The sequence below is a fragment of the Mesoplodon bidens genome (assembly GCF_964165515.1).
Source record: "Mesoplodon bidens genome assembly, chromosome: 3".
In the NCBI taxonomy this organism is placed as follows: domain Eukaryota; kingdom Metazoa; phylum Chordata; class Mammalia; order Artiodactyla; family Ziphiidae; genus Mesoplodon; species Mesoplodon bidens.
Window position 1 is genome coordinate 32196622 of NC_138178.1, and position 142935 is coordinate 32339556.

At 50.7% G+C, this 142935-nt stretch overlaps 1 protein-coding gene across 1 annotated transcript; it reads right to left on the reverse strand.

The window, feature by feature from the left end:
• Nucleotides 1–3008: 3008 nt before the first annotated feature.
• Nucleotides 3009–107925, reverse strand: RASGRF1 (Ras protein specific guanine nucleotide releasing factor 1). The gene is made up of 27 exons (XM_081229514.1): nucleotides 107288–107925; nucleotides 89041–89147; nucleotides 80349–80496; nucleotides 73270–73362; nucleotides 70478–70731; nucleotides 62530–62609; nucleotides 59807–60000; nucleotides 59204–59313; nucleotides 55139–55257; nucleotides 53186–53346; nucleotides 49187–49250; nucleotides 47014–47150; nucleotides 45414–45496; nucleotides 38809–39057; nucleotides 35667–36040; nucleotides 33093–33218; nucleotides 31288–31458; nucleotides 30613–30719; nucleotides 30079–30191; nucleotides 27479–27539; nucleotides 23702–23805; nucleotides 22118–22202; nucleotides 18565–18762; nucleotides 14312–14391; nucleotides 8078–8195; nucleotides 6166–6234; nucleotides 3009–3480 (listed from the first exon to the last, which is right to left on the reverse strand). Exons 1-27 carry the CDS (start codon nucleotides 107561–107563, stop codon nucleotides 3388–3390), a joined length of 3774 nt encoding a protein of 1257 aa, XP_081085640.1. The 5' UTR covers nucleotides 107564–107925; the 3' UTR covers nucleotides 3009–3387.
• Between the last annotated feature and the right edge of the window lie 35010 nt (nucleotides 107926–142935).

The window sequence follows — 142935 nt, forward strand, 5'->3', positions numbered from 1 at the left end:
TGGATGGAACCTGAGGTGAGAGGGAAAATCAGTAATACCCATCCTGCCTTTATGAACAAATTGATATTTTGTTCTTCACAGATTTTTTTTACATTAATTTTGACTTTTTTTTAAAGCTTTTTTTGATGTGGACCACTTTTAAAGTCTTTATTGAGTTTGTTACAATATTGCTTCTGTTTTACGTTTTGCTTTTCTGGCTGTGAGGCATGTGGGATCTTAGCTCCCCAACCAGGGGTGGAACCTTCACCCCCTGCACTGGAAGGCGAAATCTTAACCACTGGACCACCAGGGAAGTCCCTGATTTTGACTTTTAAAAAATATTGCATTAGACTGATACCTTTATGACTACGTTTTTTTAGCAGTCCCTTATATTTCACACCCAAGGTGGGCATTTCTCTTGTCTCACCCTAATCCTGGCCCTGAGAAAGCCTCAGAGAATCGCCCAGCGCCTCACAACAACCAGAACACGAGCACCTGCACTCAGGTGAGTGTTCACCTCACAGCCTCTTTAACGATAGCATCATGGTTTTTCATTATCCAGATTTCAGGTCAGTTGTCCCAGCCTCAGGTGGCCTCAACACTGCCCTGCTGGACTGTGCTTGTGGTACTTGTCACGCTGCCCTGGGTATTTTTAAAAATTGTCCATTGTTATCACCCAGCAGAATGTAAACCTCGCAAGGGCAGGGAAATTTTTTTTTTTGGTGGTGGTGGTGCCCTTTTTTAAAAAAATATTTATTTATTTATTTGGCTGTGCCGGGTCTTAGTTGTGGCACGCCAGATCTTTAGTTGCTGGTATGTGGGATCTTTTAGTTGTGGCATGTGGGATCTAGTTCCCTGACCAGGGATCGAACCCGGGCCCCCTGCATTGGGAGCACAGCATCTTAACCACCAGGGAAGTCCCAGGGCAGGTACCTTGACTGCATTGTTCATGACTAAGTCCGCAGTGCCTAAGATGACCTGAAACAGTCAGGGCTCTACAGATAGTTCATGGTTAGCAAGTGCTTGTCCCGTGCTCATCACCTCAGGGTAGCAGCTTGTAGCAGCACACTGAATCCTCCCAGCAACCTTAACTGCTTTTCTGTGTCCGAAGAAAACAAGCAGTCATGGAGCCTGTTGGCTGCAGGTCCCAGGGAAATGGGTCTTGCCTCCCAGCGGGCCTCATGCCTGTCACTAAGGGTCGTGTTCTGGGCCAACCCTTCATGGGTGGTTGTGAAGAGGGGTCTGGGGAGGACCAGGGTGCCTTCCCTGGGGGCACGCCCATACTAGCTCTTCCCCAAACAAGTGTATTCTTTCATGCTTCTGGGATTTTGCTGGTCCCCCTGCCCAGCAATGCCCTCCCCGCCACCTTCTTCTGGAAAATCATCCCTACTTATCCCACACCCTCCTCACACCTCTGTGGAACTTTTTCCAATCCCCCCACCACTCTCCTTTCCTCCGTGGTGTCCCCAAGGCACTTCCTGCACCACCCTGTGACAGTGTGGCTCAAACGGTCTGTCTCTCTAGTAGCTTAAAGATGGCTGCACATTCTTTGTGGCTCTTCCCATCAAGAGGAGGTGCTTGATTCTCTTCCCCTTGTGACCAGGCTGGCCTTGGTGAAGTGCTTGACCAATAGAACACTGTGGGTGTGATGTTCTGGGAATTCCGAGCCTAGGTCAGAAGAAGCCTTGCAGCTTCTGCCTGAGTCTCTTGGAAGGCTGCTCTTCGGACCCAGCTGCCACACTGTGAGAAGCCCAAGCCACGTGGAGAGTCCACGTGTGGACGCTCTGGTTGACAGCCCCAGCTCAGCCCCCAGCTATGGGAGAGCACCATCTTGGACACCTCGTCCAGTCGAGCCTTCAGATGACTCCAGCCTCAGCTGCTCTGTGACTGGCACCTCACAAGGGACTCCAAGCAAGAACCACCAGCTGGGCCCAGTCAACCCATAGAACTGTGAAAGATTGTTTTCAGCCATCACATTAAGTGTTGGAGCTATTTGTTCCTGCTGCAATAGAGAACATCAACAGTCTCCCTCATCAGACTATGAGTACCCCCCAAAGCAGGGATTCTGCCCTTATCACTCCAGATCTCTGGTCTGAGCCCAGGGCCTGATAAGGACCAAGTGCTCATCAAATATCCCTTGCATGAATAAATGAAATCCATCAAAATTCCACCGTTCACCCTGAGATAGAATAGATTTATTAGCAAGAGGTAATCAGGAAACATATATTTTTACAAAAATGGAAATTTCTTTTTTTTTTTCCAAACAAGCTGTAAGTTGAAATATTGTAGGACTTGAAATAGAATTCTCATACCACTAGGTATTGCTTACAGCAAAAGTTGTCTGTTTGTCAGAGTGGAACATGCCTGCCACTTCAGAGTTAACCTGTGTTTTCTATACTGTACAATGTAAAAAATAGATGGTAATATTCACAGAATAAGCACTACGGTACTATATTCCTGCTAGAAGGCATTTAGACAGGACTACAGTATATGCAATAAAAACACTTGGTTATTGATTTCCTAATTCTACAGTGTGGTACTATTTTTCACAAGGCATACAGACTTGGAGCATCTCAACGTAAGCTTGTAGTGACCGTTAGGCAGCTCAAAGAGGAAAAGTGACATCTTTGTGTGTTCCCGACTTGCAGTGAATGCTGGGCAGCCGTCGGCAGAAGTCGACGTGACTTTGTGTTGTGATTCTGTTTTCCTTAGGATGTTCCAGGGCCTTGTCCAGGGTTATCGAGGCTGCTAGTCACGCTACCTGGTTTTATTCTCAGAGCCAGGAGCGACGTGGTGCCTGAACGAGGTGGTGGCCTCAGTGTCACAGGGCGTGGTTCTCAGCGGACAGGACTCCTTTCCCTCCAGGTCACTGGGAGACACGGAGTTTTGAGACCTGCGATTTTGGCTGAAAAAGCTGCTTTGGAAATTGGCATCACCATCAGCGGGAAGATTTGTCGATGACTGGACTTCAGGGTACGGTTCCCCCTCCCGCCTCCCCCCCTACCCCCCACCCTGTTATAACAGCTATGTGGAACATGCCGGAGGATGCTGGGTGGCCAACTCAACCCAGGGGCCTGGGCTGGGGACAGACAGAAGCAGGACTGGTGCCAAAGATTCGTGTATGCACGGATTCTGTTTTCCCTTTGGGGGAGAGTGAGGGGCTGGGAAGAACAGACTAAGAGTACAGTTGTTTCAAAGAAACAGGCACTGCAGGAAACGAGGGATGGGGTGCGTGGACCAAGTCCTAACCAGTGCAGAGATTCATATTTTGGTTCTACAGGAATCTAAGAACAAGAACGTATTTGTATCCTTGGAGAAGCACATACTAAAGAAGAAAACCCAGAGAAACCAAACGACTATGTACAATATCATATAGCATGTGTCCATGGCGGCGGGCTGGGTACGGCTTCAGGTGGGGAGTTTTGGTTCTATTCGGAGAGAGCACTTGTAGAGACTTTCTTCGTCCATTACAAAAGATTGGTCCAGTAAATATTGGGTTACCTGAGAAAAGGAAAAGAGAAAAAGGAACGGCAGGGCGATGGGACCTCCATAATACTACGTGGACGTCGGGTGTCTCCCGGGAATCAGGCACTAGGGTGGAGGCAGGAAGGGGTGTCAGGTTTGCACATGAGGCAAAGATGCATTAAGCAGTGTTGTGTCTTTGTATTATTTTTCTTAGTATTATTTTCTGCCTTTTTTTGTCTTCACAGTAATATAAAATCACATATAGTCAAAATTACTCTTGACCACCGTTTCTTTGGTTGAACATTAGGTGAAATATTTTGGGCTCATATTAAAAAATCATCTCTATCTAAATATCTAAAATGTCAATTGTAGCATCTAGGTAGTGGATGTACGGGTGTTCACAATTCTTTCAATGTTTCTGTATGTTGGAAAAACATACTTAAACACCAGGTTTATGTAACACCGAGAGAGATTCACCCAAGACAAGACAGTGGAAACTGAGGCCGTGTACGGAAAGAGGCTCCCTTATTTTTCGTCTCACGAGGCTCACTCCAGGGCAAAATCTCAGAGTGGAAAATCAGGAAGAGTCACCACGTGGACTCGGTTACTCTCCTTCCTCCTCCCTCCCCACTTCACACTGCTCTCAAGTGTTTTGCTGGATTCCTGTGTGTTAAATGTACGATGACAGATCAGAGCCCAGATCTCATAGGCAAACCCCAGCCGCCCTTCGAAAAGAATCTTTCCAAGGCTCATTGACTTGTCAGTTGTTTGGAGCCGAAGGTTCGTTTTTCCCCAGAAACTCAGAGCAGAAAAAAGAAAACATATTATATTTCTTAGCACGTAATTGGGAATCTTCTGATAGGTGCTTGAGAAAAACCAAGTCTTTGTTGCGAGCATCTTTGCTAATGGACCCTCTGCTACTGTGAGGGACAGAACCGGCTTCCTAGGATGCTGATCATCAGTCACAGATGAAATGATTATTGTGTCTGATTAATGGCTCTCACCCAGCACCTCTAGGAAGACAACCTCAGATACCACCATCTAGATGAACTCATATCCACTGATAAAGATATGGCGATTTTACAGCCATGTGAAATAGACCAGACTTTTATAAATAGCTAGTAGCTTCCTGTGAACAGCCCTTTCTAGAGCACAAAATCTCAACCCTCCCAAACACTCTGGGAATCAGCAGACTGGTTAGTTAGTTTCCTCCGTCATGAGCATTTGTTTCCCTAAAAATTTTGCTTTAGCAGGAGACTGGCATCAAATACCACCACTGCAAAGCTGTTAAGGAAAAGAGTCTGAAGGGAAGTAACATTTATTTGTATTGCATATGGAGCTCGAGGGCTAGTTTAAGAAGGGGCCAAGGCCTAATACAGTGCCTGGCACACAGTACATGCTCAGTAAATACTTGAGCGAATGAATGAACAAGGAAAAAGTGGCACAATTGGTTAACCCACTGATTTTTCTTCTCTCTGTGGCTATCAGCTATAAGACAGATAGTGAGTTCACAGAACATGGCAGGAAACAGGGCAAGTCTATCACAAAGGAAAGTAGAAGAGAAAAATACTAAGAGCTTGATTTTCTGGTATGCTCAGGAGTGTGACTGGAGCTGGATATTTTTTGTGAACTTCAAACTAGGAGGTTAAGAAGCTGGATGGAAAGCAAATACATCTCTGGGCAGCGTAAAAAAGTCATAGGATTCGGAGCCAGAGTCTGGATTAGCAAGTCCCAGTTATTTTAACTGTAAAATGGGGCTAACAGCATAGGGTTTGAGTAGTGAAATGAGACTAACATGCCAACCTGTCTCCATACAGCCCCACCATCTTTTAAAAAATGCATATTAATCCAGTCCTGTAAGCTCCTTTCAGGGCTTCCCACTCTCCTTAGGACACGGCTCTAGATCCTTCTAGAAGCCCACAGTCCCATCTGGTTCAGGCTTGTCTGAGGCTACTCATAGCAGCCGTCTGTGGTCTCTGTGCTTCTCAGATGGGCCCTGTCCCCCAACCCCGATACAGGTCCCTGGATTCACACTCTCACAGCACTCTCTGATTCCCGAATGTACAAGGTGTTTTTCCCCCCACCTTGCCTATAGCAGCAAAAGACTGAGACAACCTAAATGTCCATCAGTATAGAGGATCGAATAAATACATGAATTTCTCTGCAGCCATAAGGAAGAAGGAGAATGCCTCTGCCTCAACAGGAAATATCTCCAAGATATATTAGGGCAAAAAAGAATGATGCTGAAGCAATGTATAGTATGCTACAGTATACATTATAGTAAAAAAAAGTTGGGGTGTGTTTGCATACACACACAAAAAATGGGTGATACGGTTGGCTTTGGGAGGGGAACTTGGAGGCTGGGGGACTTTTTGCTGTGTGCCCTTTCTAGCTGTGAATTTTGAAACTGGTGAACATTTCGAAAAGATGTGATAAACACTGCCTCTCCTGCCTCAGGGGGAGGTCAGACATGATTATAAACCATCCCATGGCAGGTAAAAACCAGACAGGAGCTGAAAGATTAGCACAAGCGCAGTCCAAAGGAGGGGGAACTCAGGGCGGGTCAGGGCACAGGGGACAAGGAGGGTTTCCTAAAAGAGAGGGCCCAGGGAACTCAGGGGCAGAAAGTGGTTGGGTGTGGAGCGGAAAAGGCAGGAAGGAAGGCAGTGCAGCCAGAGCACTGTGAAAAAGCGGAAGTGACTGAAAATGCTGCCAGCTTACCTTTGCTTGGTGCTCTATTTTGTAGGCAGTTTGTTGAAACTGGCGAATCTCTCGGATGATATGGGATATCTGCGGGAAGGAAGGAGAGGTTTGGAAGACAGTTTTCTCTTAGTACCCCCTCCCCCGACCCCCTCCACCCCCTCCCCCTCCACACACACACATGCCACAGAACAGAAGGGGCATCAACAGCCACGTCTGCAGTCAGTCTCTTAATTCACCTCCTGGGAGACCCCACTGAGTCAGCAAGAGTTTCTTTAAACCAGCAACCTGCCTCAAAGGCTGACACTTGGTGAGAATCTATAAATCTACAGGTTATAAGTTATAACATAGAGTATTTGTCCTTCTCTGACTTATTTCACTAAGTATAATACCCTCTAGGTCCATTCACATTGTTGCAAATGGCAGAATTTCATGCAATTTATTTATTTATTGAACTATAGCTGATGTACAATATTATATAAGTTACGGGTGCACAATATAGTGATTCACAGTTTTTGAAGGTTATACTCCACTTATAGCTATTACAAAATATTGGCTATATTCCCCGTGTGGTACAACATAACCTTGTAGCTTATTTTATACATAATATTGGGTTGGCGAAAAAGTTCGTTTGGTTTCAAGTAAAGACACATTTTTCATTTTTACCAAGAACTTTATTGAATATATTCAGTAACCGAACGAACTTTTTGGCCAATGCAATAGTTTGTACCTCCTAGAATGTCCTTCTTTTTATGGCTGAATAACATTCCTCTTTCTGTGTGTGTGTGTGTGTGTGTGTGTGTTTGTATACACCACATCTTCTTCATCCAGTCACATAATCTATAAAAATACTGAATTACTATGTCATATACCTGAAACTATCACAATATTGTAAATGAACTATACTTCAATAAAAAGATGCCTATTCTGAAAGGTAAAAGGTATATTTAGTAGGATCACATGATAGATGATGAAGAAAGAATTGTTTTAAAGACTCAGAGATAATACAGTAAAAGAAAATTACCAATCATTTTCTCTGAGTAATGAAAATAAATTAGTGATTTTTGTTGCTAAAAAAAAAATCTATAGGTTAATTATACTATGTAATTAAGAGAAAAACATATCATTTGATCAGTGGTACTGGCTTATCCAACATCCTAAAACAGCCCCCCCTCAATCCCAGCAACAGCTAAAGACCTCTGCCACTTTCTACGTGCCCACCATGTGCAAGACCACACAAAGGGGCTCCCCCATCCTGTTCCCAGGTCAGTGCTGCCATCTTGCCTTTGACAGAGAAACCTTACCTATTAAACAAAATATCAGGAGGAACCCCATGACACAGAACCGATACAAATAGAGGCTCTCTAGTTGGAGTGAGAAGATGAGAAGGTTGGCTGGAAAAGCAGGCTCCCTGCTGGAAGGGTCCTCATCTCCCCTCCCAGGGCCTAGACACCTCTGGGGAAATTGGAAACCTACTTGCTTCGGAGGTGCTGCAGAAATGATTTTGCTGCGGCCATATAATGCAAGTGCTTCTCTGAACAATAACGGACGGGGTGCGAATAAAGGGGCAGGCTTTGGAGTCAGACAGACTTGGGCCCCAGACCCGGCTCTGCCTTTTCCTTAGGGGTGACCTTGGGCTGGTCATTGATTACTCCAAGCCTCAGCCTGCTCACCTGTAAGGTGGAGAATAATAAGATCACCCACCCCTCAGACTGCGGGCATTAAAGGAGGAGACGCAGGTAGAGCTGACTCAGGGCCTGCCAGAGGGTAGCTGCTCGTTTGAGGAAGTGGAGAAGCCGGGTTCAGGCTCCCCAGTGCATGTGCCGCGTCCAGTCGGCCAGGACTGTCGGGCACAGCTCGGGTGAGCCCGGGGCTTGGGTCTGGGTTTTGATGTTCCCCCCACCCCTGGCCCGCTCTGCTGTGGGGAACGCACCATTCTCATCTTGGAGAAGTTGACCAGGCCGTCCTCTGTGTAGTTGGGCGTCCCCTCTTCGATGAAGGCCAGGTCAGTGAGGTACATCCCCAGGTAAGGGACACAGGGTGGGTCACAACTTTGAAGCAAATGGCATTAACAGAAGTTTTTCACTTAAAAACTCGAGCCTCTGCCGCGAACAGAACACCCCGCATGCATCTCTCGCTTTGTTGGAGGGAAAGGGATTTCTATTCGCCAAGAGTAATAGCAGCTCTTGGGGCTCGGATTGCCAGCTGGGTGTGAGGGTCAGTCCTCCGGGGTGGTGGGGGTGACATGGTGCCCGCTGGGGCCTGGGGCGTCTCCATCAATCACCCCTCCCACCCCAAGCCAGAAGGCCCTCCTCTACCTCTCCGCTCTCCCTCCCAGATGGAGCCCCGGGGCTTGGCCGCCAGCCCCCTCCCAGCTCGCCTTTCCTTTCTGTCTCTCCACTGAAACTCTCCATCCCAATCCCGCCCTAGAATCACATCCTGGGGGGCTTCACAGCACCGTGCCCATTCCTGCCAGTCACCACCAGCCACCCCACCGAGCCCCTTGTCCCTTTCTTTCCCCAAGACTTCTCTGCCTTTACTTCTTCCCCATTGGGATCTCTGCCCACCCAAGTACTGGGCTGCCAGCGCAGGAAACCCTTGCCCTCTGAGATCACCATCCTGGATTTGGCTTCTGGGCGGGGGCGTTGGGTGACACGGCTCCCATGATCGGTGGCTCCTGGGGGATGGCTTTCGTGGGGATGGTACTCAGCAGTATGGGCCGGACCTCTCGGATCTGTGGCTCTGAAGCAGGGGTTCCTGTTACTGTTCCTGCACAACTTGTCCTGGTGCCTCTGGGTGGGGTGCTAGGTTAAGGGGGTGACTCTGTGATGGGTCCAGTGGTCACTCTACTCTGGCAGAGCTCCAGATAGTTCGCCCAGGGGACTCATCACACAGTGCTCCACAGCCTCCTCTCAGCTCAGCACACAGGTACAGGAACTCGCCTTTCTAGCCCATCTCACCTTTGTCTCCTTGTGGCAGTCCTGCCACTCCAGAGGAAGGGGAGGCAGGGAGGATGGTAGAGCAAGAACAGAAACCTGGCCTGTCCCTTGCCTGCTTGCTGTGTGACCCTAGGCCAGTTCTTTCCCTCTCTGGTCCTCAGGTTCCCCTCGTACCAGAGAACTGATATTAGCTAAGACAATTTTAGGTTATTTGAGAGTTGATTTTAGGTGATGCCCAGACACTGTTTATACATATTGATTCATATGATAAGAAACATTAAATTTTCACTCCTCCCCCCGCCACTGCTCAAGGAGAGAGCTCATTTGGTGACAGCATAGCTTTGTCACTTTCTAACACGTGCCGTTTTCCTCTTTTTTTCTTTTTGAACAAATAGTAACAGGTCTCACTCAGGAAACACTAGGATCTGGCCAGAATTTAATAATATTATTTTGATTTCACTGTATTTATTTTTTATGGTAACCTGTGTATTTATGGCAAGTACACTGGTTTCCCATTTGCTGTCATGATATAGAGTTTTCCTTCTTATTTAAATGTATTTCTGGGAAATAGTGAGTTAATTTAAAGGAGACCATTAAGTAAATGCAAATATAGCTGACACATGGGTACAGCAAAGTCCTGAAGGAGGTGGATGCTTGGAGTTTGGGAAACAGTGAGCAGGAGAAATGTTTTTTGAACTGTCGGTCTTGACCCTTTCATGGGTGTTAAAACCAATTTGGTGAGTGTTGACCAGATTTTTTTTTTAATTAAAAAAAAGAGAGAATAGAGGATATCTGGGTTCATTGCATGGACTAAAATTGCTTTGTGAAATTTTTGTTCCTGTTATGCATATATGCATTTGTATATAGGGTCACACTGTCAAATGTAATTTTTTTTTTTTTTTTTACTGTGAGTTGTGAAAAAGAAAAAAAAGCAAGAATCATACTGGTCACTGGCAGACCTCTCTGGGTCCTTCTGGCCATTATACTCCATGATTGCTACATGCCTGGCTTTTCATTTCCTTTCCGTCAAACTCCAAGTTTGGAGCACAGGCTGGTGGATCTGACGGAGAAAGAGTTCAAAGGTCTGAGCAGCCTCTCTAGAGCTGGACGGCTGAGGCAGTGTGCTGGCTGGCAGGTTCTGGGGGGCACCGCACTCCCCCTGCCCTTGATGGGAACCAGGTAGCCTGCAGAGCTCGAAGGACCTCTTATCTCAGATAGAGGCAGAAGGGGAGGCCGGGTGCTGCTCGCTGCCTGTGAATGACTGAAGGATGCAGGGTGTTTCTGGATGCCTCACAGGGGCTCTGACCACCCAGACCAGTGAAAAAAGTCTGGGAGTCCTCTGGTCACTGAGGTGTGGATCTCCCTGAGGTGTTTACTGGGGTTTCTGATCCAGTTGTGGAAAGGTGATGGACGGGCAATTTAGTCACTGCAAGTGGCACTGCCAGCCCCAGCACCGAACTCTGTTCCTGTTTACTACCTTCACGGTGAGCGGTCCAGGGAACACCACCCTTAACTCAGTCATGTACACACACACGCACACACACGCACACCCAACCAACCAAAATCCAGAGCCACGTAGGTAAATATATGGGGCTGTCGGAGTGGCCAGTGTAGGGGGCTGTGGGGACAGGTGTGGGGTACGCAGGGCCGGTGGAGGGCCCCCAAAGGGCACCACCGCGTGGAGACAGACCATGCTGAGCATCTGAGCGAGCAGGGGAGCACGGTAGGGGCTTCATGTAGGCAAAACACCCAACCTATGGCTAGCTCTGAACTTCCGTGTGGGCATCTGGCCCCTGTCAGGAGGCATCCAGCCTTGCCCTGGATCAGGGCGGGGCCAACAAGGCTGAAATTGTGTGTGTGGGGGGGGCGCTTCCTCTTTCGGCAGAGCCCCGCCATGCCTGTGTCTGATGTTTCAGGGAGCAGAAAGAAAAGTGCCCCGTCCCCCATGCTAAAAGCTGCCCCTGGCGTTCCGGGCAGGCCTAGACGTGGTGACACCTGGCACCTGGATCTTGTCTGTGGTTGTTTGGGGCCCCCGCACTTGATGTTTCTACCAAGAAATTCCTGCTGATGTCAAGGGGGATGAAAGAAATTAACTGGTACCGGCGACTGAAAGCGAGATGCAGCTGCCCCAGGGGCGCTCCACCCGACCCCAGGAAACGGGCAGTGACGGCACGGATCAGCCCTCTCCTTCACCCTGTCCCAGCCGTGGGATGGGCTGCTTTCTCTTACAGGTCTCAGTTCTGGCATGGGGTGCAGGGAAATCAGGTACTCAGGTTATGGAAAAAAAAAATTTTTTTTTTGGCAATGTGTTGGCAGTGTGGGTGGGCCTCGGGGTCCAGTCTTGCTTTCTGCCTCCTGGATACTCCCTGCTCTGTTGTCTCATTAGCAAGAGACTGGGATTTGCTCTGTGGCCACAGACAGAAAATAAAGATGGAAACGGGTATTTGGCCTTGTCGGAGCCCCTGAGACTCTGGAACTCCAGGACTCTGGATCCATCATATCCACGTAGATAGATGGATGTTCCCCTCGTTTGGAGGTGGTTTTGGGGTGACCTGCGAGTCCGCTAGCAGACTCGCCCCTCCAGAGCTGTTCCCATCCTCCACTGACGGAAACAGAGGGGAAGGGCTTTCACGGCAGCAGCTGGCAGTGAGAGCCTGGCCCCTGCGTTCCTGCCGTGGGCATCCTGTTCAAGCTAAAGACAAAGATGCCGATGAGCCCGTCGGAGGAGACGGACGGGCAAAACCGGAACTGGCCCCCAAAGAGCTGGTGACCACATTTTACTGCCGGACGCAGTTAGTCCTCAGCCAAATGCTGTTGGCGGGAGCTGCGGGAAGGTTCTGGGTGTGGTTTGGGGGATGAGAAGGAGAGACAACGTCCATCTGGGGGCGCCCGGGCAGGGGACTGAAGCATTGTAGGTGGGCCAGGGGATATTTAAGAGAGTGGCCGGGGACGGGAGGGAGGATTTGGGGGTAAAGGGAAAAGGTCACGTGCTAGCCCGGCTGCTGGCACAAGGCTGAATGATATAATGACAGGCGAAAAAGGATGCCCAGGACCTCAGAATGGGTCTGAGGACCTACGCGGTGGGGTCTGTCACGGGCTCCTTGTCTGGGTGGGTCACCAGCTGTGCCCACCACCTCACTCCACTCCCTCCGGCCCGTCCCCTGCCTGGTGAGACGACCCCCACCCCTGACACAACACCGCTCTAAGTATAAACCTTAGTGTCTCCGAAGAAACAGTACAGAAACGTTTACCCGAATCTGTCCTTCCCCTGCCTGCCTTGGCCTGTATCTCCATAAGGCAGGAACCCGGTTTGCATAAAGGTCTTAGCGCCCAGATGCCCGAAGGCCACCTCCGCCCCGTGTGGCTGGGAGCAGAGGCATCTGGGAGAGACACTTACATAGGCCCACGGGTAACCTGAAAGAGGGAAGACAGTCAAGATGGGGACTCGGACAGAATGGGGGACCACGGACGCGGTGGAGGCAGCGGCGGCGGTGGGCGAGGAAGCCATGTGAAGGAGGCTGATGGAGCAGCACCCTGCGGGCGGACGGACAGGTTGGTGAATGCACGGGGTGGGGGCAGCTCCCCGCAAGCACAGTCCACGGGGGCTCCGCGGAGCCCAGGCGGAGGAGAGACGGCCGGACAGCACAGATGGGTGGAACATCTGTCTGAGGACACAAATAAAGTGGAGATGGTCAAGGCAATGGCACACGGAGCCGGCACAAGGGACAGACCAGGTACGGCAGGAAGAAAACGAGAAAGGCAGACGAGGCTGGCAGGGCGGGTGTGTGGTGTGTCAGAGCCACCGGCGAGGCTGGAGGTGCTGGGTGGTCGCGGACTTCAGTGGCCTTGTACTGGCAGTGATCACGTGATCCCTCGCGGAAGGGAAGAAAGGCATTCCTGGGCTCTATAAGGAGCCAGGACCCTAGGGGTCTCCCAGGGTCTCTCCAAAGTCCAGCAAGTAGCAAGCCAGGCAGGGAGAGAGAGGGTGAGGGCCAGCCCAATGGGGCACACGTTCAAGTGCCTGAGGGGAACACAGTGGCAGAGACTAGTGGAGAAACCCCAAGTGCACGTCTAACCAGAGTGAGCAAACCCACATTTCACGTGCGTATGTGGCCACAGCATGTACCAACAGGCCAAGTCACCGCTGCCCTGGGAGAGCTGGCCTGGACCCTCGTGGGAGGTAACCTCGGGCAAACAATAGAGCACTGGCCTGGGAGGCCAGCCTGGGCTGAGGCCCGGCTCTATCACCACGGCCCCAAATCCTTGGGCCAGCCACTAGTTCCTCAGTGTCCTTGTCTGGAGAAACATCATGGGAGAATCTGTCTCACAACAGTGGCTCTCAACGGGGGTGATTTTGCCTCCCTGAGGCTATCTGGCCATGTCTGGAGACCTTCTTGGTTGTCATAACTGGGGGGGGGCGGGGCGGACACTGGCATTTCATGGGTAGAGGCCAGGGATGCTGAGAAACATCATTCTATGCACAGGACAGTCCCCACGACAAAAACTGTCCTGGTCTAGGGACCTCCCTGGTGGTCCAGTGGTTAAGACTCTGCACTTCCACTGCAGGGGGCGCAGGCTTGATCCCTGGTTGGGGAACTAAGATCCCACATGCCGTGTGGTGTGGCCAAAAAAAAAAAATCCTTGTCTAAAGGACAAGAGGGCCGAGGTTGAGAAGGCCCACCTCACAGGTGGTGTTAATGGAGCTGCACACACCATGGCCAGGCAGGGCACAAACTTTGCAAACTGTAAGGTGTAAATTACTGGTAAAACCATATTTCTTTGATTCCAAGATGCCATTGTGTGTAAAATGCACTCTTGTCTTGATGACTAATTATCTAGTACAAAAAGCAAACACAATCATACAAAATAAATACACTGACTGTGAGATGTATCCTGATGTCAGAAATGGTAAAATGTAAAATAAAATGTGCATTTTGGAATCAAGGAATCCGGCACCACTATTATCATCATCACAGCTACTGCACGTCTCAAGACTATTCCTGTGCCTCTTGTGGGAAATGCCCTGACACCTTGGAATTTCTCTGGTAGATGATGGAGGACAAAGCTGACCTGTCCTGGGGGTCTGGGATGTGTAGGGGCCGGTCTTGTGGGTAGACAGATGGACAGACAGACAGACCTCCTGCTCCAGCCAGGGGTGGCACGTGAATGCCTCTGCAGTGTGATTCTACAATTTAAAAAATAATGGTGACAGAATGACACACACTTACTTTTTCAGAGCTTCTCTCAGATTCTTAAATCTGCCTTCTGACGACACAAGCTTTTGGAGCTTATCAATCAAAGCTTTTGTCTAGAAGGAATTAGAAGTATTTACTAGCACATAGCACACATCAAGGCCCGCGACTCTGGCCCAAACTCCAGGGCTTCGCTTTGCCTCCTCGAGATAGGGCACGGGGATTTGGGGACTTCCTGGGTCTGGGGACTTGACCCTGAACTCCTGAGGAGGCAGACATGGATCTTTGTTTTGCTTGCCCGTGTTCATACATCTTTCAGAAACATGGGAGTAGGGTCAGGAGGGTCCAAGTGTCACGGTCCTGAGACCTGGGTGGTTGGGAAGGACTTGGCAGGGGTAGCTCCAAGGACCTGGACCCGGTACAGGGCATGGCTGATGTTTCATCATCATGATCTTTCTCATGACTGTACCCAAAGGATGTGACCATTTTCTCATACCTTCACTTTGATATATCAGGAGCACCACCCAAATTTAAGAATCAAGAAAAAAAGATGGCAGATGAACTGATCATCAAAGGAGAAAAGACTTTGATGGAGAAGAGGAAATCCTGCAGCAAAGGTCCCCATCTGCCAAATGACCAGGCCAGGCCCTACCCACGTATCAGGCCGGAGCAACTTGGGTGGCTGGAGTTTGTCTTAAGGGACCAGGTGTGTGCCACAGAGCGTGTCCTGGGTGGAGCCTGGCTTCTTCTCCTGCATGACCTGGGGAAACCCCTTCACTTCTGGAGTCCTCAGCGCCCTCATTCATAAAACGGGGAGATGACTAGTGACCACCTTTCCAGCTCTAATCCTCAGAATACAGAATGTGGTTGAGAAACCGGGCCGGAGACCAGCCGTGCATCTTATCACCAGAGGGGCTAGTCAGCCTGGAGGGGACACTGGCCACAGAGGCCAAGTACACCCCTGATCTTTGGGTCTAATTTTTATCTGAGAAAACTGCCTGAAGAAAACAACAAGCTAAATCTTCCTTCTGATGGAAGAAGAGGTCAGTGTGTACTCTTCAAGGAGAAAGGATGGCAGAGAACATCAATCTGCTCAGTCCCTCCTATCAATCTGAAGTCTTGTCGCCTGGTTTGGACTGACCCTGTTCAGAGCAAAACTTTATTCTGGATCTGGTGAAAGAGCCATAGGCCAGGATGGAACAAGCCCCACCAAGCCAAGGGCAGATGATTCTGCTTTCACCTGAGATGACCCTTCTCAGACGCCCAGGCCAACCTCCACCCCAGGCTCTCAACTGCCCTCCTGCACTTAATCTCTTTCCAGAGCTGTGCTCCTGCATCTTCTTCTTTCCCCTCCCCCTGCAGAGACATGAGATGCTGCAGCTTGAGGCCAGATGTGGGGTCTGAGTGTCCAGAGCCCTCAGTGGACTCTGTCACCCACCCTCAGCATGCCCGTGGGCAAGTTACCACTCCACTCACTTTGCTAGGTTTTGACTTTCGTATCTGGAAAATGGGAGGGTAGGTCCAGGTGTTCCTTAAGGGCAATACTCGTTCAGACAGTCCAGAATTGTGGGTGACGTAAAAGCTACACAGCCACATAGCTCCAGGTGAAGCATCACCACGCTTAGAGACCATGAAAATGTACAAAGGATATTCTGGTGGGTGGGGTTTTTGCATACACTTGGGGCTAATTTGTGGCTCTGAGCTGGGCACACTTTGATTTCTTCCGCACCTGTGTGCTTACTTGAGGTGTGTGTCTGCTCCTCTTCGGGGTGTTGCTCTCTGTCCAGGAAGGAGATTTGTATCCTGGGAGGCCACTGGATTTTCCCAGCTGCTGCTTAGAAAGTGTGTTCTGACTTGAAGCAGCTCAAGCATCTTCTGGCCATGCCAGGAGCTTCCATCCTTTGAGGCTCACTGGGATAGCAGGGCCCCTGGCGCCTTGGGCATCTCTGCTGGAGTCTGGACACCAGTGAGCCAAAATATGGGGGCACTGGGAATATGTCTCTGAAACCAGAGACCAAGCAAGGAGCCTGCCTTGGAAATAGTGTCAGGAAGAAAGATGATTATATATGGCCCCTTAAATCCCATCCTTTCCTGTTCACCAAACAAGACTTCTGGATGGCCAAGGCGGCTCCTTCCAAAGAAGCCAAAAAGTACAGTTAGTCAAAGAGAGGCTTATGTCTCTACTGAAATCCAGCCATTCCAGGGAGAGGAAACACATATAACTGCATTAGTCATCTGCATCATCCTATGGAGGTGCATCATCTGATCCTTTCCCGAGGGAAAGTTTTTATTTTCAAAGAGGATGGGAAGAGAGGTTGGAAGAAGAAAGGGGAGGCACTGGACATCCCAAACTAATTCTGACTCCCTGACGCTTGCCAAGGCTAGACTGGACTTGGACACAGGCTTTTCTGCTTTGGGCCGGCACATTGAAGGGAATGATAAAAAAAAAAACTAGCTGCTGAGGCTACATTTCAGGTTGGTCTAAGAAATGTGGCCATCTTGGCCTATGGGATACCTTCAGAGGGACAGTGAACTGTTCCTGGTTGGTGTTGACCAGGCCACGGCCATGGCTACCCAGAAGCTCTTGGAGCCGGGCACTATGCACACGGACAACTATAGCACAAACTGAAGGGCTGGGAGAAGCCAGTGTGGTCCAGTCTGCCACAGAGGGTGCAGGCCTAGATGTGTTTTCAGAGGCATCTTTGATTTTTGGACCAGGCTGGCTGACCCTAGGTCTTGAATGACATCCTGGAAGGCAGGCCAGATCACACACCTTGACCTCTAACTGCCCTCCATTTGCACTCTCCTAAGAGAATGGAAGACTTTAGGATGGTCAAGGCAGTTCCCTCCCAACTCTATGACAAGGGTGATGCTGGGGAATGAAGCCAAGAAATTCCCGCACCCCCAGAAATGGCGTAGGACAATGGAGTCTGGTCTGTGGGCTTCTAGAAAAGATGATGTCATTCTGATGGAATAGGGCAGGAGAAGAAAGATGCTGACCTGAAATGGGTCCCTCAGACTCTGCCCGTAGCCATGTCTTAACCTCAACAGGCCGATCAGCCTAGATGACTTAGAGGTTCTGTGGCAGCCTTGCTCGACCCCTGACTTCAGGAGTTCATGACACTGTGTGCCACGTGTGGCCAGATGTGCCTGCTCACCTGAGCTCCCGCACTTCCAGCCTCTGTTCTTTCTAGAAGCCCGCTCACAAGAGAGACATCTTCTGGTTTTCGTCCTGACCCTGGCATCTCTGTGTGCTAAGCAAGAGGCCCAGCCTCATTGGATGGAAGGGGTACTTTGCAGTCCTGCTGTAATCTGGAGCTGCAGTGATTGGCTGGCAGCGGAAGGGCAGCAGAGACATCCCAGGGCTGTCCTGAGATTGGCTGCTTATCTAAGTAGGAGGGATTTATGGACCTGCTGCCTGCCTGGGGAGTAGAATCATGCCCTGCCATTGGCACGAGGAGAGTAGTGAGGGGCAGGGGAGAAACAGAACTATGACGGGGGTAAATCCAGAACGGTCCAGATGGGACAGACCCCTTGGAGACCCTGGGCCCCACACAGCCCACCTGGCTGTAGGACGAGACACTATAACCAAGTTACTGGTGCCTTTGGAGGCTTACCCTGTCCCTTGGTGGTCACTGTCCAGCTTTCTGCCAACATGCAGGCTGGGGCTGGGACATCCAGTGCACCCAGAAAGTAGGTGGCCTAAGTGTCCCGTTGTGCTCTCCTTTCAGGAGAGCTGCCTCCTCATGACCCCAGGGCAAGGAACTTTATTCCTGAGGAAGATTCCACCTTATGGTTTTTCAGAATCAGGTTCTGAGTGAATAAAGATCAAGCCCATATTTAAGATCACATACTATCTAATGGGTAACAGGGACAAGTTAACTCTCTGGGGGCCAGAAGGGCTGGTGAAATCAACATCCGAGGAAAGGACTTGCAGGATCATCTGGCCACCATCTCAGTAACATGCAGATCTGGACTGAGATCCCCAAGAAGTCACCACTCTTTTGTCCCAACTCAAGGAAAAGAGTGTTGGAACCAATAATCACTGTCCTATATCCCACTTTGGCGTATTGATTATTCAAGTGGGAATTAAAGTCCCACAAGGTCCTAGTCCCACATCCGTTGGCCTGACATCTGGTCCCAGGTGAAATAGGAGAAGAGGTTCTCTGTTTTACCTTGGAGTACTGGACCTCACCCTGTCCTTCATCCACCTATGGATGGTGGCCCTCTGGTCTCTCCACCCCAGCCCCAGCCCAGACCATCAGGCCAAGCTGGCTTCCTGCCCGCACCTGCTTAGAGACTTTGAGCCACGTCTTTTTCAGCCGGAAGATTGCGCTCCGGTTCATGGATGAGGTGATCTCCAGAACAGCATTGTAGTTGTGTAAGCAGCGGCATATGTCAGCCACGGCCACCCACTTCTCGATGGCGCTCACCCTCACATTGATGTCCTCATTGCGGATGATTTCTGAAGCAATCAAGTTACTGATCTTTAAGCCCATGCAATAAGATAAGAAAAAAGTAAAAGGAGTAAGTATTGTAAAGATGATAAATCCCCATTATTTGCAGATTAAATGATTGTCTGTTTGAAAATTCCTGGAAGAATGAATTGGAAAACTGCCAGAACAACCAACAGAGCTCATTAGGGTAGCTGGTTAAAGACTCAATATACAAAAATATATTTTTTAATATATTAACAATACCAATTAGAAAATACAATGAAAAAAGATACCATCTTCAAAATACCAGTGGGAATCTGTAAATTACCTGGGACCTGTAATGAGAACTATGTAGGATGCTACATGAAAAATAAATAAAAATACCTTTTATTACCAAAGGTAATAAAAGAATTGATTAATGAAGAAAAAGATTAGATTCCAAAATGGAAATGTAAATATGTCTTTTTTCAAAACTAACATACAAGTTTAATGCAATCCAATAAAACATGCAGTGGGAGTTATCTTGAAAACTTGACAAAGTAATTCTGAAGTTTATCCGGAAGAACAGAGAGTTAAGAAGAGCCAAGCTCTGAGGGAAACTCCCACCATACAGCTAAAGCTTGGATAAGACACACACGTGGGGGCATCCCTGGTCTCACATGCCCAAGGACTACTCTACCCCTGCACAGCAAACAATCACATACACACAAACAAACTAAATGTAGGCTGGACCTGGAGCAGCCAGCGGGTAGGAAGCTGGGGCCAAAACATCAGGGAGCTACAACCACAAGGAACTGCGGCAGCAGGAAATACTGGACCTCCCTGTACATTTCTTTGCAATTTCCTATGAATCAATAATTATTTAAAAATAAAAAGTACAAAAAACACGACTTGTTATTAAAAAAATAAAGGTGATTAAAGGACAGTTACCGATGAATATAAATTGTAGGGCTTTACCACCCAGAAATATTCTTCTTTAGAAAAATTTCTAAAGGATGTATATAAAGAAGAATGAATTATAAAACTATTTAAGAAGAGAAAACTACTGAAGAGAATCAGGGAGGAATGGTAGTACAAAATAGCACACATATTATAAGCCTTAATTAGATTGAAGTAGCATTTTTTTTTCCATAAAGAAAACACTGAATTCAAAACAGTTTTACATATGTTATATAACTTTTTTAAAGGAATAGAGTAGTCAAATCTTCCAGAGAAGAGAGAAAAAAGGAATACCTGTCAATTTATTCTATGAAGCCAGTACAATCTTGATACCAAAACCAAATACAGAAAATATAAGAAGGAAAAATTACACATCCATTTGTTTAATATAACATGAATATTTTAGATTTGTCCACGGAACACAAGGATGGTTGAATATTAGAGAAAACTCTGTAACTGTCATTCATCACATCAACAGATTTAAAGGAGAAAACCCATATGAACATCTCAATAGATGCAGAAAAAAATTTGATAAAATGCAGTATCTATTTATAGTAAAAACCATTATTAGCAAACAAGGAATAAGAAAAAGAATTTCTTGGGCTTCCCTGGTGGCGCAGTGGTTAAGAGTCTGCCTGCTGATGCAGGGGGCACAGGTTCGTGCCCCGGTCCGGGAAGATCCCACATGTCACGGAGCAGCTAGGCCCATGAGCCATGGCCGCTGAGCCTGCGCGTCTGGAGGCTGTGCTCCGTAACAGGAGAGGCCACAGCAGTGAGAGGCCCACGTACCGCAAAAAAAAAAAAAAAAAAAAAAGAAAAAGAAAAAGAAAAAGAATTTCTTTAACTTGATAAAGAAACAAACATTATCATAAGCAGGGAAATATTAGAAGCATTCTCTTTAAAACCAAGAACAAGATTCACTATTACCATTTCTGTTGAACACTGTCATAAAGGGCCAGGTCTGGAGGCACCCAGGGTGCAAGTGCATGAACCCGAGGGTGAACAGTCCCTTAAATTTTGCCCCCTGAGCACCTCGTTCAACTTACCCTAGTTCTAGCCCTGATACTGGAGATCCTAGCCAGTACCAATCAATAAGATAAAGAATTAAAGACAACAGGACTGGGAAACAGCAAAGACAAAACCAAACCAAACCCTGTGTCAGGGAGAGATTAAGAAACAGAGTTTCAGGCCATGAATATCACCTTCAAAGAGGTACACATGCTGTGTACCTGAAAACAAAGAAAGGTGGATTTTAACAGAGATGGCCAAATGCCAGGTAGTGATGAGGGTAGCCCTCTGGAGGTGGATTGTGTGGGTTCAAAGCAGGCTCTCCTGCTGATGACTGGGGGTGAAATTTAACTTCCTTGAGCCTCAGTTTCTTCATCCATAACAGAGAATTAGACAAAAATGAGAATAACAGGATTAAATGAGATGATGCTTACGAAACCCTTGGCATAGTGCTTGGCACATGGTCAGCATTCAATAAATGCTCACTTCATAGTCTCACCTTTTACTTATGTTGAGTCCTGGCCACACACTGGGGGAGGGGGTGGGAGAAGGAGGGACTTTCTTTTTTGGCCGTGCTGTGTGGCATGTGGGATCTTAGCTCCCCGACCGGGGATGGAACCCACACCCCGTGCATTGGAAGCGTGGAGTCTTAACCACTGGACTGCCAGGGAAGTCCCTGGAGAGGGACTCTTTTTGCTGCCTGGTGCTATGGTTGGACTTTTGGGTCAGGCGTCATCCGACTCAGGCCTTGTGTGTGTTTCCTGGGGCCTCGCCCACATCCATCGCTTCCTCTCTCCTGCTATACATCCCGCTCTCCATTCTGCGTCTGTGTTCCCTGTCGAGCTCCTCCCCTGAGCTGCAATACCTGGGTCCTCCTTGTTTCCTCCAGGCTGCCGAGGACCTTCCCAGGATGAGGGTCCGCCCCTGGCCGCCCTTGACATGATGCGGCCTTGACCAGGCGGTCAGGACAAGTGGACTCGCGTGCCTCCACTTCTGGCTGTCAAAAGCTCTTGTGTTGATGGTTAAATTCATCAAAAGAGGAATGAAGATGCTGAGTGCAAATGCCCTCAAGGCTGTCACAAGGCTGGGGGTGGACGGGTCCCTGTGGTTGCAGGGGTTGGAGCTTGGGTAAATGCGGGGAAGTTGCTGGGAGAGATTTCTTCCTTCTGGCTGGGGCTGTACAGCAGAGGAAGGCCACGAGCTACCAGACACTGGTCAGGAGACCTCAGGCATCTGCCCTTCAGAGTCTCGGTTTCTTTGTATCTAAAGTGTGATAACAGCCCCCATCTTTTAGGATGGGCGTGAGCTTTAAATGAAATTATCATGCCCATGAATCACAGAGCTGGAGAGGACCCAGGTAGTCTGGTTCTAGCCAGGTGTACAGCCTGTTTAGAGGGTCTCACCGAAGAGAAACCTGCAGAGAAAGGCACTGTACCTGCTCCCCTACCCTCATACTCACATCATTGAAATGCTTAGTGGTTTTCATGATATAAGGGGTCCTTTCATTCTTTTCCAGTTTCATCCATCCCTGTCCGAAGAACTCCCTGTAGGAAGTAAGGGAGAAATCCCAGGTGGATGAGGTTAGGTTTGCCTTGCTGATTTCTTTGCTTTGAGTTCTCTGCTTTTTGAAGTTGTCATTTCTGGGGAGTAACTTTCTGCAGAGCCCTCGAGAGGAAGGGACCCTGGGGTCAGGTCTAGCTCTGCCTCATACCAGCTGTGTGGCTTCGTGTAAGCCCTTGATATCTCAGGGCCTCAGTTTCCTCATCTGTGAAACGGGAATAGTGACAATACTTTTCTTACAGGGTTATTGTGAGGCTGAAATGAGATATGGTGCGATGGGCACATCAGATTTTGTTTTGGATCTTGTTTCTGAATGGGAGAGCTCCCGTTTTAAAGTCACCTTGCAGAAGCTGGTCTGTAGAACAGGGCGGACAGGCCACAAAAAAGGGCCAGATGGAAGTATAAAGGAGCTTGCAAGCCAAGCCAGCAGCGTGTTCTGGTAATGGTGACCTCATGGGACCACAGACCATCCAGGCCTCCAGGAGAAGCTCCTTATTTGATAGTGACTGTGAGAGTGACCTGGACAGAGTTCCATGGGCAGGAGGGAGCAATAACTACTGTCAGAAATAACTGCGGTCTCTACATGCAGGAGATGCGGCAGGTTTCTAAAATGTCGACACTCTCTGTCTAGGTGAGGTAGTGCCCCAGTCAGTGGGGGCCTCTGTGTGTGCCACGTGGGGCTACCTTTCTGGAAAGCAGAGATCAAAAGTCCTACAATGATTCATAACCTCAGAAGCGGTGATTCCAATTTCAGGAAACTATTCTAGGACAATTGTCAGAAATTCAGAGACATATTTAGTTACAAGGAGGTTTACCCCAGCTTTAAATATAAAAGTGAAACCTGGAAACAAGCCCACGGCTTAGTGCACTGCTGGGGAATACTGTGCACTTATTAAAAACGGTGTCTTTACAGATACCATTTTGATGTATCGTTAGGCGAATAAAGGGTGGTACAAAATTATGTAGGTGGTATAGTTACAACGAACAGCTGGGGGTGATTGACCACAGACCAGAGCAGGTAACAACCAGGCCTTGGGGCTGCTTCAAAGTCCAGAGAGTCCCCCCAGAGTCTGCTCCTGCACATGCATACACACCAACACACACTCATGCGTGTGTGCACATTTGCTCACATGTACATGTGTGCACATATGTGAGCACATACTCCTTTTCTAGACCTCCAGGAAAGGAGCGCCAAATTAGAGATGCTTCTGGAAAAGTGTGTGTGTGTGTGTGTGTGTGTGTGTGCGTGCACGCGCACGCGGGCACATGCATGTAGCTGGTAGGTAAGGATGGAACTTGGGGACAGGAAAGGGGATAGGGATCCTCTCTCATCCCTGCCGGCACATGCATTTTTGTTTCAAGCTGTGGAGAATCAATCCATGCAGCTCTGGAAATCTACTGCGCATGCTTCAGGGATGGGGATTCAGCCAAAGACGGTGCCCGAGGAGGAAGGGCGGGGTGTCTGGCACCTGCACCCACTCACTCATAAGGGATCTTCTTGAAGACCAGGTGGTCCAACAGGGTCAGCTGCTCCGCGATCTCCAGGGCTGAGTGGTTTTCAAAGGGCTCGGCCTTCACGCCTTCAGCCTGAGAGGAGCAAGGTCCCAGTTAGGCCCATGAGGGACACCTTCTGGCTTTTTGGCCACTTCTTGGAGGGCATCTCCACCTTGATTCTGGTGAGTGGGTGGGTCGGGCATGACTGGTGAGGCCCCCCGCTGGCAGACCTGCCGAGGGGAGATGAGGATGGGATGGAGAGGGCTGGGAGTCACTGTCTGTCGTGCCCCGTGTGTGTGTGTGTGTGTGTGTGTGTGTATGCGTGCATGTGCAGGCCTGTGCTGTGCTTCAGGGTCACTCGTTTGGTCATACTTGCCCCCAGAGCATGGACAAGACAACAGAGGCATCCAGAGATTAATGACTAGCCCAAGGCAATCAGCCAGAAACAGGCCGACTAAGGCCGGAACCCAGGCCATCTGACTCCAGGCTGTGATCTGTCTCTCCCTTCAGGTCCTGTCTGGGTCCACAACTGGCTCCATAAAATTTCTTTTTTTTTTTCTTTTTGGCTGTGCTGCGTGGTGTGCAGCTTGTAGGATTTGTGGGATCTTAGTTCCCCAACTGGGATTGAACCCGGGCCCTTGGCAGTGAGAGCGTGTAGCCCTAACCACTGGACCTCCAGGGAATTCCCCATAAAATTTCCTTTTAAACTTCATTAGCAGAGAAACACTCACCGGTGTGATTACCTCCTGGGACAGTGCCCCCATCCTGTGCCCAGAAGACAACTGTCTGCCTTAGTCCTGGGTACCATGCCCCTGCCCCCAGGGCCACCATGGACACCAGCTTTAAAGGTGACCACTACCTGACCCCCCCGATCAGGGGAAATCCTCAGGAAGCACTGGCGAGGGGGCCAGTGTCCCCACGGCAGGGATTAGACAAGAGGAGGCCCAGGGCACAAAGGCCTCTGGAAAGTCTGCTGGATCTGGGAGAGGCTGGAGGGAGCTAGAGAAAATAGGGGGAGGGGACAACTGTGCAGTCCTGGGAAGAGAGTCAGGACCAAGGATGCCCCTGTTCTCCCCCTTGGGGCCAACTGGGCTGTGTGGGAGGAGAGGGGCCAGCTACCCTGCCCAGAGGGCCCGGCCAGCCAGCTGAACCCCTGGAAGTTGCACTGATCACAAGGAAAGTGGGGTGACCCCCAATCAAGGGAACAAGTCCCCCCTCCTGGACGGAGTCTTTCCCTCCCACTTCTTGGCAAACAGTCATCCAGAACTGCCCTGCCAGGTCCTCGCGAGATACCAGAGACAGAAAAACCAGAAAACACGTCCCTGGCTTCAGGAGCTCCAGTCACAGGACCAGAGCAGGGACAGAGTGTGGGAAAGCCGAGGAAAGGGCTCCTACTCCAGCCCCTGCGTGGTGTGTGTGGTGTGTGTGTGTGTGTGTGTGTGGTGTGTGTGGTGTGTGTGTGTGGTGTGTGGTGTGCGTGTGTGTGGTGTGTGTGGTGTGTGTGTAGTGTGTGTGGTATGTGCGTGTGTGTGGTGTGTGTGTGTGGTGCGTGTGTGATGCGTGTGTGGTGTGTGCGTGTGTGTGGTGTGTGTGTCTGTGTGGTGTGTGTGTGTGGTGAGGGTCCCTGCATCCCCCCTGACACAGTTGCCCCAGGCCAGGAATGCCCTGTGCAGAAGCCCAGATGCAGGAGCCCGGATGTGAGGGACACGATGCCAACAGGGGATGACAAGTTCTCAGGAAGGCAGCAGAGACGTGGGGACGAGAGCAGCAGGTGCCACCTGGGACACCGTGTTACAGGGTCAGGAGCCTCATGGGGAGGAGCCCCCAGCCTCTGAAGCAGGGGCGACAGGCGGGGAGCTCAGCCCACTCCTGAAGGCCCAGGATGGCTGAACTGCCAGGACCAAGGGCTGGGCTGGGCCTGGGGAGTGGCCTGTGAGCCAGGGTGGGGTGGCCCAGTGGCCGGGGGCACTGAGCGCTGCGGAGAGGCCCAGCAGGAGGAGTGCCAGGCAAGGAGGAGGGGCGGCTCCCCCTGCTTCCTCCTGGCGTGGCCCGGTGAGGGCTGAGCCTGGCAGCAGAGGCTTGGAAAGCCGTCACAGCAGGAAGCCCTTCTGCCCTCTGGTGAGGCCGTGGGGCCTCCTCCACACTGGACGTGCCCCTTGCAGGCCCTCTGGCCTCTGGGAACCAGGTCAGGGCTGGGGGCAGTTCGGCGGGCAGTGCTTTGTTCTGGAAGAGCCTCAGCTCTTCATGAAGGAACAAGAGGCCCTCAGGCTCCTGAGGGGTAAACATTCCAGTCGGGCCCCTACTGGGAAACAAGAGCAGAGTGTAGCTGCTCCCCTGAGCTTCCCTGCGGGGGGGCACATGTGGCTTCCTGGGGTGCCAGCCCCTGCCTGCAGTGCTGCTCTAGGGGGCCAGGTGCAGGCAGGGTGCCAGTGTTCCATAGATGGCCTCACCCATCCCCCGAGCAGGGAGAACCAGCTCCAGGAGTCAGGAGAGGGGACAAGAGGGGAGCAGCGGGCTCAGAACCCAGAGGCCTAAGTCCTCACACTGGCTACTTGGGACAGAATGGACGTCACTCGGCCAGTTTGAGAAGCGAGCCAGCAGGGGCCGAGGGGCCCGCGCGGTCTCCGCCTCCGGGGAGGTCAGAGTTGGCCTTGAGCTTCCTTGGCTGCAGTGGTGGATGGCAGGGGCCTGGGGCCCTGGGGTGGCTCGTGGTGGCACGTCATCAACCTGGAAATAAAAGTGGGCCCAGCCAGGCCCTGGAAGCACACAGACCATCGTCCCCTTCCACCGCATGGAACGCTACCGTGAGCTCTGCCTGGGGTCCCCTCATTTCTAGGCAGGTGGCCAACTGCATCCTGTCCCCTCCAGGTGAGGCAGTGTGGCGTGTGCAGTGAGTTCTGAGTGCGAACACCAGCTCCGTCACTTAGCATAACCTGGCTGGGTCGCTCCCCCTACCCCTGCCTCAGCTGCCTCCTCTGGAAGGTGGAGATAATGATATAAACTTGCAGCACTATTGATAAGCGTCTTTAAGACTCTAGCACAGCTCCAGCGCATAGGGGCAGCTCATCCACTGAAGGCCTGACTTCTTACCCTCCTCCTTCCAGGGACAATGTGACCAGAGACAGTTGAGGGGTCAGGGGAGGGATGGGAGACAGAGGATGAAGAAAATGGAGGTGGTGGTGTTAGGGGTTGAATTCCACACCATCCAAAAAGAGATAAGCTGAAGTCCTAAACCCTGGTACCTGTGACTGACCTTATTTGGAAATAAGGTCTTTATAGATGTGCTCAGGTAAGATGAGGTCACTAAGAGTGGGCCTAATCCAGTATGACTGGTGTCTTTATAAGACGGGGAAGTTTGGACACAGGGACAGACATACACAGAGGGAAGAGGATGCAGGGACACCCAGGGAGAAGATGGCCATGTGATGATGGAGACAGAGATGGGAGATTCACTGCCACAAGCCAAGCAACGCCCAGGGCTACCAGACACCAGAAGAGGCCCGGAAGGATCCTCCCCTAGAACCTTTGGATGGAGCATGGCCCCAGCGACACCTTAATTTCAGACTTCTGGCCTCCAGAACTATGAGAGAATAAAATTCTGTTATTTTAAGTCACCAGTCTGGGGTATTTTGTTAGGGCAGCTCTAGGAAACCAATACAGGGGGTGACTGAGCTCCATCAAGGGGTCGTTGGGTGGGGATCCTGGGAGCCAGGAGACCAGGGAAGGACAGACTTGGCCAGCGAGCAAGAGGGCAGGCCTGGCTCACCATCTGTGTGAGCTCCTCCAGTGTGATCTGGCTGTCCCCTGGGTCGTCCTGGGTCAGAGTCCTATGGGACGAGAAAGCACAATGAGCCCCATGCGCTCAGTCCCCCCTGCCTTTGGGGCAGCACCCCACCCCCTGCCCCAGCACACACGGCCCCACGGTCTCAGTGCCCCCCATCTCTCTGTCTGTGCTCTGCCATTTCGTGCACCAGGAGCCCCCTTTCCCCTTTCTTGTCACTGACTTCTTGATGGGCTGTCTTCAGGATTCAGCTCCCTGACCCTCCTGGCTGGGCAAGGTCCCCACCTAGGGCTCCCTCAGCCCCCGGGCTTCCTGTGGTCTCAGCCTCAGGCTCCTCATGTTGGAACGGCTGTGTATGTGCCTGTCCCACCCTGCTAGACCCGCCGGGAGCCCCTGAGGGCAGAGTGGTATCCGATTTGTCCCTGTAGCTCTGGTACCCGGCACAGGGCTGGGCACGTGGTCCGTGCTCCTGCGTGCCTGTGGGATGATGGGGGGAAGGAGGGGAAGGAGCTTCAGGACTGGAGGATCAGAGAGGCCAGGAGGGGCTGGGAAGCCATCCAAACGGGAGAGACAGAGGATGGCGGGAGGCAGCAGTGTGGGGAGGTAGGACACCGTTGATGGGCAGCTGAGTACAGTCGAGTGGGTCCCAAGCAGTGGTGGGGAATGAGGGTGGACCCTCGGGGTCAGGCCAAAGTGCTGCACCCTCGTTCCGACAGCGATCGTGAATCCCAGGGATGGGCCTGAGAGCCAAGCTCGGGCTGGGGGGACACTCAGGAGGCTGCGGGGCCTGGTTGAGTCACTGGTGCTCTCCCTCCGAGGAAGCAGTGGCTCAGAGGAATCTCACCTGCAGACCCGCAGCTGGGGCTTGGTGGGTCCACCGTCCACACCAGGGCTGCCCAACAGCACAGCCGGCTCATTCCCCTGCACCCCGGCAGCAACCCAACAAGCTCCCTGACCGAGGGTGACTTTGGCCGATAGGCTCAAGGTCCTGGCACAGCCCTGCAAGCCTCCCGGGGACCAGGAAGAGGAGCCTGGGGGAGCTGGTGGCTGACTCTGTGCATGTGCGTGTGTGCGTGTGTACGTGTGCATGTGTGTGTGTGCGTATGCATACGTGTGCATGTGTGTGTGCATGTGTGTCTAGGGGGCAGGTACTGAAGGCAGGGAGGTGTGGAAGAGATTCTAGGACGCTGAGTCTGCAGGAACGATGGGGCCCCTAGCACAGGCCTTGGGAAAGCAAAGTGGATGGTCTGGCTGGAGGAAGACTGCAGACTGGGTTGTCGGCAGGAAAGTGGCTGCAAGTCTGGGTCAGAGACCATGACCGCAGGACAGAGAGGGGCAGCCAGAGCCAGGCAAGAGGTGAGGAGGTGAGGCCTGACCCCGAGCCCGTGCACCTGGGCAGGTCCGGAGGGCAGCCTGAGTCAGCAGGATGGGAGCGGTGGGTGGACTGGGGCCTGCGCCCGACACCCCTGAAAGACCTGCAGAGGCATCAGCATGATCTCACCACAGCCTCACCACAGCCCTGGAAGTGGGTGTTGTTCGCCCATTTTACAGAGGAGAAAAACGAGGTTCAGAGAAGGGGCTTGCCCAAGGTCACACAGCGAGTCACTGTCTGAGCCAGCAGGGCTTGGACGTGGGGCCACCTGACTTCTGACCTCCGTCAGGAGAGGCAGTCTGGGGCAGGAGGAAAAAGGACAGGTTTGGGGACAATATAACTCAATTCAACAGACATTCCCTGAGCACCTAGAAACAGGGGCTTGCCAGTGCTGTTCAACAGAACCCTCCTCAATGATGGGAATGTTCTTTATGCTGCCCAGTATGGAGGCACCAGCCACCTGTGGCTCGTGTGACCAAGGAGCTGAATTTTATTAATTAAGTTTTTTTTTTTTTTTCTTTTTTTTTTGGTGGTACGCGGGCCTCTCACTGTTGTGGCCTCTCCCGTTGCGGAGCACAGGCTCCGGACACGCAGGCTCAGCGGCCATGGCTCACGGGCCCAGCTGCTCTGCGGCATGTGGGATCTTCCTGGACCGGGGCATGAACCCGTGTCCCCTGCATCGGCAGGCGGACTCTCAACCACTGCGCCACCAGGGAAGCCCTAAGTTTTTTTAATGATATTCTTTTTTTTTTTTTTTTTGTCTGGGTAGCATGTGGGATCTTCCCCGACCAGGGATGGAACCCAAGCCCTCTGCAGTGAAAGCTCGGAGTCCTAACCACTGGACCTCCAGAAAGTCCCAGAACTGAATGTTAAATTTTATTTAATTTTAATTAATTGAGATTTCACACCTATATGTCGCTAGTGGCTACCACGCAGGACGGCATGGGCTAGATAGGTGTTCGCAGTGGGTGTGGATGGAGAAGCAGACACCCTTCTTGCCTCAAGGGGCTCAAGGCCTGACGGGGGCAGGCAGAGGGGAGAACAACACATGGATAGCCCACTCCAGAGCCTGGCTGCCCCGAGATCCTCCCAGCACACCTGCCTGAGGCAGTCCTTCGGCCTGGGACTGTCCCTCCTCGCCTCCCTGCCTCTGGCCAGCCGTCCGGAGGCCGAGGGCAGGGCCCCATCCCAGCAGGCCGACCTCAGCCCTTACCTGATGATGTTGGCAGCAGCCTTCCGCTCCTGGGTCAGGAGCTCTGGGTCGTGCATGACCTCCTCCAGGAAGCTGATCACCTTGCATTTGAGCTCGTCGTTGGTCTCAAAGTCCTGTGGGGAAGAAGGGAGGGCGGCTGTGGCTACTGTTCCAGCTGCCCTGGGGTGGTCCTGGCCCGGCCAGAGGAGGAGGCTGAGGGTTCGACTCCTGCCCACGGCAGGCTGCCCGCCTCATTCCCCTCTTCCCTAGCTGCCTGGCCGGGCGTCAGTGGAGCCTCCAGACCCAGAAGTAGAAGGCACTGGGCAAAATCAAGGACCATCCCTTGATCTTGACCGCTACACCCCTGGGCCAGGCTCTGGGAGGTATCCCTGCTGTAGACAGAGGTGGAGAGCAGAGGCCCCTTGTCCCCTGGAATGTCCTAGGTTCCCTTGTAGGGGATCTGTGCAGGCCCTCCCGAGAATATCAGGGTGGCTGGCTCCTGGGGTCAGTGGCCTCGGGTTCCCAGCAGCCCGTCCCGGGGTTAGTCCCACCCACCTGAGAGTGCTTGGAGACCCAGTGGCGGAGCACATTCAGGACACGATTGGTGGCCGCTCTGCGGATCACAAACTCCTTGTCTCCGTTCCTCTGGTCGGGGGGAAAGCCTGGCGGCACACGTGGCAGAGACAAGAGTGGGGACGCGAGGATAAGAAACAGCACTGGCCTCTAGTCCAGACTCAGGCCCCAGATCCGGGGAAGGCGGGCTGCCCCGCCTGGCTGCTGGCGGGTGGGCTATGGGCAGGGGATGAGAAAATATGTGACAACCATCCCAGGTTCTGACCAGTGAGACTGGATGTCACGACTTCTCTGTGGACACAGTCCATACACACCCGCCTCTCTCCCGGACCTCGGCACCTTTCAGGGGCTGCTGGAGGCGTCTGGCCGCCTCTCCAGACAGGGCCACACTGAATCAGAGCCCTCCGGGACCCCTTCTCTGCAGGACCAATGTCATAGCAGCGGGAGGTGGTGGGGATGGCCGAGCTGCCCGTGGGCAGTGGGCTTGACTCCGAGCAGAGGTTTGGAGTAGCAGAGAGGGTGGGTGGGGAGGAAGCCGCCTCCAGGCAGGAGGCTCGGCGCACAACAAGCCCTGGGGCAGCAGGCGCTCCACATTCGAAGGGGGACAAGCCCCTGGGGCCACGGCTGTCATCACCAGCCGTGAGCGATCCCCCGTACCTGCGCTAGCCAAGGACATCCTCCGGTACTTCTCCTTGTTTGGGGTGCCCTCGTTGGCGCCTGCAGTTGCTATGGCAAAGGCGGAGGCTGCTGACAGGGCGCTGCGGTTACTGTCCAGCTCGCGACAGGAGGTCATGACAACTCCATTATTATAAGAGAAGAGTGGGAACTCTGTGGAGACGGAACCGCTCGTCAGTTCTTCCTGGTCCAGCCCTCGGCTCAGGAAACCAGGGGTCCTGAGGCTAGAAGGGGCCCAGGACGGGCTGGCTGTGCTCACTGCACCCACGGCTTGTCAGGCGGTGGCCTGCGGGGTCTGTTCCCCTGCTGGGGTCCCCGGGAAGGGACACGCTCATGCCATGTCATGTCACCCTAGGGCTGCCTCAGAGTAGGGAAAGCCCCTGCCCCCCTCTGCTTCTCCTGCTGAGATGAGAAGCTCCCACCAACCCTTCGCCCCTTCCAGAGGGCTGCAGCTCCAAACCCTTTACCTCTTAGGCACGGCTGGGCACAGTCCTGCTTGAGGACAGCATCATGAGTTTTCTTTCCCTTTCAGTCTACTTGGAATGAACACATAACCTGTCCAGTGTCTGACATGGATAACTCATACTGACGGTCTCCCTGGCACGGTGGGGTGGAAAGAGCACGGCACTCCTAGTCCTCACCCCCCTGTACCAGCTGTGTGGCCTTGGGTAAATTATCTAACCTCTCTGAGTCAAAATAATTCTCTGGATAATAGGGATATGAACACCTGCTTCAAAAGGTGGATGTAAAGATGAAAGGAGTTAACACAGATGAAAGTACTTAGGATTGTGTGAAAAGCTGTATCTTATGGAATAACCCAAATGAATTTTTTGGCCGACCCAATATATATGCCATGGAATATCAATGCAATTAATAATAATCATTATTTTTTTTAGCAGTAATCGTAGCAGAATCTCACTCTAGAAACCTTAAGCTTCAGCTTGTAAATCTCTGGAGAGCAATCCATCCTTAGGAGAAAGTAACAGCACTTATGCAGTGAGGCGTAAATGACTGACTTTAAAACTCAAAGCTGATTTCTGGAATTTGGCTGTCTGTGAGATCTGCTTCCGTGTACCTGAGAGGCTGTGGTAGGCCTGCAGTGTGTCTGGGCAGTTTCTCTCTGCAGGTGGGTGACCCTGTGACTTACTGGGTCTCCTCAGAGGGCCTGGGGAGTTGGGGAGTTCGGGGTTCAGGCTGCACCTTGTATGTGGGACCAGGGGCTTCCATAAGCTTATGCCTCACCTTTGGGTACCCCTGTATGTGGGGAAGTGCTCTATGGGAACCAGAGACCCAGTGGCTCCCTGAGAACCCTCCAGGGTCATGAGTCTGATACTTGGGTGGGCATCACCACAACCTCTCGGAGACTTTTCCCTTAGATGAAAAAACAGGAATGCCCTGGCCCTGCTGCAAGGTGTCGGATATTATTAAAGAGCCTGGCCCAGAGCCTGACATGTAGCAGCAGCTCAGGAAACACCTTCTGAACCTGGATCTTTCCATGAATGAAGCCAAATGCTGGGCCTTCCTGCCCGTCTGCGTTGGATGGGTTAGGTAGTCTTGTCTGAGGTCAGGGGAGTGATTCTGCTGAGTTGAAGAGCAGGATTTTCCAGCCGGTGTTGCAGCCCCCGGGGTTGTGAAGTGCAGCTGAGTTCCTGCACTTAGGAGTCACTCATAAACCAGAAGGTGTGACCCCCACTGGCTTTTCCTCAGCCTGACCCGCCACCTTCTCCCCGCCTGGATGGCACATGTCCTCTGGAATTGACCTGTGGTTTCGGGTTGGTGGATTGTACCTGAGGAATTTTTGCTTTTCACCGATTTTGGTGTTGTTGGCGATTTGGTTGGTGATGTCTCAGTGTCACCTTCGTCACTCTGGTTTTGATCGTTATCTGACTCTTCCCTCATGGAGACTTCTGAGCCTGGGAGAAAAGAAGGAAACAATTTGATGTTTCTCAAATCATCAGTGACTTTTAAATGTGGGTCTAGAATTTAATGAAGCAAACGGAGTAGGTTTGGGATATACCTGTTGAGGACAGTTTAATAGCTTCATTTGCCACGGGGCCCCATCAGACCTTTTACTCGCTGATGGGCCTGTCAATCTCCAAGGTGGCTTTTGCTCTGCCAGGGCTCCTCAAACCTTAATGGTCACACCTGGGGATCTTGTTAGAATACAGATTCTGGTTCAGAGGTCTGGGGTGGGGCCCAAGAGAGGTGATGCCCACGAGGCTGGTCCACGGACCATACTTTGAGTAGCAAGGTACTACCCCACTCCCCACTTTTTTGGTGTGTGTGTGAAGCATCTTAGTTAGGGTGACCGTCTAGGATATAAAATCCTGCTTTATACCTCTTGTCCCATGCACCCGGTCACTATCAAAAGTGTCCTGGTTTGGGCAGTCCCCCTAAATCTTGGGAGACTCATGGTTTACACACTTCGGGGAAAGTGGATGAATTATATCAAAAGTCCAGCTCTGGCATGGTGAGATCTTGGTCAAAAACTCTTCACCTCTCTGGTCCTCAGTTTCCCCAACTAGAAAGTAAGTAGAGTTACACCTGACCTTTGTGAGAAGCCAAAGAAAGCTATAGGTCTTCTCTTTAGAAAAGAATGTCCATATGTGTGCATGCACAAACACACACACACACACACACACACACACACAAACTCTGGTGCACAGCTAGACAGGTTCAGGGTCGCCTGGATCACTGGTCAAGAAGCCCAGTATGAGGGGCTTCCCTGGTGGCACAGTGGTTAAAAATCCACCTGCCAATGCAAGAGACATGGGTTTGATCCCCAGTCCAGGAAGATCCTACATGCCACGGAGCAACTAAGCCTGTGTACCACAACTACTGAACCTGCGCTCTAGAGCCCGCGAGCCACAACTACTGAGCCTGTGCCTTAGAGCCCGCGAGCCACAACTACTGAGCCCGTGTGCCACAACTACTGAGCCTGCGCCCTAGAGCTTGCGAGCCACAACTACTGAAGCCCGCACGCCTAGAGCCTGTGCTCCGCAACAAGAGATGCCATGACAATGAGAAGCCCATGCACTGCAACGAAGAGTAGCCCCCGCTCGCCGCAACTGGAGAAAGCCCAAGCGCAGCAACAAAGACCCAACGCAGCCAAAAAATAAATAAATAAAATAAATAAAATTTTTTTTTAATTAAAAAAAAAAACACGAAGCCCGGTGTATGATGACTTCTCAGGACTGTCTCGCATCACATTTTATCCCGCGCCAGGCCTGGACCCACTGCAGGTTGTGGCAGATGGAGTTCTGTGCCCCTTGACATTGCCCTGCCAGGGATTCCATCCTTCGCTCCTGCGGGACGGCATCTGGGGCTCTCTGGTCGGCTGTTACATTGGTTACTGACTTTCGGCTGCGCATGTCCCCTATTTACTGTATGCGCCACAGTAAATGTCACTTGGTACCAGAAGCTCCTGGGGGCTTTACCCCACCCCGGCTTTGCCTTCTGCTGGTGGCCCTGCTGACTTCCCTCTTCTCAACTCAGAGGACAGAACTTCCAACCATCTTAAAATTTTTTTCAAAGGCCTCCTCCTCAAAGGCTGGGGCTTCCATCCAGCCCAGGGTTGTGTGTTCGTGTGTGTACACGCACGTGTGTAGGTATGTATGCACATGTGTGCTAACCAAGACAAGGCTGGTGTCACCCAGGATGTGGGCTGACCCAACCTAAGACACAGCCAGACAACCCTCCCAACAAATGCCATTCTAGAATGGTCGGGCTTCTGAGAGCAGGGAGGGCCCAGCCTGCCCGGCATCACCTCCGGCCACTGCCCCACACCCAGTGTTCCAGGTGTGCTGGGTTTCACGGTGTTGCCTAAACACACAATGCTTTTCCTTGCTTCTCAGTCTTGCCCACTCCATTCCCTTTGTCTAGAATGTTCTCCCTTCCTCCTGGTGACAAATCTAGATCTAATAGGTCCTCCAGGAAGCCTTCTCAGACTCTCCCGATGGCATCCCCACTCCATGCTTGGGGTCCCTCGAGCATCCCTCTAACACCACATGCATCAGGCACCCATGTTTCCATGTCTGGTCCTGCTCCTCAGCCACACTGTGAATCCTGGGCTGCAGGAGCCCCATCTGATGCCCTCTTCTCTCCTAGGCCCTGACTGGGGCCTGGCCCAGGACATGTCCACTGCAGAGATGGACAGATACAAGGATGCAAGAGGAAATTGTCATCAGGGCAGCGGGAGGGACACTCATCCCACTTCCTGGGCATCTCTGCCTGCCTGTCCCCCGCCCAGTCTCTGCACTGCCACCACCATCTGGCCAGGACCCCTCAGCCTCCCGGTGGGGCTGGGCCAGCCTCATTGGGCCCGTGAGCAAGGGGGCAGCTTGGCCCTCGCATCCACTCACTCTGCTTGCTGGGAGCTGAGGATTCTTCGAGCTTCTCAGCGTTCATATCGCCCTCATCTGGAATCTTGCTGGCGAAGCTGCTGGCCACGTAGAGCTTGCTGGTGTCCAGCGTGGCCTTGCTGAAGGGCGACATGGCCGAGTACATGCTGGTGTAGCCGTTGGAGTTGCAGCTGAGGGCGGCCAGGTCCAGGGCCTTGCCGCCCGTGATGATGGGGATGTTTAGGGAGAGCTTCCGCCGGCGGCTCGGGGATGACGTCTTGGTGATGGACAGGGGTGGGGGTGAGGAGAACTTGCGGGTGGCGCGTGGCGACTTGGGGGGGTCACCGTACAGGAGCTTGTTGTTCTGGCCACTGGCGAACAAGAGCTCCAATGACCTGTGGGGAGGGCCAGGGAGGGGATGAAAACAAATGGTCAGTGTAGGCCTGGCTGCCGGCCCAGGCCTGGGGGTCCCCCGTCTCCTGGGAGGCTCAGTGGTGCACCAACGGCTCCCTCATCCTCATGCTCCCTGACTGCCGGGCTGGTCCTCTGAGTGGGCAGGTTTGAGAGAAGGCCACGCCAAAGGGGCCGGGTAGTTAAATGGTCTGTGCCCAGGTGTCTATAGGCCCAAGTGTCCTGTTCCGGGAGGGGGACAGGGACTTTGGTGGCGCGGTAGGTCTGCCTGATGCTCCCTGATTTTTTTCTTTTTTTTTGCGGTACGCGGGCCTCTCACTGCCGTGGCCTCTCCCATTGCGGAGCACAGGCTCCGGACGTGCAGGGCCAGCAGCCATGGCTCACGGGCCCAGCTGCTCCGCGGCATGTGGGATCTTCCCAGACCGGGTCACGAACCCGTGTCCCCTGCATCGGCAGGCGGACTCTCAACCACTGCGCCACCAGGGAAGCCCGATGCTCCATCTTTGTATCCCTGTGGTGACAGCGGCTGACCTGTGATGCTGTGGGTCTTCCTGACCTGCAGGCTTCTGAGAAACCTCTCTCTGTCCCCTGCACGGGCTCGGTGTCACCAACACCTCTGATGTCCTCCTCACCCAGTTCCAGAGAGCTTATGGATGAAGCTGAGACTCAGAGATGGGAAATGACTCATTTGATGCCTCCTGACTCTAAACCCAGTGCCCTTTCCATGCAACCTGGGCGCTTGATCAGCCTCAGGTGTAAACTTGGGGGGCAGGAGGCTCCCCGAAGCCCTGGCCATGCTCCTACCATCTGCAGGCAGGGCCCATAGCTCAGGGCCAGGTTGGGAACAGGTGATACATACGTGATAACACAAACAGCAGCTCGCGTGCACCAAATGTATTCAGCATGGGACAGACCTCATCTCTTAATCCTCACGGTTGCCCCTGGGGGAAGGTGCTCGTATTCCCATTTCACAGACAGGAAACAGGCTCAGAGAGGTGAAGGAATTTGGTCAAGGCGGTAGGGCTGAGGGCAGGGATCTGAACCTGCCTCTTCCCACTACAGGCTCTGCCTGCGGGGGTGACCTGCTGGATCCCTCAGGAATGACCTCGATTGCTTTTCAGGCGTGACTCCATCCTGGATGGGGCAGTTTTTCCTGCTCTCTCAGAGCCCTGGGAAGCCGGCTGCTGAGGTTTAGCAGGTGAACTGCAGCACTGGGGGGGATGGGGACAGGGAGGGGCTGGGGGAGGGGACGCAGGTGTACTCTGGGCAGCTGGCCTGTGCTGGCAGCAGAGGCGTGGGGCGGGGCAGGGGGATGGTTAGAGTCTGCAGGCCTCCCTGCCCCCACCTTGTATCCTGGGCTCCCATTTGGGACCAGCCCGGCCCCCAGGCGGCCGTGGGAGTTGGTGTGGCTCAGGACCTCTGCTCCAGGCAGCGCTAGAGCCGAGGCCCCAGCCCCAGTCTCACCTGGGGTGGGGGGTGGGGGGTTGGGAGAGGACTCAGCGTGTCCAAGGCGGAGGTTCCGGCAGAAAAGGAAAGCACCAGTGGGCCTTCCTCCTTTCCTGGCAGGCCCCTCCTGGAGCCCTGAGGTTGATCAGGGTCCCTGAACTTGACCTACTGCTGGGTAGCCTCAGGCAGGTCCTTCATTCCTCTGTGCCTCACTTTCCCCTCTGCTGGGTGAGGATTGATAGCCACCTTCCTCAGCCATCTCAAACTGGGCTGTGGGTAGGGTCTTGCTGGGTTTGACCTGCCCCCCTGGTGCCTCGTCGGTACCACCCTTGGCTGGGTAATCATCTGGCGAGATGGGGGTAAAGGTCTTTGTTCACTAAGCTGGGTCCCCAGCAGTTGGACTGGTAAATGTTGAAGTTCTGAGGCTGGCTCTTTGGGCTGGCCCCGGGTCTCGGCCAGTCTAGCGCCTGACCCTGCCGTGTGGGATGTGCCTGCCCTTAGAATTCTAACCTGGCAGGGACCCTGGGTTCACAGTGACCCCACCAGGCCCCTCAAAGCTTGGCCGGGCTGGGGGTGGGCAGCTGAAGGCTGGTTAAAGCAGGGACGTGAGGAGGACAGGTGGGAAAGGAATGTAAGGGGGGCACCTCCACCCTGCCTGTACCCAGACTCAGACAGGGGTGGCCATGTGGGCTCAACGAGACCAGGGCCCTGGGTTCAAGTTCCCATTTTGTCACAGACTTCCAGGAGCCCTGGGGCAAGCCTCCTGACCTTTCTGGTCCCAGTTGGCCCCCCACAGGGCTGAGCTGTGACAACGCAGATGGAAAAGATGGCCTTGAAGCCAAGGCTAAGGTGGCCAGCCCTCCATAGGTGGAAAACCACCCCAAGTGTGCAAACAGGGACACTCTCTCTCTCTTCTTCAGAGCAGGACGTGGTCAAAGCAGAGAGGGGATAAGATTCTCCCTCTGCCTCTTTCTCTCCCTCCCTTCTTCCCTTGACTCCGCCCCTCCTCTTTGTTTTCCTTTCTTAAATGGGGAAGGTGGGGAAACCCTGTCCTGTGGAGGAGGCAACCCCCCCAAAACTCTACCCCACCCCAGAAGCCCAGGGTGGGAGATGGAGAAAGCTGGGGCTGAGCAGGAGTGTCAGGCAGGTCAGCCCTCCCCCACCTCTTTGCAAAGGGCGGGCTTGGTTCCCGGGGCAGGGGGGCCCCTCATCCCCCCAACTCAGGTTCCAGCCCGCTGCCGAGCTCGGTCTCCCTCCTGGGCCCAGAAGCTCTGCGGGTCGGCCCGGGAGGAGGAGGCCTGCCCACCTGGCGGGGATGGCGCTGATGGGCTTCCTGTAGATGGTGATGAGCTTGTCCAGGACCACGACGGCGGTGGTGAAGACGCGATAGGAGTGCAGGAAGGTGTTGAGGAAGTCGATGCTCAGGAAGCGCAGGTCCGTCAGCCTCTCCAACAGCCGCTCCACGCTGGCATACCGGATCTGCAGCACTTTGCAGGAGTTCATGGTTTTGCTGAAGCGAATGTCCACGTCATCACAATATAAGGAGGCATCGGACCTGAGGAGGGAGGAGGGACCGAGAAAGCACTTGGGTCTGAAGGTGTCTGAGTCCGTGGCTGTCTCCCCGACTGGGCTGCGAGCTCCCCGAGGGCTGGACCACGGCACACCCATCACTGTCTCCCCAGCGCACCAACAGCCAAGGATGGAGGGACTGATGAAGGACAGGGTGGCTTGTGACTTGAGCAAGGAAAGCTTTGGAAGACTGACATTGAGGAAAAATGCGCTGCAACTTCTTTTTCCCAGTAATACCTGAAGACCTGACATTATAAAACTCTTAGAAATGCTGGATGAAATATAACAAACTTAAAAATAATGCGCTGTCACGTACACAAGTTATGAAGAAAATCCGTTCACACAAAAGCATGGACACATATATTCAGAGCAGCGTTATTCATAATTGCCCAAAAGTGGAAACAACCCAAATATCTATGAACTGATGAAAGGATAAACAGAATGTGATCTATCCATACAATGGAATACTATTCAGCCATAAAAAGGAATGAAATACTGATATATGCTACAACATGGATGACTCCTGAAAACATGCTAGGTGAAAGAACATAGTCACAAAAGTCCACACATTGTAGGATTTCATTTATATGAAATATCCACAAGAGCCAAATCTACAGACACAGAAAGTAGAGTGGTGGCTGCCAGGGGGTAGAAATAGGGGGGAATTGGAAGTGACTGCTAATATGCATGGGGTTTCTTTTTGGGGTGATGGAAATATTCTGGAATTAGACAGTGGTGATGGTTGCACAACACAGTGAATATGCTAAAATCCACTGAATTGTACACTTTCAAATGGTGAGTTTTATGTTATATGAATTATATCTCAATAAAAAAAAAAACAACTAGGGGCAAAAAATATACGGGAAATTTCCAGGGGCCAAAAATGAAGCGAAATTTGGAAACGAGTTGATGCTTTAGCTGCCTTTAGGGCATCTGTTGCTCTTGGAAACCAAGTGCCTTGGTTTCAACAGAGAAGTAGACCAGGCCTGGGCCTGCGGGCGGAGGGAGTTGGAGTGAGACCCCCATGTAAAGCTGGGACCCTTGAAGGGTTATAGGCTCAGTGAAAGGTGGCCTAGAAATATCTACCCACCAGGAAAGGAAGATTGTAAGTTTTCTGTTTTAGCCCAGGCTGTGAGGGGGCAGCATGGGGAGAGTATCAAGCTCCCTTGAGAGTGTATTATTTGCCCTTCCAGTGGTTTTGGAAGACAAATACCTACTACCTCTTGGGGCAACTGGTGGAAACAAATGCAAGACCTTTCTGGAAGGGCATCTGTCAACCAGGCTCTACAAGACATTCAAAGATAAAGCCCCCACTGAAAATGAGCTCACAATCCAAAATTAAAAACTACATGAGCAAGTGTCAGCAGATATGACAAACAGCTTAATTCAATCCCCAAGGGTCTAATTTTTTTTCTAAGTCTAAAAGTCCTACACATTTTTGTTACTAGCTGCTCCTGCTGCCAGCAACCTGCTGACATCTCTCCTCCCTTAGTTATGAAGAGCTACAAAGGGTGAAGCTGCGACGGTCATTCATTATAAACCTCCGGCCCCTGTGCCAAGGCGGGGCAGAATTCTTAGCAGCTTATTCAACCTTCTCAGTCTTTGTAGGGGGAGGTTATCTCCTCCTTGACCTCACCTCGGTTGCTTCTTAAAGTATTAGGGTCAATTAACATAGCCTACGTTACATCAGCTGGACTAAAAGGGAAACCCTCAGGGCTGAGCAGTCATCCTGGATTAGATCTATCAAAGTCCTTCATCCCTGGCCAAAGTGATTTTTGCATAGGGTGAGGGTATAATCCAAGCCAGAGCAGTCCAAGTCCTTTTCTGGGACCTTCCAAATTGGATCTGGTGGCAGCAAGTCCCATTCCTCTCAGGCTGCCAACATGTGAGGACAGGCGTCTGGTGGTCAACCAGACCATAGTGGACTGAGGACCTGAGCTGGGTCTAAACATCCACAGGTCTCTCTTCTTTCAGTTTGAAAAGAGACAATCCTGAAGAAACAGGAATGATTCCTTCTAAGGCAGCTTTGCTGCAAGACACAGGACATTTTAGAAAACACCTGTTTTATTTTTCACCAAGATTCAGGAGAATATATATTGCATTGACCGAACCATAAGAACCAACCAGGAAGAGGAAATCATCTGAGATCGGAAAGATTTCTTGGAAACGAAAGACAAGAGTGTTCAGAGGACATGAATGCAAATAACAGCAGATGAGAGACTCAGAAAATCAAATGAGTGACACAAGAAGCGAACTTGAGAAATTTTCCCAGAATGCAGAGAAGGTGGAGAGGTTCAAGTGAGGAGAGAAAATGTAATCGGCATGGAATAGACAGACAGGGATCCAGCCAGTTGACTATAAACCTCTAAAGGAAGAAGAAAAGTTGCAGAGAAGCAAAACTGAACGACAGTGGGCAAGAGAAAGTACCTGCAGATGGGAAGGACTCAGTGGCACCATCCCTGGAGAACTGCCCTCGGCCCTTGGGTGAAAGGACTCCCTTAACTCAAGTCAGGTCCCCACCATGGGACTGCACCTTCTAGAAGGACAGTGCAACTCCTCACACACCGTGGATCCCGAAGCGTCCAGCCTAGACCTGACATCCTCAGTGGTGATTATTGAACCCCTCTGGCAAGGGTTTGCTTCTAGCACCTTCTTTTTGGGCTCCTTCTGCCACTGGAGGGGGGTAGAGAAAGTGAGAAAAGCCCTCCCTTTTTTTTTCCCAAGGGTTAATGGAATTTTTAAAAAGATTTATTTTTATTTTATTTATTTATTTATTTGTTTTTGGTTTTTTGTTGTTTTTCTCAGTACCATGCGGCATGCGGGATCTTAGTTTCCTGACCAAGGATTGAACCCGAGCCCCCTGCATTGGGAGTGGGGAATCTTAACCACTGGACCACCAGGGAAGTCCCAAGCCCTCCCTTTTCTATCAACCTCCCTTGCACCCTTCTTCTCTTTCGCAAACCTCACAATCATTGTTGGTGATGGTGCCTCTGGCAACTCCAATGTTACGTAAACCTATTCTGGACTTCAGTTGCCCTATCTGTAAAATGGGAAGGCACACTAAAGCAGTGATAAAAACAGCTTTCATCCTGGATACCAGTTCTGCCAGACTGGGAGTAACTGCCTGGGGCTGTGTTGACCATTACAGGCTCAGCCTTAAAGACTGCTGTGATCCATTAGTAATGTCTGCCACGGATTCTGGATTCTGATCCAAATGGCTGGCTCATGTGTTAAGATATTTGCCAGCTCCGCTAGAAGGGGTTTTCGGTCCCTCACAACACAAGCATCGTTTGACTGTAAATTCAGCCCTGGCTCTCTCTTTGCTCTCCCAATACTTTTTTTTTTTTTTGAGATTTTTTTTTTGACGTGGGCCATTTTTAAAGTCTTTATTAAAGTTGTTACAATATTGCTTCTGTTTTACGGTTTGGTTTTTTGGCTGCGAGGCGTGTGGAATCTTAGCTCCCTGACCAGGGATCGAACCCATATCCGCTGCACTGGAAGGCGAAGTCTTAACCACTGGACCTCCAGGGAAGCCCCCTAATACTTCTTGACGAAACTCCAAGTGGCATTCCTGTCTCCCAGGCATCGAGAGGCCTGGGCTTGATGGGAAAGGGCTTCCCTTTTCCTCCTTCTGCAGGGGGTGCACCCCGCCTTGGGTCTACCTGTCCTCGAGGTCACATGTTGGGGCAGAGCCTCAGGACCAGGGCAGATGGAATGAGACCTCTTGGATCTTTGGGCTGCTGGCGGTTGATGATCTTCATTCTCTGGAACCTTCCTCTCAAACCCTGCCACTAGCATCTACCCACCAGAGGGCCGGGATGCAGTGTGTTGGGAGCCACGGACCCTCCAGCTATACCACTGATGCTTTTTTCCGGCCAGGCTCTCTGTTGCCACTCTATCCCTGGCCACCAGGGGGCGCCCGTCACCGCCTTGGGTGCAACGCTAACACCTACAGAAGAAAACCCAACTCCTCACCTGTCACGTTACTATTATCTGACTCCTGCCCACCTCTTCAGCCCGCTGTATTGTTTAAGAAAATACAGTTGTGCTATAAAAAATAAGAGAAACAAAAAAGGAGGACAGACGAAGGAGCAAACAGCTTGTGAGCCATGGTAGGCATATATATACACTAAGTAAAGCATTCATGTGCCAAATGTAAATAGGAGGGGTGGAAGGACCAAGCATGCACTCAGTATTCACAAGGCACCAAATATTCAAGCTACACTTAATATTCATGAGGCATAGCGTACACTCAATATTCATGTCTTAAGTCGGCCACCCACTGGCGACATCCATTCTGACCCTCTACCCTCTGTCCCAGAACTATAGATAAACCTGTAGCTGTTCTTCAGTCTAACTGGTGAGCTGCCACTGTAGCCAGACATACTTGCCCCGACTTCTCAGACAGAGCAAGCGTGTGCCCTTGGATCCACTGATTAAGCTTCAACTCTGGTCCTTGTAGCTGCTCCAGCAGCAAGGAAGGTAGATGGGGCAGGGAGAGAGGCTGGACAATGACCATGGTGTAACTAGCTCATGCAACTACGTGTAACAGGCACCAACCTACTATGCCTTCTCTTTCCCCTGGTTTCTCACTAAGTGTTTAAAATTGATTCACTAGACTGTGTGGTTAAGCATCTTAATTGGGTCTGCGAGCCTTTCTGTTCCAAGACCTCTGGGATGGTTTATCTGGTAGTGAACTTGGAGGCCACAATTGCATCAAGGTTATTTCCCATAGGACATACCACTCTCCCAACCCTGCAGCCCCATGGAACGTTTTATCATTCCCCAAACACACCATGTGCTTCCCTGCCTCTGCGTCTTTGCACATGCTGTTCCCCCTTCCCAGGATGCCCTTCCCCCTCCACCATTTAGCAAACCCTAACTTATCCTTTGAGGTCAGTTCTGATGTCCTCTTCTTGGGAAAGTCTTCCCTCGCTGTGCCAGGTGAACGAGTCACTCATTCTCTGAACCCTCGTTCGTAGCATCATACAAATTCTATTTTGTAGCACCCGCTAGTGTTTTACGATTTCTATGTGTCTTTCTCTCACTAAATGGTGAACTCCCTGAGGACGGAGGCCACATCTGCTCATCTCTGCTCCCTGGCGCCCTCGCAGGGGGGCGTTGCCCATGGGCTACTCCTGCCAACGAGGCCACGTTTAAGTCTGGGAGCCGACAAGTCCTTGGAGTTGTCACTTTGATCTGGATATTCCATTCCCTTTATCACCATCATAGTTTAAAATGCTGCTATTTTTTCTTTCACGGGTGAGTTTATTTTGGTTTCATCTGCTCACTTTTACTGCCTCAATAAGCACTCTTTGCAGAAGATAAGTAGGTACCCACTATACATTTAACCATCATTCTACATGTGTTTTTAAAAATTCATCGTTGAAACAAATCCAGGAGGTAGGCAGGTGGGTGTTATCATCTCCCACTAACAGGTGAGAGACCCAAGCTCAGACATGTTAAGTGACTTGTCCGTAGTCATACACAGAGCAGAAGCTGTGGGCCAGGGCTCGTGCCTTCAAGTCCAGACCTTCCTTCTGGGCTCCAGCACCTTTGGCTGTTAAACAATGTAGCCATGGGGTGGGGTGGGGCTCCTCCTCATAAACTCAGCCGGATGCTTGAAAGCTCTGGCATACACGACACTGCCTGGGTTAGCTCCTAGCTGCTGGCGTGCTCGCTTCATCAGGCTGGCTGTCGAAACGGGGTGGGTGGGACCTTTCACACCCTCACTACATAATGGCCTGCAGTTCCCTCGAGTGCGCACTTCAAGTAGCAAAGAGGCAGTGGGTCCCCAAGGTTTGCTTTGGGCAGGACAACACGCCTGGGGTCGGTTAGCTGGGACCTGGCGTATGCCAGGTGGGCAGAGCAGCTGGGAATTCAGCGGTTCAGATGGAGGCCAGGGAGCCAGCGGGCCACCTGGGGGGCACCGTGAGGGGGTCAGGCGAGCAGATGCTGGAGGAGAAGCAGGGCTGGTGCAGGCCACGAGGCTGCACTGCCCAGCGGCGCTCAGAGAGCTGAGCTCAGCAGGACGCCAGCCCCCTCGCCCTTCCTCCCTGGCATTGCCCAAACAAAAGAAAAATAGTTATTAAAAAAAATAGAGTGCATGAAATGTCATTCCTGATGTTTTATTTTAAACAGCCTAATACGAAAATCCACATTTTCAAGACAAACAACTACAAAAACTAAGCCAAAGCCATCAACCAAATCGAAGTTAACTGGAATCAAACACCTAACACACCCCAAAGACGAAACCCAGCATCTTCTGAGCCCCTTGTGGTCACTGTGTGGCCCTCGGTCTCTGGAGCTCAGCCCGGACAAGAGGGGGCTCAGGGCACTTACTTGATCATCTGTGGCACAGTGACCTTGGAATTCTCCTCAAATGCGTTCATCATAAGCCCATTGCACCGGATGTTATCCACACACTGCAATCAGAGAGAGGACCCCCGGGTCAGAGCCTCCGTCTGCGTTCCGAGACCCAGGCCCAGCAGGGGCTCTGCCGAGTGAGGCTTCGCAGGTCCCGGCCTGACACAGGGTCAAAGGGCATCGTCCAGGCAAGGGCAGGGTCAATGCACAGCATCCCTTGGGTTCTGATGGGAAGTCAAGTCCCCAGCTCGGTGACCTTTTGGGGATTTACTTGACTTCCCTGGGCCTTAGTTTCCCTACCTACAAAATGGGGATAATGATTCCTACTTCCTCGGGGTGTTTGCAAAAATGGAAGTGGCCGACCCTGGCCACTCTGTGGCTGACCTCTGAGTCCAGCACCAAGGACAAGATCAGATCCACAGTGACCTGGGGCCTCTGTCCTGGGAGGCCGGCTCAGCGGGTGCCGTCCTGCCCCCATGTCCTCTGCTCATCACAGGGTGCTCTCCAGGCGAGCAGCCCTGAGTCTTTGATGGCTTCCCGAGGACTTTCCAGTTTTTTGGTTTTCTCCGGGGCACGCTGGTTGTTTGAAGCTGGGAGGGCAAGACTGAGAAAGAGCAGACGTCTGCTACTAGTCACCTCACCCTGCCACACTGTGGGGCTGTGAGATGGGCAGGCAGGGAAGCCCAGGTGTGAGGCCTAAAAATGACGGGCAGGGAGTGAGTGGGGGGGACTGCCCTGAAATACAGTAAAGGATCTGCCCCTCAGTTCTCCATAAACACAGCTCCCAGGCCCCCTCCCCCGAAAGGGGGACATCTCCAGCCTCGCTGTCCCCTTCCTCCCACCATCAGCTGCTCTGCTAATACTCTCCTCCACTGTGCAGAGAGCAGGCGGTCCGGAGAGGTTCCTGTGCTCCTGGGACGGGGCTGGGCTGACCCATGGCAGGCCCTTGCTGGGCCCAAGGAGAGGCCTGTCCTGGGCCAGCAGCCCGGTGCTGCCGACAGGCTCTTTCCAGACTCAGACCTCTGCCCTGGTCCTGCAAGTGACCGCAGCCCTCTGGGTCTGCTCTCTGGTCCCTGGGAGGTCTGTGCTTCCTGTGACTCTCCCAGCGGGGTGACAACCCTAACCCTGGTGCAGGGAAACCTTCCCTCCTGCAGAGCGGACTCCGGGCTTTGTGGGCCCTTTGCTTTCTCTCCTGGCTCTGCTACATCCAGCACCCTTGGGTCACGGTGCCCAGACTTTTCTGTGGTACCAATGGCCTGGGGCGTGTGCCAAAACGTAGTTTCCCAGGCCTCGTGCCAGAGACTTGGATGTAGTAAATCTGCAGGGGACCAGAGGGGAGCCCAGGAATCTGGAGTTTTAAAAACTGTCCTAGGGATGATCCAGATGCAAGGGGTTCCTAGACCACACTCTACGGGTGGCCCAGGGGACTCTGCGAGCTGGACAGCTAGCTGGGCTCAGCCTTGGCTGGTAGAGATACTCACGCCTTTTCCATTAGAACCCTGTAGCTGCCTCCCGCCCCCCACCAGCTTAGGCATGAAAGGACCACTTGCTTTCAAGGACAAGCGATGCCGCTCACCTGGCTGATGTCACTGGTCCACGCCGCCTTCTCCTGTCTGGATGAGGCCACAAGGATGACTGTGAAGGGTGGGGAATCCTTTGGCTCCACCCCGATCTTAAAATCCAAGTGGTCTGTGTCTTGGCTGGATCCTTTGGCTTCCAGGGACAAAACACGGAGTTAGCCGAATGAGTGTGGGCCTTTCTGAGTTGGAAAACGACTGCACAATACCTGCCTCACCCCACTGGTGAAGGCACGGCATCAGTAGGGCACCAGGCCACTTGCTAGTTTCAGAACATCTTTTTTTTTTTTCTTAAGGTGAGGAATCCCCACTTCAAAGATGGAGAAACTAAGACCTAGAGTGCAGAGTAGCTTAAAAACGCACAGGGACAGCTCCAATTCCGTGTCAGAAGGGCCTTTCGGAATCACCAGTCAGCTCTACCCTCGTTAGGCCAATGGGGAGCTGAGGTCTCCGGGGAGGACTTTCATAAGACCCCCAGCCGGGCAGCGGCTAAGCAAGGTCTAGAACTGGCCTCACAGCTGGGCCCTCCAGCTACGCCAAGGTGATACAGGGGCCAGGAGGAGAACTTTAGATCTTGAGCTTTTATGGACCCAGCTGGACATTTAGCTCAGTTGAGAGCTCCCCAAAGCCAAAGTAAATTCTAGGTATTTTTATTACTGCTCTTAACCCGAAGGGTTCCTTGAACTCTTTATTTGGAAAGACTAAGATCACGGTTCAGAGATTCCTTGCAACACGGCCACATTCATCAGGGGTCCCCTGAATGGGGTAGAATGTTGTGGAAGGTCTGCTACAGCTCTGGTCTCTGCTTGTTGGCTGTGTGACCTTGGGGTGATACCCTCCCCGCTCTGGGCTTCAGACGTCCTCCTGTACAAGCGGCGTGGGGCGTGACGGCTCTGAGGTCCCCGACCCTTCCAGTGTTGACACGTGAGAATGTGAGGGCACTGGAGAGCCCGCTCCGTGTTGTGACTCGAGGATGGGATGACGCTGGCTCCCCGTAAGTGGGGTGTCTGTGTGTTGAGTGGGGGATGCATGGGGCCACGCCTCTCCCTTTCCTGGCCCTGGAGGGAAAAGGGCTTTGGGGACTGACAGTTCCACTGGAGTTGGGACCAGCTGTGGCCAAGACTGAAGAAGATCATGCTGGTAAGAGCTCCGGGTAAATTGCTGCACATGTATTTTTGCCTTGGTGGTGGTGGGGGGCGCTTGGCTCCGCCCTCGGTGGGGGGGTCACGAAGGGTGCAGAGCCCAGCTCCCGCTGTGGCTGACCAGGGCACGTGTGTGTGTGTGTGGGGTGGGGGGGACTACGCTCCCAGCCCCCAGCAAACCCTGAGCCCGAGCCCAAGCCATGCCGGGACTGGGATCTGGGGTCCTTCAGACACAGCCCTGCTTCGAGGAGCCCCAACCTGGGGAAGGGTAAAGATGGAGAGTCCAGCTGGTGCACCCCCAGGGGAGGGCCTCCAGAGCCTTGCTGGGGGGCCAGTGAAGGAGGGAGACGAGGACCAACTTTGGTCCAATCAAGAGACAGTAGTGACCCCACCCCTTCACCTAAAATAATAAGCCCATCCCCCAATTCTGATTCCCCGGGGAGAGAGATCTCATGGACACCCCTACACGGCGGCTTTCCGAGCCCCTGGGCACCGCCTTCCCCCAGCTCCCCGCCCAGCCCCTTCTGGTTTGCTGGGGCCCCACTCACATGCTCCCTTCTCCCCTAGTCTTGCCTCCCGTCCTGGTCACTCCAACACCACTGCGGGGACCGTTCCCCTGCACTCCCTCTGGTGGTGGCACGTGTGTCCCTGCACACCCCACCTGTTTCCACTGTAGGACAGAGATAGGCCCGGCGCCTCCCGGCCTCTTCCTCGTGGCCCAGTGAGCCACTGTGCATGTAGCACATGGATGCGTGAAGAAGGGGTGCTCACTGAGAAGTGTGACCCCCAAACCCAATGGCACCGAGTCCAGGGACCCAAGGAGCTCGGAAGGAACCAGGAAGGGGGAGGAGGCTGTCACCTGCAGGGCCAGAAAGCTCCTTCCCTAAAGACCCAGGACCAGCCTCTCCGGGTCCAGCATCCTTCCTGCCTCCCAAGAAAAAAAAACCAATGCCCGGGCCCAACCTTTCAGAGTGAGTGTGTGTGCATCTGTGTGAGCCCACACAGGCTTGCACGTGACTTGCACACCTACCTTCTTCCTCCGTGCTTTCTGGCTCCTCCAATAAAGTGCAGTCAATGAGGGATATGACTCCATTCTGAAAAAGAGCAGGGGCCACCTTGAATCAAAGCGAGAGATGTGCTCGTTTCAGAGTTCCAGAATATCACGGTGAGGAACGGCTCGAAAAGTGAGCACCCACATATGTGTGTGGACATTACATGCCAAGTGGGTGTTTTGGTTTTCAAGTTGAAGAACTTTATCTCCATATAGGAAGCCCAGTGAAGTGGCTCAAATAGGATTGCTCAAAGGAGGGCCAAGTTAGGGCTGGGGGTGGAGGGGCTAGAACCTGGCTTGCACGGCCTTTTCTTGCCCTACAGCGGCTCTGAGGCATCATCTGGTAGCCCTAAGTCTGAAGTTTGAACTCCCTCATTCTAGGCTAAACCCTGCATGTTATCAATAGGGAAACAGGACCATTTTACAGACCTGTCTCAGTTATTGTTATTCCGATTTTACAGACGAAGAAATGAAATCAGGGAGTTAAGCGTCTTGCCCAAGGTCACCTGGTAGGTAAGTGGCAGAGTCTGGAAAGAGCCTCATGGGCCTGTTCCCAGCTCAAGGTCAGTGGCTGGCTTTTAATTATTAGGAATATCTGGAAGGACGCCTCTTATCCTTGAGTGTCTGAGCATCTTTTAGGTGTGAGATCCCTTGATCCTGTAGTGAGAAATGAAAGTAACGACCACTGTGCTGGTTGTAAAGCACGTCCACGAATTCTTTGATACCCCGTCCTTCAAAAGGTGAAGGCTGTTTCCCTTCCTCTTGAGTGTTAGCTGGACTTAGTGACTTGCTTCTCATTCAGCAAAGAAAGCAGGAGTGATGGTGTCCAGCTTTGGGGGCTGCAGCCTCCTGCGTGCTCTCTTGGTGTTTCTTGGACCACTTGTTCTGGGGGAAGCCAGCTGCCATGTCATGAGGAGAGGGCTACAGATGAGGGGCGAGGCCTCCTGCCCACAGCCCTGTGTGGGAGCCACGCTGGAAAAGGATCCCGGCCCCAGTCGAGCCTCAGATGACTGCAGCCCCAGCTGCCACCTTGACTGTAACCTCATAAGAAACCCTGAGCCACGTATGTCCACCCAGCTAAGTTGTCCTGACTTCCTAACGTGCAGAAACTGTTTGAGACAACAAATGTTTGTTTTAAGCCACTCCAGGGGACTTCCCTGGTGGTCCAGTGGTTAAGACTCCACACTTCCACTGTAGGGGGCGTGGGTTCAATCCCTGGTCCGGGAACTAAGATCCCACATGCTGTATGTGGTGCAGCCAAAAAAAAAAAAGGCACTCCATTTGGGGACAGCAACAGATAAATAACATAAATAACTGACAATAACAGAAACCTGACCAAGTGGCTAATCTATACGTGAAAATGTCTGCAGGGCAGGCTGCCACCTGGAAGGCAGAGGGGGACCTGGAGAAAGTATCAAGAGTGGGCCCCCAAATCCTGCATTCTGCTTCTTGTTTGGCTCTTTGGTGGCCCTGGGGGAGCCCCCCAGGCCTTGCTGTGCTTTAACCTGATCATTGATGTCACTGGGCTGGATAATCTCCAAAGCCCATCTAGCTCTAACCTTCTCTTACTTTAAGTCCCCAAAAATTCTATTGGTAGTTTTAGATCTTGGGGAGTTGTAGCAGGTCCCTTTTAGGAGTACTGAAGGCATTCGATTTCCAATGGCAGTCTTTAACAAGAAGCGGTTTGAATTTTAGCTTTGGTTTCAGAACACAGACTCTGGAGCCAGACTGCCTGGGTTCAAATCCCCGCTCTGCCACTTGCTGGCTGTTTCTAGAAGCCTCAGTTCCCTTACTTATACAATAGGGAAAGTAACAGTTATCTGCCTCAGTGGGTTGTTCTATGAATTAAATATACATGATGTATTTGGGCTAGTGCCTGGCTCATAGGAATCATCATGCAAAGGCTTGCTATTATTATTACAAGTTTATACTACATAATTAAGGTGACGACTATTACCTGTTGAGCACTTACCATGTACCAGGCATGGGGCCATGTGTTTTGCACCTACTTCCTCACTAAAGCCTCACAGCACTCCCATGAAGTAGGTATTTTCACTCCCATTAAAAAAAAATAAATTTATTTATTTATCTTATTTATTTTACTTTTGGCTATGTTGGGTCTTCGTTGCTGTGCGCGAGCTTTCTCTAGTTGTGGCGAGCGGGGGCTACTCTTCGTTGTGGTGTGCGGGCTTCTCATTGCGGTGGCTTCTCGTGTTGTGGAGCACGGGGTCTAGACACATGGGCTTCAGTAGTTGTGGCATGCAGACTCAGGACTTGTGGATCACGGGCTCTAGAGCGCAGGCTCAGTTGTTGTGGCACATGGGCTTAGTTGCTCCGGGGCATGTGGGATCTTCCCGGACCAGGGCTCGAACCCATGTCCCCTGCATTGGCAGGCGGATTCTTAAGCACTGCGCCACCAGGGAAGCCGTTCACTCCTATTTTGCAGGTAAGTAAACTGAGGCTTGGTGAGGTCACCCACTGGTAAGTGGCAGGGCTAGAATTTGAGTAGCTCTCAGATTCCATGTTCTTTACCAATATGCTAAGAGACTTTTAAAACTCAAACAAACAAATAAACAACCCCCCAAACCAAAATAAGATAAAACTAACAAACATAAAAGCACGTGCTTTCAGACTAAAAAACCATCTTGAAGTCTCCAGTTCAACCTGCCCCTACTGAACCCCACCTGTTGGGGGAACCATCCCCCCAGCCTGGACAGAGATCTTCCCAGGAGAAACTCCGAGCTAGTAAATAATGAAGGCTTTCCTTGATACATAATTTGGTTGAAACTGGAGTCTTCAGTGTTTGTAAATTAATTTCCCCTTGTGCAGCCGACCAACTAATGCGTTGACATGTTAACATAAGCAGTATATTCCCTGAAGCCACTGCTTGATCAATTAGCTCTGCAGGAGGTTACGGGCCAGGCATCCAGGGTCTGGAAGAATGGTTTCCCTGATGCTCTGGCTTAATTAAGGGCACCTTCTGGCCCTTTCCAGGCCACAGCGCGTTCATATTTAAAATCTCCAGAAGCAAGCTTCCACGGGGATGGACACAGCACATGGGAGACTGTCGCTTACAGAAGCAGAGGCTTCATACTTCCCAGAGCAGATTTACGGGCACCTGCCTGCATCTGTGCACGTCTCTGCTGAGGACAGTCATCCCCGTTTTGCAGATGAGGAAGTGAGGTGTGGACAGGCGTGGGACGTTTCCAGGGTCACACATATGCAGGAGACAGAGGTGGGACCAGATCGTGAGCTCACAGCAGTGGGATAAGCCGTGTGCTGTGCTGCGGAACAGGAGATTCTGCTGGGGGTGCAGAGTCTTGTGCTGGCAGAGTGAGTGCCTGAGGGCGTCAAGAGGGGGCGCTGTCTGAGCTCTTTTTTTTTTTTGCGGTACGCGGGCCTCTCACTGTTGTGGCCTCTCCCGTTGCGGAGCACAGGATCCGGACACGCAGGCTCAGCGGCCATGGCTCACGGGCCCAGCCGTTCCGCGGCATGTGGGATCTTCCCGGACCGGGGCACGAACCCGTGTCCCTTGCATCGGCAGGTGGACTCTCAACCACTGCATCACCAGGGAAGCCCTCTGAGCTCTTTTTGGTTGGAAATGAGACAAAGGCTCTGGCTGCTGCTCTGCCCTCAGTCAGGTGCCACCATCCTCCCCGGCCCCTCAGATACACGTACACGGACCTTTGAAGGTCTTGTCTGGACCCCCTGGCTCCTCCGCCCCAGCCCCCAACTCTGGGGGCTCCTTGAGGGGTCTTCACGCTCACTTTCCCATTTCCCACAGTTTCTCCAGTAGAAAATCCATCTGTGGTCTTCTCATTCCAAGCTGCCAGTCAGACCGGGGCGCGTGCATGCACACTCACGCGTCTCTGACACCCTGGTCCACCCTGGGCCCCGCGGTCAGGGTCAGTCGGGACCCCTAGGGTCAGGGCAGTGTCTGACCTCCAGCCCCAGCAACTTCGCTCCTGCCGTCCCTACCTTGGTCAGGTGAAGCTTCCCACCAGAGCCTCTGGTACAGATGATCAGATGCTTAGAAAACAGGAAGCACTGTCGCTCACCCTCTTTCTTTAGGGACAGAGACCCCAGGCGCCCCCTGGTGATCTTGCCCTTTTCAGACATGGGCACCTGGATGAGGGAGCCTGCGGATGGAGAAGAGAGAGCCTGAGTGCATCTACCGGAATGACCCTCCGCCTCTGACCTGGCTTTGAGGCTGCAGGTGGGGTTGCGATGCCAGCAGCCAGGGCAGTGGGACAAGGCAATCCTAGTTCTTGGTAGCAAACACGCACCTTGGACCCTCCCTCCAGCCCCTCCTCCGGGCCGGGTGGTGGGGTTTGGGGGGTGGAGAATGACGAGAAAAGCTCCATGCAGGACCTCTGACCTCCCAGCCAGGGCCAGGGCCTTGGAAAGCAAAGGAACCCCGAAGGACATGGCCCATGAGGTGAGAATGCAGGGCTGGGCTGGGGTCTGGGGGTGGCAGGAGGTTGAACAAGTGGGGAGCTGGCTCTGGCCCAGAGGGATTAACAAGATCCACTGGACACCTGCTGCCACGTGCAGCCGCTGCAGACATGACTTATTGGTCACAGCACGCTCTGCTGCAGAGCCCAGTGCCGCCTCTTCGGGAAGCCCTCGCTGACTCTCCCCAGCCCTGCTCTGGGCCACCATCTGCCTCCTGCCCACGTTCATCACTGCACGGAACCCTTTCCTGTATCCTGACTCTCTCTCCCCTGCATAGGCAGTTCTGGAGGGCGGGGCAGAGTCTATCCTCTGGGCGTCCCTGGAGACCTCAGTTGGCCTGGCATGAGTAGGGCAGGTGTCCTTGGTGGTGGCAGCACGACTGAATAAATGAGAAAGGGCCTGCTGGGTTCCCCTGTCTGATCTCCAGGTCCAGCCCCACCCCTCAGGAGGGGAAGAACTGCTTTGGCTCAGGGTGATGGAGCAGATTCCTGGTCTTTGGGGACACTGCTGACCCCAAGAGAGGTCGTTCTTCCGGCCACCTCCAGCTTGGGCACAGCGCAGCTCAGGGGGAGCTGGGAGTCGGGCTAGGCTGGCTCTGGGCTCAGCAGGTCCCAGGGTGGGCCTGTGGGAAGGACACAGGGACCACACACAGGGGCTCAGAACAAACTCCACATTGCGGATCCTCAGGCCAAGGGCAGCAGGGGCCAGAGGCAGCTGCACAGGCCAGCAGGAGGCGCTTCATCTAGTCAGAGAACCCCAACTAGATGGAAGGAAGGCGGGAGGTCCATCCTGAGGTGGAGTCACCTCTAGGGCACGTGAGCAGAAGCTGAGTTTCCCATAGGACATGGAATCTGAACCTTAAAGGCATCGCAGCTCTGATATCCTCGAGTTGGAAGTCAGTCCCCTGGGCCACAGAGAGCCTCTCCTGCCCCTCTCAATAGGGCTGTGACCCTCAAAACTGTCCCCAAGGTCAGCTGAGGCCCAAGGGTGAAGGGAACCCTACCCAGGACCACTGGGACCATGGCTTCCCCCAAGAGGCGAAGGATGCTGAGCAAAGGACAGAGGGACTGACCCACGCCAACTCCATCTCGGACCCTGAAAATGCTTGTGATTCATGGGGCCAGTTGGAATCTGTCCTCATCCTCCGCCCCCTACTCTCTCCCCAAAAGGACATGTCAATGTTTACTATGATGTACAATAGACAAACCAAGACCATCTGGGAAGAATTATGTTTACATCTGGAGAGAAGGAAACTGTGAAAACCAATAATACCAGCATCGATATCTATAGATACCGACATCTACATGTAGCTGTCGCATTCCGCCGGCAGGCCTGGAATACTCTGCAATCACGCTTGCAGGTTTTGGCACGCAGCAGCCCAACCAACTGGTGGTGTCCTGAGTGGAGTGCCGCATGCCTCTCGCTGCTGGGGCCAACCTGGCGGGGGGTGGGAGAGGCAGGGCGCACAGGCCATACCTTGTCTCACAAAGGTCTGGCTGGTGTCCAGGAGGATTTCACAGCCTTCAATGATCATGCGCTCAATGGCCAGGTTTTTCCGGATGTTCTCTGTTTCACTGACTTCATCGTGCATTATCCTGTGGGGACAGGAAAAGACAATCAGAGACAGGCTGCCCCCACCTCCCAGGATGGAGGGAATGCTGGGTCTCTGGCTAGACCTCGGAAGAAAGCCTGGATTCTCAGGTGGAACCTATTGTCATGAAAGGGGGGAGAGCGTGCATCTCTCGAGTGCCCGCTGTGTGTGTGCACTTTACAGGCGTGCTCTCATTTTATCCTCTGACAGCCCAAGGAGGCTGAGAAGCAGGTCTGTCTGATTTTAAAAAGTCTGAACCGGGGACTTCCCTGGTGGCACAGTGGTTAAGACTCCACGCTCCCAATGCAGGGTGTCCCGGGTTCGATCCCTGGTCGGGAAACTAGATCCCACATGCGTGCTGCAACTAAGACCCAACCAAATAAATAAATAAATAAAATAAAAACTTAAAAAAAATTGGCACGTGATTACCAATAATGATTGTGAAGCTGAAATAAACTTAAAAAAAAAAAGTCTGGGGCTTCCCTGGTGGCGCAGTGGTTGAGAGTCCGCCTGCCGATGCAGGGGACACGGGTTCGTGCCCCGGTCCGGGAAGATCCCACATGCCGCGGAGCGGCTGGGCCCGTGAGCCATGGCCGCTGAGTCTGCGCGTCCGGAGCCTGTTGCTCCGCCACGGGAGAGGCCACAACATTGAGAGGCCCGCGTACCAAAAAAAAAAAAAAAAAAAAAAAAGTCTGAACCACATGGAAGAGAGACAGTTCATTCCGAACCCTGCCCCTCATCCCACTATTGGCCTTATTTCCATCCAGAGTACAAACCAAGCTCATTTCTGCCTCAGGGCAATTTGTACTTGCTGTTTCTTCCCCCTGCACACTCTTTCTAGGGTTGTTTCCTTAATGTTTGGGTTCTGGAATGGCTTATTTTTGGAGCACCTGGTAATCCAGCTGGCTCAGGGGAAGCCTGACTTCAGTTTACTTCTATAGGCTCTGGCACGACCGGGAAGTAAGCAGGACACGGCTTGTCCCTTCATCTGAGAATACAGACAACTTTTTGTCCTTGTTCTGATTCTGACTGCTGCAACACCCCTCCTCTCCAGGAGGTGGCACTGTTTAACTATTTTTGTTTTTGTTTTTTTAAAAGAGCGTTGGTGGGAAAAGGTAGGTGTGAACTGCCAACTTTGCTAAGACCCAGGATAGGTCTCCAGGAGTCTTAGGAAAGTAGTGAATCTTTTTTTTTTTTTTTTTTTGGAGGGGGTCTGGAAAAAGTACCCCACCTACTCTAAGGAAAGCACAAAGCCTCCTATTTGTCTGCTGATGCATGAAATTCCACAATTCAGACCACTAAGAGAGCTGATTAATGTGTGTGTGGCTTACAAAGTTCTCTCACAGTCATTATCCAGTTTAAACCCCCCAACAATGAGAGACACTGGTGGAGCTGGAGCTGTGATTAGTGGAATCAACACGATGTTGAACAAATTACTCAACCCTTCTAATCCTTACTTTCCCCATCTGTAGACTGCTGGGGTGAGGATGGAAAATAATGCATTTCATGGGCTGACCTCATGCCTAGCACATGACAGGTGCTGGAATAAAGGGTGGTGATCATTGCCATTATCAGGGCTGCAAAAATGGTATTGTAAAAAAAAAAATAGGTGATATACTGTAACTCGTAATTTCTTCTGGGTATCAGACTGGGGCATCGAGATGGGGTCTCTGCCTTAGGAGCCTCGGTTCTCCAACCACATGCCCCTCCTCCCACCCGGGCCCCAGCGATGCTCTTCTCAGAAGCCCAGGCCTTAGCCTTTTTCTGGAAAAGACATGGGACAGGGAGGCACCTTTCAGGGCATCTGCAGTTCCATGGATAGGGATTCATTTTTGGAAGTAGTCCAAGGCAATCAGGACCCTTTCTCTTGATGAGGGTGGGGACTTTGCTGAGGCTAGATTTGCTAAAAAATAAGGGGGTGATTCCAAGGTAGCAAAACTAGTTTTGCTATTAGACATGGATAAACTTCAGCTGCTCAGGGTCAGTGGCCCCAGGCTGGGATTTGTGCTGGAGGGGCCGCCACTGCACACGCATCTTGGGGTGCTGGGCGGGGCTCCAGGAAGGTAGCCTGGGGTTCTGGGGCCTGAGGCTCCTGGGGGAACCGGAAGTGAGGACCTGGGTTATCAGTGAGCCCAGGAGTTAGGGGTTCTGGAGACAAAGTGGGACAAAGGCCAGAGGTAGGAGACATCCAGTCCCGAGGGGAGAGGGGTGCAGAGTTCTGAGCACTGCCAGGGAGGGCTTGGTTGCTGGCTTCCTGTCAGGGCTGGAACTTTCCTCAGGCCCCAGGGGAGGGCACCAGGAGGAAGAAAGGGCTGTTGTCACGTGATGGGAAAACGATTTTCTGTGCCGCTCAGGCTGGGTTCAGGGCTAGGTGCAGGTGATGGGGGACAAAAGAAAAGCAGGCTGCACACCCAGGACCTGGGGTGCGGGGGGAGGGGATTGGGGTGCTGCCTGCACACCTGCCTGCACTGGGACAGGGCATCCCGCGGTGTCGAGGAACTCACAGCCTCAAGGGGGTCCCAAGTCTTCTGTTTGGGGAAGAGTACGCAGGATCTGGCTCCCTGGGGCATGAGAGAATCGGGGTCCACGCCCCATGATGGTTTTGTTTGTCTGCAATCACGCCCTGATTACATCTCCTCCCTAATCCTCCGCTCTGGGACCTGTGCCCTGCCCTGGTCCAGCCTGGTCCTCCCTCTGTCCAGCCGGGAGCCATGGCCTCACCGGCTGCCACTCGTTGGACTTGGGCAGCCTTTTAGGGCTCTGAGTGGTCGGCAGGGCCCCGGGTAGGGCTGAGGGCTGAACCCCACACCCTGCAGACCCATCCTCCTTTGCAGCTCCTGGCCGCCTATCTCTGACCACAAGGCCCCCCCCCCCTCACCTCTTGGCCTGCACCGGTGGAGGCCCCAGGCTCAGCCCTTGGTTCATACCTCATTCCTGCCTAAACTCACTCCCTTGGTGATCTCACCAGCCTTGTGACTCGAAATACCATCTCCGAGCTGACGATCTGGTATATCTTGGCTCCCTGAACTCCAGACTCAAACACCGACTCCCTTTTTGTTATTTCCACCGCTGTTGTCCTTCTCAGGTCCAACACACCCCCAAGTAAAACTCCAACGTGGCGAGGAAGACTCCCCCCTCCAAACCTGCCCCTCTGGCGCCTTCTCCATCTTGCACAACAGCAATGCATCCTTCTGGCTGCTCGGCAGAAAACTCTGGAATCACCCTCGACTCTCATTTTCTCTCTCTCTCCTCACCTCTCATCCATCAGAAACTCTTGGAGGTTCTACCTTCAGAGAACTCGAGAGTCCTCACCTCCACAGCCACCCCCTGGTGTGGCCATGTCCCCTGTTGCCTGGGCTGTGGCAGTGCCTCCCTCCAGTCCTTCGGCTCCTGCCTGTGCAGCGAGGAAGTTCCTTGGGCTTCGGGGAGTGAGGGAGGACAGGGGAGGGCCTTGACTAGGGGGGCTGTGGCCTCTGACGGTGGCCCAACCATGGCCTGTCCACCCACGGACACTGCCTGCTGCTGAACAGAGCCTGAGGCACATGAAAGCCCGACACCCAGGACCCCCCTGGGGCTCCTAAAGCCACCGGTTTTGACACATGGACACTGGAGAACCGAGGAAACGGGCAGAGAGTGCCTGCGAGTCCTGGGCAGATCCCTGACCTGGGAGATGGGCGCACTAAGTGCCCAGGGCCCTTCCTCGGACCCCATCTGTGCCAGGGATGGCGTACCCCCCATCCCATCTCACTGGGTGCCCACCTGGGCTGGAGCTGTAAACCCCTCAGACTGCTCCTGGGGAGCCGGCTTCCAGGTGGGATGAGCTGTGGGTGCCCTCACCTCGGAATCCTAACCGGAGCACGAGCTTTTCCCATCTGGGGTTCAGCAAACCCCGGGTGGGGGCACCCTCAGCCTGGGCCTGCCGACCGGTGTGGGACCCCAGCGGGGCTCACCTGGACAGCTCCTCCAGTTTGGACTTGGCGTAGTCCAGGCTGTTGCGCTCCACGTGCTCATGAGGGGTGTGGGCCAGGAGCTCGTGCAGCGTCAGGATGTACCGGGGGATCTGCAGTGGGGAGAGGCGGGGACAGGGCCAGAGGGCCAGAGAGACAGAGGCAGGGAGAGAGAGACAGTGATGAAGCAAGAGAGAGACAGAGCAGGGCAGGGCAGACAGATGGAGGGGGGCAGGGTGGGCAGAGAAGGGGGCTCTCAGCTCCGAGGACCCCCATGAGCGGGGCTGAGGAACGACACCCACTGCACTTCTGATCCCAGACTCTCTTAACTTGGAGGCTCTTCCAGGGTCTTGTCTGGGACGAGAGCCCAGAGCCTGAGGTTCTGCCCCGCAGAAGGCAGGACCTGGAGACGGACTCAGGACCAGGAGCTGCCCCTCACTTCCTGCACGGCCTCCACCAGCCAGGGTCGGCGGAGGGTCCTAACCCTGTTCGTTCTCCGGGCCACCGGGGGTTTGCACGACCGTGGCCCTCAGCACTCCGCGCCCTGGCCCCCAGTCAGCCGCAGCCCTCCTGGCGCATGCGCCCTGGCAGACGGGGAGGGCACACCTGGAACATGGGGTAGGTGAGGAAGGTCTCCAGCGTCCTCTCCTCGCAGTCGGGCTTGGCCTCGTAGTGCTTCAGCAGCTTGTCGAAGTCGCGGTTCTGCTTGCAGTGCGCCAGGATCTGCAGGCTGTACTGGTGGTTGCGGACGAACTCCTGGTAGATGTTGAGCATGGGCAGCAGGATGTCGAACAGGTCAGCTGGAAGGAGGCGGGACTCAGCGGGCAGCGGGGGCGCCCTCGGCTCCCCGAGCCCCACCCGGGGAGGTCGGGGCGCAGCTCAAAGCCCCATCCCAGAGAGACCCCTGCCTTCGGAGATGACTCTGGCACCACTGCCCTCTCCTAGGCCAGACAGGGTGGCCCCAGGCATTGAGACCACAGCAGATTCACAGGTTTTTCAGATAGAGCCCTGTCTAGTCTGACACCTGTGTACCGGAGGTCAGAGAAAGAAGGTATAGAGGGTGCTGCGGTGTGCCCCCCGGAACCCCTTCTGGACCCAGGCACTTGTTCCCCAGCTGCCACCAGTGTGGGTGGCTCTCAGCTGGGTTCTCCCTTGCTGGGAACTGCTCTCAGCTGAAGGAAGCTGCCTTGCACAAGCTGGAACCCAGTGACAGGTCCAGGTCTGGGTGTGAAGGCCGGCCCCTGGCTCGATAGGGGATGTCCCTGAAGGGCCACCTCAGTTCCCGAGCTTCCCTGGGGTTGGCTGAGGCCCCTGTTGTAAATGCTTTGTAGTCCACTCCCCCCAGTGCCCTGGCTCTGCCAGGCTGTTATGCTGAGGGGTCCCCAGGGGCCCTCCCTCCCAGAGTGTCCCACCTGTGACTGTGACCTGTCAGAGGTCACGAGGTGAGTCAGGAGCTGGCCTGGAACCAGGTTTTCCAACTCCCCCATTCCAGTGCTTTCCGCCCCATGATATGCTTTCCTGAGTCTCTGTCCCTTCACCTGTTGTCCCCTTTGTCCCTCTGTCCCTGTCCTTCCAGGCCTCCCCAGCTCTGCAGCCCCTGGCTCAGTGAGGTGGAACCCCTGCTCAACCCCCCGTCTGTCTCAACCTCCTGGGTATCTAACATCCTGTCCTTCTAGCTCCCCAAAGCCCAAACCTGCCTTTCAACACTTGATGGGATGGGACGGACCCTCTAAAACCTCTGCTTACCAACCCCATTAAAAAGAAAGACAATGCAACTAGAAATGATCATACAAAGTGAAGTAAGTCAGAAACAGTAGACAAATACCATATGGTGTCACTGATATGTGGAATCTAAAACACGACACAAATGAACTTAGCTACGAAACAGAAACAGACTCACAGACATAGAGAACAGAATTCTGGTTGCCAAGGGGGAGGGGAGGTGGGGGAGGGATGAAGGGGAGGTTGGGGTCAGCAGATGTAAGCTTTTGTATATAGAACGGATAAACAACAAGGTCCTACTGTATAGCACAGAGAACTATATTCAGTATCCTATGATAAACCGTAATGGAAAAGAATATTAAAAAAAAGGAAGTATATATATGTATAACTGAATCACTTTGCTATACAGCGGAAATTAACACAACATTGTAAATCAACCATGCTTCAATAAAATTTAAAAAAAAAAGAAAGACAAGCTTTCCTTGGAACAAACTATAAGTGGGAGCTCTTATGTAGGGCATCCAACTACCCAGTGGACAACCTCTTTAGCTGTATGACTACAGAAAGTGCAGCCTTTGTCTTTCTAGGGCTGCTTCTTATTTTGACCTTGGAGAAAAACAAAATGGTGCCACTCCCCCTGGAAGTCTCCTGGCCCGTGGGCAGAGGAGCCTTTTCAGCCTCAGCTGTCCTTTCACCTCCCTGAGCCTGTTCCCTCGACCCCATAGTGGAAGTGACACCAACACTCACCTTTTCCTATTGAATTAAGTGAAAGGAAGATGGTACCCAGTGTGGGAGGGGCGGGATGTGGGACGCACTCCTGTACATCACTCACAGGAGTGAGGGCTTGGAGAGCCATGTGACAATGTGTACACAGCGGGGAGTCCATCCCCATTGTTTCAGTAATTCTACTTCTGGACACCTGTCTCAGGGGAATGCTCTCTAATATGGAGACAACTTCACATGCAGGGATGATTAGTTTTAGTAGCAAAAAGGTAGAACAACTTTAAGAGTCGACGAAGGGAGATGGCTACATAGATGGTGGCAGATTCACGGGGCACTGGAACATTATACAGCCATCAAAAAGCATACTTTCAGCTTGAGAAAACACTTATGCAATTATGTTAAGTAAAAAAAAAGAAAAACCCACAGCAAGATTCAAATTCTATATTCAGTATGTTTGCAATTATGTAAAATGGAAAAAAAAACAACCCCAAGATCTATGCATAGGAAAAAAAATTGGAAGGAAACACACCGAAGTGTTTACAGTAGTTATCTTTGGGAAGCAGAAACGTTGATATTTTTAAATGTTTCCTACTTTTCTGGATTCTCAGATTTTCTCAAATGGATACCTATATATTATTTTTAAAAGGGAAAAGCAGATAAGAAACTAAAAATATATCACTTCCTCCGAGAAGTGTAGCTTTTGCCAACTTCTCTTTCCTCTTCTGCTCCCTCTGGGGGATTCTGTGAGTTTTTAAGGGGCCACTCTGTTACATTCGGGAAGGACAAAAGTGCCACCAGCCAGGAGGTGTGGCCCCTGCACAGGGACTTCTCAGGTGGCGATGGGGGCGGAGGGGCAGGAGACCTCTGCCAGGGCTGCTACTCACCGAGGACCAGAGTGGGCCAGCTGGAGATGCGGGCCTTCAGGCCTTGGTAAAAGATCTGGTGCAAAAACATGATGGTCTCGCTGGAAGAGAAAGCACAGGGTAAGCTCCGGCTAGGAGTTCCTCTCCTTCCAGGTGTCCCCTCCCCCCAAGTTCAGTAGAGCTGAGGGGCCCCAGGGGAGAGGGCAGGGGCTGTCACTGCCTGTGGGACTATAGCAGCAAACCTTCTCAGGTGAGACCTTACGAGAAACCCCATCAGTGGGATGGACCCTACAGTCTATGGGGCCTAACGCAAAACAAACATGCCGGCCCCTTGTTAACAAATGATTAAGAATTTCAGGATGGTGACAACAGAGCCTCAAATTAAGCACGGTTTTTCTAAGCATGCAGTCAAATGCCCGTGAAGCCGGCTGCCGGCTTCCCTGGCCCCCTCAAGTCCCCACTGGCTCTGTCACTGGGTGCTGTCCCCTCTCCCAGGAGTCTGTGTCCTGAAGGCAAACCCCCATCCTGGGGTCTCACACTCTCAGGACAAGGGCAGGGAGTGGAAGGCACTGGGTGGGCGCAGAGACGCCCCTGAGTTGTGAGGCACAGGAGGCCAATGGGGGCCTGGGACCTCATGTTCACGGTCGGCTTGGGAGGCACGGGGCTCCCTGACCCCAGAGGAGTTTGAAATGCCCTGAGCACCCCACTCTGCAGAGAAAACAGGGTGGGTGGGGAGAAAACGGGTGTGAAAAAGAAAAGAAGGGAGGGCTGCAAGAGAGAAAGGGGTGAGGGAGGTGAGAGGTGGTGATGGGGAGAGAGAACAGAACCCAGCACCTACGGCTGAAGAGCAGAGCCTATACCTCCATCACACCTGCAGGATGTGCAGAAGGGCTGGAACCGCTAGGGCCTTTAACAAGTATCCAAGTAGCAGAAACACTCCGAGTCCTCATTCCTGAGAGTGGGTCCTCTCATTGCCGTGAATTAACTGTCATCTCCCTTAAGTCCCAAAAGAACAGCCCCGCCCAGGTGTGATGACACCGTGATTTCTGGACTAGGGGCCCCGCCTGATGGCTGAAGTCATTTGCAGTTTTCAGGTAACAAGTCTGTGACAGATTCACCCTTGACAGGGCTGGTTTCTTCCTGTCTGTGGCCCCTGAACTAGTTACTGAATAGATAAACATGTACTGTACCAATGTGAAGAACTTTAGTCGTCCACATGGGAAGACCCTTAGAAAGATTCAAAAGAGGCCAGTCCAGGGGTGTGTGAAAGTGCACAGAAGGGAGCACGTGGGCCCTGATGTGGGGGAGGGTGGAGGTAGGAGGACTTTCAGGGGTCCCTGGGGAACTGGGAGGCTCTGGATGACCCCGAGCACCGCCACAGCAAGTCTCAGGGCCCCATTCCCGGGCAGCTCCCACAGACGGCTGCAGGATGCACTGTGCAGGATTCACGGCATGGACTTGTAGGGTAGCACATTAGGAATATCATAAGCTGGGACTATAAAAATATAGTAGATGAAGCCTCCGTTTTTAAAGTACTATAAACTGTGAGGATTTCACTTGTCACCCTGCTACTCAGAAACTACCATCGTTACCTATCTGATAAGAAAAAAAATGATCTCATTTTGATTTGATTTGCTTTACAAAATCATTGAGTGGGTTGGTTGAACATTTTTCCTTTGTATTGGCCATTTGAATTTCTTCTTTTGGGAATTGCCAAGTCATGTCCGTTTACTATTTTCACTTTTATTCATTTAAAATAACTCTCCATATTGAGCGTATAATCTTTTTTTTTTTTTTGGCGGTACGCGGGCCTCTCACTGTTGTGGCCTCTCCCGTTGCGGAGCACAGGCTCCAGATGCGCAGGCTCAGCAGCCATGGCTCAAGGGCCCAGCCACTCCGCGGCATGTGGGATCTTCCCGGACCGGGGCACGAACCCGCGTCCCCTGCATCGGCAGGCGGACTCTCAACCACTGCGCCACCAGAGAAGCCCTAAGCGTATAATCTTAACATATACGTTGCAGATATTTTTTTTGCTCAGCTATTTGCCCACTGATTGTGTGTTTGGTGTTTTTTGAAGTTTTTCCATTTTGCCCCATGAGATTTTCTTTCTGTTTTCTTGCTTCAGGCATCATGTCTTTTCCCACTCTTAGACTGCATACACACTCACCTATATTTTATTTTACTATTTCATTTTTACACATAAATACTTAACTAGAGTTTACTTTGGTGTAGGACGTGAGTAAAGGATATAAACGTAATCTTTCTCTCAGTTTGTTTAGTCAATTGCTCCATTTTATTTATCAAATACTCCTGCTGCTTTCACTGCTTTGCTAGGCTGCCTTTTTTGTTACTAAATTCTCATACATGCCTAAGTCTGTTTCTGGACTTTGTATTTTATTTTGATGGACTATTGGCCTATTCCGGCAATAGTTCTCATGCTGTTTTCATTACTTTTAATATATTTATAAGCCTATAATACATTTTAATTAATGCAGGAAATGTTTCTTTCATTGTTTTTTTCAGAACATTATTATCTATTTACATGCATTTTACTCCTTCAGTTGAACATTAAAATCACTCTGCTAGGCTGCACTTCGATTGGAATTATATTGAGCTTATAGCATGTTTTGGGTGAAATGACATCTTTACGACACAGAATCTTGCCATCCAGAATGCTGGCTCACTTTCTGTTTTTGTACAGCCTGTAAGCTTAGAAGGATTTTTTATAATTTTAAATGGTTGAAAAAAAATCAAAAGAATATTTTATGATAAGTAAAAATTAGATGAAATTCACATTTTAGTGTCCATAAGTCAAGGTTTATTGGAACACAGCAACACCCATTCATTTAGGACTGCCTAAGACCACCTAGTTTTGACAGAGACCCTCTGGCCCACAAGGCCTAAAATATTTACTATCTGACCCTTGACAGAAGAAGTTTGCTGATCCCTAGTCTATGTGAATGTTGTCCCTGAATTGTGCAGTGCACAGCCGGGGCAACTATATTCTATGGCCCTGCACACTTATAGTCCAGCAGGGAACCTATACACAGAAGAAATCATTATTTAAGTGCAATGAATGCTACAAAAGGGGCAGCATGGGGGCCCTGGAAGCACACAACCAGGGAACATAAGCCAACGGTGACAAGGGGCATGGGGGTGGTCAGGGACACCCAAGGAAAGACATGAAAAAAGAGTAGGAGACAGCTGTCATAAGGAAAACAGGAACGACAGTAGGGTGGGAAGAATTCTAGGGAGAGGAAGTGACTTGTCTGCTTTGGCAAGTGCTCATTTTGCCTGGCTCCCTTCTTGAGCCCAGAAAGGAGTGTGACTTGCCCAAGGCTGGTCCTAGGTACATAGGGCTTGGCCCGTGGAGGGCAAAACCAGGCCTCTTCACTCCAGCCTCACCCTGTGCCTGTCCCTCCTCACTCCCCAGCCCATGCAGACAAGATGAATTGATGGCACCACACGCCCCCACTGAGCCTCATCATTCTTCTCGACCCAGGACTCCAGGCAACCACTGCCAATCAATCAGAGCGGGCATCAAGATAGGAACCATCTGTCTCCCAGGCGGGATGCCTCTCATCACGGGGCAATGCCTGTGGTTCCCAGCACACGTTGCTGGGCATGGTTTTTATTAAAGGGAAATAGCCCAAGAGTATATGCTCATTGCTTCGGGTAAACGAAACCTGGTGCACATGTGTACTTCAAAGATTCCCCCCGCAGCATTCGAAAAGCACACAATTAACCCCCTGCCCAGCTCTGCAGCATCCTCCGTGAATCTGCCAACCTGGAGAGAGGCCTCTCTCTTCTCAAGGTCTTCTTTTTTATAGGCCAATTTTTTTCCAGACGCGCAGGCTCAGCGGCCATGGCTCACGGGCCCAGCCGCTCCGCCGCATGTGGGATCTTCCCGGACCGGGGCACGAACCCGTGTCCCCTGCATCGGCACGCAGACTCTCAACCACTGCGCCACCAGGGAAGCCCTTAAGGACGTCTTTTAAAGAGCTCCAGCAAATGAAGTCACCAAATTAGCATCAGGTATCTAATGTGGCTATACATTTCAGCCTAAATGTAAATCCAGGGGAAAGCTATGTGCAGAAATGCCTTCTAGTGAGTGGGCTGGCAGCCTCCGCCCTTGACCTGTGACACATACAGACTCTGTGCTGTGGTCCGAGGCAGGGAGACCTGGACGGTTCATGTCCCGGATCCAGCCTCCACAGCACCTACACGGTAAGAGGGAAGGCTGGGCTCACATACAATTGAAAGTTCTCGACAGTGCAGGCGTGGGCAGGAGCACGTGCTGAGACCTGGGCTGTGATGAGCAGGCATGGGGGTAAGGAGGATGGGGGTCGGTGAAGATTCCAGCCCATTATTTAACAGGGCAGCAGGGGGGAAGCACAGGCCTTCACATAAAACAGAACTGGGATAAAATCACAGCCCACCCGAACCCTGAGCACACCCCGTCACCTCTCTGATCTCTGGTGCCAGCCTCATGGGGCGTCTCTGAGGATTGGAAATTACGTAGGCCAAGTGCTTACAGAGAGCCTGGCACCAAGCAGGCCCCACAAAACACCATCTTATCGTGGTGAGTGTAGTCCAAAATATTCAGTCACGCAAAGGGCTGTGCAGGGTTGCTATACAGTTAATGAAAAAAAATTTTCAGCTGTTCTTTGTGCTCACAAAAAGCACAGAGGTTAAGACAGTGAGTATTTGAAGCTTATACTCTTATGTGCCCAGTGGATCATATAGTGAGGGGTGAATGATTAGAAGGCAGTCATTTTCTAGCTCTTCCTGCCCCACCCTGAGCCCCAGGGGAAGGAGAGAATTCCAGCCTGCTCCCGATTGAGAACAGGGGCCAGTGGGTGGAGAGAAGCCAGTCACATCAGATTGGCATTCATTGATAGGATTATTGGTTCTTCTTACTTAATATTGTAAGAAAATATAGTAAAACATATTTGATTAATTTTCAATGTTGAACCAACCTTGCATTCCTAGGATAAATTCCACTTGGTCATGATGTATTATCCTTTTTATATATTTCTGGATTCGATTTTATAATATTTTGCATCTATGATCATGAGCAATATGGGTCTGCAGTGTTCTTTCCTCATAATGTCTTTGTCTGATTTCGGTATTAGAGTAATGCCGGCCTCACAGAATGAGTTGAGAAGTGTTCCCTCCACATTAGATTTGAATTCAGTTTTTCACAGGGTGCGTCATAGTGAAGCTTTCTTGTTGTAATAATGTCTAGCTCTTATGAGCACTTGGGCTATGCTGGGCTCTGTACTAGATGCTTTACATGAGCTCTCCTTTGATTCTCCAACACCTACAAGCGGCAGGTCCCATTCCCTGGTCAGTGTTTCTGAGAACCACTAGAGTCCATATTCTGGAGGCCTTAACGATTGATCAGGCTGGGGCTATTTTGACCAGGATCAATGAGACTACTAAGATGGGAAACAGTCAACCTTGGGCTCATTGTGGAAAAGGAGAAACAGGCCTTGCAGGGGCCTGGAAGGACACCGGCAAAAGAGGGGACTTTCTTCCCTCCTGCTTATTCTCAGTTAAAGGCATCTGATCTGATCCATGCAGTGATTAACAGACAAAAATATAAAACCATGTTGTGATTCTCTTCAAACAATTTTTGAACACATTCTGTGAGTTGGTATGAATACTCTTAACCAAAGATTACAGGTGAAAAGAATTCCATTGAATGCAGTGTAACAAAATTATGCAAAGATTAAATAAATACAAAAGGGCACAATTTATCTCTTAGTGGCTATGATAAACGGTCACCAAAAGTTTGCAACTGTGGCCTAAAATGCAAGGAAAGCACAAACAACCTAGAACTATAACAATGCTTCCTGAAGTATTTCTCAAGTAGGGCCGTGGCCGAGCCTCCAATACAGGCAGTCCCCTGCGGTTATCTCAAGCCTCTCATTTCTGTGTGCTCTGGGACCTGCAGCAGCAGCTGCACCTACAAACTTGTTGGAAATGCCATCCCTATGCTCTTCTCCAGACCTACAGATTGAGAAGCTCGGGGTGAGGCCCAGCGCTCACGTTTGAGAAGCTGTGACTCCAGCTGAGCTGTCCGGAGTTTATTCAGGAAGAAACAAGTTCTTCACACTTTTCAGCCAAATTCCAGGTCATTGAGTTTAAAAGACCCAATTGTTAGTTTCTGGAGAAAATCTTACCTGATTTCACAAAACAATAATACCTATTTTCTTTGTTTGAATAAAGAAATCAAAGCATTTATTTACTCTCTAAAAACTGTGTTCGAAATGTATATTAAAAAGCAAACTTGGGCTTCCCTGGTGGTGCAGTGGTTGAGAGTCCGCCTGCCAATGCAGGAGACACGGGTTCGTGCTTCGGTCCGGGAGGATCCCACATGCCGCGGAGCGGCTGGGCCCGTGAGCCATGGCCGCTGAGCCTGCGCGTCTGGAGCCTGTGCTCCGCAACGGGAGAGGCCACAACAGTGAGAGGCCCGCGTACCGCAAAAAAAAAAAAAAAAGCAACCTTGTAAGGCCCAGTGATTCCGTTTCTAGAAGGTCTAATGAGGCTAAAAGCCACTCCCCTCCCCCTGCTCCCCACCCCCACCATGTCCCCATACTCTGACACCTCAGTCACATCCATGGTGTCAGCATCCCAATGTCCCTGTCCTTGTCCTTCTCCCAGTGACTTTCAGCATCTCTGGCTCAACCTCTCAGAATCTGACCCACGTCCACTGCCTCTACCCCATCTCCTTCCGGGTGCCCCACAGGTCCCTAAACTCATCACAGCACACTAGCAGGTAAGGGGAAGAGCAGGGCACAGGGAAGGTGACCCTGGGTCCCAAACACCTCTGCAGAGGGCTTGGATGAGGGCCAGCTGGAATTAGTGAAATGACTGAATGATGGATACTTTAAAAGAAATGCAGTTGAATGAGCAACCTGGAGCACATAGTGATTTACTTTAATTCCTGAATGAGAATCATTTGTAAATAGCACTCTGTTGATATGTTTTCATATTTGTTGCTTTTACCTAGTTTGCCCAATTTTAATGCCTACCAAAAAGCTCATTTAAACCATTTCCTAACACTTTTAAAAAGAGGTTGACAGCAGAAGGGTAGCCATCAGCTCAGCCTTCTCAGGCAACACAAACCCCATACGAATGGCCAGAGTCGCCATTTGGGAAAAGTAACTGCTTTCGTAAGATATGTGGGTAGTGTGATACAGAGCCCAACTCTAAGGGGAGTCAGAATTCTAAAAATTTAGACCTGGCTTCTAGATCGTTATGACGATGATATTAAGGTAGAAGAATAGAACCCATTTGGTTTTCTGTAGCTTGATTTATAACTTGTAAACATTTAAACCAGGGTTTCTCAACCTTGGCACGATTATTTTTGGTGGAAGAATTCTCTTCTGTAGGAGACTGCTCTGCGCACGGTAGAATCTTTAGCAGCATCCCTGATTTCTACCCACCAGATGCCAGTCGCAAACTCTCCCCTGCAGCCCTGCCAAGTTTTGACAATCAAAAATGTCTCCCATATATACACTAATATGTATAAAATGGATAACTAATAAAAACCTGCTGTACAAAAAAATAAATAAAATAAAATTCAAAAATTCAAAAATTCAAAAATTCAAAAAAAGAAATTGCCTCCCAGGGATTGCCAGCCATTGATCCTACTTGATCCTTCTGAAGCAAAAAATAAATTAAAAAAAAAAAGTCTCCCAGCATTGCCCCAGTTGAACCACTAGTTTAGACATATACTACGTGGGCCTCTATTTGCATTCCTGCCTGTAATAGCTGGGGCACTGACTTCTCGTCATGGGACCTCGGGCAGCTTCCTTCCTCTCTGGGCCTCAGTTTCCTCCTCTGCACTTGGCGGGAACTAGTCAAGGGCTCGTGTCCAAGTTCAGTGGCGGCTAGGCTCCCTCTTCCCGCCTCAGCCAAGGGCTCCGGGGTCGGGGGGGCTGAGCTTCAGGGTGCTCACCTGTTCAGGAAGATGCTGCTGACATCGTCGTGGGTGATGGGAGGCTTCTTGGAGCTGGCGGCCATCCGCAGTGGGCGCAGGAAGTTGTTGACAAGGATGTGCAGCTGCTGCACGTACTCGGCCTCGGCTTCCAGCATGCTGAACACCACCTGGTTCCTCTTCCGCATGCTGTCGGCGTGCGGCGACCGGATGTAGTCCTGGATGATGGTCTTCCACTTGCGCCGGCACAGCCAGCCCCGCAGGAAGCTCTGCACCTGGGCGCCGAGACCAGCAGGAGAGTCTCCCGTTAGCCTCAGCGGCTCTGGTCCTTCCAGGCTGTGAGTGCCCCAAGGGCAGGGGCCAAGGCCCTGCTGTCCCCCATGCCGGGCACGTAGGGAAAAGGGCTGAGGCAAAAGATCAGGCCTGGTGCTTCTGCCTGCATGGTGCCGGGCAAGCCCTTTGGTTCCTCTAAGCCCGTTTCCCATCTGTGCCATGGGGCTAACGAGATGACGGCTGGACTCAAAGTGAGGTCCCTGCACGGGAGCATCAGCATCTCCCGAGAACTTGTTAGAAATGCAAATCCCCAGGCCCTGGCCCGGCCCTCTGCACTTAAACCAGATCCCCCAGGTTGCTTTGGCAGCATCCTCTGAAGGAGGAAAAGTGTGGCCCCGAGTCCCCATCACGGGAGGGGGCTTGAGCATAGAGGGTTGCCAGGCTGTGCTGGGCACGGCTCACACCTCTTCTTGCCTAAGGACTGGCCTGAAAGCCCGGAAGTTTCAATGAAAGCTCGTCTGGATAGAGGGCGATTATCAAATTCAGTGCTGCAAATTAGTTAATCTCATGCTTGGGCCTCATCAGCGCCCGCCTGGAGCCTCTCTTCTACCTCCGCGGGGAAATGAACACAGACACTTGACTTGCCCGACTTGGAGTCGAGCTGCTTGGCCTGGCCTCGTTCTGGCAAGAACTTGGGAAGGGCCTCGATTCACAGACACAGAGAACTGTTTTAAGATATGCACGCTTCCAATCAAGGCACCACCATTCCTGCTGCTGAGCTGTGTGCAAGCTCAGGGGTTGCACAGGGAGGGCCCCAGGGCCCCAGGAGCAAGGGCGCTGGGCTGGGGACACCTGGAGATCCAGGGGCCACCTGCCAAGGCACTCATCAAAATATTATCAGCTGCAAAGGGCACTGGCCATGCACAGCAGGTGCAACCGTCCGGGTGCAGAACTTTGGCCAGGGACGTCTGCCCTGGGGAGGAGAGGCCTGGCCTCAGCACGACAGATCTCCTTGAAGAGAGGAAGCTTTTCTGGATAAAGGAGGGCCTTGCTTGCTCTGAGGCCCCAGGAGGGTGAAAACAAAAGGAGGGAGGTGCATTTCAGGTGGTACTTAAAAAAATGTTCCAACCAGAATGGCTTTGCAAAACGGGCCGGGAAGCCCAGTGGGGCCATGGCAGAGAAGGAAGGCCAGTGCATCCCTGCCTGGGCGGGGCTTGGTTCAGACCCCAGGTAGCACTGGTGGCAAATCCCAATGTCCATGGGGGCCTGGCAGGTCCTATAGATCCTGAAGCCGGCTGGGTGGGCACTAATGGGACAGCACCTGGCCTGGGGCCAGCAGTCACCGTGTGCAGGAGGTGGGCCCGGGGCTGCGAGACCTTCTGCTTTTCCAAGAGATCGTGCGTCCCAGTGACGAAGGATGTGGGCTCTGGAGCTTGGTGGCCAAGGTTTAAATGTCACTCTGCAAATACTTAGCTGTGTGACCTGGGGAAGTCACTTTGCCTTTCTGTGCCTCAGCAACCCCACATGTGAAACACAGCTAATAATAAAACCTCAGAGGGCTTTTAGTTAGGAACAGATTAATCTGCATGAATCTCCTAGAATAGTGTCTGGCACATGGAAAGTGCGTAATGAATGTTAGCTCTTCCTATTTTTGAGAAACCAGAAATACATATTTTTATGTGAAATATTTAGCTTTTAAAGCACTGGCAACAAATTAAAAAGGGAAAAAAGAAACACCGTGTGGGCTAAGAACCCCAAACATGCTGGTAGGCTGAACTTGGCCTGTGGGATGCCAGTTTGCAGTTTTCTGGTCTGGATGGCGCTGGTGTCCTTTTACGCTCTCAACAAGGAGGATTTTTTGGTTTCGTGTGTTTTCCTTACGGTGAGTCAGGCTCCCCTGCTTCAAGTCTGGCAAGCTGCAAACACAGACCATACTCTTCCCCTCCACACGCACCTCCATGGGGTGGCCCACGGTGCTGGTCAGTATCCCTGCCACCGGGCAGCTTTCTGGTACCTTCTGAGATGTCTCTCCGAGCCTCTAATAGTGTAAAACCCGTGGGGCCAGCTAAGGGGTGTCACAGAGGCCGGCTCCCATGCTGACCTCTGCCGGGCATGAAAGGAGGAGGTGTTTGCAGGACAGTAGCTGGGGGGAGGGTGGGCATGCAGGGCTGTGACAGTGGACATGTGGCCTGGGGTCTCATGGAGGCTGCCCAGGGTTGTGAGGAAAGCTCTCGGCTGACAGTCTCACAGCCTGGGTTCCTGCCCTGGCTCTATCCACTCTTTCATCTCTTGGACCCTCAGTTCTCCTATCTATCAAATGGGTTGAACCACCCTACCTCACAGAGACAACCAGAAGACATGGCTCGACGAGGTGCTGGTCAGGGGTGGGGGGCTGTTGATTCTGCCTTTGGAGCGGAGGTGGGAATGGCACGCCCGGGAGCAGTGGGATGTTAAGTGGACACTGCAGACCCTGGGCTGCACCAGGGGGCTCTCTAAAGAGGGCCAGGGCAGCTTTGCCAGCCCCGAGAGATGGTACAGACCTTCTTGATTTTCTTGATGTCACTGTCTTCGTCATTGGGGGTGACAGTCTGGGTGGACTGGATGCGCTCATTGTCCTTGAGCAGGGATGCGATCTGCAACGGAAACACAGGTCAGCTGCAGGGGGCGAGCGGCACCAGCTGGCGGAAGCCCCACCCCTCCGGCTGCCACCAGGCGTGGTGTGGTGAGTGAGCGCCCTGACACGTGCTCCCCAAGGACCAGTGGTACTGCAGCTCGTGTCCTTTGCTCTGTGGGAGGTTTCGAGCCAGACGTTGGTGAGTGAGCACTGGACTGGGACCTTGTCCACCTGGGTCCAGGGCAGCTGGGCTCTGACTCTAAGTGACCCTGGGTGAGGCACTCTCTAGGCTGCAGGCAACCCATCTGTAATCTGGGAGCTTTGGTCCAAATCTGATTCTCTTCCTTATTCCCTAAACCATCAGCCCCTTTACTTTTGAATTTTTATGGTGGTAAAATATATATAACATAAAATTGACCATTTTAACCAATTTTAAGTGCACAGTTCAGTGGCATCAAGTACATTCATATTGTTGTGCAACCATCACCACCATCCATCTCTGGAACTTTCTCAACTTCCCGAGCTCTGTACTCATTAAACAATAATGAGTTTAATGAGTTTAATAACTTCCCTGGCGGTCCAGCGGTTAAGGCTCTGCGTTTCCACTGCAGGGGGTGTGGGTCTGATACCTGGTCAGGGAACTAAGATCCCGCATGCCACACAGTGCAGCCAAAACAGAACAAAACACACTAACTCCCCATCCCTCCTCCCTCAGCCCCTGGCACCCGCCCTTCTACTTTCTGTCTCTGTGAATTTGACTCCTCTAGGGACCTCGCCTAAGTGGAATCAGACAGTATTTGTCTCTCTGTGGCTGGCTTATTTCACTAGCATAACATCCTCAGGGTTCACCCATGTCACAGCATGTGTCAGACTTTCCTTCCTTTTTAAGGCTGAGTAATATCCATTGTATGTACAGACCCCATGTCGCCATCCCTTCATCCATCGATGGGCACTTGGGTAGTCCCGTTATTTTTTTCCAACAGAACCGTCCTGGAATCCCAGCAAGACTTCAGATGAAAGCACTGCTGGCTTGGCTGTCCCGTCCTGGGACAACCCTGAAGCACTTCGCTGACTTGGAGCCCTCTTTGGAGCACAACCTGGAAACTGCTGGCCTAGAAAAATGGAACAGCCCTTGAAATGAATGTTTGAGCTGATCTAAGAATCTCCATTTGCCAGATTTCGGGATCAGAGAGGTCAGCCCAGCTGCAAGAACAAAACCAACGGGGTGGTGACCAGAAGGGGTGCCTTTAGCCATACTGTGGCCGGAGCCTCTGGCACTGCTCAGGTGGACGGGCCTGTGGTGTAGCCTCTGGGTGGGTTTCTTCCTGCCACCCCCGAGTCCTCAAGTCTCTGCTGGGGGTCCTCCACCAAGGCTCCCACGGCCTGCGGACTTTCCCGGGAAAAGGCAGGCAATGCCTATTTATTCCATCGCGGCTGTGAGCTCTGTGGGCGAAGGACCCCCCCGTTTCATTCATTCCTGGGCTCCCAGTGCTTAGCATTCGGCTGGCACTCAGCATATATTTGTTGGCTACATAAGTAAGCAAGTTAAAGAAGGATCAGAGCAGGGACCTCCCTGGCTGGGAGTCCAGTGGTTTGGGACTGCACGCTTCCACTTCAGGGGGCATGAGTTCCATCCCTGGTCAGGGAACTGAGATCCCACGTGCCGCAGAGCTCGGCAAAAAAATAAATAAATGAAAAATAATAAAAGAGGTTTCATTAAAAAGAAAAATTTTCAAAAGCATCAGAGCAACAGCAGCAACCAAAACCTCAACCACAGGAAAACGCTGCAGTCATCAAGCCCCACACGTCTAAAGATAGCAGCTCGGGGGAATCCACAAACACTGCCACAAAGCCAGAGCCCCTCGCTCCTCTTCAGAGTGCGTGGCTTTGTCCCCCCAAGGCCACTTGCTGAACTGCAGAATGAATGGGCTCTCACAGTTGAGCGAATTTGAGCACTTTGAAAGCAAAATGGAACAGTTACCCGCTCTCCACTTGCGGGTTGCTAAAATTACCCTGGCCTGTGCTTGGAGAGAGGCTGAAAATATCTGAGAAATATTCAGCACCGACATGGGCTTTTCTTTTTTCTCTCCCCGCCCCCCACCTTTTCCTTCCATTCCCTGGGAACATCTGCACATTTAAATAAAGGCTGTTCTTTGATCTGTATTCGAAAGGCCTAAGGAACGAACACGCACACACACACACAGAGGCAGGCTACTGAGGAGCTCAGAGATGCAGGGATGCCCGTCAGTGCCCACCTTTGGTCTGATGTTGTCACCTCCTTGCCAGTCTGCTTTCTTTGCCAGTTTTGAGATTTGCACACGGAAACCTCTTTTTTCTTTTGGATGGCAGTGTGTGTGTGTGTGTGTGTGTGTGTGTGTGTGGTCTGTATTTAAAACTGGCGCTCGTCTCAGAGAGCGGCATTCCAGGACATCTACTCAGCAGGGACCAGGGCAAAAAATAGATGCAATTAGGTCAGGTACTATGCTACGTGCACAGGCAGTGCCAGCAGCCTTGGAGTCTTTGCTTAAGGAGCAGGCCTGGTGGGCAAAACTCTAGAGGGCTGTGAGCCTGGGGACCCTGCGGAAGTCTTGGGCTACAGCCCATCCCTGCCAGGAGCCAGTGTCAGGTGAGCTCATGGAGGCAGCCTTTCTCTTACCCTGGCAGGTCTCTTCTGGAGATGGATTTGCCTGGGACCCTGGTTTGCTTGCTGGACGTTCAGGGTCTGCTCAGCTGACCCTTGTCAACGAAGGCCATGCAGAGTGGGGACTTGGGCTCACACCCAACTTGCCAGCTAGAGTCCAGCTCCAGCTGTCTGACCTGGCTCAAAGCCTGGTGTCTCCGCTGGCCCCCGCGCACTGGCCACCCATGGTCTGGCCTCCTTGACCCATCAGAGGAAAACCCTGCTTGCCACACCCCTTTGAGGCATAGCACACGGGCTTCTGCCCTATCCTACTCCCCTCTCTGGAGACAGAGTCTTTCATCCGGAATGCATTTCGTCCGTGCAGTCATTGATAGTGGAATTAATCCAGGTTCTTCCTTTTTTGTTAGCCTCCAAGGTTTTACTAAAGATCTCTGTAGCTCTTGCTTTTCCTGCAGGTCTCTGTAGTTCTTGCCATGCAGCTCAGTTCTTTCTCCCTCCTCCTTGATCTCTTCTGGCCTCCGCCAAGCCCAGTGGGTGCCCATCTCTGTCTGCCTTTGTGCCAACACCGCCAGAGGATCCTGATGCAGTCCTTGGGTTGGGTACTGGTGACACACAGCTCGCCACTGGGTAAGGTGGATGAGTCAGATCCCTTCCCGGGAGGAGCTTCCAGCCTGAGAAGGGGGTCAGACCCCCAGAGAGGCAATTTATAATCGGACAAGGAGAGGCCAGAAGCGAGGTATGTACCTACTGCAATGGGAAGGTCTCACCATGAAAGCGGCAAGGGCTACCTGGAAGGAGTTTTGAAGGACAAAGAGCCCAACAGGTGGGCTACAGGATGGGGGGAATTTGAGAGGGGGTGTGTGAACAAAGGCACAGGTATGACAGGGTGTTGTGTGCCAGGGCAGCGGGGGCGAGGATGGCAAGGGGGAGATGGGGAGCGGGACTCAAGGCATGCAGGGTGGGCCCTGGAGAGGGGCTGCATGGGAGGGGTCACGGCCGTCCTTTCTTACTTCTCCCAGAGTAGTCCCCTCATTGACCTAGTTTATGAAGTGGGGTACCATGTTGAAGTTTGTTTGCAAAACCGATCCCAGGGCTAAATTTTTTTTTTAACGTTTTTAGTTCTTTTATTTATTTATTTATTTATTTATTTATTTATTTATTTATTTATTTAATTTCTTTTTGGCTCTGTTGGCTCTGCGCGCACGCGCGTGTGTGTGTGTGTGTGTGTGTGTGTGTGTGTGTTGGTGGGGGGTGGGGTACAGCCAGAAAGCTTTACTAAGCTGGCCTTTCTTTCAAAGTCTTTTTAAGAAAATCTTTTGCCCTGGACGGTAATGCACTCAGTTGGAACCATTGCTCCAAATTCCCACTAAATGGGCCTCTGCTGCCACTCTGACACACACACACACGCACGCACACCCACACACACACATATGTAATCACTCACAACTGACCTTTCTGCTCCCCAGCACCAAACGGGGTTCTGCCCTTTGTACCCACCCCTTCTCTGGCCTACAGACCCCTGAAAGGGTTTTAAGGTTGTATGCAACATAAACCCACACCTGTGGCTGTAAAATGACTCACCTCCTGCTTGGGTTCACACTGCAAGCCCTATTATAGCACCGACCACACTCTACCACAATCAGACCGTAAGGTTAGAAGCTTCCCTATCATTAATGTCTACCACAGAGCCAGTGTCCATTCATTCATCAAGGCAATACTGAGCACTTACTATATGCCAGGCAAAGGGGGTGACAAAGGACTCACCCTGTCCTCAGGGAGTTTCCGCCAGCCCGGTGGGGGACTGACACGTGTGGCACTGGCTCTGCTGTTCCACGCTGACTGCGGGCAAGTGGTGGGAGCCAGGGGCAGGCAGCACACACCTGGCTAGGCCAGGAGTCCCCAGGAGGAGGCATTTGAGCTTGGGAGAATTTCAGCAGGCAGGGAAGTATGCGGGTGACAAGAGCATTCCAAACAGGAGACCAGAATGTGCAAAGGCCAAGGGGTGCACAGCTCACTGCTATGGAGCACGAGCTGGAGCCCCGAGTGATTGGAGGGGAGGAGCCTGGGGAAGAGGACGAAGCAGTGGTCAGGTGATTAGGGCGTTTAGTGCATGTGTGAGTGAATGAATGAATGACTCCTGGACACCTTTGATCACAAAGCTAATAACCTGGTCTTGGGACCAGACTTCTTCCCTGCTCCCGACAGGGGCTCAGCTTGGATTCAGGGATGTGTGCTGGGCTAGGATAGATCCCAGAGTGAACCAGGTGGTTTAGAGATGGGACAAGCCCCCATCCTGGGAGCCATGTGGGAAGAGGCTACAAGCAGAGGGGAGAGCCTGGCAGGCAGACAGGCAGACCTGGGTTCCAGTCCCAGCTCTCACACCTCGCAGGTGAGTGAGCTTGGGCAGGTGACTTGAGCTCTCTGAGCCTGGCCCCTCGTTCGATCCTGTCAGGGTGGTTGTAGGCACTAACACGTCTGAAGGTGCCCAGTGTGGGGCTGGGGGAAGGGCGCTGAATCTGAAGTTTTTACTGAATCTGGAATTCCAAGTTGACGTTACTGTGAGTTCAGAGCTTCACAGCTGCGTGACAAGGTGGAACTGGTGTCTTCAGATCTTTGAGCATCCAAGGCAGAGCTCGCTTCATGGGTGGGTGACGGGGGTCCTGTGTTCAGAAGGCCAGGTGCTTGGGTCTGCAAGCTCAGCAGTTGCTGTCTTGAAATTCTTAAGAATCTTCTCTTTGAATTTGCGTTTTGTAAGTGACGTTTGATGGGACCATGGGGCACACCCCAGGGACTTGGAGCCTCAGTTCATGCGTGTTCCTGTCTCCCTGCCTATTCCTTATACCCCGGCACCCTGGGACCCAGGCCTCTGCAACCCCCTGTCTGGGTGGCAACGGGTCAAGTCAGCCCAGCAGACACATCTCACTGTCCGCCTCCGCCCTCTGCAGGGCCTGGTGTAGGTACAGAGAAGGTGGGTCTGGTGCATACCCGTGGTGTCACAGGGCAGGGCGAGAAGACAACTGTCCTGCCTGGGCCGATACTGCCTGGTGCATTAGGTGGGTGACTTGGCAAGGGTCCCTTGCCCACCTGAATCTAGGTACTGAGTGCATCATGGCGCAGAGGTTAGGGGAGTTGGCGGTTGAAGTCGTGGATGGCCTGCCCACGATGGGTGGAGGCCGTGGCGAGTGGGAAGGGGAGACTGACTTCTGCCACCCCGGCCGGGGCCTTGCATTTTCACCTTGCATCGGGCCCTGCAAATTATGCAGCTAGCTCCGATGGCAAGGATCTGTGCTTTCATATTCCCCTCCTCAGCTCAGAGTCACAGACCTTGTGTGAGGTAGCCAGATGGTTCTGAGCGCGCTGGTGCAGTGAGGGGGTGAGAGGCGATCAGATCACCGTGTGGCAGCGTGCACAGCTGGCAAGGGGTGTCTAAGGGCTGAAAGCCAGCGCTTCCCAAGCTTTAATGTATTGGGTTGGCCAAAGAGTTTGTTCGGGATTTTCCTCCGATGTTACGGAAAAACCTGAACGAACTCTTTGGCCAACCCATAAATGAGAATCTCCTGGGATGTGGTTAAAGTGCAGATTCTGATTTGGGAGATCTGGGTGGGGCCCTAGGTTCTGCATGTCTAATGGGCTGCTGTTTCATGGACCACACTTTGAGTAGTGAAGTTCTAGAAGGCTTAACCTAGCAACGGCTCAGCCTCTGGACAGCCGTGACAGGCAGAGGGAAGGGACTGCCTTGGAGCTGAGCCCGAGCCACAGTCTAAGGACCTGCCAGCCACCCTCCGGCCCTGCCCTCACCCCCTCCGCCCATGTGGCTGTCAGCAGAGTAACCAGGAACTCGCCCATAAAGGGTCTCACTTGATCTTCACAACCTTGTCAGCTAGGGAGAAACAGCCTGCTTTTTTTTTTTTTTTTTTTTTTGCGGTACGCAGGCCTCTCACTGCTGTGGCCTCTCCTGTTGCGGAGCACAGGCTCCGGACGCGCAGGCTCACGGGCCCAGCCGCTCGGCGGCATGTGTGATCTTCCCGGACTGGGACACGAACCTGTGTCCCCTGCATCGGCAGGCGGACTCTCAACCACTGAGCCACTAGGGAAGCCCAGAACAGCCTGTTTTAAGGATGGAGGTGCAGAGAGGCTGGAGGCCTTGCTCCAGGTTGCAGTTGGTAAGTGGCAGAGGTGGGTTTCAAACCCAGATCTGACCCCAGGACCTTCCCACTCTACCAGCATCACTGATCTTAAGTTTGGAGGCTGGCACAGCCGTGGCTGGAGCGGGTCCCTCTCCCTGACCCTGCGGGAGCCCGGGTTTGAAGTCTGAGGCCCGGGTCCCCGGGCCAGCCTCCTCCGCTCCCCAGGTGGTCGGTCACCTCTGCCTTCAGCCGCTCAATCTCAATCTCCCCATCCTCGATCTGCTGCCGCAGCTGCTTGGCCACCGTCTTCTCAGTCTCCACGATCTGCAGCAGATGCAAGTACTTCTGCATCAATGCCTCATGCTCCGTGGCCAGGGTCCGGTAGCTGTGGACAGAGGAACACAGCAGGTAAGCCACGGCCTCCTTGGCCCCCTGGAGATCCAACTAGAAGTGGGGCTCCCCACAGACTGCACTTAGGAGAAGGTCCTGACTGCCAGACACAGTGCCCAAGGCCTTAACCTGGCTGCTGTGCTGCTACTGATCGCTCTGGCCCCTTCCCCAGCTCCCAACTCCCACCCTGACATCTGGTTCCTCCACCCGGTCTTGTTCTCACCTTGCCCGACCGCCCTCACCCTCTGGGCCTTTGCGCAGATAGATCTTCTGTCTGAAACATGCCTCCTCCCTCCTCTCCCTGGGCTAGCTCCATCCTCTTTCCCAGAGTAGGTCCTAGTTGAAATGTCATTTCCAAGAAGTCTTCCCTCCCCCCTCCCCCCATACTGTGTAGGGTGTTCCTGCAGTACTCCTGGGATGCTATTACCATAGCGCTGGCCAGACTGATTGGGGGTGTCCAGTTACTTTTGTTTCCCCAGGAGACCCTGCCTTCTCTGATGGCAGGGACTATGCCTGTGCTGCTTACTCCTGTCTGCCCAGGGCCTAGCCCAGTGAACATTTGTTGCATGGATGCAACTGAGTGAATGGATGACACACAGAGAGAGGCAAGTCAGGCACATACATTTCACTGGCTGGGAGACATCTGAAGAACCTGCGCAGTATACCTGGGTGCCAACTCATGCACCAAAGGCTGTTAGTGCTGTAGGAATCAGAAGAGGGGCCAGGCCAGCAACAAGGACCTGTAATCAGGGAAGACTTCCTGGAGGCGGAGCTCTCTCTCCCACCAGAATCGGAATCTAGGCCTTCGGACTCCAAACCCAGTGCTCTGGGCACATGCCCATCCAAGGGCAGCCTCGGGTGGAAGGCCTGTGCTGGGGGTAATTAGCAATGGGGCTGGATGGTTAGGTGGGGCCAGATCAGAGAGTACCCCAAAGGATCAGAGGGTAGAAGAAGTGGCCCCAGCCTTTGTGTAAATGAACACGTCTCAGATTCGCAGAGCATCACGACGAGGGGGAGGGCAGGAAGGTGGGACTTGGAAGATGAGCTGGGCCGGGGGCTGCCCAAGGTCACAGGCCTGGCTTCTCCCTGATACCCACAACACCTGCATTTGAAGGTGTCAGAGCTGGGGAGAAACCCGATCCTATAAATGGGGTCCAGTCTCAGAGGGCAGAGAGGCTGTGAAAGGGAATCTCACCATTCCAGAGAGGGGTGCCCACCTGGGCAGGGGCAGGAGACTTGTAAGGCACAGATTCGGAGGGCAGGTTCATTGGTCTCTGGGAGTGTCTGCAACGAAGTTTGGGGGCCGGGGTCTCCAGTGCCCCCTCTCCCTGGCCCCCATCTTTCCTCTCCCTTTTTGCTTCAGCCCAGGACCACCAGACAGGATCTCATAAGATTCCCCTCTGCCCACATCCTCGGCTCCTCCTCGCGCTCACCCTTGTCTTCCTTCCTGTGTCCCCCTCTCAGCAGTGGGCAGCCCCCCGTTTCCCACCTTCCAACCTCAGTGGGGCCTTGAAACATTTCTGGTGTCCCTGCCAGCTCCCCACTGACCCCAGAGCTTCGGCCCCCTTCAGCCTCATTCCTCACCACCCCCCACCCGCCCCCTCCTCTGCAGGCGGTCCTGCTCTGACATCACAGCCTGCATGATGTGCGATGCTGTTCCGTCACTTCCCGCCAGCCCCACGGCACGCCCACCCTCATCCTGTCTCAAATGCAGCATCCCTGCTCGGACCTAATCTGCCTGGCTCAGCCCCAGCTCCCACACCCACTAGCTGAGGGACCTTGGATAGGTCACTCAGCCTCTCTGTGCCTCAGGTTGCTCATCCATACAATGGGGATGATGACAGTCCATACCCTGCAGAGTTGCCGTGAGGATGAAATCGGTGGACACACATGAAGCTCTGTGCGGTGTGCCAGTGCTGTGGTAACTACCGTTTCCCTCCCCTCCACATCCCTAGACCCTGACCCCTCCTCAGGATTTCTGTGCATCAGATTCTGCCTAACAGCTCCACTGGCTCTTTCTCCTCAGCATACGCGAAGCCTCAAGTCACTCCCCACTTAGGATGAGGACGTGCCCTCGCCCTCCCCCACCCTCCCCTGAACTCCTGCCCCTCTTTTCCACCTTCAAGGTGAGGTTTGTTGGAAGAGCAACCGCACTCATCACCCGCATGGTCCCTCTTCCCCGTCACCCCTCAGCCCTCGGCGGGCTGGCGTTTGGCCCCAGCACCCACAGGAACTGGGTCCCTCTCTGGGGTCACCAACTATCTCCCACTTAAATTCAGGGGACACTTTTCAGTCTGGAATCTACTGACATGACCTTCCAGGTACCCTGGATGTGGCTAGTCAGGGGGTTGCCAGTTTAGGGACACTGGCTTTTGTCACAGACTCAGAAGCTGTGTTACACAAGTTCTTTAAGTCCCTGTGACCCTCATGGCAAAATGGGACAATGAGAGCTTCCCTACAAACCCCCAGGTTTGAGGTGAGGAGGCCAGGAGGCCGAGGGTGGGAAACAGCTTTGCTCTATGAAAGAGGCTGTGAGGCAAAGTCGTAGGCAGTGGTCCTCTGATGGTGTCAGAGAAGGAGGCTGCCCAGCTGTGCCCTGAAGGTGGGAGGGTGTGGCAGGGCAGGGCTGGAGACAGCCCAGCAGGAGGATGACAGGAGCAGAGGGCGGGCAGCGGACCTGGAGGATGTGCCTGAAGAAAAAACCTGATCCGAAAATCAAAGCTCCATGCTTCTCTCCCACCCCCTTCTAAAGATATATAACAAGCTATAAGAGAGAATTCTTCGGTCTGCAATACTACTGGGTTAAAATGAGGATTTTTGTGCATCTCTTATTATAATGAATTTAAACCAGAATTATCAGGTTTTAATGTTTTCCCAACTTCCCAAGAGGCTTAATTGTCTTTACTTGCAAAGGAACGTCAACTGAGAGTATGAAGGAATCCATTTTCACACCACCTCATCTCTCCTCGCTCCACGGGTGTGAAAATTCGGAGCCTTCAGTAGTTTGTTTTTAGCGATGGCACTCGCCCTGGTGCTTCAAAACGGGGACGCAGAGTCTCATCTGCAGGACAGTTTGGTCTGTTTGCACCTCCCTTTCTTCCCTTCTCCGGCCCTCTCTGCCTGCCTCCCTCCCTCCCCACTCCGTCTCCCCCTGTTCTCCGTTCTTCTCTTTCCCCTCCCCCCTCTCATCAATACAGATTTATTGAGCACCTCTTTGTGCAGCACTGTCTCTTTTTAAAATTTTTATTGAGTACAGTTGCTTTACAATGTTGTGTTAGTTTCTTGCTAAACAGCAAAGTGAATCAGCTCTACGTATACATATATCCCCACTTTTTTAGAGTTCCTTCCCATTTAAGTCACCACAGAGCACTGAGTAGAGTTCCCTGTGCTATACAGCAGGTCCTCATTAGTTATCTATTTTATACGTAGTATCAATAGTGTATATGTGTCAATCCCAATCTCCCGGTTCTTCCCACCCCCGCTTCTCCCCTTGGTATCCATACATTCACTCTCTACGTCTGTGTCTCTATTTCTGCCTTGCAAATAGGTTCATTTGTACCATTTTTCTAGATTCCACATATATGCGTTCACATAAGATATTTGTTTTTCTCTGTCTGACTTACTTCACTCTGTATGACAGTCTCTAGGTCTATCCACATCTCTGTGCAGCACTGAGTTTATAGATGCACAGATTCGCAGGGCTGGAAGGATACTCAGGAATCACGAAAGGTCAACTGCCTCATTTTATAAATAAAGAAACTGAGGCCCAGAGAGGGGAAGTGAGTTGCCCCCAAATAACAGTCAAGGAGCGTCAAAGCTGGAGCCGGAATCAGGCTCCAGTCCCTGAAGGGGACTCCCACATGGCTGTCTGGTTTGCATCTAGTTCTCCTCACTGAGATGCAGACCATAAGCCACACTCGGTGTTACATTGTATACATTGCTGTACATACACATACCACAGGGGCATCCCAGAATACTAGATTATTATGCATACGGTGGGAGAGTACATTGTATCTCTATACCTATTCATACACTATAGTGCTTATTTCTGTATATACCATGTATCTACTATGTATATGTAAATAAAAACTAAATTAGATACATGCAAGCATACCTACTACTCAATATTGCTGTGGAAGAGAGCCGGTCTCTCCCTTTACTCACACACACGCACATACTCTCATGACGTACACGATCTGAGGTTAAATAACGCTCAGAGCCTAGAGTCTGTCCTTTGGTCACACAGCCGGCTGCCTAGGGAAGAGCCTGTGGCTTCTATTGGCCCAGGAGGTGCCTGACAAGCTGAACCTGAGCCAGACTGGCTGGTGACAACTATTCTAGGGAAGGGGACACTGTTTCCCTTATTGGTGACCATCACTGGGACCCCCGTCCCAGCCCTAGGCCCAAAGGAGGACATTCCTCTGAGGCCAGTGGGTTGACTCAGACCCCTGGGCTTGACCAGGGAAGACAAACCATGTCCAACTGGCATGTCCCCCTGGCTTCCTAAAGGATGGTGAGTACCGAGAGGCTTTTGTTCAAAGGTAGGTGGTGTCACTTTGCCCAATGGCACCTCTTTTGGGGAAGAGCAGGTTTTTGGTTTGAGTTGCATCTACCTTACTTGGGAGTCACAGAGACCTAGACTGGGAGCCAGGATCTGGGGCACCCCAACTTCTACTCAGGAGCCCGCACCCCTGTGTGCCACTGGGTCTCACTGGCTACATCTGTCAAGTGGGCCTGAAGGGACCCACACACTGGGTGGTCATCAGGAGCAAATACACCGTGTGAAAGGGCTTCACAGACTCTAGAGGACTGTGCAGTGGACACAGGTACCCCCAGATGTGAACATTTGCTGTCAGGCAGGCTTGGAAGCACTTATGTCAAACATATAATTAAGATTTTATGGGCTACTTGGAACCAATCTCCAGTTTAGTGAGTTGCTTAAAGAATCATTGTCCTCTCTCTGTGGCAGGCAGAATTCTAAGATAGCCCCAAGATTTCCTGCCCTGGTTTCGAAGCCCTGCATAATCTCTGGGATGATGAATATGATGGGCTTTATTCCTCTTACTAGGCTATACTATATGGCATAGCTGACCTTAACATAAGGAGATTCTCTAGGTGGGCCTGACCCAATCACATGAGCCTTTGAAAATGGAGAGTTTTCTCTGGCTGGTTACAAAAGGGGAGGTCAGAGATTTGGGGCTGGAGAAGGGTTTGGTGAGCCGTTGTTGGCTTAAGGATGGTGGGGGCCACAGGGCAAGGAAGGCAGGACCTCGTGGAGCTGAGAGCCATCCCTAGCTGACGGCTAGCAGGGAAACAGGGACACCAGTCCTACAAGGAACTGACTCTTGCCAATGACAGGAGTGAGCTTGGAAGCAGAGATTTCTCCAGAACCTCGAGGTAAGAGCCCAGCTTGACTGACTCCTTGATTTCAGCCCATGGGTCTCTGTGCAGAGACCACAGCCAAGCCCAGACTTCTGACCTACAAAACTGAGCAATGGGCATGGTTTTAAGCTGCTAAGTTTGTAGGGGTTTTTTTTCGGCCGCAGCACATGGCATGTGGGATTTTAGTTCCTCGACCAGGGACCGAACTCACGCCCCCTGCAGTGGGAGCGTGGAGTCTTAACCACTGGACCTCCAGGGAAGTCCCTTAAGCTGCTAAGTTTGTGATCATTTGTTCTGCAGCAGTAGAGAACTAAAACACTCTAATAGAATTTATTTTAAAAATTTGAGGATTAATGCCCATATAATGGAAAGCACAGACCTTAAATATACAGTTTGATCCGGGTAGATAAATGCATACACCTTAATCGAGATAAAGAAAATTCCCATCACCCCAGGGAGTTCCCTCGTGCCCCTTCCCTGTCAATTCTCACCCCACAAGCAACTACTGTTTGGATTTCTATCACCACAGTTGAGTTCTGCCTGTTTTAGACTTTCATATAACAGGAATCAGGCAGCATGTACTATTTTGTGTCTGGCTCTTTTTACGCAGCCTATCGACTTTGAAATTCATCTGTTTTGTTACATATTATATATATATATATATATATATATTTTTAATAGATCTTTATTGGAGTATAATTGCTTCACAATACTGTGTTAGTTTCTGTTGTACACCAAAGTGAACCAACCATATGCATACATATGTCCCCATATCCCCTCCCTCTTGAGCCTCCCTCCCATTGGGTTCCTTTTTATTACTGAGTAGTCCATCGCATGGATGTATTAAGGTTCCTTTCTACATCTGTCTGTTGATAGACACCTTGGTTATTTCTAGTTTGGGGACTATTGTGCAAAAAGCTGCTAAGGACATTTGCATACACGATTTTTTGTAGATGTTTTTCGTTTCTCTTAGATAAATACTAAGAAGTGTAACTGCTGGGTCACAGAGTAGGTGTATGTTTCACTTTTAAAGGAAATGCCTAACAATTTTTCAAAGTGGTTGAACCACTTTATGCTCCCACTAGCATCATGTGACTTATGGTTACTCCACTCCCTCTCCAATATTTGCTACTGTCAGTCTTTTTCAATTCAGCCCTTGTAGATTCTACAGGTAGTGGTATCTCATTGTCTCTAGAAAATTTTGTTATGAATTGATTTTCGAAGTCAATGTAGTCCTGGTTATCCAGAATATATACCAAATTAGAATTCTATAATACCTCAACACTTACAAAGCCCCGTCACATAAATAATTTCATTTGGTTCTCAAAACAACCCTGCTATTGGTTCTAGTTTAGTGCTGGGAGCCTGAGGTCCAACTGCTTTCCCTGAATCTGGGCTCTTCCTGCGTGATTCCATTCTCCACAATGCCAGCAATTTCCGCTCCAATCATAGCTCTGATCATGTTACTCCCCCGGTGTAAAACCTTCGATGGCTTCCCACTGTTCACAGAGGAAAGCTCAAACATCTCAGCTGGGTATTCAATATCGTTCTGATCTGGTTCCAGTCCAATGTCCAACCTCATCAACCTTCTGACACCCAAACTTTGTCTCTTCATTTTTCTTGGAATTGTCTTTCCTAGATCACTGCCTTTATTTAAGGCTTTTTGGGGGCTGGAGGAGGGGCTGAAGTGCCCATAGCTAAACTCATTAGATATGAGGCGCCAATCTCCCCTTTCAAGTCAAATGTCACCCTATTTCCAGATCCCCCAGATTCCCCCATTTTTCTGAAGATGTCTCCTATGGTGCCTTGTACTTACACCGCCTTCATGTACCAGAGCTATTTGCACATCTGTCTAGTGTCTTCCTGACTAGGCTGGGGTAGCCCTGGGGGAATACCTGTGTTGCATCCATCCCTGTCTGCCCAGTACCACACTCAGAGCCTGACTCTATTGATTCATAGGTGAGAACCTGGTCTCCATTACCTAGACTGGACACTCCTTGAGGATAGGGATGGAGGTGGCTTGACCTCAGTGTCAAGGTCAGTGCTATAGCCATAATAAATGGTTTCTGGTCAGCTGGCTTGATCCAAGGCTCAAGGAAGGACTCTGGTATCCATCTATCTATCCATCATCACCTGATGGATCCATCATCTACCCATCAACATTCATCATTGATTTATCATCCATCCATCCATCCATGCATCCGTCCTTCACATATAACTTCAACACTCATCCATTTATCATTCATTTACCCTCTATTCATCCATCATTCACCTTCCACATATAAACTCAACATCCAACCTCTATCCATTCATTCATCCTTGCATTCTTCCCATCTACACTGCTGAGAACTTGTCTATACCTTTATAAGGCCCTGGGGATGCAAAGAATCATACTTAGGCCCTGCCCGGAGGAGCTTACATTTTACCGGAAAGTAGACACAGGAACACACCATTATCCACTCAGCCAGAAAGATCTATTGCTCAAAGGGGTGAGTCTGGGTGTCCATCCCCCCTGACAGTACTTAGCTCTGCCAGGGGATTGTTACCTTGGGGGCCACACCCCAGCCCACAAGCCCATCATTTCCCCAAGACCCAGGAGGACTCAACGCAGTTGGAGCCCCCATTTTCTCTGCAGCATACACTCTCCTTTTGCTTTTCTCCCCACCTGGCCCAGTGAATCCCTCCAGAGAGGGGTACACATTGTTGGGAAAGACAGGAAGAGCAGGTCTAGAAGCCCTGAACATCCAAGCTCAGAGAGGTTTACAGAATTTCAGTTTACAGATGAGAAAACCAAGGCCCAGAGAAAAGACAGGACTAGTCCATTCCTGCAGCATCCGGGTTAGAACCCTGGTGGTCTTAGCCTTTGGTGGCTATAAAGCCCTGTAATCCAACCAAATTGTACTTGGTTCTCCTGGTATGAAAAAAGGAGCTCATCTGGTTGAAGGGGGCAGGAGGCTGTAACACTGCTCCTCAGGGCCCTTGGTTCCTTGTGCACCCCAGCGAGGCACGTCCCAGAGCTCCAGGGCTCTAAGGGCGGGCCTGTCAAGATGCCCTTCTTACAGCTTCCATCCTCCCCCCAACCTCCTCCTCCTCCATGCCTTCCCCTCCTGGGGTTTGAGTCTGCTCAGGACGGGGCCTTTGGGTGGGCGAGACATACCTGGCGTGAGCGATGGCTGCCACCCACTCGTCACAATCCCTGGCATCCTCTGTCCTCAGCTCCAAGGCTTTCTGGTTCTCGTGGCTGAAGTTAACCGTGAAATAATGCTGCACCAAGAAGAAGACAGCTCCAATTACCAGGGCGATCGGCACGGAACCGGCAGCATCTCCTGTTAACAACCTGGCTGTTTTGCAAAGCACTCATTGCCACATCTGCTAGGCAAGGATTCATTATTCGTGATCATCGGAATGCCATTCTATTTAGCGGTTTCAAACTCTATTAAGGCAGGCTTTGTACCATGGAACAGAACCTATGCTTAGGCTATTGTGAGAAGGAAGCAAACCCCACAAAGTCCTATTTGCCAACAAACTGCAAAAAAAGCCAGTTTTAAACCATCAGGTATGCTGGGAGAAAGGCAGAGAAAACACACCAAGAGAACATCCCCTTTGGGGACTGGGTATCAATTCAGGGCAGCATGCATTTAATTCACTCCACACAAATGTTTCAACACACTCTTCTAGGTCCTGGAGTTAGAGCAATGAGCAGATAGACCCGAGCAGAGCCCACTGGAAGCCAGCTCGTGTTGGGTGCAGGTGACCGACTTAGAGCTGGTCAAAGGTGGGGTCTGCTGCCCGAGCTCCCAGGGAAGCAGAGGGGCCAACGAGACACACACATCTGTGATATCATTCTATGAATGAAGACGTGTAAAGCTTAGAACAATGCCCGAAATATAGTAAGCACAAGTGTTTGCTATAATGAACGCAGTGCAACGATCACTACTGTCATGGAGGTAAGAAAAAGGGGCCCAGAGAAAGCCAGCCACTGATTCAGCCCAGGGAAAGCAGAAGGCCTTCCCAGAGGATGAGGCGTTGGTTGGTCCATGTTTTATTTCAGTTGATGGAAGAACGTGGGGAGAGCATGGACATCGAGAGCGCACAGCGTGCTTGGGGGTAGGAGGGCCCGTGCAGTGGGGTTAGGGAGGAGGCTGGGCAGGGGGCGGGGCCTGGGTGGTGGAGCTGAGTGGCGGGATGGGGTGGAGGAGAGCAGAAAGCCCAGGTTTCCGGCCGGAGCAACTAGGTGGGTGGGGATGCCATAGACTGGGGGAGGCATGGGCAGGATAAAGGGCAGGTGTCAGGGGGTCAGGGGTGGGGGGTGGACATGCAGACGCTGTGTGCCTGTAGGCCACGTCTCTGCGGGCTGCAGACAGGGGTCGGGGGTGTCAGACTCGGGGCGGAGAGGAAAGCTGGGAGCAGACTCAGCCAGAGAGAGGGTGCACAGGCAAAGTGCTGGGGGCCCCACGTGCGGAGGCCTCCTGGGTCTGATCCTGGTGAAACTAGGAGGAGAGAGGCAGTCAGTGAGGTGCAGAGAGGGCCCCCGAGGCCTGCCCATTCAGAAGATGCACCGCAGGCCACGGTGCGGTCTTGTGTCAGTGGGCGCTGTCCCTTGTCCCTCCGTCCCTCGGGGCCCAGGCAGCAGGGGACAGCAGCATGAGGCACGTAAACTTGTTTTTAGCTTCCGCTGACATGACTGTCTTTCTGTTAATTGTCGTTCTTGGAGGCAGCCAGAAGTGTGTGTGTGTGTGTGTGTGTGTGTGTGTGTGTGTTTTGCAGAGTCAATGTCTCTCACTTTTTTCCTAGGAAGCAAATAACTGGCTGTCCTCCCCCTGCGAGGGAGCAGGTGAAAGCCGGAGCTGCGATGGCCACCTAAGCACTTTCCCCATCTCTCGAGAGGTGGTGAACATGCAGATGCTTGTTTCCCGTGATCTCATTTATTCCCATATTCACCAGGTGGAACAGGTATTATCTGTTTACTGCAGAGGAACCTGAGGTGCAGAAAAGTCAAGCCACTTGCCTGAGCCCACATGGCTGGAAAGAAGAGGACCTGGAATAACATACGTTCCCTGGGTACCTCCCGTCCGCTCAGATCTTGGAGCTCCACTGCCAGCAACTGCCTGAGGATCTCACAAGGCTGTGGTCTAGCAGGTAAATGGGGTGTTTCTGGGGGTTCTGGTGAAATGCTATCAATATCCATCATTTCTAGGGACCAACAGTGACCCTGGGTACCATCAGAGCTCTTGAGACAGCCCCATAACCTCAGCTGGTGTTGGATCAGAGCTCTGACAGACCCCAGGTCACCCTTGAAAGCTGAACCACCCCTGGGCTTTCCCAGAGTTACAAGGATGTGCCGAGGCCAGAGGTGGGCCACTGCAGAGTGGCAGAGTGGACACCGGGCTCAAACTGGGGCCACTAGAGCTGCTGTGATGAGACCAGGACCACACCTTGGGCATTCTGCCCAACCAGAACTCCCTCAAAGCTTCTCAGAGTCTGGAGGACTCACTGAGAACAATACGTGGGCCTCAGCACGACCATGGGACAAGAGCTTAGCCACGTTTGCCAAAATGATGTGACCGTATGGGTTCATGTGTGTGCTGGCTGGACCCCTCTGCAGAACAGAAGCATTGTTCTGGAATCAGCCCTGGGGCACTCTAGAACTCTCCAGTCAAGACAGAGCCACATCTGAGGCCTCCCTGGGACACTGACGGGATCAGGACTCACACACTATATGTGATCAAGGATGTGGGATAAATTCAGAAATAAACCCAGGGGCCTCCTCCGGGAACCCACATTTCAAATGTGGAATCCTGACAGGCTCAGCTAGAGTTGCTGGAACATATCTGGAAATGCAACAGAAGCAGAAACCACCAATGGACCATCCTTGGCTTCATGAAAGAAGAAGCAAGACTTGGTGAAATTACTCCTGGAGCCTCACCAGGGCTGCAGGGATGGGCCCAGAACTCCACCTGGGGCCTCCACAGAGCTTCCCTAGACCTGAAGTGAGAGATGGATACCTTGACCTGGGGCTCCACCAGGAGTCCCAAGATGGATCCCGAAACCCTCTAAGCATCAAAATCAGACCCCTAGAATGATCCCAAACTACTCCAGGAGCCGTACCAGGTTCAGGGCAGAGCCTGGGGCTTCACCTGGGCTGCTAAGTATCTCCACCAGCGGGTCTCAACCCTGACTGTACATTGGGCTCTGCTGTCACTAGTCTGGGTGTGGCCTGTGTGTCCCTTGGTGATCCGAATGTGTGGTCAAGGTGGAGAGCCACTCGCTGGTCTAGACCTTCACCTGAGGCCTCAGCAGGTTAAGAGGGATGGATCCAGAAACTACACCTGTGACTGCCAAACTCCTAGGAAGGGACTCAGAAATCACACCTAGGGTTGTGCCGAGACCAGAGTCATGTTCAGGTCCTTATCTTGGCTGGAGGAAATGTTCTAGAAGCACACCTGTGGCCTCACCTGGGTTCGAGGTACTATCCTTAGAATTGGGGCCTCACCAGGCTGAGATCCTGGGCTTCAGCTCAGGCCTGGTCCCCAGGATGCCCCCTCCCTGCCCTGTATCTCCTGACCACTAACAGACTGCTGCTGCCCCATGCCTGTGTGGGCTGGATCTACGTCCCCTCCTGCCTCAGGATGGGCCTTTGTTTCCAAAGTCCCAAGTGCCTGTATGGTAATAAACTTCTATCTAGGACAGCTAAAGCAGACCTGAGCCTCTGCGGGCTGGGGAGGTAGGCTTGGAACCCTGCCTGCTTGGCCTTCCCCTTGCCTTCTGCCTGTCCCAGCCAGCTGGCAGGGCTGCGGCACCTCCACAGGACGGAGAACATTGGGAAACCACTGAGAGGTACGGTGACCAACCATCCCAGTTTGCCTGGGACTGAGGTGTTTCCGCGGGCACAGGACTTTCAACGCTAAGACCAAGACAGTCCCGAGCAAACCGGGATGCTTGGTCACCCTACAAAAGGTGGAGGAGGGGCTTCCCTGGTGGCGCAGTGGTTGAGAATCTGCCTGCTAATGCAGGGAACACGGGTTCGAGCCCTGGTCCGGGAAGATCCCACAGGCCGCGGAGCAACTAGGCCCGTGAGCCACAACTACTGAGCCTGCGCGTCTGGAGCCTGTGCTCCGCAACAAGAGAGGCCGCGATAGTGAGAGGCCCGCGCACCGCGATGAAGAGTGGCCCCGCTCGCCACAACTAGAGAAAGCCCTCGCACAGAAACGAAGATCCAACACAGCTAGGTGGAAGTCCCAATAGCCGGGTCTGGGTCTGGCTCTGCTGCTCAGAGCCAGGGATTCTGGGCAACCTCTGCATCTCCCTCTGGCCAATGGGCATGACACTAACACTTGCCTTGGTCAGCTACACACAAGTGGCCTCAATCATGAAAAATCAAGTTCTCTCCACCTTTAACTCTCTACCTGAATGATATCTCATTCGTGAATTCAACCCATATTTTTCAGTTCCCACTATAACCCAGACACTGTCCACCTCATGGTAATCAATGACACACACGAAAGCCCACGGGGCTGAATGCTTTCTGCAGGGTACGGGCACTCCACATCATCGGGTCTTAGTGTATCTCTTTCTGCTCCTTCTGGACTGTCAGACGTGCTGCCCCCGACCTTCCCCATCAAAGCCATTACCCACTTGTAATGATTTATTTTTTTCCCCGCTTCTGGGATGCCGAGTGGCATGCGGGATCTTCATTCCCCGACCAGGGATGGAACCCGCGCCCCCTGCAATGGAAGCTCAGAGTCTTAACCACTGGACCATCAAGGAAGTTCTGTAATGACATTTTACTGTCTTTCCTACCACAGCAGAGAGTCTCAATCTGGGCTGCACATTAGGGATACCTGGGAATCTAAGAAAACACGGATGCTTGAGCCCCCTTCTCAGACACATTAAAGCAGAACGTGGGAGAAGGGGAACAGGGAGAGAACACGATTCAGGCACTGGTATTTTTCAAAGCCCCCCAGTTGGTTCCAGCTTTCACCCAGTGCTGGGAACCCCTAAGAGGGAGCAATGTCTGCAGCAGAAGCACCTCTTCCCCTCCCCCCATCCCCCCATGTTCTCCTAGAGATGCACGGTCCTGGAGCCGATGCCTGGAGCCGCCATAGATACCATGCAGCCAGGAGTTCCCAGTTATTTGGAAGTGACACAGACAGACCAAATGAATGAGCTGTGTGTGCTGAACTCTAAGTACAAATGACAAAGAAGGAAGTGGAAGTGTCTCAGAGAAAAGCGGAGATGGGAGACCTGGTAACTAGAGTGGGAGTTGGGGAAGGTGGGGCAGAGAGACATGGTTCCCGGTCCAGGCCTTAGAGACCCAGACACGTGTTTTCTCCTTGGGTTTCATTAATTATCACTGTAACTATTCTAAGAGCCCTCCTTAAGCAAAAACCTTAAGCTGCTTTGAATGGGCTCCTGTTCCTTTCAAATAAATGATTCCTGATCAAGAATATCCCCAGAGCCTGGCACTGTTCCTCGGCCTGGGCGTGGAATAGCCTTCATTTGCTGAATGGGTGACTGAATGCATTTGTCAGCATGGCATGCGAACCCGGCTTATTCATTAATTGATTAATAGCAAAAGCCACAAAGCAGGTGGCATTGAATCTGCTTCTCAGGCCTGGGCAAGTGAGCTGGCTGGAAGGGTGTGGGCACTGGCTTTTCATGAACGAGGCTTATATCTCTTCAGAGAGAGGAGGCCCACTCACCTCATAAAGGCACTGAACAGTCCTGCAATGTAGGAACTTCTTCCAGAACTTATCCCACCATGGAACACTTTTGTTTTCATTTTTGGGAAGATCTACCAACATTCCAGAAAACCAGTGTTCCGGGGACTTTGGGACCCTGGAGTTGTGGCACATGCCAGGCTTTGGAATCGCCTGGGTTTAAATTTATTATTTATTATTTAGCTTCCGTGTCTCCAGTGTGTCTCTTCACTTCTGTGGACTTGTTTTCTCTTTCACAAAAAGGGGAGGCTATTTCCCATCTCACAGGGTTCTGTAGAATAGATGATGTTGTGAAAGCTCCTGGTCCATAAAAGGGCTCATGATGGTTTTTAAACTAACTGAATCATTTGCAAAGTCAAAGAGATGGGTCTAATCAACCTATCAGTGGACAATTACTAGGAAAACCACATACATGTGCATTCACATGCGTGTGTACAAATAGTGTTCCCCCTAACATTCATGTTTGTCAGAATCTGTCAAGAAGACCTTATGTGAAAATATGTGGAATCTAAAAAAAATGGTATAAATGAACCTGTTTACAAAACAGAAACAGAGTCACAGATGTAGGAAACAAACTTATGGTTACAAGCGGGGACAGGTTGGGGGGGGATAAATTGGGAGACTGGGATTGACATATACACACTACTATGTATAAAAGAGATAACCAACAAGGACCTACTGTATAGCACAGGGAACTCTACCCAATACTCTGTAATGGCCTATAAGGAAAAAGAATCTAAAAAAGAGTGGATATATGTATATGTGTAACTGACTCACTTTGCTGTACACCTGAAACTAACACAACATTGTAAATGAACTCTACTCCAACACAACTTTAAGAAAAAGACCTTCTTTGAAAATAGGGTCTTTACAGATGTAATCAAGGTAAGATGAAGTCATACCAGATTAATAAGAAGAGGCCTTAATATATAAAAAGAGGGAAATGTGGACACAGACACACAGGGGAGAAAGCCACGTGAAGAGGGAGGTGAGACTGGAGAGATGCATCTACAAGGCAAGGAACACCAAGGACTGCTGGCAGCCATCAGGAGCTAGGAGAGGCAAGGGAAGATTCTTCCCTCGAGACTTCAGAGGGACCATGGCCCTGCAGGCATCTTGGTTTCAGACTTTTAGTCTCTGGAGCTGTGAGAGAATAAATTTCTGTTGTTTTAAACTAACCCCCCTCAAAAAAACAAAACCAAACCAATCCATATGCACATGCACACACACAGGAGGCATGGGAGAGGCTCAGAAACTGGAGTCATAGCTGTGCCAAGATCGAAGGATGATTACGAATCAGCAGTTTGGGGCATTCCTTCCATCACCTTCAGCTCCTATTTCTTTCTCATTTCTGATATTCAACTGGTCACCAGGGTCTCTGCTCTGGATATCTTTGGAACTCTGCCTTCTGCCATCCTCACTGCCGTGCTTGCTTCCAGGCTTCCTCATCTCCCACCCGGGCCATTAAACTGCCCCCCTCTGGTCTCCCTGCCCCTGGTCTTGCCCCCTCTGATTCACCCTGTTTGACCAGAATCCAGACCCACTGTCCTGTCTGGGCCCCTGCTTGCTGTCTCCTCCAAGAGGGAGGTGGGCTGGGGTCAGCTGCAGGATGGATGTCATCACTCTGGGTCGACCCCACCCCTTCCACTTAGTAGGTCCACTCTGGTGGCCTGGTCAGACAGGGTCAGCTTCTCCCCCACTGGGTCCTGGCTCCTTCCTCCTGGTCCATCTTTGGGACCACAGTCCCAGATGGCCCTGGCCTGGCAGTCCTCTGTGTCCCATGCTCCCAAAGTCCCAGTGCAGAGGGGACAGTGCCAGAGGGAACCTGAAGGGGCCTTAGCGGTGTGTGTGTGTGTGTGTGTGTGTGTGTGTGTGTGTGCGTGCGTGTGTGTGTGTAGATGCTCTGGCTGGAGTCTATCTCTCCCTCTATAAGGGGCTATCCATCCAGGCTCCCCATCACCTGAGGTCCCTGTCTACCTCTCACCGCTGAGATCCCAGGGGAAGCCTGTCTGCTCTCTGGCTCTCACAGGAGAGATCCCACTCTTATCTGGGCCGGGCCACCCTGGGAGTGTGTTCTGCCCTCTCTCAGGGCTTCTGCAGCACCGTGCACAGTTCTCAGCATTGCTCCCTTCCCGCTCTGGCTGCACCAGCCTCATGCTGGCCACACAGAGGGGCTTCACTGGGCACAGTATGTCCCAAATGGCCCTGCTCAACAGAAGTATTGGCTTCGAGCAGGCCCACTGGTGCTCCCACACCAATCCAGAAAAGACCTACCTATCCTGCCCTATAGCTGTGGCTCAGCTGGTATGGCTCCACACAGGGTCTGGACACCCCACTTCATGACATTCTTCCCCCCTGCTCTGAGTGGCCTTGCTTCACCGACCTCTGCCTCTGGGTTCTCAAGTCTTGGCCTTCCCAGGGCCTGGTTACTGCACCGTGACCTCTGCTCTGACCCGGGGATGAGCTCCTGTCTCAGACCCCAGTCTCCTATGGGCTCCTAAGAGTCCCAGGGCTGAGAGCTGCTGCCAGGGACTGACCTCCTGGACACCTTATCATTCGCTTGCTTCTACTCCCTGCCTACCCCCTGGGGACAGGAACAGAGGTGGGAGAAGAGACAGGAATGTCAGAGCTGAAGAGCCCAGTGAAAGTCCCTCCCTCCCAGAGTCAGCCTTGAACTAGGCAGTGCTTGACCAGCGGCCTGGGGGACTGTGTCATCCTCCAAGCTTCTGCTGCTGAATGGTCCGTGTTTCCATGTACATTACTCCAGACCCCATGAGCCACAGCCACAGATGTCATGCTTGGCTGGTCCTGCACGAACACCTTTCAATCTGTCGTCACAAGTCAACAAGCCTGCCTTTCCCCCTCCCACCAACAGCCTCTCTAAACGTTTGCTGAAAGAAGGAATGAATTCCAGTCTGGACATGCCTGCCTTTCACCTTCTGTTAGAAATGACCTATGCACAAAGGTGTTTATTAATTGCAGCTCTGTTTGTAATTTAAAAAAGACTAAAAATTACCCAAATGTCCCTCAAGAGGAGATTAGCTAAATTAACTACAGCACATCCATACAGTGGAATACTATGCAGCTGTAAAAAAAAGATGAGGACGATCCATATACTTATAGAGAACTATCTCCACAATATAGTGAGAAAAACAGGTATAGAATAGTGTTTGTAGTACGTTACCACTTGTATAATTATACAGATGTGCATATATATGGCCATAGATCTATACATCTTTGCATATATTTGCATATATAATGTCTCTGGAAGAATGCATAAGCAACTGGTAACATCAAAATCCTTTGGAGAGGGGCTTCCCTGGTGGCGCAGTGGTTGAGAGTCCGCCTGCCGATGCAGGGGATGCGGGTTCGTGCCCCAGTCCGGGAAGATCACACATGCCGCGGAGCAGCTGGGCCCATGAGCCATGGCCGCTGGGCCTGCACGTCCGGAGCCTGTGCTCCGCAACGGGAGAGGCCACAGCAGTGAGAGGCCCGCGAACCACAAAAAAAAAAAAAAAAAAAATCCTTTGGAGAGGAGAACTGGATTGCTGGGGTAGCAACAGAAACGAGCATTGTCAGTGTACACTTCTTTGTAACTTCTGAATGCCGAACCATCGTAATATATTACCAATTCTAAAATTTTATCTACCTATTTATTTATTTATTTTTGGCCATGCCACATGGCATGTGGGGATCTTAGTTCCCTGACCAGGGATCCAACCTGTGCCCCCGGCATTGAGAGCGTGGAGTTTTAAACACCAGACCTCCAAGGAAGTCCCAATTCTAAAATTTTAAAATAAAAGGCAGTGGCTGTTTGAGAGGCCCAGCCGGCCATCCACTCCCCAGGTTCTCCAACCTGCACCCTGCACCCCTGGTCACCAGGACACTCCTCTTTTGGACCCTATCGGTGCAGCGTCCTGGAGAGTGATCTCCACCAAACATGCTTAGCCTGCCCTGAGAGCCCACGGGAGCCACTGATGGGGTGGGCCCCTGTTTTTGCAGTGATTCTGCCCTGGAGATCGTCATCACTACCCCACTGGTCCCCCTTATGAAAGCCCCTGGATATACAAGCGATCTTGCTTGAGGAAGTGCACCACGTCTTTCCAGGAGGCAATGGGTGTCCCATAACCAGCTTGTTTCCCTTTTCTGTCCAGGCTACCAGGAAGTTCTCAGATGTAATTACTTACTTGCCTCTCCTCACCTGTGCCCACACCTTATGGGCTTTCCTTTTGGAACACCAGCCCTTCCCCCAGGTCCCCAAAGCCTGTGGATCTGACCAGAGGTGAGGGGAGACCAGGTGACAACCAGTGTGGCCAGAGGGCAGGTAAGGCCCCTTGCGGGAGAAAGAGGGTAAAAGGGCAGCAGCAGGCTCGGGGCAAGGCGAGTGGGCAGGCACAGAATGCTGCGTGATTGACGAGGTGCTTCCAAACCACTTCACTCATTTCTTGAGTGTGGCTAAGAGTCTAAGAGAATTAAATAAAGTTGGTTATATTTTACTCATATAGTCTGACAGAGGAAAAGTCAATCTAGATCAAGCTTGTCTGAATTTCTAGATGGGTTTCTGGAATACTGGCTAAGGTTGCTAAAAATTCATTCATTCACTCTTCTAAAATGAATTTTATTTTAAGGTCTGAGTTAGATTTTCCAAGTCGAAAAAAAAAATCAAAATTCAGCTAGGAAGTATCTTCTTGAAAAGAATTCTCTCTTTTTTTCAGGGCAAAGAAGTTGCATTAGCCTTGCTGGATTCGTAAGATCTGCTCTTTAAGTATAAATTGCTGGATTTAACAGTTGGCCTGGATGTCCACTGACCTGAACAATCTAGAACAAGGAGGGCTGACATTTATTAGCAGTGACAGCTCGGGGTCTGGCACAACACAGACACTCAGGTATCTGTTGGGAGATGAGCTCCCTCTATCTGAGCTTTATCTGCCAAATGGGGATTCTCTCTCCCCTGTGTAGAACTGCAGTAACAGCAGCGTTACTTTGGTGGTTATGGGAAATGCTAAGCCTGAAAAGGACTTTGTAATCTGTAAGCTGCAAAGGTGCTCCATCTGAGTGGTGGCTGGAGGAGAAGGTATGGTAGGACAGTGCCTGGTGCTTTCAAGGGATGAGAACTTGACACTCCCTGCCGCTGCCCACAGAGCCCAGGCGGTGGGAAGCCCCAGAGGCTGTGGGGTGCATCCTGGGCATGCAGGAGCTAGGGATGGTTTTTGTAGCACAGCGCAAGCCCAGGTTTCAGTGACATGGTGACGCAGTGACCGGCTGGGATGGGAGTGGAGGGGGGACCTTCAGTGCTCGGCACTCCCCCAATTCAGGCCCCTTTTACTGCTCAGTTCTACAGCCTCCTCCGACCTGACCTCCTGCCACCAGATGGGTCATCCTTCTGTCTCTCCTCACCCTGCCGTGATCTCTCCAGCACAGAGATCACAGCAGTCCGTCTCTAGCGGAGAGACCTGTGCTGGCTCCCCACTGCGCTCTGTAGCCTGCACACAGGCCTTAGGGGCCAGCTCTGCCTACCCTGCAACCTACATTTCCTGTCCTACTTGTGCCTTTCTTGGTGGAGTCTCCCTGATGCCCCCAGGCCGGAAGGAGATGCCCCTGTAAGTGTGAGCACAGATTCTGCTTTCTGTCATTAAACCCATCAAGACGGCGCCTTTGCCTTTCTCCTCAGCTACTCGAGTGTGTGTGTGTGTGTGTGTATGTGTGTGTGTGATGATCAGATCTGCACTTTGGAAAGTGGTCTGGCTGCAGAGAGACATGGGGATGGCGGGACGCAGCGGATGCAGGGAGACGGTTCTCCCAGCATCTCTAGAGCCCTGCTTTCAGGCACGTGGTGGGTCTGCACGTCCCCACCACCGCTGAACTGAAGCCACATGACCTGCCTTGTGGTCATGTGGTCAGCATGGGTCACTTCCGGGGGGCGCTTTAAGAGCCAGGGAGAGATCTGCCACATTCTCTGCCCTTGGCTGTGGCGGCTGTGAAGGCAAGTGTCAGGATGAATCTCCATCAGGCTGGGTCCCTGAGCGATCACAATGAGCAGTGCCCTCCTGCCAACCGCATGGGACCTAAAGCATGAGCAAGAAATAAACCTCTGTCATGTTCATGGAGATCTGGGGCTTGGTTGTTACTGCAGCATGACGCCACTCATGCTGACCAGTACACCTGTTAGGAGGCCCCCACCTAAGTCCAGACAAGAGATGATGGCTGTCTGGACTAGAGCCTTGGAGGAAGAGAGGGACAAAAGTGGATGGTCTGAGAGAGATTTAGGAGGTGAAATCGATGGGGCTGGGTGAAGGTGTGGCTGCCAGGGATGAAGGAAGCTGCTGCAGCCATTTTTTCTCTTTCAGGGGCATGCTTGCTCAGACATTCTCAGAAACCCATAGGTTATTTGAGATAAGATTTACCATCCTACCTTTATATCCAGGGTCAGGGCTCCGTGTTGACTCACTTCAAACCTGCCAGAGACCCAGGTGATCTGGGTCATTGCTTCATGCAGGAAGAGCCTTGTCCTAAAGGTGAAAGCTGAAGCCACAACAGCTACCGTGAATTGATCGGACCTACGGTGCTACGCTAGGGCTTTACAAATAGCATCGAGTACAACACTAGAACAGGGCTGCCGGGTAGGCTGTGTTACGGTTTCCATCTCACAGATGGGGAAACTGACGCTCAGAGAGCAATAAGACCTTCCCTAGGTAGGAGGTGACAGAGCCAGGATCCAAAGCCAGCCTGTGTGGCTCCAAACCCACAACTTTTACCTAAGGCTGCGTCATTGCCAGAGACAGAGAAACCCCTCAGTGAATGAGCTGGGAGTCGAGGCTGCGCCCTCCTCTCCGAGCAGCGGATGATGGGCAGTGGGGGAGGCCGAGGCTCCCAGCTGCTCCCTGCACGACAGCCGCCTTTACGGAGGTGTTTGGGCGTTGGCAGTGTTCTGGGCCCCCCTCAAGTGCACGCGTCACTAACTCTCCTGCATAAACATCGGGGGCTGAGTCCTGTTCTTGGCTCTATACACATGGGCGCCGGCTCCAGGCTCCCACGGATTCCAGGGAAACGGGACTGCAGGGTGTGGATGCCTGCCTTGGGGGTGTTTATCCTTGACTCCTGGAATTCAAGGTGCAAGGTTCCCACCCAAGCAGAAACAAAAGCTGCTTTACAGATGTCACCAGAGAGGCAGTGGCATCATTTCGCTTGCTGTTAATTCTCTCTCTCTCGCATTTTTCATTTATCTCGGCAGAGGATGGTAAACTCACACAGTCCCTCAGCCCAAGTCTTTATGCTGTGTTTGTGCTTGGAGAGCTCAGGTTTTAGAGTCAGATAGACCTGGGTTCCCGTGCCAGCTTTGCCACGTATGCTCTCCGTAACCTTGAACAAGTTACTTACCATCTCTGAGCCTCAGTTTGGTCATCTCAAAAATGGGTTACCAGGTATAAACTCACAGGGCTGTTGGGATGATTAGGGGAGGTATTGTATGTAAAACATGCACTCTGGCCCTTAGTTCTAAGGGGAAGGAAGACCCTTCACAAACCACCAGCCAAATACATCAATTAATCCCAAGCTGATAGGCTATGGGGATGAAGGAGAGAGGGTTGTCCCTGCCTGTGATGAGGGACCTGGGGCTCCTCTAGCTCCTGCGGTGAGGGGAGGCCCTCAGGAGGTGACTTTTAGGCTAAGACCTAAAAGGAGGTCTTAGGAGGAGGAGAAGTTGGTCACTAAAGGCTGGGGGGAGTCGGGGGTGATTCCAGGCCCAGGCAGCAGCTGCTGCAGAAGCCTTGAGGTGGGAAAGAGGAGGCAGGCGTAGGGTGAGGAAGGAGGGGGATGGGAGGGTGGGGCAGAGTCAGCAGGGCAGGCAGAGGCTGGGGCCCGCTGGGGCCTCCAGGTCATGCAGGAGAATCTGCATTTTTTCCTAAAGGCAATGAGAGCCAGTGACACTTTCAGTGGCTTAGTACATGGTCAGGTGTGCCCTTTAGAAGCTCACTCTGGTGGCTTGCTGTGTGGCAGGGGACTGGCATGGGGCGAGATGGGACCATGTGAGCGAGTTCAACCCATCAAGCCTGACACTGAGCTCCTGAACCAAGTCAGGGGCAGGGAGAGAGTCCGGACTCCTTAGGATGGAGAATTCCTGGCACTTGGTGTTTACTGTGGGAGTGAGTCCAGGGAGAGTGCCCTTCTCCACTGTGAGCCCTTTGAAGACAAGGATTAAGTTTGATTTTTCTCTGTATCCACAAGACCCAGCATGGGCTTCACACCGAGAGCCAAAATGTTTACGGCACGCACAAATGGCAGTGAGATGTTAGTGTAGGCTTGTGTATGTGCAGTCTGCTTCTGACCGTCATCCCACTGTCGCCAGGCAGAGGGGCAGGGACCTGGTACTTCCTTGTCCTAATTAAGGCGTCGTTACTGAGCTGCTTCAACCTCATGTCAGTGCTAGAAATATTTGGGGGCTGGGTGGGGAGATGGGCACCCCCACACACTTACCCCTGGGGTCCCACACCTGCGGGGCTGGGCCTGGTTTGGAACCGTGGGGCAGCCCTGCTGGCCCTTCCATAGGTGCAAGGGTCATGGGCTGAGTTGCTGGCACCACGTGTGTGCATGACGTCCCTGTGTCCCTGTGTGTGTGTGGGGGGGGGTGTTGCTTTTCGAGTACACTTATTCCCCTACATTCAGGTTTGTGTTTTTCTGATTGGCCCAGAGGGCTGAATGTGCTACAGCAACAGGCAGGCAGGCTTTGTGGTGAAGACAGCGCAGCTGCAGAGAAAGCCAGAGAGCCTTTCAGTTGCTGCCTTGCTGGGTGGTGCTGGTGAGATTGTTTCCTCAACTGTAAACCGGGCACACTCATGGCTTTAGGGCTGTTGTGAACAGGTATCCACCAGGCCAACCAGAAATGTGTCCTGCGAATGAGGACCAGGAGAGGGACTTCCTCTTGTCTCCAGGGAAAGGCATCCACTGGGTGGATAACAGGTGCTAATGGGCACCCCCAGCTTCCGGAGCCTCTGCCCACATCAGTGCTGAGGTTCCGGCTGAAGGGATCTGTGTCCCTTCTGTTTTACAGGAATCAGGAAGAGTCTGGGGTCTACATTTTGATCCCTTCTGGTTGGGGCGGGGAGGGGTGGTAAGGGGAGTGCTGGGGTTGGTTTGGTCAAGTCCACCACTGAGAAGATGGGGCTGGAAGCTCTATTTCGGGGGGCTGGGAGTGAGGGTGGGAAAGCCAGTGTGGGATGACTCCATGCCAAAGCAGGGCAAGAACCCCAAGGGTCAATCTCTGAACCCAAATTCTAAGTCCAGGGCCTCTGGGCCTTCAGTGTGTGGGCTGTAGGGTCAGAGGTGAGGAGGTCAGGGCTGAGCAAGCAGGGCTCAGGCCAGCATGTGGAGGGGTGCTTACAACTGCCAGTCAGCATAGGAGCGCAGCTGTGCCCCTCCGATTTCAAGAGGCCTTGGGATTCCAGGCCAGAGCTACCACAGGGGCAGTCAGAGCAGTGTAGAAGCAGCCAGAGGATAGCACATCATGTTAGGATGGGCCTGGGCTCCCAGAGCACCCTGAGAGCCCTTCCTATTAGAGCATCTTCACAGTGTAAGGTGAGCCTCCTATCCTATTAGAGCATCTTCACAGTGTAAGGTGCCATCTTTATCTGTGTTAATCTTCCCTGGGGGCCGGGGAATGTGACATCCAGCTTCCTGGGCCTATGACCCCGCGCCGGGCCTGGACTGGTGCACAGTCAGTCCTCAGGACATGAAATATGGAATTGACAAGCTACACCAGTAAGTTCAGCTCAATTAGTATCTCCTGAGCACATACTATGTGCTTTGTCCCTGACTCATCCCTGTCATTCGGGTGGTTCCCAGCCAAGACTTCGTTTCTATTTCTTGAGAAACCATCTCTGGCCCTTCCAGATGGAAGCTGCCTGCTTAGGCCTGGATAAAAATGACATCCTGCTAAAACCAAGTCTTCACTAGATGTTGGCCAGTCCAAACTGATAGCCTCTTTGAGGCCTCCTAACATGGGTTCTCTGCCACATGTCCAGCAGGTTTTGAATCAAGGTTTCCTGTGGTTTACAAGGCAAACCCAGTCACAGAATGGCTTGGAGCTGGGCCTCTCATGAGGGTGCTCTGTGGGTGCAATGGGGGCTCCCCCTCAAGGAGAAACATGGAACAGCTGCGGAGGCCGTCAATTTTACTCAAAGGTTTAGAAAAGAAAAAGATATAAGTTTTTATAGACACGTGCAGACAAAAGGAACAGGATCTACTTTTCCATACGAGCCAAACTCTCGGTCTGGAGTCAAATGGAACATCTCTATAAGTGTACAAAACAAAGCACACGTCTTTAACAGAAATTTGCACGTAAGCTGGGCAGCACCAGACCATCCCCTACTATTCCCAACCCTCTTCTGTTCTCTTGTGCCGGGAGGGCTACTCTTGTGACCACATTTGAGGATCTCTGACTGTTGGTGTTCTGGGGAAACAGCTCAGACCACGTGTGCACATGGTCAAGTGGTTTTGCACTCCTGTCCCTCCCATAATCCACTGCTAGCAAGATTCAACACCCGAGCCAAGAGGTGAATGATCTGGAATCAACGTAAGATCTCATTTTCAGGAATTCTTAGACATTGGGTGAATTCTAGGTCTGACTCTGCCACTGAATCAGAAACAGGTAGGTAATTTCTTCCCAATCTGCTCTTCAGTTTCCCTATCTGTAAAATGGGAGGAGTGGGCTGTACAATCTCTCTGAGGTTCCTTTCAGCTTCAACATTTTATGTTAGACCTCTACTCCTTGTCCAGGTGGGTATAATTCAGATTCAATTAACATTTATCATGTCAAACTAAAATGGATTGTGAGCATACTTCCATACACATTATTTGTGTTCTCAAAACCCCAGAAAGATAGGTGTTATTACCTCCATTTTCTTTACAAAACAGCAGCTCAGAGAAGTTTAGTATGTTAACTGAGGTCACACAGACAGGAAGTTGCAGAGCTGTGATTCAGTCTCAGGCCTGTTTCTGGCTTTGTGTCCAAGGGGCTGAGAGCACACACTGTGTGCCCAACAACAACTCAGCTTCCTTCAGCCCTCTCTCCCTGCCTGCCCAGGACCTCAGCTCTGTGCTCTGGGGTAGGGGGCCGAGGATGGGTGCCAGTTGGGGCTATAGGCCACTGGTAGTACAGGTGGACTTTGGCCAACAAGTGTTGATAATGTTCTGGAAGGCTGGCAAGGGGCAGGTTATCAAGGGCTGAGAGAGCATCTCTGGCCTAGCCTGGGTCTGGGTCTCCCAGGTGAGTCTTCCAGGCCCCATTTGTGCCTTTAGCTTAAGGAGCTGCCTGCTCTTTGCTTTGCTTTGCTTTGCCATCTGGGAGCCCCTACCTGCCATACGGCTTGCCATCCCCAGAGACCCACCCTCAGATATTCCTGTCCACCTTTCCCAGCCTTCGAATCATCTCACAGTACCTCTGGGCTGAGGGCAGGGAAGGAAGAGATGTGCTGCGGGGACTGAGCTCAGATCTGTCTCGACCATTAGGAGGGCGACTTCAAGGATGCTTTTATTTCAGCCAATTCAATCACCACCAGTCTGCCTGCAATGATGGCTTTTGAGCCCTCAGTTATCTTCTCAGAACCTTAAGGTGGCCTCAACTCCTGGCATGACACTGGGCAAGTAAATTTCTCTTTTGGCCTCAGTGTCCTCATCTAGGCAATAACCAGCTGGTTGGGTCCCCATGGATCGCAGGTCCTCCCAGCGGTGACATTTTAGCATCCACTATCTTTGACTTTACCTTCCCAGAGGAGGGGGACAGACTAGATGCCTTTGGAGAGTGCATCAAGCTTAAAAATTGCACTCCCGCTGTCTGGTGCTCTCACTCGGCGTCCGCAGGTGCTACTCCATCCCTCCACACCAAAGGCACACCCGCACCCCGGCCAGGCCCCCGGTAGATCCAGGCCTGGCCTTTTAGCCTCGCAACTCCGGAAACGCTAGAGCAGCGCTAGAGCCGCGACTGCGGCGGTGGCGGAGGCGCAGGGGGCGGAGGAGGAGAGATGCGCCCACTTGTCCCGCGGCCTCCGCAGCGGCCCTGGCCCCAGCCCCGGGCCAGAAAGGTCCCTGGAGCCCTTCGGCTTGTTGCTTGCGCCTGGGGCCGGTTGGGAGTGCGCCACCGGTCGATGGCACCTAACCGACCCCTGCGGCCTCGCAGCCCCCCAACTTGGCAGAGAGAGCGCAGGCTCCTCTTCGCTCTCAGCGGCGGTGAGATAGGGGCCGCGGCGCTCGCACGCCTGCGTCTCGCCCTTCCCGTGCCTAAGCGCGGGGAACTACACCTCCCGGGTCCGGGGCTCTCCCGGGTGGGAGTGGAGGTGGGAGCACCATTTCTGGCTGGATGTGGGTCTACATTCATTGCTTCCGTCTCCCGCGGGAGCCCATCTCTCTCCGCGCCTCATCCCCCTCCGCATCTCCGCGTCTCGCCAGCTCTGCGCCCGCCTCCCACCGAGCTCGCCGGGTGAAGGGCAGCCGCAGCGCACACCCGCTCCCTGTCCGCAGTCCCTGACCCCTCTGGCCACCGCGGGGTCACCGCCCGCTAAGGCCAACCCTCCCTTCTCGCCGAGGGCGCCGAGTAGAGGGACTAAAGTTCGGGCGCCTTCGTCCGGCGGAAGGGCCTGCGCCCCGAGGGCCGCGGCCCGGGCGCTGGGAGGTCAAACGCGGCGCTGGCCTCACCTGTTTCTCCAGCGGCTCCTTGGCCGAGAGAGTAGGCTTGGGGGAGGGCGCGCGGTCGCAGACGCAGCCCTCCAGCAGGTAGAGCCCCGAGGGCCGCGAGCTCGAGTCGCTCTCGAAGTAGAAGAGCAGGTTCTGCAGCAGCGCGAACCACTTGGTTTGCCATTTTGTGTTGTCCGAACTCCGCTTGCTCAGGTAGCCCTTGCGCGTGCCGTCCTTGCGCGCCAGCAGTCCCAGGGACGCGACGTGGCCATCGTTCAGCCGGATCCCCTTCTGCATGGTGCTCGGAGGCCAGCTAGACTCCACGCGCTTACATTTTCTCCGTGCGGCACCCGGCAGCCCCTGTCCGTGCGCGCTGCCTCTCTCAGGCGCTCGCTCGCTCCTTCTCGCTCTCCCCTCCCCCCAAATTTCTACAGTCCGGGATCTGGCGCCGAGCCGCGGCTGCTGGAATCCAGATGTACCATTCCCCTCCAGAACCTCTTCCCCGCTTCGCAGAGCCCCCGGGCCCGGGAGATGCCTCCCGACCCTCCCCTGGCGCCGGGCAAACTGAGGGACTGGCGAGCTGCGCGCTGGCGAGGGACAGGCGGAGTCATGTGACGCCGATCCCTCGAAGAGCCCGCTTTAGCAGCGCGGACAGGGACACACGCACGCAGCCCGCCAAGGCGCAGAGCCGCGCGCAGGCTGCACCTTGGCGCCTCCTCCCCCTCCCCGGACACACAGACGCACACGCATAAACAAATCCTGTCCTCCCTCCCCTGATCTCCTCTTCTCCCCTTCGGGTGTTAAAAAGCAAATCAGATCAATTTTCGTTTAACCCAGTGGAACACCGGAGGCTCGCCATCCCGGGAGTTTGCGTCTTTGCGCCCCGCCGCGGCGCACTGTAGACCTGGGGTTAAGTCCCATTTGTCATTTCCTCCTCCAAAGGCTTCCTCCTGGTACTTTATTTTTCTAATCCGTGGTGGATGGAGGAAGGTGGATGGCGAAACAGAGCTGAAAGAGCTTTCAGTTCTAATATTTGCGTAATCGTCCAGGTCACATTCATTTCAGCATCCAGCCCCACTTCTGGTGGCTTCCCCAGCGACCTAAGGACAATACAGACGGAGATGTGGAGGGGGAGGTGAGCGTTTATTTTATTTTATTTTGAGTGTTGCCATAATTACGGGCGCCACCCCCTGCGCCCTGCGGTCTGGCCGGCGAGCCGCTGCTGGGAGTTTTCTGCAAATACCCTCCAAAGCCTGAAGGCGGGCTTCAAACGCAGGCGCCAGGGACCATGGGAGCCTTCAAATAGCTGCGCTGGCGCAATGATACCTTAATGATAGATTTTCCGTTCTTATTTTTAGCTCCCATTCGCCTACACAGTTACACGGCATTTATCCGAGAACGTCACAGCGCCCGCCTGCTGCACCGGGAGGGCGCGCGGGCCGCCGGGCAGCCGGGGCGCTGGAGCGGGGAGCGCGCACCGCCGTCTGCCGCAGAGGGCAGCGGCCTCGCTCGGGCCGGGAGCGGCGCCCAGCCCGGCCTGGCCTGTTTGCAGCGGGGATAGGCGGCCGCGTAGCCCTCAAGAGGAAGGAAGAAAGGACACCATTTTTCAGAACCTGCGCCCCCCCCCCCCCCGGCAACATGCACACACCCTGGTTTGGAGCGAAGGAAGGGCCTGGGAATCAGGTAGCCCTGGGAAGGCCCAGGGAAGTCCACGGAGAGACACCCGGCTGTGGCTGAATTGGACCTGCCCCGGTCCTGGGCACGATGGCGCAAGCCTGCCTTTTTTAGGTGGGGACAGTTCCGAGGGAGAGATTGACCGTGTTAACCTTAGTCTTCCCTCTCGGTTCCCACGCTCCGGGCTTGGGAACTGTCTAAGGACGCGGTGAGGCTGGTTTTTCTTCCCGAATAATGAAAGCAAAGAAGGGAGATGGCTAAGCTTCTTCATTTAGTCTCGATTTTCCCAAGAAGGTCCCTATACTGTGACCACCTTTACTTCTCTTTTGCCCTCTTTATGGAAGCAGAGTTTCCAGAAGTGAGGTTCCTAATCCAGGCTCTCTTAGTGTAAACTCTTCTATTAGGAAGCCTGATACAGAGGCCAAGGGAGGGTCAGGGAAGGGACACTGTTCTAAGTGCTTCAGATCCGCTAAGTTGTTTAATCCTCACATAACTCTATGGAGTAGTGTCCACCCCTCCCCCGCCGCCCCGACCCCTCATCAGCTCTATTGTACAGAAGCGGGAAACGGAGGCGTGGAGGGGTTGAGTGACTTGTGCAGAGTCACTCAGCTGGAAAGTGGCAGGGGCGGGATTTGAACTTGGTAGCCTGCCCCCACTGGCTTTGTAGAGTTGAGTGGCTGGTCCCTGTGTGGCAGAGGGGGCTCACCTTTATCCTCAAAGCAGGCAGGACCTCTCCTTGTGGGCCAGAGCCAAGATTGGGTCTGCTTGGAGGCTGCTGTGTCAGAGAGACCTATGGTACATGAGTTCTGAACTTGGCCTGCACACTGGAATCACTTGAGGACAGTTAACAATCACCTGGGGACCCAAAAAGCCACAGGCAGATTATACACTTTCATGGGTGATTTGAATGTGTAGCAAAGTTGGAGAACCGCTAATCTATGGCAGAACCAGTGATACGGTTGTTGCCCGTGAATCACTTGGGATCGGGCTCAAATGCAGATTCTCATTCTGGGGCTGAGTCTAGGGCTGAGAATCTGCATTTTTAACAGGCTCCCAGGTGAGGTGGCACTGCTCGTCTGAAGACCACTTTTTGGAGGATTTCGGGCGCTCAGGGGGTGGGAAGGGATGGAATTCATTCATTACTTCACTCATTCAGTTACATACACCTCATCCCACCACTGTTCACTGAGCCACTAGTCTGTGCCAGGACTTAGGCTGGGCCGCTGGGGACATGGTGATAAACAAAACACAGTCCCTGCTTCCTGGAGCTTAGACCAGCTCAAGGGTTCCTTCTGTATAGGGCCCTTGGCAGGAGGGAAACCATTTTCCCCTGGGTTTGGGGAAGAGGTGTAAATCAGGAAAAGAACTGAATCCACTTCCGTGGGCCTCAGCCCTGGTGCACTTAGAGCCCCTGGAAAGATTTGTTAAATATCTGTGTTCAGGCTGCACCCCAGATGGTTAAGTCAGAACCTCTGAGGGTGGGACATGGGCATCAGTACTTTGAAGGCTCCCCAGGTGATTTGAATGCACAGCCAAGGCTGAGAACCACTGATCTGAAGCTTGGACGAAGAAAATCCCCTCTCAACCTCCTCCCTCCCCACAGCTGGCACTGAGGTGGCCAAATGGCCCCCTCTTGCTGGTTTTGGAGTTCCTGGTGGGAACTCCAGGAATTCCTGGTGGGTCAGGCCACACTGGGTGGTTGGGCTTGGCTCAAAGTATCCAGGTCAGAGAGAGGAGGAGCCAGCAGCCTGGCGCTTTGATTATGTCCATCTGAGCTCCATTCATGTTGCTTTCTGTCCAATCTCTGTCAGCAGAAACCTGAGCAGAGCCTGTGAATGGGCCCCCTGGTCATTCCCCTGGTCTCCAGCCAGAGGGCCCTTGGAAGGCCCTCAGGGGAGTTGGTTAAGGAGACATCGTTTACCAGGCTGGATCCAGCTTGTGTTGGGGTGGGGATGCCAGGAAGCAGGTAGGCATGTCTTGCCATAGCAGGCAGAGGTGGGCACGTCTAGCTATCATGTGTGTTGTCTACCAGGCCAGAGACCAACTCTTCCCCGAAGGTGGAGAAGAGGTCCATGTGAGCATCACAAAGTGCATCTGGGCTTTGCCTTCTTTCACTGCATCCTCCCAATAAGGCTATTGGACAAGGGTTAATAACCCCATTGCACAGATGGAGAAACTGAGGCTGGAGAGTGGAAGCCATCTGGTCCTGGACAACACATGAAAAGATGCTCAACATCACTAATTATTAAAGAAATTCAAATCAAAACTACAATGAGGTATCACCTCATACCGGTCAGAATGGCCATCATCAAAAATATCTACAAACAATAAGTGCTGGAGAGGGTGTGAAGAAAAGGGAACCCTCCTGCACTGTTGGTGGGAACATAAATTGATACAGCCACTATGGAGAATAGTATGGAGGTTCCTTAGAAAACTAAAAATAGAACTACCATATGACCCAGCAATCCCATTGCTGGGCATATACCCAGAGAAAACCATAATTCAAAAAGACACATGTGGGGCTTCCCTGGTGGCGCAGTGGTTAAGAATCCGCCTGCCAATGCAGGGGACACGGGTTCAAGCTCTGGTCCAGGAAGATCCCACATGCTGCGGAGCAACTAAGCCCATGTGCCACAGATACTGAGCCCGTGAGCCACAACTACTGAAGCCCGTGTGCCTAGAGCCCGTGCTCCGCAACAAGAGAAGCCACCACAATGAGAAGCCCGTGCACAGCAATGAAGAGTAACCCCTGCTCGCTGCAACAAGAAAAAAGCCCGCACGCAGCAACGAAGACCCAATGCAGCCAAAACTAAAAATAAATTAAATAAAATAAATTTTAAAAAAAGACACTTGCACCCCAGTGTTCATTGCAGCACTATTTACAATAGCCAGGACATGGAAGCAACCTAAATGTCCAGCAACAGAGGAATGGATAAAGATGTGGTACCTATATACAATGGAATATTACTCAGCCGTAGAAAGGAACGAAATTGGGTCATTTGTAGAGACATGGATGGACCTAGAGAGTGTCATGCAGAGTGAAGTAAATCAGAAAGAGATAAACAAATATCATATATTAACGCGTATATGTGGAATCTAGAAAAATGGTATATATGATCTTATTTGCAAAACAGATGTAGAGACACAGACGTAGAGAACAAACCTATGGTTACCAAGGGGGGAGGGGGGAGTGGGAGGAATTGAGATATTGGGATCGACATATATACATTATTGATACTATGTGTAAAATAGATAACTAATGAGAACCTACTGTATAGCACAGGGAACTCTACTCAGTGCTCTGTGGTGACCTAAATGGGAAGGAAATCCAAAAAAAGGGGATATATGTATACGTATAGCTGATCCACTTTGCTGTACAGCAGAAACTAACACAACATTGTAAAGCAACTATACTCCAATAAAAATTAATTTAAAAATGAAAAAAACTGATCATAAAGCCTAGTGCTACCTGTTACTGACAGGGTTAGCTTGTTTTTCCCCTGAATCATGGCTTTGTACAAATCTATAAATGTAGATGTAATATCATTTCCTGGGTATTTATCGAGACTTGTCTTATGGCCCAGTATGTAGTAAATATTTGTAAATGCTTAAAAAAAAAGAGTGGAAGCAACATTTGCAGAGTCTTACAGGGAAGAGCTATGATGGGGTGTCCTGACGGCTCGACCAGAGCTCATCCCAGAGGACCTTCCTCGCTGGGTCTCCCAACTTCCAGCTCTCTGGGCTGAGGTCTCTGCAGATAGGAAAACAAGAAGGAGGATTAAGGAGTATTTTGGTGGGTTTGATATCTGCATTTAGAAATGGCCAGCTAATGACAAGGACATCACTTAGTCCAAAATCCTAAGTCTTTTTGCTTTTTTTAACTTTTATTGGAGTATAGTTGCTTTACAGTGTTGCGTTAGTTTCTGCTGCACTGCAAATTGAATCAGCTATGGATGAATTGGGAGATTGGGATCTACATATATACACTACTATGTATAAAATAGATAACTAATGAGAACCTACTGTATAACCCAGGGAACTCTTCTCAGTGCTCTGTGGTGACCTAATTGGTTAGGAAATCCTAAGAAGTCTTCATGGGGGGATTTCTGCCAGCCTTCAGACTAGAGGTCAGCTTGGGCATTTGTTGACACGGGTGTTGTGTGGGTCTGACCTGCCTTTAGGCCCTGGGAAGAGAGGATCTCCGGGGGGTGTGTGCGTGTGTGTCTGTTGTGTGTGTGGAAATATCTGAGTGGTGTGATGTGCACGTGAGAGGTGTATGTATGGTGTGTGTGTAACATGTAGAGAACCTTTGGTTTTTTGACAACATACTCTGAAAGAAAAATGTAGTTTTCACATCACTTAAAACAATGAAGCATTAAGTATGTGGAGTCAGAGGACTTTTGGAAATGGAAGCTTTGTCGATAGGGGCTCACTACTCTAACTTTGGGCTCAGTTGGTTAGCTTTGCCCCAGGATCCACATGCAGATGTCAGGGGCTTATACCTTTACTTTCTGGCCAGTGAAAATAGCCATATTATACCATTAGATTATAAGTGTAATGCAGGCTTTTTGTAAAGTATTAAGGCCTTATAGAAAATAAAGAGATAACTTCTCCATTGATTTTTTTTTTTTTTTTGCTACTTAATGTCCTTGACTTTTCTCTTTGCCAGTATATTTACCACAAAGGGCTTCTATAATACACGCTATTTTATAATCTCAATCTCTCTCTTACTCTCTATTTACTTAACAGTATGTGAGGACATCTTCTCATATTACTACAAATTGTAATTAACAGATTCTTTATGATTGGGCATTTAGGTTGTTTTCAAGTCATAGTTTTTGGAATAATGCTGCAATTAATATCTTTGTATATACATTTCCCTCCCTTATGCTAAATTCCTGAAAGTGAAATTTCTAGGTTAAAAGAACATATGTTTGAAACATTAGTGCCTATTAATTGATTTCCAAAGAGAACTTTTATTCTTTACATGGCTGTCCATAAGGCTGAGACTGTCCATTTCTCCATTTCTTTGTCAATCTTGGATATTGATATTATCCATCTCCTAAATATTTGCCTGTTTTGAAAGAACAGAAATGACATTCCTTTCTTGTATTGATTTTCATTTTTTAAATTGCTGTGAGGTTAGACTTTTTTAATGTTTATAATTATTTACATTCCTTTTGGGAATTTCTTGTTAATATGTATTTTTTTCAGTTGTGTTTATATTTTTCATGTACATTTATCACAGTGCTTTATGTATGAGGGATATTAACCATCAGTTTTTATATGTGTTGCAAATAATTTTCACAGTCTGTTGCTTGTCTTTAATGCTATATATCTATATCTATATACTGTATATGTCTTTATATGGATTGTAAGAAATTTTAAAACTTGGGTGTAAACATCTTTTTCTTTATGGTTTCTGATTTTAGATTCCCTGCCCACTTGTGCCAGTTCCTTCAAGATTAAAACATATTTGCCCATATTTTCTTCTTCAATTTTATAATTTTATTTTTTCAATTTATACTTTTACTTCATTTGGTGTTTGAGTGAGGTTGGGATCTGGCTTATTATTAATTTTTCCCAAATATCTAGCAAGTTGTTCTAATACCCTTGATTGAATAATCCAAACTCTACCACTGATAGGAAGTAGCATCTTTATCATATACCAAATTCTTGTCAATACTTGGGACTATTTCAGGATGCTGCTTTTTGTCCCATTGTTCTGTCTGTCTGTTCTTTTTTTTTTTTTGTTACGTGGGCCTCTCACTGTTGTGGCCTCTCCCCTTGCGGAGCACAGGCTCCGGACGCACAGGCTCAGCAGCCATGGCTCACGGGCCTAGCCGCTCTGCGGCATGTGGGATCTTCCCGGACCGGGGCACGAACCCGTGTCCCCTGCATCGGCAGGCGGACTCTCAACCACTGCGCCACCAGGGAAGCCCTGTCTGTCTGTTCTTAATACCAGTGATTTTTGTTTCTTTCTGCTTTTACCAACCATTTTGAAATCTGGCCATAGAGAAACACCCTCCTCATTTTTCTTTTTTACAGTGTTCCTAAATATTCTTTTGTATTTATTCTTCAAGATTAACTTACTACTCATTTTGTCAAGTTCCAGAAAAGTCTCTTTGAGATTTTGACTGGAATGACATTGAAAATATCTATTCATTTAGGAAGAATAAATACTTTTACAATGTTTTGTCTTCTTATTCAAGAAAAAAGTACATCACTCCAATTCTTTGTCTTTCAAAATCTTCCGATAGAATTTTATGTGTTTCTTTTTTATGTATATATCTTGCACATTTCTTGTTTAAAATTTATTTGTGGGTATTTTCTATTTTTTGGTTGCTAATGAAAATATGATCTTTTTTCCTATTTTTAAAAAAGACATTGTTGGTATATAAGAAAGCTATTGCTATTTATTTATTTTGTAGGCTGCTGCTATCCTGAATTCTTCTAGTTTTTAAAAATTTAGTTTTTAAACTAGACAATTGGAATAGATTTCCCAATATTTAGGCATTCTTGTATTTCTTAGATAAAACCCACTTGGCCATGGTGGATTTTTACATTATCACTGGTTTACTTGGCTTGTTTATCTCTCCTGAGTTACTCTTGGTAATTTAAGCTTCCAAGATCATTTATTTATATTTTCCAATTTATTACATAGATCTGAACCAAACATTTTCTTACAAGTTTTCTAATTTTCTCCATCTATGTTACTTCTCTATTATAGGTGCTGATTTTGTGTTTTTATATTATCTGATTTTTCTTGCAAAGGTTTTAACTATATTATTATTAAGACTTTAAATTTATTTGTTAATTCTATCCTTTTTCTGGCTCATTAATATACACTTATATCTTTATTAAATTTATCCTCCCACTTTCTTTAGATTTGTTGTTTTCTCCTAACTTCTTGAATGCTTTATTTGAATGCTTAATTTATTTATTTTTATTATTTCTTGCTTAGTAGCTATTTAAGATTATGCCTTTTCTTTATGTATATATATTTAAAATTAATTTTATTTTATTTTATTTATTTTTGGTTGCGTTGGGTCTTCGTTGCTGTGTGTGGGCTTTTCTCTAGTTGCAGCGAGCAGGGGCTACTCTTCGTTGTGGTGCGCGGGCTTCTCATTGTGGTGTCTTCTCTTGTTGCGGAGCACAGGCTTTAGGCACGTGGGCTTCAGTAGTTGCAGCACGCGAGCTCAGTAGTTGTGGCTTGCGGGCTCTAGAGCACAGGCTCAGTAGTTGTGGCGCACAGGCTTAGTTGCTTCGTGGCATGTGGGATCTTCCTGGACCAGGGCTTGAACCTGTGTCCCCTGCATTGGCAGGTGGATTCTTAACCACTGCGCCACCAGGGAAGCCCACGCCTTTTCTTTCAAGTGCAGACTTTTTCTGGATCCACTAGGATTGCTATATAAATTTCTGATTATCACTCCATTAAAATATTCTGAAGTTAGTTTATTTTTTAGGCAGATAGTTTTCAAAGTTTAATTGAATACTCTCTGAACTTCCAAGTAGATTTTTTGCTTGCTTTGGCATACTTCTGGTTCTATTATATCATACTTAGAGAACGTGGTCAGTATTATTTCTACATTTTGAAGTTTCTCACTGTTTTTGTTGTGCCCTGTATATGGTCAATTTAATGATTGTTCTATGGCCCCTGGGAAAGAAGATACATATTCTGTTCACAGGGTATGGAGTTTGACAAATATCTAACAGCTTAATTTAATAAGTTATATTTCAGGACAAATCTCTAATTCTGGTCTCTGTTCAGGGCAGCTGGCAGCTGTGCACAGAAGTTACAGCTGTTTGCACAGTTGTGAGCACCAGGGCTGAAAAAGCCAATATTCCCTTCTAACTCAGTCCAGTGTCCCTGTGGATCAGGGACTTGCTAACATCCAGAGCTCAGTAGCAGACCAGGAAGCAAACATAAAGGGCCTCTGAGTAGCCAAAGGGAAACCCACAGCTCTAAGGCTCTGATTTAACCAGAGACAAGCCCCCCGGACCGTTGTCCATCACCTCGGCATATACACTGTATACTGCCTTCTGGTGAACTTGACTGTTAGCCTTTTTAGCCCATCGAGAATCAGGAGCAAAAATTTGGCCAATGTGTGAGCTGAGCATATGGTTGCCCATCCATTCCTCCATGAGCACAGAGTACAGTGCGGCAGTCCGACCACCAGTGTAAGAAGCTCGTGCCGGGCATCTCGCATTTGCCACTTCACACCTGCTCTCCACTCTTCCCCGGCCTGCTCTGTGCCCCGGGAGGCTGGCATCAGTCTTTGGTCAAGGGCTTCTGGTTTGGTTGCAGGGGTGAGTGAGGTTGGTGTAGCATCCCTGCTGTCAGTGGTGCTCTCTCCACTCAGCCCTGACTCTGGGTTCCAGTGGCAGCTCCCTCCCCTCCCAGCTCCCTCCCTCCCAGCTCCTGGGACCTGGGGTGGTACTTACTCCAGGATGGAGCTTTCTCTCTGGTTTCCCTCCTCCCAGCCCAAACCTTTGGAAAGAGTCCCTTTTATTACACTCCTCTCTCAAATTACCCAATTTGAATGTTCTCTCTGTTTCCTGCAGGACCTTAACTGATTCAGAACTGATAGGAAACCTAAGAATAATTCAATCCAACCTCCTCATCTTTTTTTTTTTTTTGCTGTACGCGGGCTTCTCACTGTTGTGGCCTCTCCCGTTGCGGAGCACAGGCTCCAGACACGCAGGCTCAGCGGCCATGGCTCACAGGCCCAGCCGCTCCGCGGCATGTGGGATCCTCCCGGACCGGGGCACGAACCCGTGTCCCATGCATCGGCAGGCGGACTCTCAACCACTGCGCCACCAGGGAAGCCCCCTCCTCATCTTTTGATTGGGAGAGTGACATGCTCAAGATCACACAGATAGTCCATGGCTGGCTAGAACCAGAATCCAGGTCTCTGGGATCTTAGTTTACCATTCTCACCTCTCCAGTATTCTTTCTTTGGATCAAATTTTGTGACATACAGAGGGCTAGGATTGACTTATAACCATGGAGGAGTATGAACAATAAGCCAAAGATTTACCACCCCCTGCATTGGAATCAGGCCCAGCTAATCTGATCTTTTGATTGAATCATTTTAGAGGAGTGGGAGGGGAGGAGGCATATGTGCTCTGCTTCTCATTTTGATCCAATTTTCTTTCAATATTCTTTTTTTTAAATCTTAATTTTCTACTTTTTGTAATAAAAAAGTTACTATAGTAAAGAAATAAGAAAGGCACAGGAAAAGAGGTTTGAGAAATGCCTTTGGTCAAAAACTTCTGGTGCTTAAAAGAGTAGGCACATCTTCTGCTATTTAGAGAATGTATCTTTCCATGTGGTACAGCTCTAGAATGTTCTAGATTGTTCTGGAAGAGAGATTTTACTGAGTTATTAGATGAGGAATTGTTTCAAGCTTCCATTATTGATTCTTTGGGGTAGCTTTGTGCAGAGTCCAAAGTAGGAGAGGATTTTAAGAAATGGAATTCAGAGTGGTTTAAAACTCCATCTAGTGTCATTAGGCTCTTTTCAGTATTTTGATTAAAGAAAGAAAAACGAAGGAGGGAATTCTTTGTTATAACTGAGGTGACCAAATTGGATAATCATTTGATAACTTTTCAGGATGTCCCCACCCTTTTGAACCTTACACTTTGTACAATTCCTGGAGCACATGGGGAAGGAGGAGGTGAGACAGGCTGGGACCTGGGACCCTTTGCTGCAGTGCTTGCACCTGGACACACCTCTCCTCCAGCAACAGAATAGAACGAAACTATAAGGAACTGAAAATAACTGCGTGCATACGCAGTTGGGTCAAATTCTGGACAAAAGATACAAAGAGGCCAAAAATCCCAACTGTCACTTTTGAAGAGCCGGGCGTAAAAATAGGGTGTCGGGAGCAAAAGCAGGATACTGCGCATGCCCCCTGCACACAACACCACCTAAGGGATGGGCAAAACACCTAAGCCACCCCTCCGGCCGGACCCCTGGACACACCCCTACCCTCATCCCATATAAGGAGCAAGCTCACCACTCCCACTAAGGGAGCGAGCAAGCAAGGGAAACTGCTGTTCTTGTTCCCCACCCCACCCCACCCCCCGTTGCAGCAGGGGCCCCAGTAAAGCCTTGCCTGAATTTCTTGTCTGGACTCTAGTCAATTTCTATTAATTGGGGAAGGCCAAGAACCCTGGGCGATATCAGAGGAACCTTTTCTCACGGCCCAGAGGCACTGAGAATGAATCCCCAGGTCAGCTTCAGAGCCTGCGTTGGTATAGACGGAGCTCTGTAACACGTGAATCCAAAAGATTTTGGTTCAAACACAGTAGACATTTGTTTCTTGCTCATGTAATAGTCCAGAGTCGCCTTAGTACCAGGGCTGTGAACGGAATGGCTTTGCCTTCTGTATGTGCCGTGTGTGGCTCAAACTGGAGCCATCCAGGGGTGAAGCTGCAGGCTCCCTTGGAGATCCCTCTTCCTGCCAACCGCACTTGACAGATAAAGCAATGGAGGCTCAGAAAGGGGGAAGTGACTGCTTGGGACAGCCCACCTGCGAGTGTGTGGCAGGTGATGTCCAGACACAGCAACTTCAAGGTGTCCACAGAGCTTCTGTGCCAGGTGCTGATGGCTTCCCTGCTGTGTCCCTCCTCCACACCCAGGGGGTGTGACATATTGTGGGAAAAAATGCTCTTGATCCCTGGGATGGGATTTCAGAGCCTCACCGTGGGATGCTTTGTCTGCCCTGGATGACAGATATGACAGAGGTATGCGAAGGGCCATTCTATGCACGAACCTGATGGCAGAACCCAGAGTTGTGTCAAAACAAACTCTGAGCTTTGGATACAGTTGTCTTTTTTCTGGGTCACTGGTTGCCATCTGCCATCTGTCAGGGAAGAAGGTTGAATCTACGAGGGGACTTTTCTTAGCTGTGGTGGGTTGATGTTTGCCTGAGACTTGGGACCTCTCAATCTTTAAGCAGCTACTGAATCAGTCACAGGCCCGTGTGGGAGATAAGAGGCTTTTGCTTCAGACTGTTCAAACCCTTCACATCCTATTGATGTTTCCTGGTATGAATTCTGGTGCATGGCCTCTTAAGTAAAAGCATGGACTTTCTCTTGCAGGGGACTGGATTCCAGCAATTCTGAGCACTGAGGTAGGAAAGAGTGGGCAGAAGAGAGCTTTGGGCTCCTTTTAGGAACCAACACTTTCCTCCAAGCTTTATGGACCCCTAGGACTCAAGTCCAGAATGGCACTGGGTTCTTGTTATGTCCAGAACGTAAGGGTATCCCCACCATCTATCTTGCTTTTAGCCAGAGCATTTACCCTTCCCTCCTCCTTCTACTCATCCCCAGGGTCACCTAAGTGGGTCAAAAGATTCTGACATCTCAAAATCCAGCTCTCTAGGTTTCTTTATTGGTCATTCTACAATAGGTTGGCAAGTGATAAAGGCAAATATACATTCAAATGAGTGCTTTTTTGCTATCAGTTGGTATTACAATGTGATTTTTCTCCTTAGCATGTTAATATGATAGATTATTGATAGGCTAGATTATTAATATGGTTGATTGACTTTCAAGTGTTGAACCTACCTTGCGTCATTGGAAGAAACCCTTTTTAGTCCTGGCATGTAATTATTGTTACATATTGCTGAATTTTCGTTGTTAATATTTTAGGAATTTTTGTATCTCTATTCATGAAGGAGGTCTGTAGTTTTCATTCTCTGAATTGTATTTGTCTGACTTTGGTATAAAGGTAATTTTGGTCTTAGAAAATGAATTGGGAAGTGTTCCATCTTCTATTTTTTAGAAGAGATTGTATAGAACTGGTGTTAATTCTTATTTGAACAATTCAACATAGTACTGGAAGTCCTAGATTGCTCAAAGGCAAGAAAAGGAAATAAAAGGCATACAGATCAGAAAGGAAAAACTAAAACTATACGTATTTGCAGATGACATGATGGTCTACTTGGACTATCCCAAGGAATCTACAAAGAAAAAAAATCTCAGAACTAATAAGTGAGGACATCAAGGTCACATGATACAAGATCAACATAAAAAAATCAACTGTATTTCTATAAAATAGCAATAAATACATGAAAAACAAAATTAAAAATACGGTGTCATTTACAATTGCTCCAAAAAAGAGAGATGCTTAGTGTATTAGTCTGGAGAACCAGGAAAGCTGGTGGTATAATTCAGTCCGAATTCAAAGGCCTGAGAACCAGGGGAGCCAATGGCATAAGACCAAGACCCTGTCTGAGCCTGAAGGCCTGAGAACCAGGAGCACCAATGTCCAAGGGCAGGAGAAGACGGATGTCCAAGCTCAGGCAGAGATCAAATTTGCCTTTCCTCTACCTTTTTGTTCTATTCAGGCCCTCAACAGATTGGATGATGCCCACCAGCACTGGTGAAGGCAGTCTATCTTCTTCACTCAGTCTACTGGTTCAAAATGCTAAGGTCTTCCAGAAACACTCTCACAGACACAGCCAGAAACAATGTTTCCCCGGCTATCTGGGCATCCCTTAGCCCAGCCAAGCTGACACATCACACTTAGGTATAAGTCTAACAAAATATGTACAGGACTTGTATACTTAAAACAGCAGAAGCTGATGAAAGAAATCGAAGAATATGTAAATATCAATAAATGAAGACATGCTATATTCCTGGGTTGGAAATTTTAGCATTATTAAGATGTCAGTTCTCCCCAGATTGATATACAGGTTTAACACAATTCCTATCAAAGCTCCAGCAAGACTTTTTGTAGTAGAGACAAGATCTTCTAAAATTTATACAGAAAGACAAAGGACCTAGAATAGCTAAAACAATTCAAAAGAAGAAGAAGGAGGAGGAGGGGGAGGGGGAGAAGAGGAGGAGGAAGGGGAAGAGAGTGAGAGGAATCAGTCCACCCAAATTCAAGACATTATATAGCTGAGTGATATTGGTGGTGAGATAGTCACATAGACTAGTGGAACAGAAGAATCCAGAAACAGACCCAAACAAGTACAATCAGCTGATTTTTGAGAAAGATGTCAAAGCAATTCAATGGAAGAAGAATCGTCTTTTCAACAAAGGTGCTGGGGCAATTGTATATCCATAGGCAAAAATAGACACCTCAATTTAAACCTCACACTGTGTACAAAAGTTTAACTCAAAATGGATCATAGATAATTGTAAAATATAAACCTGTGAAACTTTTTTTTTTTTTTTTTTTTTTTTCTTTTTTTTCTTTTTGCGGTATGCGGGCCTCTCACTGTTGTGGCCTCTCCCGTTGCGGAGCACAGGCTCCGGATGCGCAGGCCCAGCGGCCATGGCTCACGGGCCCAGCCGCTCCGCGGCATATGGGATCCTCCCAGACCGGGGCACGAACCCGTATCCCCTGCATCGGCAGGCGGACTCTCAACCACTGCGCCACCAGGGAGGCCCACCTGTGAAACTTTTAAAAGAAAACATAGGATAAAATAAGACATAGGGCTTGGTGAAGAGTTCTTACATATGACAAGAAAAGAATGATCTATTAAAGAAAAAAAATCAATAAATTGGACTGCATCAAAATTGAAAATGGCTCTATCAAGAAAATAAAAGATAAGTGCCAGACAGGGAGAAAATATTTGCAAACCACATATCTGACAGATGATTCATATCTAGAGTATATATTTCAAAAAACTTCTCAAAACTCAGTAGTAAAACAACAAACAATACAATTAGAAAATAGACAAAAACCATGAAGAGATAGTTCACAGAAGATCGAAGAGGGCATATGGATGGCAAATAAGCACATGAAAAGATGTTTAAAGTCACTAGCCATTGGGGAAATGCAAATTAAAACCTTGATGAGCTATCACAACACATCCATTAGAAGAGGTAAAATAAAAAAGAGTAACAATACCAAATGCTGGCAAGGATGTGGAGAAACTGGATCTTTCATACATTGCTGGTGGGAATGTACAATGTTACAGCTACTCTGGAAAAGAGTTTGGCAGTTCCTTACAAAACTATACATGTGCGCACCCGACAACCCAGAAACCACACTCCTGGACACTTAACCCCAGAAATGAAAACATATGTCCACATAAACTGTACAGAAATGCTTATGGTAGCTTTATTGCAATAGCCAAAAACAGGAAACACCTGGAATGTTCTTCAATAGGTGAATAACTAACTGTGATACATTCATACCATGGAGTACTACTCAGAAAGAAAAGCAATAAACTATGGATGCAGCCAACAACGCAAATAAACTTCAAGGACACTATGCTGAATGGAAAAAGCCAATCTCAAAAGTCGCATGCTATATGATTTCATTATATAATGCTCTCAAAGTAACAAAACTATAGAGATAGAAATCAGATTAGTGTTTGCCATGTTTTATGAATAAGAGGTAGCAGGAGAGAAGTCTTTGTGGTGGTGAAATAGTTCTGTCTTTTTTTTTTTTTTTTTTTTGCGGTACAGCATGTGGGATCTTCCCGGACAGGGGCACGAACCCGTGTCCCCTGCATCGGCAGGCGGACTCTCAACCACTGCGCCACCAGGGAAGCCCTATGTCTTGATTATAGTGGTGGTGACACAAATCTACACATGTGCTAAAATGGCATAGAACTATACACACACTATACCAATGTCAATTTCCTGGTTTTAATATTGTAAGATAGTTATGCAAGATATAACCATTGGAGGAAACTGGGTGAAGGATATACCAGACCTCTTCATAATGTTATTATTTTTCAACTTCCTGTGGGTCTATAATTATTTTGAAATAAAAAATTTAAAATATTTACGTACAAGAGAAAAACAGTCTCTGACCCATCATAAATGTTTCTAAGTCTGTTGTTTATGCCTTTAGGGCCTTGGCTTTAAAAAATTGATTCAAATTTGATTTTATAAATTCAAATTTATAACATTTTCTTATTACGGATTACAGATACAGAGATTATATTGCTGCTCTGTAGTGTGTTAAAATTCGTTGTGTAACATATTACAAATTGCATGATACTTTTTCCTATAGGTTTTTCAAAGCTGTTATTTCTGTTTAATGATATAATGAATGTACATAGTTTAAAAAGTTAGTAGTATCCCACCTCTCTCCATGTCCTGAGCTCCATTCCCCAGAGGCAACTACCCTCAAATCCTCTGACTTCTTTCCCCTACATTTACCATGTCTCTAAGTAATACCTTTACATGGATATTATATCATTTATCAATTATAGACATTGGCTCATGTTTTGTTGTGGTAGATGTGTACTGAACTCTCCTACAACCCTCCCATTGTTTGTCCTGGAGTTGCCTTGTTTTCATTTGCCTGCTTTTCTCCCTACCAATGCCTACAGGTTTTCTCATACGCTCTCTCTCCTGGTTGCTTTTTAGGACAACTGGATATAGTTTCCTGGGACTTCTCCTTATTGCTCTTCTGGATTGAATCCCCTGCTTTCTGGATCCTGTGTGTTTCTCTTTCTTGTTTTTACATTTGCTACCTAAACAAAAGGTGTGTAGGAGGTATAACATGTCAGGTATTGGGTGTCTCAAAGTGTCTCGAATCTGCTGTCCCTCGACTGATAATTTGGCTGGAAATAGACTTTTAGACTGAAAATGATTTTCTTGCAAAATCTTGAAGGCCCTGAGAAGGATGAAAGGAGATCCTGTGTGTGAAAGCTCTTTGCCAATGCAGTCATATAGAAATGTGTGACAGTCTTCTTTACTATATTGGTATCCTCCTTGTGGTCCACACCACATTCTATTGGGCGTATTTGAATACTTGTTTCATTTTCTCTCGTAAGCTGAGAAACGTGAAGGTATAAACCCTTGGAAGTCAGAAGGACTCAGCCATCTCTTTGTTGCTGTATGAATTTGTATCCCCACGGTCATATGCAAGGACCATCCCGCTATTTTATTTTTGTAAATCAAATTAAATATGGCTATGAGCTCCCAGTCACCATGGTTGAATCATTGCCTGGAGTACCCCCTCCTTACGGTGAGCAAGGATGGTTTACACAGACCAGAAACTTCAGCAAAGCTTGTGTTCTTCAGTCCCATATGGTCACTGTTGGAGCCTCAAGTTCAAGTCCAAATGTTTCGTTCCAAGGAAGGGTGGAACTTTTCCTTCAGGCCGAGCCAGGCTGTGAGATCTTTTGCAATAGTTCACGAGGTCTTTAGAGCTTGGGTTTCAGTCCCTGGCACCCATGGGCCACCCTGTAAAGGGTCTTGCCCCCTCCTGAGGAGCGGCGTGAGGTGGGTGCATGTTGCCGTGTCACTGGTGTGCTGTAGAAGGCGTGTACTGGTTTGTGAGAGCCGACTGTTTGCTCCCCTCTTCCCAGCTTCCTATGCAGTGACATGAAGCTGGTGGCCAGACATGAGTCATGGTGGAAATATTTACACCACAGAAATTGGTCAACAGTGCAAATCAAGACCCATCCCCACTGCCCTGAAGGCAGGGCGTTAGCTTCACCAGCATAGCACTACCCCTCCCAACACCCTTTGGCTCCCTGTCTCAGGGAGACCTGGGACTCTCAGAGGGTTGAGCCTCTTCCTGTCCATCCCAGACCCCCTGCCCATGCCAGACAAGCCAGCTCTTTGTGCCCAGAGCCTAGTCTTGAGAAATTAAAAGCCTCTCTTCGTTCCCCTGGGGCAGACCTCATGGAGAGCTCTGCTGGCTCTCTTGAGAGAAGAAAGGCGAGATTCCTCTCATTTTGTTTTCTGCAGCTTCCTCTTTCAGATGAGTCTGCAATCTCATAAAACACCACCAATTTGCTCATTTTAAAAATCCTGCCACATTCGAAGTCCTCCCCGCAGTGCCTGGCACTGTGCTCTGATCTGAGCAGAGTGAATGGATAGTGGATGGGGGGAAGTTCAACCTTCACCGCTCACGGTCAACTGGGCAGTGCTCTAGACACCTCCCCACCCCTGCAGTGCACACTCCCCCTGGGTCCTAAGCACCCCCCTTACTGCAGCTCTGCCCTGACCTCTTGGCTTCTGTAGCTCTTTATGTAACCAAGAACTAAATGTTCCATCTGGGAGGCTGGCTCCAAGGAATTTCTCATTTTCAGATATTTATGCTTTAAACCGAAGACCAAATATTGCTGGTTCCTGTCTCCCGTCTCTTCATGGCATCATTAGTAGTTTTCAAGAGCTGCATTCTGTAAGTGAATCTGCCAGCTTGTCACTGGTGAGTTCTAAGTTACCAGTGACACTTGAAGAAATGCCCAGAATAACTTCAGCCAGCCAGCAATGCATAACCAGGGAGACAGAAGCTCAGACACATGAATTTATGGAGAACAGTGGGGATCTCATCTATAAAACCCCAGTAATAGCTGGTATCCTTCTCCAAGGAGATAAGAAAACATTGTTGCTTCCAGCTACCTTCTCAGCACTCCTGTGAGGAGGGTAACAAGCAGAAGTTAGTGCTTTCGTGTTGCATGGGTACCCTGAGACGGAGGACATTATTAAAACTTAAAGAAAATTAAGTAATATGTAAATGAGAGTCGCTTAAGTGAATATTTACAAAGGGAAGTAGTGAATCATTTATTCATCCATTCATTTATTCAGCAGGCTTCCATGAGCACCTATGTGCCAGGCTTTTTGCCAAGATGGAGACTGATACAACGGTTAATGAAACAGGACTCCACTCTCAAAGAGCCCTTATTCTGGGCTTCCCTGGTGGCGCAGTGGTTGAGAGTCCACCTGCCGATACAGGGGACACAGGTTCGTGCCCCGGTCCGGGAAGATCCCACGTGCCGCGGAGCGTCTGGGCCCATGAACCATGGCCGCTGAGCTTGCGCGTCCGGAGCCTGTGCTCCGCAATGGGAGAGGCCACAACAGTGAGAGGCCCGTGTACCACACACACACACAAAAAAAAGAGCCCTTATTCTGGTAGAAGAAGCGGACAGTTAAGCAAATTATTTCAGCGTTATATGTGCAAGGCGGTCATGTACAGTTGTTCAGGTGCTTCACTGCACAAACGTGCTCAGCTGAATGGGCAAGTAGGACCTGAAATCTAGTCCTTGGTCTGCTTGCCGGGCCTTTGCCCTGGTGAGGAGCTGGGTCTGCCTGAAGAAGGGGTACTTTTTTCTAGTGGTGAAAAACATATATAGGTAAGCCCTGGTCTGGCCACAGGACCCTAGCCCCACATTTTTATAGCATTATCTTCTGTAAACCATTCCAGATGCTAATCATAAATAGATGTCCTGATAATCAACAGCAGCCACCTGATCTGGGTTCTCGATTTTACTAGGTCTATATTTTACCCTGTCCCTGTGCTTCTTCCCCTCCCTGGACCTCAGTCTCCTCTCTGCAGTGCAGGATGGGTGTAAAGACCCTTCTTGCATCAGCAGTCTAGGTGAGTACCGTTCCTTGCAGAGCACCTGCCAGGCGATGGTTCCTGCCTTTACACCTGGGGGCTGGATATAGGCAGAGAGAAATGTCAGTAAAGGCAGGGTATTCTAAAGGGGGACCTCTGCTAACACGAGTCTGGGACTTGAAACAAGACAGAAGTGCTGCCTGAGCTCCAGTGTCCAAAGCGTGGACTTGCTCATGCCCCGATGCTGGAGGCCATCCTGGTGGCAGGGCGACTGGAAGTATAGGCCAGTTAGAAGGCTTGAGGGGTGGTGACTGGCAGATGGAGATCAGCAGGTGGCCTGGGGCAGACTCCAGCTTGTGTGTTCCAGAGGCTTCCAGATTTTTCAGCAGGGCAAAGGTCAGACTAAGAAGTCGGCATCAAAGCAGGGAGTGGGTCAGCACGGACTCAGGGGCCTTGGGGACATTCAGCCCAGCGTTCCCTGAGTCTGTCTAACAACGATGGCTCTCACAGGGGTCGGGTACCAGCTGTGCCTGCCAGGACCCAAAGAGGCCAAGGACAGGAGGGAGGGATGGGCAATGCCCATGACTGAGGCAGAGAGAGTGTGGTGTTGTGAGCAGAGCTTGGGGCAGGGACAGCCAGACACCTGAGCTCAAACACCAGCCCTAGCACTCTGCAGTTGGGTGACTTTTTGGACAAATGATTATTTTAAAAAAATATTTATTTATTTTGGTTGCACCGGGTCTTAGTTGTGGCATGCAGGATCTTTAGTTGCAGCATGTGGACTCTTAGTTGCAGCATGTGGGGTCTAGTTCCCTGACCGGGGGTCGAATCTGGGCCCCCCTGTGTTGGGAGCGCAGAGTCTTACCCACTGGACCACCAGAGAAGTCCCTGGACAAATTATTAACCCTCTCTGAAGCTTCGGTTTCCTCATCCATAAAATGGACATGACAGTCTTGGCTTTGCAGGGTGGCTGAGAGCACGAGCGGTGTTGGACACGGAGGCCTAGCACAGGGCCTGGCTCAGAGTAGATTTGTCTTAAATGACGGCTTCTATTCATCTGAGCAAGATTATATCGGAGCGCAGTACAGGCATGACTAGCGAACAGCTTTCTGCCTGGCAAAAGGGGACTTTCCACCTGTCCCCCAGTTTATTAACACACCTCCCTCTGCCACACACCTGGATGCAGGGACACAACGTCTAGCTTCTGTGACTCCTTCCTTTACTAGAAAGAATTCTAAGCGAGCCCATCACCAAGTTTGTCTTCTAAAGACTGTGACAAGCTGTATCCAGGGTAGCTGGAGATGGGATTTCTATTTTGGTTGTCAACAGTATCAAATAGATACTTGGTGCAGGCTGTCAAATCAGAATTGGACAGAGAGGACAGGGGATTCGTGCTGAAGCAGGAATCTCATAGCTTTGTGACGGGCACATTCAGAACACCGCTGTGCACCAGCACGTCCAGGGGTCGACAAAACCGACACTCTGGGACTTTCCGGAAGAGAGTGCCTTTAATGACAAGAGAGAACACGTGGCTGTCACAGTGATCAGAACCTTGGGAGGAATGGAGCCCAGTCCCGTACCCTGTACCGTGTAGAAAGCCTCTCTCATTTGATTCTCCTGCCAACCCTGTGGGGGAGATGTTGCCCCCATTCTGTAGACAGAGAAACTGAGGCTCAGAGAGGATGATAATAGACAAGTCAGGGCAGTACAGTGAGGAAGGGGTGACACCAGGACCCGAACCCAGGAACCCGCTGTTAATGGTGGAATCGTTTCTACAGAGACACATTGTGAAACCCTGGGGTCTGCGTCTTGCAAAGTTTCAGCTGTGGGGGAACAAAGCTAACGACGCAGATCTGGGTTTGTCCCCTCTTTTTTGTTTCTATTTGTTATATTTTCTGTTTTTTGACCCAGTATGGGAACATTAACCCCCCATGTGCTGGCACCTACTGAAGACTCTGCACAGCCTTCTCTGCGCCCCCCAGAGGGGCTGAGACGCCTCATTATACTCTCAGAGGCCCCTGTGGTGTCCCTGGGCAGCCCGCACCACAGGTGGAGTGACTTCATGCTTTGTCAAGTGATGAGTGTAATGCCTTCCTCACTGGACTTTAAGCTCCCTGAAGGCAGACCATGTCTCTCTGATCTACCCCAGTGCTTAGAGTGATGGCTGACACAGACAGGTTGCTGAGCCAAAGATGACAGCTTCCATTTGGAAGAGGAATGGAATTTGGTCCAGAGGAGATGGGTGGCAGCCACTCCAGATGGACAGGCGAGCCTGGGTGGGAGAAAGGTGCGGGCTGAGTATTCACCCTATCCACACCCTCTCAGGATGGAAAGCACAGGACCTTACACAGAGTAGGTACCATATAATGATTGATTGAAGGAAGGAGGGAAGAAAGGAAGGAAGGAAAGTCACAGCAAACTCTGTTCAGGGTTCTCTGTTCCAATTAATTTCTTTGCATGGCTGGTTTGGGTGTTATTGGCTCAAGCATACATGGTTTGAGGGGCAAGAATGCAGAGAACTTACAAGGGGCCCCCGGGCATTATGTATTATTTATTTATTTTTAATTAATTAATTTATTTTTGGCTGCGTTGGGTCTTGGTTGCTGTGTGCGGGCTTTCTGTAGTTGTGGCGAGTGGGGGCTACTTTTCGTTGTGGTGTGCGGGCTTCTCATTGCAGTGGCTTCTCTTGTTGTGGAGCACGGGCTCTAGGTGCCTGGGCTTCAGTAGCTATGGCACGTGTGCTCAGTAGTTGTGACTTGCGGGCTCTAGAGCACAGGCTCAGTAGTTGTGGCTCACAGGCTTAGTTGCTCTGCGGCATGTGGGATCTTCCCAGACCAGGGCTCGAATCTGTGTCCCCTGCGTTGTCAGGCAGATTCTTAACCACTGCACCACCAGGGAAACCCCCATGTATTATTTATAAATATTCCATTATCCTAATTAGGAGAACTCCTGGGCTCTGGGCCTGGGTCACTTGGGATCCCAGGGGTCAAAAGTTGGACACTGGCTTAGGGGTGGGGTGGGAGGAATTGGGAGACTGGGATTGACACATATACATGATTGATACTATGTATAGAATAGACAACTGATGGGAACATACTGTATCACACAGGGAACTCTACCTAATGCACTGTGGTAACCTAAATGTGAGGGAAGTCCAAAAGGGAGGGGATATCTGTACCTGTATGGCTGATTCATTTTGTTGTGCACTGCAGGCTAACACAACATTGTAAAGCAACCATACTCCAATGAAAATTAATCAAAAAAAAAAAAAGATTGGACACTGGCTTAGACTGATGGGAATGGTGATTGCATATCTAACCTCACCCTGTGGGGATCCGAGCTGCTTGAGACTCCCTTGCCTCCAATCTGAATTGGGCCAGGGCCTGGGGCATGGCTTGGCTGAATCTGCAGAAGGGGATCTGGGGTGATTAGACTGACATGAGGCTTCTTGAATATATCCTGTTACGGCAGGATGCCTTAAAGTGTGAGCAGCAAGGGAATCAGACTCTTACTGATGGTAAGGAGAATGATGAAGTGGATCAGTGCTATCAAATGTGTGACCTAGAGTAAATGGTAGGTTTTTATCCAATTCCTCTCCTGTCACAGGACCTTTGCACATGCTATTCCCATCTCTGGCCCCCCCTTTCCTTTTTTCTGATGATTGGCTCCTTTTTGTCCAATTGGCCTCAGCTTAGTTGTCTTTCCCTAGAGGGGCTTTCTGTGACCACTCTATTATAAATAGAAGTCCCCATATCCCTTATTCTCTTTCTCAGCCCCTTATTTGTTGCTTTCATTATATGTATTAGACTTTGTAATCATTTTACTTATTTGTCTGTTTACTTGTATTTTCAAAAATTTATTTTCCCCAGTAGATTGTAAACTCCATGAGGACAAGACTCATGCTTGTTTTGTGACCATTGCCTTTCCTCCTCCACCCACCCCAGTGCCTGGCAGAAAGTAGATAGCCATCAGTATTGGTATAATATTTGGTTGATTGAATGAAAAATTATGTAACTGATAAAGATTGCCCTTGAACTTTGGCTTCCAGGAAATTCAGAGCTAAATTTGTAATGCAGGTTTAGTAACTGTCTAGGTCCTTAAGATGAGCATTTCTGTGTGCTTATTTTTTTTATCTGACTTCACCTCCCTCCATGGATCTTTTTTGTATTGACCCATGTAACTGATGCTTATCATTTATGGTAAGAATCACACTTTCCCTCATGATTGAAAGTAAACACGATGTACATTGCAGGCTAGGCAACATTATCTTTGTATAATTTCCAGAAAACAGAACAGTATAAACAAGAGCAATAGGGCTATGGCAAATGATGTTTTCTCTTCATCGGAACTGTCCTTCAGCAAGAACTCTCAGGTTAGGCCCTGATACCCTAGAGGCTTGGGGCTGGCAGGGGAGCCCTGTGACAAGTGAGGGTTCTGCCATGAGCGGACAAGGGCTATGGCTATTCTGCATAGAACTTTTGTGGATATTAAGAAAAGGTGTCCCTTTGGGTGGATGCAACACTGTGCAAAGGCAAAAAGGTTGGCAAATGGAGAGTTGGCTGTATTTCATCCCCCCACCCCCACCCCAACCCCTTGGTTCAATGTCTTTGTGCAGTAAACAACCTGAACCACTGTACATGGTGGCCCTGAATGGAAAAGTCTTGAAGGCTGGGGACTGTTCCTCTTGCCTTGGTAGTTGGACCGCTTCCTTTAGGGCCTGCCCAGCAGACAGGACTTCCTATAGTCTGTCATTGCTTCTCTCAATCATATTAGAGCCTGCTCAGCCCTTTGGAAAACATGGCTGGGAGGCGACAAAGGGCAAAGGCAGAAAGCAACTGTCTTTCAGATGTCTAGTATACTCCAGCCGCTGGGCCAGGTGCTGGGTATATAAAGGTGAGTACGACCTGGGTCCTTCCTCACAGTCTGATGAAAGGAACAGACAAGCAAATAAAACAGGAACAAATTCTCACGCAAAGATGTGGGAGCAGAGGGGAGCACATGACACTCCCACAGGAGTCAGGAACAGCTTCTCACAGAACATACTCTATGACTTGGGCCTTGGAGGAGTTTCCAGGCCAGCGAAGCAAGGGAAAGGCATTCCAGGTAGGGGAAGAGCCAGTGCAAAGGCACAGCGCCCTGAGTCTGCATGATGGGGCTGAGGAACAGAGGCTGCTAAGGATGCACTAAATGTCCTTCTCCCACCCACCCAACTCACCCATCTCAATGTCACCTTTTCTGTGATACCTTCCTTTGCTTCCCTAAGACTCTTCCGTTTCTGACGTGCACACACTCGTCTCTTGTAGCACCTGGCACCTCGTACTGCAATCATGTACACCCCTTCTCTCTCACTAGAGCCTGAGATCCCTGGGCGCTGGGGCAACTCCTGCTTCTCCTATGTGTCCTCTCCTCTCACACAATGCCAGGCACAGGTCAAGGGTTGGAGAAAGGTTTTGTTAAGTGAATGAATGAACAGTGTGCCTGAAGCAGAGACAGTGCGGTGAAGCGGGTTTGAAAATGAGGCTAAAGAGAAATGCCAGGTCTTGTAGTGCCATGCAAGGGGGTGTGGAAGACAGGCATCAGCAGCCATCACCCGTTTGGGCTGGAGAACGACCACAGGGTCAGAGTCACACCTGTTCTGCAGTGGGTATTCAACCTGGCAGGCAGATTTTGGCAGTAGGACACACAGGGGGCCTCTGACCCTCTGGATCTACATAGGTGCCTGAGTGCACAGGGGTGGGTCCCAGGGGAGCGCCCCCTGGAAGTGGGAGAAGCCCAGGGCTGCCTCACTAGGGTGTCTTTGAGTCTAGATAACAAACAAACAATACTGCCTTGTATTATCTTGGTTGATAAAACGTCCAGAAGTAAGAGCCTTTCAGGTTAATACGACTCAAAAATATAATCATATTATGGAGGTTCCTCCCATCTCTCTGCCTCAGCCTCCTCCAATCATTGTTGACCCTCATGATTCCAAGATGGCGGCAGCAGCTCCAGGAATCACCCACACCCATCAGTGCTCATTGGTAAAGAAGAGCCACACCTCCCGGGAGTCTCCTTCCCAGGAGCAAAGAATCCTTTCCCAGAACTCCCTGAGCAGACCTCCCCTCACATCTCATTGGCCAGAATTGGCTCACATGCTCACTCCTACACCAATCACTAGCAAGAGACTGGGAGCTCTGTGATTGGCTTAGCCTCACCACTCCAGTTTACCGGCCCTGCAGCGGGTGGTGCGGTGGTGCGGTGGAGCGGTGGCTACCCAGCCACAGAGGACAGTGAGCCAACGTCCAGACCTTAAAGGGGTGTGTGTGTGTGTGTGTGTGTGTGTGTGTGTGTGTGTGTGTGTGTGTGTGTGTGTGTGTGTGTGTGTGTGTGTGTGTGTGTGTGTGTGTGTGTGTGTGTGTGTGTGTGTGTGTGTGTGTGTGTGTGTGTGTGTGTGTGTGTGTGTGTGTGTGTGTGTGTGTGTGTGTGTGTGTGTGTGTGTGTGTGTGTGTGTGTGTGTGTGTGTGTGTGTGTGTGTGTGTGTGTGCAGCGACCCCTCCAGGGGGTTCAGGGAGGGGCATCTTCCAGGAGAACCTTGACCGCATTAGAGGAGCGGGTAGCATCCTAGGATGGTTCCACAGGGAAGAAAGGCTTCCCCTGCTCGGCTCCAGTGCTACATTAGCTGCTGGCACAGTGAGGTCCTGGACGTGCTGGAGGCTTGATGACTTAGTAGTCTGGGCATCGAGGGGGCAGGTGTGGCTGAGGCCTGGTCTGTAGGAGGGAGGCTGTGAGGGCGCGGGAAACTGCACAGCCTGTTTCAAACACTCAGCCCACACACCACACACGCGCATACCCATACACGCACACAGCCTTGCCGTTTACAATCGTAAACTCCTCCTCTTTGCCCAAGCAACGAAGGAAAGGCCCTGGTTCTTATTCAGAGAAATACAGAGGAGTTAACTGTATCTTACTACCCTTTTGACATCTTCAACCGGACGTCTCAAAATCCCCCAGTGCCCAGCCGCTGGAATAGCTGGGGACTGACTGGGCCCCTCTTTCTCCATGCTGGTCTTTCCAGCAGGGTGGCAGGGCTTTTTACATGACGGCTAACTTCCAAGAGGACAGAAGAGTAGAAGGTAAAAGCTTTTTAAAGTCTGGGCTCAGAAGTCCTGGAATATCCCTCCCCCGCCCCACTCCCGGTCAAAGCAAGGCATAAGGCCAGCCCAGAATCAAAGGAGAGGAGAAATAGACTTCATCTCTTGATGGGAGGAATGGCGTGTGCACACAAGGATGAGATAGATTGTTGGTGACCGTCTTGGAAAACAAAAGCTCTTTATACAGAATTGGTGAGCAGGAGGGCAGGGGCTCAAGCCTATGCCTGTATAATGCCAAGTCCACATCTCCACATCCCTGATCAGATCATGGACTTTTCCAGCTGGAAATGACTCTTGAGGTCATGCAGTGGCCCACAACCCTCAATGTCTTAACCTGGGGGTCCTCAGAAGCAGACCCTGAGGCCCAATTTGAGTATCAGTGGCTTATTTGGGAAGAAGCCCTGATAGGTAAGTGGAGGAGTAAGACGAGGAAAGGATGGGAACCATTAAATAAACAGATGACACTGTGGCAACTAGAGCTCAATCTTTCCGGGGGACTTCTGGGAGATGGCGTGGAACGCCCCTAAGGGGCAGGAAGCTGGGGTATTCATCCTCCCATTGCCTACTCTGGTGCCTAGATCTCATCCCAGGCTCATGGAACTGGTGCTTTGGGGCTGGTTCAGGACACCTTCATTCACTCCCCATTCTAGAGGCTTCTTATTGGCTAGAGAGGCCATACTGGTGCTTACCCTGGAGCCACATGCCACAAGCTGGCTGAGCTCTTTAGCAGATGATAAAACTCCAGACTTTTCCAGGATAGCAAGTAGTTCCTTCTGCTTGTATCCCTGGGCTGTCCTTGCCTGGCTGTAAGATCTATAATTAGAACTTGTGGTAGACTGGTACTTTGGTGGCTGCCAAAGAACTATGCCTCCCAGTACAGAAAGTCCCCTACATACGAATGAGTTCCATTCCGAAAGCACATTTGTAAGTCCAATTTGTTCATAAGTCCAACAAAGTTAGCCTAGGTACCCAACTAACACAATCGGCTATACAGTACTGTACCGTAATAGGTTTAAAATACTTTCCACACAAATAATACGTAAAAAACAAAGAAACACACACAAAAAATAAACAATTTGACTCTTACAGTACAGTACCTTGAAAAGTGCAGTAGTACAGTACAAGAGCTGGCGTCCAGGGGCCGGCATTGAGTGAACAGGCAAGAAGAGTTACTGACTGGAGGAGGGAGAGGAGGTGGGAGATGGTAGAGCTGAAGGATCGTCAGCAATAGGAGACGGAGGGCGAGCTGCAATGTCACTCACACCTGACGTGGATGGCACAGGTTCTGGTTCCTTGCTGGATTCAATTCTATCTACCCTCTTGAAAAAAACGATCCAGTGAGGTCTGGGTAGCAGCTCTTTTTTTCTCATCATAGGTAACACGGTAGCACTGGATTGCATTCTGAATGGCTGCTGCAACATTTGTATACCGTTCTGCGTTCAGGTCCCGTGCCTCAAAAATGAACGGTGCCTCCTCAAATACAGAAAATCCTCATGCCATTTCCTGCGTCGTGAATCTCTTTGGTTCTTCAGTTACGTCTTCCTCTTGTCTCTCTTTGTCCTTTCTCTGGGCACATTCGCATCTTTGAAAGTTTGCAACTTGAAGGTTCATACGGAGGAGACTTACTGTACTCATATCCTGGTGTGGTCCCTTCCCACATCGATCCTGAACTTGGTTATGTGACTTGCTTTAGCCAGTGGGACATCAGCAACCGTGGTGCACACAGAGGCTTGATAAGTAAATGCTTTTCTTCTTGCAGCCCAGCTGCAATGCTGTAAGGTAGTCCAAGCCATCCTGCTGGAGAGAGAGATCCTATGAAGAAACCAACACATGGAGAGAGAAAAAAGCCACCCGGAGTAGCACTGGGCCATTGGACAGGTGAGTGAGGCCTTTCTGTACTTTCCTAGTCAGCCCAGTCACCAATGCAAGGATAGTACGTGAGCAGAAGAACCACCCATCTATGCTGTATCTGAATCCCTGACCCTCAGAATCTCAAGCAAACAAAGATGGTTTTGTTTTACGCCACCAAGTTTTCACATAAAACTTAGTGGCGTACCATACCACATTCCATAAGCATCTTTGTGGCTCCTGAAATTTACTGACTCTCTCCCCGCTTCCTCTGTAAGTCAAGGGGATACTTACCCAAAGACACTCTACACCCAGCTCGAGGAAGTGGGAAATGAGGGCAACAAACACCGCCTGTTTCTGGGCTTGATAGGAGTGGCAGAGAGGTAAGTGCCTCTCCTGTGGCAGGGCATTCTCCTGCTGAAAGGCCCGGCAGGCCTTCTAGCAGCATGTCTGACGGTGCTGCCCTGCAGCGCTGCCCACAAATGCCACCAAGTGTCTCAGCAGGGAGTGAGGTGAGTTCTCTGCCTCGCTCTGGAGTGCTGACTTCTTACCCAAGAAGGAGAATGGGATGCCCAACTCTGTGAGCCTGGCCCAGGCACAGGGAGCCCTGAGTCATAGGCCAGCTCAAGATCCCTCCCCCAACCTGTCTAAGCTGGAGGCCCCACCTCTTCAGGAGGCTCGGCTGGACCCAGGTGCTGCTAACAATCTTGTCTCAGAGCCCAGCTCAGAAAAGATACAGACGCGGCTGAAATCCTAGGGCCGCATCACAACAGAAGCAGAAAGCAGTATTAGAGACTAATCATCCTGTGGGATTTCTCAGTGAGTTCCTTTGCTATTGGTGTGCAAAAATCATCACCGAATGGAAATGTCATGTCTGAGTGACAGGTTTTGCATCCAGTGGTGAAGGCATACACAAAGTACAAGGAAAAAAATCGTAATTCCCATAAAAATGAGCAAAGTCACTAATGAAAATCTCTCCCTATCCAAATTAAGATCATCAGCTAAATAAATCCCCCCCCAACTGATGAATGTACCCAGTTCAGATTTTATTAATAAAACCTAATTTGTTTTCCCAATTTTATGGATTAAATTCCCCAGTTACGTTATTTATTCCCACCACCTTTTCTTCTTGAATCACAAAATAAATGTCAATTTCAAAAGTTAGATGGTGAATATTCATCTCTCTCCCTGGAATATTGTGGGTGGGAAGCTTTCTTCCTGATTTAGAAGGGGAAAAAAACCACAATTTAAATATGAAGTATACATAAAGGAAAAAGAAATGGGAGAATTATTATAAAATAGTCTTTTTTTCTTTTATTCCCTTTTTATCCCCATTCCCCACTCTCATTACCTTCTTCCCCACAGGAGACCATTCTAGTGTATTTATTGTGTATTGCTTTATATGTATGCATCTTGTAAATGTGCACTGTTGTTGGGTACATACGTATTTTTAATTGTTGTTACTGGTGGTATGTTATAAATCCCATTGTTTCTTTCTTATTTTCATTCGCTCTGTGTTTCTAAGATCTATCTATGTAGTTATATGAACAACTGACCTTTCGATTTTAACTGCTGTAGAACATTCCATGATATGCATCCGCCACATTCCACCTTTTCATTCTGCCAGGGATGGACACCTTGATGGCCTCCAACCCCTGGCCACTTTAAACAACACTATACTAAGCATCCTTGTTCACGTCCCTTTACAGAGTTTATAAAACAAATGTTCACGCATTTTATTCACAAATCGCTGTGTGTGTCCGCATGCCTTTAAATTAGGTGCAAAAAGAATCCAGTAAACATACAGATTTATAAAGCTGAACTTAGATTTCCTAAATTCTTTCTTTATTTTCATAATGAAAATGTTCAAAAAGCTGTTAACATTATGACTTTGAAAACATAAAGAATCACTTGTTCTTAAATTTATTTTTAATTTTTTTGGCCACATCGCCGGCTTACAGGATCTTAGTTCCCCGACCAGGGACTGAACCCGGGCCTCCTGCAGTGGAAGCGTGGAGTCTTAAGCATTGGACCGCCTGGGAAGTCCCACAAAGAATCACTTTAGAAACAAATTATTTCCTAATCAGTAATAGCCTGTGAAGAAAAAAAAAGCACATTAAAAAAATCAAATCTGTTGTATTCATTTAAAGCAAACACACACTCACAGTAAAATCTCCCAAGGCGGACTTCCCTGGTGGCGCAATGATTGAGAGTCCGCCTGCCGATGCAGGGTACGCGGGTTCGTGCCCCGGTCCAGGAAGATCCCACGTGCCGCGGAGTGGCTGGGCCCGTGAGCCGTGGCCGCTGAGCCTGCGCGTCTGAAGCCTGTGCTCCGCAACGGGAGAGGCCACAGTGGTGAGAGGCCCGTGTACTGCAAAAAAAAAAAAAAAAAAAAAATCTCCCAAGGTTTGTACAGTGAGTCCATTTTTTTCCAGTTGAGCAGTATTACAATTCTTTGGAAGGGCTGCTAAATCACGAACAAATGGATGAGACAGGTGCATGTGGTCTCTGTTTCTGCACAGCCTGCTTCTGCGACAACAGCATTCTTGTTCTCTTTTCAATTTTAACTCCTATTTGAAAGGGAAAAGGTCAGACACATCTCTAGATGCAGCATGGGTCTCAACCTTCCCTCTTTCCTTCTGGGAAGTTACAACTCTTACACTGTGAATATCTCTTACATGTCAAAATGTCCAACCGATTCAAAAGATGGATTTTTCAATATACTCTTCCATCTTGTCCAGGCCTGACATTTTTGGTCCATATTCCCCTTCGGATCTGGTAGCTCCCTACTTAGTGGCAGTTCGCAGCCCAAGCTGGAGACCTGCCTGCTTGTGAGTTGGTGGCCATTTCCCGGTCATCTCCATGGGTGGTCAGTTTTTTCCCTTAAGTTTAGTGGGTCTCTGTTTGTTCTGGGACCCAGCTGCAGCTCTCTTAAAGGAGTCCAGTGGGGCAAGGGACTCGCGTATCTTGAATCCTTCTCTCTGAATGAGTCCTTCTCCAGCTCCCCTTTGGACATGGAGCCTTTGTGACTCCTGCAGTTGCAGATTTAGGCAGAAATAGCGTTTTGGAGGTTCCTGAGCCCTCCATAATTGCTGGGAGAGTGAATAATCTAAGCTGTGGTTTGGTCACCCCTCTTGCCTCTCGGTGCACGTGAAGACCCTCGAATCCTCTTTAAAACAGATGTGCAAGAATAGTCAGGAAACTTTAGGGATGGTTAATAAAGAAGGAAGCTTTCCCACCCAGATACTAAAGTGCCTCAAGCTGTGACAGCTGAAACAGTTTAGAACTGGCACACAGAACGGTACATGAGTAGAATGGAAGAGAAAGTCTCGACATAGAGCAAGAACCTGGAAGAATTTAGCATATGAAGATGACAGCATCTCAGACCAGTGATGAAAGATTGGGCGACACAAGACACAGTGTTAGGAGTCCTGGTTAATCATTTTTTGGGGAAAAAAAGTTAGATCCCTACCTCACACCAGAAGATGAAACATCTAAATGTTAAAAAAAGAAAGGGGGGCTTCCCTGATGGCGCAGTGGATAAGAATCCACCTGCCAACACAGGGGACACGGGTTTGAGCCCTGGTCCGGGAAGATCCCACATGTCACAGAGCAGCAAAGCCCTTGTGCCACAACTACTGAGCCTGCGCTCTAGAGCCTGCAAGCCACAACTACTGAAGCCCACGTGCTTTTCATGCCTAGAGCTCATGCTCTGCAACAAGAGAAGCCACTGCAATGAGAAGTCCGTGCACCACAACAAAGAGTAGCCCCCGCTCACCACAACTAGAGAAAGCCCGTGTGCAGCAACGAAGACCCAATGCAGCCAAAAATAAATAATAAAATAAAATAAATAAATTTATTATTTTTTTTAAAAAGAAAGAGGGTAAGAGAAAGAAGTCATCAGTAGATTAGAGAATACTGGCGACTATTTATACAACCTCAGAATAAGGAAAGTTCTATAAGCACAGCAACAAAGGCAAACACCATACAGGAAATATTGATAGATTTCACCAAAAGCAAAAAGGAGACATTTTTCTGTCTATAAACCCATCAAAAACAAAACTTAAAGGCAAAATAGAACTGGGGGAAATATTTACAGCATATATACCAAGTTGTTAATATCAGTATATTAAGAATTGTCACAGACCAATAGGAATAAAGATGAGATGGATGTTGAGCCCCAGAGAAGGCACCGTTGCCTGAGGAAAGTTGCCAGCGGCCTGGTAATATGTTGATCACATCAGACCCCTTCTTCGCCTAAAGGGACAGCAATCTGTGCTTTTTAGATTTTTACCTACGGCAGATGAGGGTTTGCCTGCCCTGTCTACAGTATGTCTGCCAGCACTCCCGTCTGTGGACTGGCAGAACTGGCATGATATTCTGAATAACATGGGCTCAGCGTTAGTGACTCGTTTTTTGGAAAAAAGGAGGGCTGACAGTGGCACACACAATGGGCTCCACTGGTCTTCCTCCACACCCCATCAGCCGGAAGGAGCCAGCCTAATGTAACAGTGGAGCGCTCTGTCCAAGTCTTAGCCAAAGTGCTGGCTCTGGGACAACACCCTGCAGTGCTGGCAGGGCGAGCTCCAGGATGCACCATGAACCGATGAGCTGCTTGAAGAGCTGTGTCGCCAGTAGCTAGAATACACAGGTCTGGAAGGAAAGGAGAGGCTGCTGTTTTCTTTCTTTGTGGCTTTGATGGCTGTTGACACTGTCATTGCCATTATCCTTATAATGACTGTCATTCCTTGTTTTTACAAGTGCCAGAGCCAGCACTGCAGCCTGTGCATCCCCTTCCTCCTATGTAGTGCTGGGATGCTGCAGCTTGGCAGGGGGTCTCACCACCACACTTAGCACCAGAACTCAGATCCTTGTTGCCCCCCGCCCAGTGAGAGATCCAACTCCAGAATCCCAGCCTGAGGGTCTGCTTCCTAGGGCCACTTCTGGCACCAAACATCCCAGTTTGGGTTCCCCACCAAGCAGACTCTTGAGACTAGACTGTGAGAGTGAGAAGTGAATCTGGGAGTGATTCCAGGAAACCCCAGCAGGGGAGTGAGAAGGTGAGACAGGGAAGGGAAGGGAGTCCATACGGTGTGTGTTAATGACCACAGGTCCCCACTGTGGGCAGTGGGAGATGATGTGGAACATGCCTTGGAATTGCTCCAGTCTCACTGGAAGGACCTCATGGCTGGGGTAGTTATCTACCCGCTCCTATTCATCACTAGTCAAGACTGTCCCTAAGGTGCCCACTCCTCAGCACCTCTGACCTTCTTGGAGAGTGAGCTGAACATGTTCCCCCAGCCTTTGGGCAGGGAGTCCCTGGGGCTGGAGGTTAGAAGCCGCCCAAGTACACGGGACAGTGATTGTTAAGGTGATATGACATGTCTGACTTGGGGTGTGTGTAATTGACCCTAATGACCACGAGGTACTGGGGCTGCTGCTATACTGTGGGGACAGTGGGGAGCAGGTCTGGAGCCCAGAGAATTCACTGGAGTTTCATAGTGTTTCCAAGCCTGGTGATAATGGTGAGTGGGGAGTTTCAGCGACCAGAATCCCACCAGGGCAAGGCAGTTAAGGGCTCAGACCCTTCAGTGAAGAGCTGGGTCTCCCCAACAGGTAGGCAGCATAGACCAGCATGCTGGCTGAGGGTGAGGGAAATCTAGATTGACTGGTAGAGGAAGAGGATTATGGCTTCAGGACCAGCTGCATTATATCTTAGGAGAGACCGTGGTTGGCCACCATCTTGAAGGGGTCTCTGTGAGGAAGTGACCTTGCTGGAGGATTTGTGTGGATCTGAGTAGTACGGGGGGCAGCCTGGATGCTATGCCCATCGTGTATCACTTCGGATCTTCTCAGCCTCAGCCTCATCTCCTACTCCATCCCCGCTGTGGCCGGCAGTTCCACACTGGCTTGACCAGTTTCATGAAGGTGCAACCTGAAGGCTCCTTTCCTGCGACCTGTGCCAATGCTTCTTGCTTCCTGCCACAGGCCCAGGACACCCAAGGATCCTGCTCAGGGCTCATATGTGTGTAACCTGGGTGATCAAGGTAAGCTGACTCTCATGATCAGTGGGGGAGAGAGCCAATGGATACAGGCTTCTTTGATCTCCAGGGAAGATCATTCTGGATGCATTTCATCAGCTCCTCAGAAGGCCCCATGGGACTGAGCACTGTTGCCCACATAGGTGGCCAGCTTGATAACACATCCTTGGATCAGCTTTCCCCTCTTCCCCATTTTACTTCCACTGTCCTTCACTTCTGTTTCTTGGGATTAATTCCCAAATAGACTATCTGCATGGAAGCTTTGGGGGGAATCCAGGCTAAGATACTTAAGGTCCCATGCACTTATGGAATTAAGCTTCCATTACAAGTCATTTCTGTGTTCCTTCCTTTTATTCACATGAATCTGACTGATGAATGGTTACAACATCAAAACTCAATATCTTCCCAAACTCCTCCCCAGACCTCAGGCAAGCTGTCCACTTTGCGGCTCCATCGTTTACCCTGACATTCCTCTGCACATGGGTGTTCTCAATATCGTTACATAGAGCAGTGATCCTCCAGCGAGGGAAAATAGTGCTAGTTTATTGTTGGCAGTTAATTCTCTGTGGGACTTTGACATTTCTGCCTGTCTTACAAGCCGAGGCTTCTCTGTTTGCTCCAGACTGTTGTTTTTCAATGATATCTACCCAGTGAATGGCCTTGGAAGATAAAGACTGTGTTTGCCTCTGGAGCAAAGGGCAG

Excerpts from the sequence above, each read along its gene's own strand:
- RASGRF1 (XM_081229514.1), bottom strand. The coding sequence starts at position 107,563 with ATGCAGAAGGGGATCCGGCTGAACGATGGCCACGTCGCGTCCCTGGGA. Across the intron at positions 53,347-55,138 it reads CCAGACCTTTGTGAGACAAG|GCTCCCTCATCCAGGTGCCC; the intron begins GTATGGCCTGTG and ends CTCCATCCGCAG. Across the intron at positions 18,763-22,117 it reads CCACTAAGCATTTCAATGAT|ATCAGTAACTTGATTGCTTC; the intron begins GTGAGTATGAGG and ends ATGGGCTTAAAG.